The sequence below is a fragment of the Globicephala melas genome, chromosome 12 (genome assembly GCF_963455315.2).
Source record: "Globicephala melas chromosome 12, mGloMel1.2, whole genome shotgun sequence".
NCBI lineage: Eukaryota > Metazoa > Chordata > Mammalia > Artiodactyla > Delphinidae > Globicephala > Globicephala melas.
The window spans coordinates 83,899,494-84,013,152 of NC_083325.1; the positions used below are offsets into that span (position 1 = coordinate 83,899,494).

A 113,659-nucleotide genomic window follows, 5' to 3' on the forward strand; every position below is an offset into this window, starting at 1 on the left:
GGCGCGAGGGCGCGCGAGGTGGGGAGGGGGCGGTTGGAAGCTGCTGGAAGTCAGGGGGCGGGGCGGGCGCAGGCGGTCGGGGGCGCGGGCGGGGACGCGGGACGCGGGGACGCGGGGGCGCGGTGGGGGCGTGGGGGCGCGGAAGGAGGGCCGAGCGGGTCACCGCCCCCGGCCCCTCCCCGGCCCCGCCCCGCGCGCTCCGACCGCGGGCGGCCAGGGGGCAGGCGCGCCGGTCGCTTCCCCGTCCTCGGCGTCGCCCGGCTCAGTCGCGGGCGAGCGGCGCGGGCGGCCGGAGCGCCAGGCAGGCCATGGCCACCACCAGCACCACGGGCTCCACCCTGCTGCAGCCCCTCAGCAACGCCGTGCAGCTGCCCATCGACCAGGTACCCGAGGCGGCCCCGCTGGCACCGCGCCCTCGCCGCCCCCTCCGCGGCCGTGTGCCATCGCGCGGAAGCCGGGACCCGGGACCCGGGGCGCGGGCTGGGGCGGGGGCGAAGGGAGGAGGCGACCCGCTTGTTATTGTCCGCTCGCTGCCTGGCGCCCGCTGTCCCCCCGCCCCCAGCTGCCCACCCAGCCCCCACCCCGCCCGGGCAGCCCGCGGGGGCTCCGGGCACCGACGTGCGCGCGTGCATGCTTGGCCCTGCTCCCTGCCACAGCAGCGCCCGACCCGGGGCGTGCGTGCACCGCGTAGTCGGCGATCGGAGTCCCGAAGCCGCTTCCAGTGCGTGTGGGCACGGGTGTAGACAGTGCGTGGAAAGGCTGTGCTTTGGGGGAGCCGGGGTGTCTGTGCCCTGCGCGCGTGGCACCCGATACTCCACGGGGAAAGGATGGACGTGCCTAGGTGGACGGTGCGCTGGACACGACGTGTGTGGCGTGGAGGAGGCCAGCTCCGGGGTCGGCGACCGGCTCTTTGGGACAGTTTGCGTGGAAGTGCGGCGTATTCAAGAGAGAGAGGCAACAGTTTGGGGCAAGGCAGGCAGGGGTTAGGAAGAAAAGGCAAACTGAGTTAATGATCCCAGGGTGTCTAGCGGAGAAAGTGTCAACCTTGTAGATGGAAACACCTTTTCCCCCGCCCCCCCCCCCCAAAAAAAAGCATTTGACACAGTGTAGGGAAGAGTGACATCTAATTCCTCACTTTGAGTTTGCATGAAGGGCCTAAGGGTTACTGAGATATAAACAGGATTGTGTGGGAAAAGCAGCGCCATTTTTATTCAGAAAAGAAAGTTTGGGAGTATTTGTCAGAGTGACATTTAGGGTAGTTGGTGGGGCAGAGATAATTGCTTTAGCCCCAGGCTAGAGGTAGTTCACTGAAAATTTTCCTTAAAATTATTTCAAGTGGACTTGATCTAGAAGTGTTTGCACTTTCCAAGGGATCCGGGTTCACTGTCCGCCCGAATGTGTTGCTGTCATTGATGTCATCAGGGATTTCATTTATAATACTGGATTCCTCTGTGTCCAGACTCTGTTTCATAGCAGCAAGACGGGAAACGACCCCTGTGTCTAACGTTATGACACTAAGTGCTTTGTGCTTCAGTGTTTTAAAAAGTTAAATAGAAGTATGTTCAATGAGTATAAAAAAATTCTACCTCTGTTCAGATCTGAATTCCTTACTTAGAGTTCAGTAATAGCTGTTGGTTCTTAGTAAATACCTATCCCCCATGCATCTTGAACTACAGTTATAATGTGAATCTTGCTAATAGATTCAAGTGCCACTAGTGAAATTAACCGCGTACTATAAGAAAGTAGTCTTCTCTGTTTATTAGTAAACTGATCAGAACCTACGGCGTTTCGTCTTCTCAGCCCTGTGGAGAATTCTCACTTTTCTGAAGTGAAGCACAGTGTACGGCCTTTTAGTGCATTACAACCCTCCTTGACTTAAGTAGGTTGCTGCCAAGGTATCAGCAAATGCAGGGTAGGTATCTGTTTAAAAATTGTTTTGCCAATGAGAGCAAGAGAGATAGGCCTATAGCTTTTCACTTACCTTAGGGAACAGGATTATGCTCTCTTTCTCCCTCTTGCTCTCTGTTTCATTTTCTCTCTCCCCATCACGATGAAATATTTTCTCTACTGAGCTCATGGCTTCTAATTTATATAATGCCTGTGACTTTAAAAGTGATTTAATATAATAAACTCATTTAAAAATCTCAGCAATCCGGAGCGGGTTCTTTTTAGTGCTGACATAAGCAGGAGAATCAAGGGAAGGGGACAGGACTTAAAATTTTGACTTTCCTCCTTTATTATCTACAGGTTTTGATTTGGTACCTTGGACACCTTTGTTCTCTTGAGACCATTCTGAATTTGCATAGCCACTTGTATTTTGGGTTGTTTTCTCTTAGCAAGTCTTAAGAATATTGGATTAATACCACACAAGCCTTAACTTTTTATGGTAATAATAAACTGTTTCTCTGAAGCACCGAAGAATTGACTTTTTTGCTGATAAAGCACTTGGAATAACTGAAAAATCATTTAGTAAAATTGGATGAAAAAGTAGTCGCTGAGTCAGTATTTTGAAGTTGAGCAAAATAGAAATTAACTTTGGTTACATGTAAATAACTGGGTCCCAGCTGAGAGAAAGCCTAAGAACTAGTTGTAATCCAATAGAGTGATTCAACAGGAAGAAGACAAATCAGGAGATGAAAAGTGTGAAAATATAACTTTTTAGTGTGTTAATTTGGTATACACTAATTAACAGTGTTTTGAAAATTTAGGAAATTATAAAAGCAGTTATTTGATGTCAGAGGAAGAAAAGGACCTTAGAGCCAGAAAATAGTTAAACTTTTTTACTAGAGTGAGTGTGGAATTTACGAAATGATAGAAAGTACTGGTATGTATGGAATAGAGGAATGCAGGTTGCAGGGTCAGGTAGGAGAGAAAGGATGAAATATGTTGCAGTAAAGACCAGGCAAGGAACAGGGACAAAAGATCTTGCCTGCCTTAGGCTCCTGGATTCTTTCATCTTTTCTGAGAATTCCAGAGTGACCTTGAGGTAACCGTAGTATTTGTTCAGTAGGTCTTACATTGAAATAAAAATATAAAATCTGGTATTGAGTGAGGTTCGATGATGCTTTAAGGTGAGAAATATTTAGCATCTGATGTTTCCCCTTTCTAGGCCTTGCATTCCAGGCGACTTTATTTCTAGGGTGGTTAGTTATCATTAAAGGAATATCTGTGGGGATTTGGACTGAGGGAGAGACAAGGGCCAAACGTGCTATCGAGAAGACATCAGATGTCATTGAACAGAACCGTATTCTTTATTAGTTGGCTATGTGGTGAATTTTTTTAAAAACCCCAACATGAATACCAAACAAGGGAGAATAATTGTGTCCAGATCAACCTATTTTTTAAAGAGGTTTTTTGTTTTTGTTTTTTAACCTGAACATATATGTTCTATTGCATTTGACTTACCTCACTTCTGAGTTATCAGACTGAGGGGCTCTCTAGCCCTCTCCTTCCTCCCTCTCTTTACCCTTCCTTTCCTTTCCTGTCAAACCATTTTTCTTTCCTTATTTCCCTTGACGCTGTAATTACTATGAAATTGGAGTAAGATTCCCTGGTGACATGATGTCCAGGATGGCATACTTGGCCGACAGCCAGTGAGGGATGAGACTGACCTCATCGAACAGTCCTGTTTGGGGACAGGGTCCTTGTTTTAGAGATGACATGCTGAACTTTTTGGGGTGGGGAGAGGGGGCAAGAGGGAGACTTGAGATACTCGGAAAGGTTTGGAGGAGGGAGGAAGAAGGACCAGCTGTTGTAACCAATCCTGCCAAGTCAGGTAATAATTATCACGGGTCACATCTTACAGTTTTCAAATCTTTTTCACATGCGTTATATTATTTTCCTGCGTCCTCACAACACCTTATGAAGTCAGATAAAATTCAAGTCCTGAAGTGTTTTAGCTTCAGGTACGTATGTACATATGGTATTAAGCATTTGAGTAAAAGGTCCATTTTAATTTCTATTCTGAACACGTGGCAAATCATTTTGACAGATCCGTGTTTTAGATGCAGGTTGCCAGTGTATTTTTGGAGGACAGGGTGGAGAGGAAGAGCTTTCCCAACACTGAAGTGCTGGTGGTGATGGCTGGAGTGGGGAAAGCCATGTGTGTACAGAGGGAGAATCCTCGTTTCCTGCTTTTTGGCCATTTCGTTGATTGGCGGATTGCTGTATATTCTACCCCGCCCCATGCCATGTAGACAACCAATGAAGTGAAATAATATATTAGGGAAAAGAATAGTTTAGAACACTAACTGCTTTAATCCTCTTACAATTCTGTGTTGTGATGAACCCTGTTGTATAGATGAAGAAATAAATGACGTTCTCAGTTTTGAGCCTTTTGAAGATAATGACTTTTAGGAGCAGAAGGTGAGTGGCAACCAAACAAGAAAATCAAAGGTGTGTTTTATTTTAAAGTTGCCATTTGAATGCTTTAGGTTTTGGACACAAGTATCTAACTCACTTGTCGCACCTGTCTACTTTTACAGCCGTAATGAGCCTCGGCCTTCATACTGAGAGCCCTGCCGTACTGAGGCAATCTGCTGTGGAAGATTCCTTTTCATCAGGAAGGCATATGGGCCTGAGAATCTTGAATCTGTATTTTGGGCCCTGTCAGTTAACTAATTTTAGAAATGTCACTTTACATAAATGAGTTTCCCCCTGTGTAAAATGTGTGTTGCACTTAGTTTTAAAATTCCATGATTCTGTGTTTGTTTCATCAAGCTGCCTCAAATTCTTTTTGGACCGAGTTGGAGGGAATATAAATATGAACTCAGGGGAGGAAAAGGGGCTAATAAATTTCGAAGTTGAAACTGCCTCTGTGGTTAATCTGAGGCAGTGAGGCAAAGGACCGCGTGGCCTAAACTGTAGTCCATGTCGGTTTCCCTGTGTCTGTTTCCCTTCATCGGTAGGAAGTAGTCATGCCGTGGTGATGACTGGCTTGGAACCAGATTCTGCCAGCCTTGTGCTCGTTGGCAAATTACTGTATATTTCTTTAAGGCCCAGTTTCCTCACCTATAAAATAAAGATAATAAATAGTAGCTATTTGTAGATTATTGTGGAGATTAAAATACATAATCTATGTAAAGTACCTGGCTCCTAGTATACATCTGCTGCACGTTCCTTTCTTCTTTACAAATTATGAAATATTTGGAACTTGTCTTCTGTTTTTCTTTTGGGAAGTTAACATCTGTTCACATATATTCCATTTTAAATCTCTAGGACTTCCTTTTTAGGAAGGGAGATATCAGGCTCAGGTTCAGTCCTATTCCCCACACAGTGATTAAAGTAGGATTAAAATCTCATTTTGAATTTGGAGTCAAAAGTGGTTTTTCTGCTTCCTCACTGTTCAAGAGTTCTTTGTCCCCTGCTTTAAAAGTGCTTCCTGTGTTATTACTGCCTCGATAGGTACAAATAACCCTAGTCTCTGTTTACTGTGGCCCATCAGGGCTGACTTTCCAGGGAAATAATCAAAACAGCTCACACACAGCTTTTGCCTGCAGTTGATTTAACAGGTGGGAGTCTACGATGATAGAACTTGGCAAGACTTCTTTAAAATAAAACAACCTGTAAACAGGGCCCCCAGCAGAGCGATCATTTAATGATTTTATAAATGACGTGGGTCCTGCTTTGGTAAACGTGTAGGGTTTGGAAAAGGGGAGGGATAGCTGATGTGTGGAAAGATAGAATTCGGATTCAGGAGATCTGAATAGGCAGCAATGATGTGCCCCCCTCCTTTGCTTATCAGAAGCCTCACTGTTCTTCCAAGCCCGCATCCAGTGCACCTTGCAGATGAATCTTTTCCTGAATCCCATCCGATGTGACTGCTGTTGTATTTGAACCACAGTAGCATTTTGGATTTGGCACTGTGCTGGCATTTACACTCTGCTTAATGTTGTATGTATCTGGCAGGGTTCTGGTAGGAGACAGATTGAACTAGGTAACCAAGGAGACTTTAAGAACCATTTACTAAGATATGGGCAGGTTTAGGGAAATCGGCAAGGAATAGGGTGGTCTCCCAGGACCAGCTCCTCTAGGCCTGGAGGGGCCAGAGGAAGGAAGGGCAGAGCCCTAAGGAGGTCAGAACCCCACGAGGGGAGCTGTAGGGGCTCCTGTCAGGAGCAGCTGTGGCCCCCAAAGAGGGACCCATCCAGCCTGCGGTAGCCTTGAGGGAGGGGGTGAGGGGAGATGAATACCCCACTCCCTCCCATCCTCTCTTTCCTGCTGGTGCCTCCTTCAGAGGGCAAGTTGATACTTTGGGGGCGCAGAGGACAGTGGAGAGTGGGTCTGGAGGCCGTGGAAATCCTGTGCAGGACGTTGTGATTACTGACATGTCCTTTACAGTGTTACTCATCTCTCTACGTGATGAACACAAATAAAACACCTTTTGTCAGGCCCTTAAGGCACATCCTTATTCTGTCTCTTTCTTCGCAGTCACACGTTTTGAAAGAACAGTTGCATCTTGCTAATCTCTGCTCACTCTTACACCATTATAATCAGGCTTCTGCCTGCAACACTGGTAGCCACATCTAGCGCAAACTGCGTAATACTGATTAGTTACTTCTTGCTTAAACCTCTTCCCAGCTTCCCTGCTGCCCTTTGCAGTGCTTTTTCAAGTGTGGCTGTGAGACCACTTGTATCAAAAATCATGTGGGATTGTTGTTATATATTCCCAGGCTCTACCCAGAGCTACCCAGCGAGGGCCAGGGAACCTACATTTTTAAGCAGGCTCATTCTTACCCACCTTCTCCTACCATCAGAGGTAGAGAGCTACCTGGCCACATTTTTTTTAAGTTTCTCCATATTACTAAAAGGTTATCAAAGTGTGATGCATTTTTTAAATGTTTGCGTTTAACCGATTAACTTGTAATCTCCAAAAGGTCATGCAGTGTAATTGTGCTGTTGACAATATAGTCACAATATACGGGAAGAATAAAATGCGTAAGTGCACACTAGGCGGTGTGGCCCCCAGTTTTCAGCTGAATGACGTCCATGTCCCTTTCCAGTCCTGTCACTGGATCTCTGGTGACTGCCTGTGTAACCTCATGTGTAGAAAATGTCAGAAGTCTAACTTTGGGGTCCTTCTGGGCTGAGAGGCCTGCCCTGTGAGAGGCCCTGCCCCACGCATTCTCAGGCCTGCTTTATCTCTGGGAACCCCTGGCCCACAGGAGAGGCCTAGAACCTCCCGAATATGGCTGCCAGCTCCTTTTCTGTTATTTGGGCCCTGCCCCTACTTTGGCCACCCCTCACACACCCACACTCTCTCCCCAGAGGAGCAGGAAATTGCCAGAAGCCCCCATGCATGTGGCAGTGGCTGGGCTGGAAGTGCAGTCCTGGTCTGCTGCCCGAAGGACCTGCAGAACCAGTTAAGTTCCCCCAATACGTTTCCTTATCTTTTAACTCCATGCCTTTCATCAAACTATTTCCTCTGCCTGGAACCCCCTCCACACTCCTTTGGGTCGGCAAACCCGTATTTTGCAATACTCTGCTAAAGCTTATGCCTCCTGGATGAAGCTTTTAAGGATCTGACCCGTCCTTTCCAGTGGCGCGTCACTCCCCATGGGGCCACTTGTGCGCGTCTAATGCAGGCACCAGCGGTAGGTAAGTACATGCTGCTGCCTGAGGCTGTGGGCATCCCCGGCGGAGCCCCTTCGAGGAGCTGTTCCTCGAACCTCTGCCGCGGTTCTGCAGTGAGGCTGGCGCTGCAGAAGCAGCTCGAAGAGAAGATAGACAGGTAGCCGTCCTGCTCAACCTCTGTCCTTCGCTCTGGGCTCCCCCAGCCTCTCCTGTGTCTTCCAAGCAAAAGCCCAGCATCGCCTCGGTCTGGCTTTTTCAGGAGGGGGGTACGGGGCACACGTTGGGGGTCTTTGCCCCTTTCCACAGCTGCCTGTCAAGGGTGTGTGTCGTCCTTGCTCTTGGAAGTGGTGGTCCGAGAGCCCCCGCTGATTGGCGGAGATTTGGCCGCCTTTGCCCTTGTCAGTCGGGGCCTCGGGGGAGCTGCCTCGGCTTTCCCTACTCTGATGGCACCTGCAGCACTTCATTTCTTTTGCTTACTTCGCGCGCCTCCCTGCCAGGGTGTAGACTCTTCAGGCGCAGGGCCTCTCACTCAGGTTTGCCTCTCTCGCGCTCAGCACCGCCGGGCACGGAGGGCGTCCGGAGTGAGCGGCTCGCGTGGCGGGAGCACAGACCAGCTAAAGTTCCGCTCATCACTGATTAGCGGGGCGGTCCAGGCACTGACTGCGCTTTCCTAAGCGGCAGGTTCCTGGTGTGTATCCCGGGGCGGGTGAGGGCCCCTCCCGCAGGGCTGAGGTTGGCATCAGGGGTCCTGCCGGCAGAGGGCCGAGCACACAGAGCTCAGTCTGTGCTGGGTGTCGCAGCTGCCGAGCTGCTTTTCCAGGGCTTGTGGAGGACACGGTGTGTACATCCCTCGGGTGCATCAGGGTGTGCAGTGCCCGTTTGCCGTGATGCATTTTGCAGGCATTGGAGGGTCCGGCGTGTGGCGACAGTGTGCTGGCCGTGCGGGATGCAGAGGAGAAGGTGGCTGCAGCTTAATGCAGTGGTTCTCACACTTTTCAAGGCAGCAGCTACCAGAGGAGTTGGCCGGGCGGCCAGGCGGAGGCTCCCGGCTGGGGTGGTACCCGTGCCCAGCTTCTGAGCAGCCCTGCACCAGGGGCTCTCAGGGATCCTTTTCCCGGGGACACTTCACTTTTCCAGCGTCTTTCGTTGACACCCACACCCTCCCTGGCTGGAAGGCTGGTCGTGGGGTCAGGACAGCAGTGGCGTCCCCTCCCTGGATGGGGTGCTGCCTTGTCTCTGCAGCTCCTTCGGCTCCCCAGCTGGCCGAGCTCCGCAGATCGGGGTCAGGTCACTGTGACTCGGTCCCTCCGTGTGGGCACTGCTGTGCTTCCTCCTAGCTGCACAGCCGCGGGAGTTACGGGGTGCCTCTGATGTGAGTGTTTACATAAAGGGCTGCACAGTACATCTCCGTGGGTTAGAAGGAAGCTGTGTAAACCTTTCTGGCTGACTTTTATTTTCCTCAGGAGGGTTACTTAAAAGGAGATGTGCAAAGCATTGAAGAATTTTGGAGGAATGTGACTGGGGATTCAAAGGAAAATGAAGATAACTGTGAGAGGTACCAGTTATCCCCAGCTAGACGATTACACTGTCATTACACTGTTGGGTGATAAGAGGTGACTGGAAAGAGAAGCTCTATCAGCATTGTTATCAAGCTATTCAGAAAAAAAGCCTTCAGAGTGCAGAACTGTCTTTCTCCAGAAAGAACAAAGGGCTGTCCTTACAGCCCTGTGGGCGGGGCCCTGCAAGAGGGCTCCTTGCTGATCCACCCCCTTGTCCCCCAGCCGGCCATTCCGGGGAAGCCTGGCTTTTGGCCGGCAGCAGGTGTCATCAGGGGATCCTCCCCGGGCGGCCTGTGTCCTTGTGGAGTGAGGAAGCCAGGGGCAGCCCAGTTGCCAACTAGAGGGACCTCCCTCTTCCGTGAACGTCTGGGCCTCTGACCAGCTCGCCTTGCTCCTGTCTTGGCATCGGACGGAGATGCCACATACTTTCTGTCTTAAGCCATAATCCCATAGAAACTTTTTTAGTTTTTAGAGGTTTTCTGTGCCAAACTAGATATCTGTGGAAGGTCAGAGTTGTAGACAATATATACTTTTAGACATATTTAAGTTACTCAGTTACATGTTATTTTAAAATAAATAGCTCCCAGCTTATACAGACAAAAAATTCTGAATCCTTTTAGTTTCTTTTTTAAGGTAGATTATAGGTAAAACTAAGCATATGAAAGACATTCAGGTGATACTTACCTTGTTAAAACTGGAGAGAGAGGCTCTGCCTTTTGCAAAACCACTAGTTTCAAAACCGCTCGTCCTTTGGGTGCACAATGAATAGTGATTGAGTTGAATGTATCTAATTTAACAACATCAAATTTCAAAGATAAATGTAAAGACTTGCGGTGAAGTTCTCGAAGTTAACTGTATAGAAGGAGACTTGCCTGAGACCAGGATTAAATTTTATGAATAAATCATGGGAGTTTCTGTTTACTGTAAGATGTTGTTACCTGATGAGGTCATGGGTTAGGTGAAGTAGTTAATGCCAACATAAATTCCAAATTCACATGGCTAGAGGTTGCCGGGCAGGGAACATGAATGGATATGAATGTAGATGCGGCCATTTTTTGAGATATGGACAGCATGACCACGTGAAAATCCCATGCCCAGGCTAAAAGCAAAGCCCCCCTCACATTTGCTGGTGGTTACCAAAGCTGATTTTTCAAGGGAAGCTGGAATTCTGGAGTTTTTGGTGAAAATTTGTGATTTTTAAAATTTTGGCTGAAGTTTTCTTAAGTCTTCTGTTTTTTGAGCCCAAAAAACATAGCTAGGCCAGATTTAGCTTATTGGCCATCAGGAAGTAGGTAGCAGTTTCTATTATAGTTGGTGGTGGTCACTCCAATCTGAAGAACACTGTGCTCTTCTGAGATGTCGGAGGAGCCTTGACAGACCCGATTATAACCATAGCAGGACAGTCAGGGCTGCAGAAGGCTTGGGAGCCATGTCATGGGATTGTTGAAGATGTAATTCTTGTATTTCATCACTTAGTAATTTCGTCCTTAAACTGGCCAGCAGGATTTCAGGTTAAATTTTGTCCGACTAGTTCTAGTCGTTTGGAGAGGGTCACACCTTAGAAATAATCTTGAAAGTTAATATCCCATTAAAGTGGGAAGGTTGGACTTTCACACCGCTATCGTTTTGTTCTTTTTGCAGATCCAGTATTTCAGTTATTAACTGGCCTAAGTGGTCAAGGCTATCTTATGGGTGTGATGTTAAAAAAAAAATGTCTAGCTAGTAGAGAATGAAGTCTCTTGGAAAGGTCTTGATTGCCCAATAAGCCCCTACCAATGTTTCAGGTTTTTAAAGTGTACATTGAGTTCTGGACAGCATATTTTATCTTGTGATAACTATTCAGGCTTTGGAGTTTAACTTTAATCTACAGTGTGTTTCACTGCAGGTGTTAGGGTGCCTTTTCTAATATGGGACTGGCACAGCTGTTCATGTGAGCTGCTTACCAAGGATAGACGTGACGAAGATTTTTGGTGTCTGCGTAGAGCCGAGAGGACAAGGTAGAAGTACCCTTTGGCTGGCATTTAGTATCTTTGGGGATGGCTAAGTGTCCTCAGTCTAAGATTGTCATCCTTCTATGCGGTCCCTGTAGCTTTCCTGTAGTATGAGACTAGTTACGTCTTCTCCTTTTGTTCTTGGAAAATATTTTAAAAGCCACATAGTAAAGGAAAATCTTGGTATATTTGGCATCACAGCATTGAGCTTCAGCCTTCCGTTAGATTTGAATGGAAATTCTGATCAACTAGTCAAAATCAAAGAACAGAATTTTGGGGTATTGTCGGTATCGTTGGGTATTTGTTACACTTTTCCATATGGATTGGAAGGATTCGTTTCTAAAGAGTTAGAGTTCTCTTTTAAAGTATAGGGAATATAAATTAACGGGGAAATAGGTATGCTGTTCCAAGTAGGCTTTTGGCACAGGCTCAGTTTCAGCACATAGGACTATGAAACGATTGATGCAATAGCTTTGCTAGGAATGTGGCATTTGGTAGGAAACATGTGAGTCGATTTAGAAAAAAATCCTGCTCGGAATATTAAAGACAAAAGGATGTTGGGACCATTTCAGCAAAGACAAAATAGATTAGAATCGTGCCAGAGGGCTGGTCGTGGATCGTTTTCCTTCTTACATTGATTTTATTGAAAGCAGGAACCTCTGGAAAATAATGGAAATATTAAATTGCTTTTGCCCATTTTGTCCCTAACTCCAGATTTGGTAAACGCACCTTTCAGCTGTTGTAAAATGAAGGCGAATGTCAGTACAGACCAGCTCCCTGGCTGGGCTAGTACTGTGGGTAGCAAGGAGATTAGCTATCTTTATGTTGGGCAGTAAACAGTGAGCAGCAGGGCAAGGTTCAGCCAGGGAAAAGCAAGTGTGTATTAGTATAAGTTATATATCGGGGAAGATGGACTGGATCAAAATTAAGAGCCTTCTCTCGCGCTGGGACCCAAGGAAACGAGGTAGTAGCAGTGCCGAAGACAGACTTTGACAAATGGACATCATTCTGAGAATCGTAGAGTAGGAAAGTTTTAGTCTATAGTGAGTGTTGTTACTTTTATAACATTTTTATAAAAGGAAGTTGCTGGCTTATTGGTATAATTTTAGAGATTACGAATTACCATTTTGGCAGTAAAGATGGAAAAGGGTAAGTAGGTATTGTTGTTCATCGAGCACCTGGTATAGGCCAGGGGTTTTCTAGGCCCTGGAGGGATGCAAAGATGAGTGAGAGCTGGTCTGGCTCCTGAGCTTCTAGTCTAGAGGGAAGAGAAAGACTGATACATCTGCACAGCATGTAAAGGTGTGTCAGGTGGACTTAGCTTGGATAAAGCTGCTGCAGGGCGTCCCAACAATAAGTCAGGGCCTTTTTTTTTTTTTTTGCGGTACGCGGGCCTCTCACTGTTGTGGCCTCTCCCGTTGCGGAGCACAGGCTCCGGACGCGCAGGCTCAGCGGCCATGGCTCACGAGCCCAGCCGCTCCGCGGCATGTGGGATCTTCCTGGACCGGGGCACGAACCCGTGTCCCCTGCATCGGCAGGCGGACTCTCAACCACTGCGCCACCAGGGAAGCCCAGTCAGGGCCTTTAAAGGTAATAGACTACTTGTTTTCTCACATAAGTTTTGATGTAAATGGTCCAGATTGGTGGATAGTTCCACTTCACCTGGTCCTACAGAGACCAGTGTTCCTTCCAACACATTGTTCTGCTGCCTGGGGCCTTATCGCCTGATTGCAGTTGAGGCTGGTTTGTTGAGGGCAGTGGTCCTTAAACGTGAGTTTGCATGAGAATCCCCTGTAACACTGGTTAAAACACAGGTTGCTGGGCCCTATGATCAGAGTTTCTGATTCAGTTAAGTCCGAGTTTGCAAGTGTGACAGGTTCCCAGGTGATGTTACTGCTGCTGGTCTGGCAGCCAGACCTTGAGAACTTAGAAGGTTCCAGTCCTCCAGCAGACAAGGGGGGAAAGAACCCTTGTGGCTGCAGGTGTGGGCCAGAAGTGCAACATACGCGTTACTTTGACCGTGCTTCCTTTTGCCAGAGCTCTGTCACGTGGCCACAGGTCACAGCAAGGATACGGGTGGGGTGAGGGCTAGTAAATGTGGCTCGTCTGTGGGAGGGCAGGGCAGGCTCCACCATGCCGGCATCATCTAGGGAGAAACAGCCGTAACTCGGGCTTGGATTGGTCAGGGCAAGGTAACGTCTGAGCCAGAATCTCGAAGGATAAATTTTCCTGGCATCCCAGAGCAGAAGTGCGACTTGTAGTTAAGGAAGCAGGGAACGCGGGAAGCAGGGCAGGCTCGCCCTTTGAATAAGTATTGATTGATGGCCAGGCTTTTTGTGAGTCCTTGAGCTGCAGAGACTAGAGGGGAAATGGGCAGGGTCTGATGCAGCTGATTAAAAAGCACACGGGTTTCGTGTGTTAAGGGTCTAGCAGTGAAGACCATGGGTTCAGGAATCAGCTTAGATTTGAGCTGTGCTTCTGTGTGAGCGGTCTGGACCTTGCTTCATCTGCACTGCTGAGCCTCGTGGGTAGGAAGCACTCTGTAAATGTCAGCGATCATGGTCATCGCACCCTTGGTGTGAACTGCTTGTGTGAAACGAAACCCTCACGGGAGTCTCTGGTGAATGGCCTTCTGGCTTCTGCGTGAACACATCTGTGCTGGAGAGCTTGCTCCCTTCGCTAGGGCAGCCAAGGCCATTTCTGGGTAGCTGTCATGGTTAGCAGGTTTGTCATCTTGGTGCTTACGGACTTTCTGGAACAATCCGGAAGTGGTCTGAGTAAGCCCACTTCTTCATGGTCACCGTTTGGATTGTTGGAGACATTCCGTCTGTCTTCACATGGTTGGCTTATGAACAAGCGCACTTTAGTAAGTCAGGTATCGCTACCCCTAAATCTTCTGCTTTGGAATGCAGAGGCTCGTGAGTGAACGTTTCTAGCTGTCCTGGGATGGGTAGCCCTGCACCTGAAAGTCTGGTTTCCAAGGGTCGCCCTCTTTAGAGCATTGCATACTTGTTTGAAGATTTATTGCTTTTTGCCTCTATTATTTGCTAGTATGTACTAAAAATAAAAATAAAATTGCTGATTTGGTAATAGGCATGTTCTTTGAGACAAAGATATTTGAGACACTGATAGAAATCACTAGGCATACCCCGAATACCACTTCTTTAGGCTCAGTGGACTCCTGGTACTCATGGTTTATTGTGTTCAGGCGTGAGAAAAAGAGCATCACTGAAGAACGTGGATGAAATGCTGGAAATGTGTTATCTAAGGTTGCCTTTAAATAGGGGCCCATCGAGTCACAATTTTGGTCGAATGTCTGATGGCTGAGTGTTAAAATCAATAGTGAGTTAAAGCTGAATATTATCCAGACAAATCTCAAAACTTTCTTTGTCTTCGACTCCTGAAAATGGTTGATGGTGTCCTGTAATCATTTCTGCAAACAGTTGTTTCTTTGTAGATTCAAAATAATAGGAATTCTCTTCTTAAAACATTCTTTTTTTTTCTTAACGTCCTTATTGGAGTATAATTGCTTTACAATGGTGTGTTTACAATGGTGTTTGCTTTATAACAAAGTGAATCAGCTATACATATACATATGTCCCCATATCTCCTCCCTCTTGTCTCCCTCCCACCCTCCCTATCCCACCCCTCTAGGTGGTCACAAAGGACCCAGCTGATCTCCCTGTGCTACGCAGCTGCTTCCCACTAGCTATCTATTTTACATTTGGTAGTGTATATATAAGTCCATGCCACTCTCTCACTTCGTCCCAGCTTACCCTGCCCCCTCCCTGTGTCCTCAAGTCCATTCTCTACGTCTGCGTCTTTATTCCTGTCCTGCCCCTAGGTTCTTCATGACCATTTTTTTTCTTAGATTCCATATATATGTGTTAGCATACAGTATTTGTTTTTCTCTTTAAAACATTCTTATGAAGACTATTGATCTCAGGTTTAATTAGTGAGAATAAAACATGTTTTGGGAACCCCAATTCTCTTTAACACTTTCTTTTTTTTCCATACTCCTTATATATTTTTATTACATATGTATGATTCATTATGGATATTATTGTTTGTGAGTTTAGCATTCTTTCTCCTTGTGAAATTGAGATGGCAGAGCTAATTATTCTGCTTTTAATTCATTTGCATAAGATGTATAGAATTCCCAAATAGAGCTTTTTCATTAAAAAAGGTCATTTTTTTCATGATGTAAAACTAAATAACTAAAAATCGAATATGGTTCTTAAAGGTTACTTTGTTTTATGTTAGTACACTAAACAATTTTATAAGTATAATAGAATTATAAAATAATATCTCTTATTGACTTCTAAAAATTTTATAAAAATTTTCCTCAGTGAATATAATGTTCTTCCTAAAGCTGTCGTATAAATGAACCCTTTCTCAACTCTCACATTAACTCATTTGCTTTCCTGTTAATAGTTTCATACTCATCAGTTATAACAGCATTTTACTCTCATGATAACAAGCACATATTCATATTTTAACTGATAGAATATTAATATATAGGCACACAAGGTGATTTCACACCAATTTAAATGTAGAATTCTTATTTATATATTTGAAAGTTAATATTCATTTATGAACAATAGATATGAATGACATGCACTGTTTATGTTACTGGTGTTATTTTGCTGATCAGAAATGACAGTAGGATTAAAGACCTAAATGTAAGACAGGAAACCATTAAAATCCTAGATGAAAACATAAGCAGAGCACTCTTTGACATAAATCGTCATAATCTTTTTTTGGATCTGTCTCTGAAGGCAAAGTAAACAAACGCAAAAATAAACAAATGGGACCTAATTAAACTTAAAAGCTTTTGCACAGCAAAGGAAACTATTGCCAAAACAAAAAGGTAACCTACTGAATGGGAGAAAATATTTGCAAGTGATATGACAAATAAGGGATTAGTATCCAGAATATATAAACAGCTCATATAGCTCAATATTAAAAAACCAAACAACCCAATTAAAAAATGAGCAGAAGACCTGAATAGACATTTTTCCGAAGACAACATACAGATGGCCAACAGGCACATGAAAAGATGCTCAAGATTGCTAATCACCAGAGAAATGCAAGTCAAAACCACAGTGTTATCACCTCACACCTGTCAGAATGACCATCATCAAAAAGACCACAAATAACAGATGTTAGTGAGGATGTGGAGGAAGGGGAACCCTCCTGCGCTGTTGGTGGGAATGTAAATTGGTGCAGCCACTATGGAAAACAGTATGGAGGTTCCTTAAAAAACTAAAAATAGAACTACCATATGACTCAGCACTTGCACTCCTGGGTATATATCTGAAGAAAACAGAAGCACTAATTCGAAAAGATATGTGCACCCCAACGTTCATAGCAGCACTTTTACAGCAATGACGATATGGAAGCAACCTAAGTGTCCATCAACAGATGAATGAATAAAGAAGAGGATATGTGCGTGTGTGTGTATGTGTGTGTTTGTGTGTGTGTACAGGAATGAAAATTTGCCATTTGCAACAATATGGATAGACCTGGAGGGCATTATGCTTGGTGGAATAAGTCTAACAGAGAAAGACAAATGCTGTATGTTATCACCTATATGTGGAATCTGAAAAATGAAAGGAATGAATATAAAGAAATGTACAGATCTAGGGAACAGACTAGTGGTTACCAGTCTGGAGAGGGAAGCGGGGGAGGGGCAAGATAGGGATAGGGGATTAAGAGGTACAAACTACTATGTATAAAATGAATAATCTACAAGGATATATTGTACGGCATAGGGAATATAGCCCATATTTTATAATAACTTTAAATGGGGTATAATCTATAAAAATATTGAATCACTATGTTGTATACCTGAAAGTAATGTAATATTGTAAGTCAACTGTACTTCAATTAAAAAAAAAAAAAGAAATTAGTCTATCTCAAGTGATAAAATTGAGATAAGTGTGAAATTCAAGGATGCTAGAAATGACCAGGAAAACGGCATTAGGCCTTTTTGTCCTTTTACAGGCCAAGATCCAGAGCAAAGCAAAATCGTGGATTTGGGCTGAATAACAGGATGAAACCAAACTTTAGTTCATCTATAACTTGAAAAGTTGGCGAAATTAGGGTTTTTGTTTTGTTTTGTTTTTTGCTCATTAGGAGCTGATTCTTCTCTTATAACATGTAGATGTGTTTGACGTTTGTGCAGTTCCAATTTCGTGTGTTTTCACTAATGTATTTTGTATCCTAATAGGGAACTGAATATAGTTTGTGTGTTTTCTATCTGATTTTAAAAGTAATATATATTCATTGTATAAAATTTATAAAACACAGAAAGGTATAAGATGAAAATTTAAAAATCACTCATTGTTCTTCAACTTTTGCTACCTTTCTTTTTAGTGTGTGTATATTTAAACAAAATTACCTGCATACTGAATGTAAGATTTTTGTAACCTTTTGTTTTTACGTAACACTTTGAGAGTCACTTCCAATTTTATTAAATTGATTTTCAAAACCAATATAGTGTTCCATCATTTGGATATATCATAGTTAATTATTCCTCTGTTGTGTACAATTTTTTGCTATCATGATATTGCAGTAAATTTCTTTATATATTTGTTTGGTGCATATAGCTGTTTATTTCCTTAGGAAAAGAAGTTTCCTGAGTCTGAAACAATATGCAGAATCACTGGTTTTGAAACAATTATTAGAACTTTTGCTTTTGCTTTTAATTTATTACAGTTTGTTTTCTCCTTTAATATTTTAAGTTGTTTTCACTTTTTATTTCTTCATACTTGCACCCTTTAGAAGTTACATTGCCTTGTCCTTCAGTACTTGAATGTTTTGTGAGTCAGAAAGTTACCGGAACTCCCCAGCTTGGGTGGTGTCAGCTCTGGTCCAGTGGCTGTGCTTTCCCCACTGCCTTTACCAAGTGCTGAAAGGATGGAGATTATGCCTTAGAGGCGTGGCCTCCTTTTACCCCTTGCCTCCCGGCGTCTTCTGCTCTGTTTCTGTGTCTGTTTACTAGGTCATTTCCCCCACTAGATGGATCTTCCTTCTCTCCATTGCTGGTGCCCTCCCTCTGCAGGCATTTGTCAGATGTTTGCATTGCATACAAGTTTGTGATGATTATATTTCTAATTTTTAGAAAAGTGACATTACATTCATTTTAAGACTCCCAACCACCTGGAAGTCTACCAGCAGGATTTATGCTCAACCTGTTCAGAGCATTTGCTCACCAGTTCTCCTTGCAGGCTTGGTTCCCATTCCAATTGGTTTAGTGTTGAGAGAGTTAGACTCACCGTGAAGAGGAACCACACCACTGGCGGGTCGGCTGGTACGTTAGGGATGCTGGAGACTGGTGTCTGCTGCCGGCACACCTTGCTGGTGCCATCTGCCTGCCTCGTGCTCAGAGGTCCGGAGCCCCTGCCAGCGAGGGTCATGGTTAATAGAGCAGACATTCGCATTTTTCCTTCCTCCTTTTAGAAGCCCTACTTCATGTTCCTGAGAATAACAGGGAAAACTCCACTCTTTCTTGATTTCTCTACTTGTAGGTAAAGAAGAAACAAAAAATTATCACATAGCTTTAATCTTGTAAAGGAAGTGATGGTAGGCATTTAGTGCAAATCATGTGTCTTAGCCCTGCTCAGACCGCTGTGGGGAATCGTCTTCCCACTTGGAATGGACCCCCAGGTCCCGCCATGATTCAGCCCTGCTGACCTCTCTAACCTCATGTCCCACCATTTTTTTCTCCTCTACTTTGTCTCCACTGGCCTTCTCACAATTGCTTGAATACTGTGAGCACGTTCCCACCCGGGGCCTTTGCCCTGGTGTCCCTGCTGCCCAGATGTCTGTCCAGCTCAGTCCCTCACTTGCGGTAGCTCACTGCTCAAGGCCTTCTAAAGGAGGCCTTCTCTGATCTCCCCATCCCCAAAATAGAACCTCCTATCATTTTGTTCTTCGTCAGTCTTTTTTAAAATATCGACCTTACGTTCTTTGTACCTTTTGACACTATCCATTTATTTGTTTATTATCTGTTTCTCTCACACTAAAGTGTAATCTCCATGAGAGCAGGGACTTTGTTTTTTTTTTCTTTCTTCCACTGTCTAGTCCCTGGAGCAGTGCTTGGCGCATAGCAGGTACTCAATACGGTTGTGTCTATTATATTAGAGAACTATCAATCTGATGATTGTATGTGCTTTTTCGATTTTAATTTCTTAATGCTAACTGAATACAATTTACAGCAGCAAATGATAGAACAAATGACCTGTTTTAGCATGAACTGCTCTTTCCTTTTTGGAATTTCAGCTTAAGCTTAATGCAATACCAGTTTGGGAACTTATTTTTCTCTTGCTGCGAGGCAGCGGTTTCAAATGGCGGTATTGCCGCTTTTTAGGCTTCTAAGCTGTAGAAGCTTCCATTCCCTCATATATAACATAGAGTTAATGATCATGTTGACGTTTTCAGGTTCTAGTAATTAATAAGCCTTTCTTGCCAAATCTAGCCCTGGCTGAGAGGGAGATAGATACAAGAGTCAGACGTGGATCACATTGTCAGCCTTACTGATGAAAGCTGAATTGGAGGGTGTGACTTAGGGGTCCCGCCACGTGGAGTTCCCAGTACTTTACTCCTGAGTTACTTGAACTCCTCCGACACAGGCAGAGCTGGGCGCCTGCAGGTTCCCCCGAAGGAGCAACTTCCCCAATTAACTTCCCACACAGTGAAGCAGGCTGAGGCTGGCAGGTGTAAAGGAAGCCCCAAAGATTTAGTGAAGTCTTTCCTCCTCTGACGGGGAGGCGGGAGCATTGCACCAGAAGAAACAGGAGGCCCGGGGAGTGGAGGGTGCCCCAGTCAGGTAGTACCTATTGTGGGGAGGACTTCTGTCAGATATTTTCTCTGTAAGGAGTTTGGAACATAGCGGATGCTGAATACCTATTAGCCATTACTATTATAACACCTTTGCATGTCATTACTTATAGCAGTTATCGTACTGGACTACAATAGGTGTTTGGTTTTTTTTTAAATATTTATTCACTAGGGTAGACTGGAAGCTCTTGGGGGAAGGAGCTCTTCATTATCTCTTGAATCTCCAATGCTAGACTAGCTAGTGTTGGCTTGTAGCAGTCAGTGAATGGATATTTGTTTGAGAAGAAGAATGGCTTACTGGAAGGAACGTGGGTTTTGGAGTCAGAAAAAGGGAATCTGCTTTAAATTCTTTTTAGACCAAGGAGGAGATAAGAAAGAGTGAATACCAAGAAAGGAAAGTGGACTAATATATATATATTTAAGATTTTTAACAATAGTAGTTGAAACAATTTCTGCTTCATCAAAGAAAGTAGCTAAACAAAAGAGCACACACCCAAAATGTTTCAGTTTATCTAGGTTTCACTAGGTTTCTTTTCTTCACATTCATAGGTGGTGGTAAAGAAGTTAGGCTCCTGCAGAGTGACGGATAGTTTACACGTGTTAGGATGTGTTTCTAGTTAAAAAGTAAGGACAGGGACTTCCCTGGTGGCGTAGTGGTTAAGAATCCTCCTGCCAATGCAGGGGACACGGGTGTGAGCCCTGGTCTGGGAGGATCCCACATGCCGCAGAGCAACTAAGCCCGTGAGCCGCAACTACTGAGCCCGTGAGCCACAACTACTGAGCCCGTGAGCCACAACTACTGAGCCCGTGCCCTAGAGCCTGTGCTCCGCAACAAGAGAATCCACTGCAATGAGAAGCCCACGCACCACAACGAAGAGTAGCCCCCACTCACCGCAACTAGAAAAAGCCCGCGCAGCAACGAAGACCCAACGCAGCCAAAAATAAATTAATAAATAACTTTATTTTTAAAAAAAGTAAGGACAAAGTAGGAGAAATTATTATTGAAATACACAGTGAGGTCTTTTTTGATATATCCCAATATGAACAGTAAGTGAATGTTTTATGGGAAGGTGTGCATATGTTCACAGAGTTTAAGAAGACGGCAGATGTCACTAGTAGACAGTCGTTAGCCCTTTCCTGTCTGCCTCCCCCCTCAGGTGTCCTTGAATCCAAGCTCCTTGTCGTCCTTAGCGATGCTTTAGCTTTAGCCGTTTCTGTGCCCTGACAGCGTTGTCACATACTCTTCCGACGGCGTGTGGTGACACGGTGAAGTCTGTAACGATGTTGGTGCTCCTTTTTCACTGTGGCGAATATTACCTGCATTAGCTCTGACAGACACAGCCTTTCTCTTTCTTTACCCTGGGGCTTCCCTGGGCTTCTGCAGTCATGATTTCACTTGCAGATTAAAATGTCAAATGCCACATTCTCAAGATTAGGTTTGGTCTTCAACATCCGGGCAAGCGCGCCTCCCCATGGCTGCAGGGGGAATGGGTGCCAGCCCAGAAGTCCCCCTGCGTCCTCGGGAGGGGTGTCCCTGGAGCACACCACCTGCGTGGGTCCTGGACACGCCAGGCGCTTTCAGCCCCGTAGTCAGAATTAGCGCTTGTGTATTGGAAAATAGTAGTTTTCGGAGCTCCTGTTTTTAAAATGGGGAGGAGAGCGACTATTTTCCAGGTCATTGGGAGTGTTATTTAGTTAATGGAGGATGTAAGATGCCTCGTACGTTCTAACTGCTCAACGAACGACATTTCGGAATACGGGCAGATGGTGTGACATCACCTGCATGTGGTGAGCGCCCGCCTGTGCTGGCACGCGCTGTTCATTCTCATCGCTCCATCCACCCCACTGCTCCTCATGACCGTGCCCCAATGCTCTGGCTGCAGACAGACAGACAGCAGGGGCACAGCTGCCTGGTGCCTCCCCGGCCTCCTGGCTGGTGAGTTGGCAGGACTTGGAGTAGAACCCAGAGCTGGTGACACTTGTGCAGTGTGGCTTCCACTGCTATGTGCACACATGCCAGTAAGTGCTTTTGATAGTCAGTTACTTCTGAAATGGGGGAGGGGGGATAAATTAGGAGGTTGGGATTAACACATACACACTCCTATATAAAACAGGTAACCAGCAAGGACCTAATGTGTAACACAGGGAACTATACTCAACATTCTGTAATAACCTATGAGGGAAAAGAGTCTGACAAAGGATATGTAGCTATATATCGATATAAAACTGAATCACTGTGCTGTACACCTGAAACTAACGTGACATTGTAAATCAACTATACTTCAATAAAGTAAAAAAAAAGTATATCATGGAAAGGTTTTTTTTTGTGTGTGTGTGGATTTACTATTGAGTGGATAACTTTTTTAGAATTATGGGTTTGTTTGGTAAATCACTTCTAGTAGGACACAGAATGGGACCCTTAAAAACTGATCATTTTTGTTGGCAGTTAAATGGGAAAGAAAACTATTTTCTTTGTTTTGTGGGCTGAGGAGCGTAAGATTTTAATGGTCATTGTTTCTCCTTTGGGAGGAAAAAAACTTCCAAAGACTTAGTTTTAGGCAGAGAAGCAGGCAAAGTTTAAAACTCTTTAAAGATAGTTTTCTGTCATTTAAATTTGCTATTTAAAAGTTTTCTTTATATAAAAATTTTTTGTTATTAAAATTAACAATACTTGCCCGTTGTAGAAATTTGGAAAGTATATTATTAACATAAAATTTGGGGCTTCCATGGTGGCGCAGTGGTTGAGAGTCTGCCTGCCGTTGCAGGGGACACGGGTTCATGCCCCGGTCCGGGAAGGTCCCACATGCCGCGGAGCAGCTGGGCCCATGAGCCATGGCTGCGAAGCTTGCGCGTCCGGAGCCTGTGCTTCGCAACGGGAGAGGCCACAACAGTGAGAGGCCTGCGTACTGCAAAAAAAAAAAAATTTGAATTCCACACCCTTAGGGATAACATCTGCACTTCGAGAATTTATCTTTCTCTCCTTGGATAATGGTCTTCTGGAGCCTTTCACTTTCCATCTCAAATGTGGGGTGACTGCTCCCCTGGCCTACTGCACAGTTTGCATTCTTCAGCTTCCTTTTACTGTACCTATGAGCCAAACTCATTATTTCTGAATCCTTGCCTTCTTTCTTGGTTTAGAATTTTATTTTTGCTGAAGGGCATCTCCAGGTAACTTCCCAAGAAAGACTACATGGAAAGTAAGTTTTCTGCCTCTTTATATATTTGAAATTATCTTCATGCAACTTTAGGTTGAAAATATCTTTCCCTTATAACTTTCAAGATATCGTGCCATTATCTTTCAGCGTGTAGTATTGTTGATGAGAAGTCTGATGCTAGTCTAATTCTCTTAACGAGTAGTTGACCTGATTTTCTTTCTTGAAGAGTAGTAGTAGGATCTTCCGTTTTCCTTGATGTTCTTAAATTTCACATTGTGTCTGTGTGGATACTTGGTAAGTTTGTTCAAATCGAAGACTCATGTTCTTTATCTCTGGGAAATCCTCTGGAATTACTTCTTAGATAACTTCTTCCTTGTGTTTTCTTTGTTGTTGTCATGGTTTTCTTTCTGGAACTCTTATCTATTAGATATTGATTTCTTGGATGAATTCTGTCTCTCTTGCTACCTGTGTCTTTTGGAGACTTCCCTCAACTTTATATTCCAACCTGTGATAGATTTTATTTTCCACAAGCAATCACAGCAGTATTTCTGGTACTTTTCACTCCCTATCAAGAGATGAGATTTATTTCCTTTCCCCTTGAACCTGGCGAGGTTTGTGACCATTTCAGCTGAGAGAGTACAGTGGATGCTGTGTGACATTGGGGGTTAGGTCACTAAAAGGCTACAGCTTCCGTTGCTGTGGGTGTGTGTGGCTCTCTTTCTGTCTGTCTCTCTCTCTCAGAATGCTGGTCCTTGAACCCACCTGCCGTATTGTGAGGAAGCCCAGGGCACACAGGCCGTGTGAAGCTGACTTGAGAGTGAATGAGCCTTTAGATAGTTACAGTCCCTGGCTGATGCCAAGGAGAGCGGAGATGAGTTCTCCCTCCCTAGTCTTGCTAAAATTGCAGATTCAAGAGCAAAAGGTATATTATTGTTTTAAGCTCCAAGTTCAAGGGTAATTTTCATGTCATCAAATTTCTCATTTTGGCAATCCTGTTTTTTTAAAACGTTTATTTGAAGTATAACATATATACCCAGATCTGAAGTGTACAGTTCGGTCAGTTTTGACAAATGCATATGTATTTTCTTGTGTGACTAACCCTTGTGAAGGTGATCTTGGTAGACCAGACTATTAGGTATTGAGTTGAAAGAGATTGGCAGGAATTTGGTTAGAATATAAATAGGATAGGAAGCCATTGGCTTCTTTTTAATGAACTTTTTAAAAATAATTAAAAAAAATTTTAATTTATTTTTGGTTGCATTGGGTCATCGCTGCTGCACGTGGGCTCTCTCTAGTTGCGGCGAGCAGGGGCTACTCCTTGCTGCGGTGTGCGGGCCTCTCACTGCGGTGACCTCTCCCGTTGCGGAGCACGGGCTCTAGGTGCGCGGGCCCCAGTCGTCGCGGTGCGTGGGCTCAGTAGTTGTGGTGCACAGGCCTAGTTGCTCTGCGGCACGTGGGATCTTCCTGGACCAGGGATCGGTCCCGTGCCCCCTGCATTGGCAGGTGGGCTCTCAACCACTGCACCGCCAGGGAAGCCCCTTTTAATTAACTTTTAATTTTAGAACTCTTTTAATTTACAGAGAGTTGTGAAGATAGACCGAAAGTTCCCATATAACCCACATTCACATTTTCCTGTTGTTAATGTGTTACATTAGAATGGTCTTTTATCACAATTGTCCTTATCAGGGTACCAGTGTGGTCAGCTTCTGGTGAGGCCTCTCTCCCTGGCTTGCAGATGGCTGCCTTTTTGCTGTGTGTTCATGTGGACTTTTTTTGGTGTGTGTGTGTGTCTGGGGAGGGAGAAGGGCAGGAGCTCCCTCTCTGGTGTCTGTTCTTATAAGGGCACTAATCCCATCCTGAGGGCCCTGCCCTTATGACCTAATTACATCTCAAAGGTTCCATCTCCAAATTCCATCACGTTGGGGGTTAGGGCTTCAGTGTATGGATTGGGGGGATACAAATATTCAGTCCATAGCAAGGTCCTTCCTGTGACCCAGGACCCTGTGCAGGATATTCCCATTTACATTTAGTTGTCAGTGTTTCTTGGGTTCCTCCGGACTGACAGTTTCTTAGACTTCCCTTGTTTTAGGTGACCTGATAGCTTTGAGAGTCATCAGGGATTTTGTAGAAAGCTCCTCAGGTGGGGTTTGTCCAAAGTTTTCCTCACGACTAGTCTGGCTGGTGGATGTCTGGGAAGCAGAGCACAGAGGTGCGGTGTCACTTCCGTCACGTCATAACCAGGGCACGTCTTTCAACCTGACCTAGCGCTGTTGACGTCAGCCTTGTCACCTGGCTGAGATGATGCTCGTCGGGGCTCTCCATGGATGCTTCTCTTTTCTGCGCTGACTCTCCACAGTGTCCTCCGGAAGAGGGCATCTGGGCAGCCCGCACGTGGGGGCAGGCCATCTGCCGAGCTGAACAGAGGAACGAGCGCATCTGGTTTCCTTTTGGCTTGTTAGTGCGTGGAGCGCTAGAGGAGAGCCAGGCGGAGCAGAATGTGGCGTGCGAGCAGCGGCTTTGCTCGGGGGCTCCTGGGGGAAGGGGCTGCCGTGACTTACTGGTGAGGGATGTATGTGAGGGAGAGGAGTCTGGGGCGACGCCTGTCCTGCGTGGTTGGCCTAAGCAGCAGGTCAACGATGGGGGCTCCGGGGGCAATGTGGCTTTTGGAGCGTGGGAAGGGAACGATAGAGAGTCTCCTTTGGCCGTGTTAAGCTTAGGGAGCCTGTTAGACTTGAAGAAGGAATGCTGAGTAGACCATTGACTGTGAGTCTGGAGTTCAGGATGGAGGGCAGGGCTCAGGACGCAATTCAATAATTCTGTTGTGCTTTCAGACTAAGACTTTGGTTTGGTAGAATAAAGAGCCTGTGGTAGTTTGATCAGAATGATGAGAAAAATTAAAATCAAACAAATGTCCTTTCTGAGAGCGTCATGAACAAAAAGAAGAAATGATGGTTTGGGTCAGCATCAGTAGCCCTGCGTCCCAGCTTTTATGGCCAGTTGAGCAGTGGGAAATCCAGAATTTGATTCGGATGTCTTAGTTTTTTCCCCGAGGAACTGTGTGCATATATCTTGGGGGTCTGGGAGACAGCCAGTGTGCAGTGCGTTACATCTCCTCCTCCTTAGAGGGAAGCCAGGCAGGAGTGGGAGGCCTCCCGCAAGCTGGATTTTGACGTGGCCACGGCTGTGTCTTTTGTCTTCTCTCAGGCAGAACGCCGGCCCTGTGGCCCCTTCTGGATCCCTCCTGCTTGCGTTCCCTCTCCTGTGACCAGTGCGGGCGACCGGCTTTCCTGTCTTGGTTCCTCTCCTGGTGATGATGAAGAGAGGAGACTGAGGGATTTATATTATTTGGCGCCATAATAGGACTTTCTAAAGGTCTTTGACAGTTACACATCAAATGACGTAACATTTGACCAGCGGTACTGATGGCTTAAGTGTTAAGTTGCTATATACGTAGAAGGTGGTCCACTATCACTTAGAAAATGGAGTAAGTGAAGAATTTGGGGGAAGTTATAGTGCTTTCTTTTTTCCTTTTCTCCCCCAAAGCTCTTTACTTGTTTTTAGATCCTTTTTGTACCAGGACGTCTTCCCTTTTCTGGGGAGTTTTTATAAAAATCAGATTTGCAGGAGATTGTGTACCAGCACCACGTGCTCTCAGAGGACGGTGAAACCCTCCCTCATGCTTCCAGCTTCAGGAGAACCTTTCCAGCCTCCCTGGGTGCCCCCTTAGGGTTCATCCAGGAGAGGAGTGATTTCCAGAGTTTGGGGTTTATCATTTCCTTGCTGTTCTTCATAGAGTTCACCACAAACGTGTGTGTCTGTAACAGCATCCCGTTTAGTTTTGCTCAGTTTTGATTTTGACCTTTATGTAAATGATTCATACTGTGTGTTTTCTTCTGAGTCTTGCTTTTTCCATCAGGTTATGTTTCTTTACATTGGTGGCTGTAGCTGTGCTTCGTACATTTTCACTCTGGACTAGTGTGAATATACTCTCACTTGTTTGTGTTCTCCTGTCCAAGGACGTTTGCATGGTTTCCGGTTTCTTACCGTATAAACAATGCTGCACTGAACGTTCTTGTTCATGTGTCCTTGTCACATGGGCAAGAGTTTCTCTAAGTTTTGTCTCCCTACTGGTGGCCTTATGGTCATGGAGATTGTATCTTTAACTTTACCAAATAATGGCAAAATGTTTTCCAGAGTGGTGATATCAGAATACAGTCCCACCGACCGTGTATTAAAAGTTCTTTTCTTCCTCATCCACACCAGCACCTGGCTCCTATTGTTACCAGGTTAAGAAATTTTGGCCAGTCTTGTGGGTATGAAAAGATCTTTTGTGATTTCCATTTTCATTTTTCCTGAACGAGCGAGGTTAGTGTGTTTTCATATAGCTCCTGGCCATTTGTATTTCCTCTTCTGTGAAATGCTTAGTCCTGTCTTTTGCCTGTTTTTAAATTGGGTAGTTTGTCTTTCTCATCTTGATTTTTACAGGTTCTCTCTGTTTTGGATTTGAATTATTTCTCCATTATATGTGTTGTAAAATATCTTTTCCCAGTTTGTAGCTTGATTTTCCATTTTCCTTACGGTGTCTTTCAATGAAGACATTCTCGATTATTTATTTATTTTAAAAAGTAATTTTAAAAATTAAAACATTGTGATAACATATATAAATATATAGAAGTTACCATCTTAACCACTTTTAACTGTATGATTCGGTAGCGTTAAGTATATTCACATCATTGTGTGACAGATCTCCAGAACTTTTTCATCTCGTGAAATGGGAACTGTATACCCATTAAACAACTCTCTGTTTCCCCTCTCCTCCAGCCCCTGGTAACCACTATTTTACTCTCTGTTTCTACGAGTGTGACTATTCTAGATAATTCTAGAATGTAAGTGGAGCTCCCCTCATGGGGTCTGAACCAGCTGACCAGCTAGGCAGACCACGTCAGGTCAAGGATCAGAAGTATGTCTCATGTTTGTTTGGGGGTTTTTGGTATATTTCATAATCTAGAAGTGTAGATAGAGGGTATTCTTATTTTCATATTAAGAAGCTATTGCATAAAGAGATAATGAATGCCAGAGACTACCTGGTCAGGGCCAGAGCAGGGATTTGTGTCTATGGTTTATTAGGTAGTTATGAGCCGCTTACTTTAGACCTGGAGCCATCGGCCTGCTGTGATGCGCTTGGTGCCGTTCACCGTGGTCCCGTTTCTGTGCTCTTTGATACGTGTAGTTCCCAGCAAACTAGTTGCATCTCGATTGCCTTTTCCTTTGAGGGGAAACTTTATTAAAGTCAGTCGTTCACAAACTTGACTACTTTAACTTTCATTAGTAATACGTACTTGTGACACATCTCAAGAGACTCCCCTCCTATAAGTCGAAATCGCTGCCTTTGATGAATTAATTATGTGACTTTATCAGCTCTGTGGTGCTGCTTAATATTCACCTTGGAGTTGGTGTAAATATTTGATAATCTGTGTTGTACAGATGGTCTGCCAGCTGTGGCTTCCCTCCTAGCCCGAGAGCAGAAACTTGTTAGCAGTTTGCTGGGGCAGTCAGTGTATCAGACTGGTGGAGTCTGGCCTTCCAGGACAGCCTATGTGGCAGGACCCAGGTGGATCTCTTGTGATTGACTTACCACATGACACTGCAGAGTTTGGAGGTCAAATTCTTACTGTGATTTAGATCCAAGAATTACTTTTTAGCTCCTGCTTAGTGTTCAAATAACATCAAGCAATAGGAAGAAGAGATGACACATAAATTTGGAATAATATGGAGATCAGAATAAGGTAAAACAAAATATGAGTTTGCAAGTGTTTAACACACATGTGTCACGTGCTGGTCATATGTCAGAAACAGATGCTGAGGAATACAGTAAACGAAATAGACAGAAATCCCTGTTCTCATGAAATGTACATTCTAGTGATTATCTTAATGATTTACTATAGGATAATTCAAGCTACATGACATTAACAGGCATAATGATCAATTGTGATTTTCTGGGTAGCAGTGTCTGAAACCTTTAAAAGTTCTAAAAAAAAAAAAAGGAATTAAACATGCTTACGTTGGCTCATTCAGATAATGTGTTGTTTAAATGCTTAATGGCTAAATATTCCAATGGCAAGGTGTTCAGACCCCAAGGTAATCATTAAAAGTTAATACTTTTTATGTTGACATGATTGTTATTGAAAGTGTACTATTTTTGATGGGAGGCAATGTAATTTCAAAATCAAGTCAACATATTTGTAAGTTGATATTGTGTTGAACTGAAATCTGATGATAATGAGGTAGCCCAGGAGAAAAGTGAGTCTTTTGCATCATTTGAAGCCTGTGTAATTAATAGGATAGCTAAAATTGACTTTTTTTTTTTTTTTAATAGGGTGGGTGCTTTTTACCCAGTAGCACCTAGGCCCCTGGATATGAATGCTTTCAAGTTAAGTCGCTATTCTTATTTGGACTAAAGCTTCTAATAGTCATAGCAGAAATGAATGAACGAATGGGTATTAGAAATATAATAAATAAGTAAACAGATTTACAAGATACTTTGAGATAGTGATGAGTACTGTAAAGTCAGTAAAATGAGATATAGTAGATGTTAAAAAATGATTGGGATGCTGCTTTAGCTTGCAAGATACATGGACCTTTTGAAGACATGATGTTTGAGTTCTGATGTGAAGGGTGAAGTGTCTGCATTTTGTGCATTCCAGGTATGGGGGCCTGGGGAGGCTTGGGCCTTGAGGCGGAGGTGCGTGTGGTGTGTTAGGGAAGATCCCGCGTTGAAAGGTAGCCAGTGAGAGAAATAGTGGTAGATGAGGCTAGAAAGGGGGCCTGGCTCTTTGAGGGCAGAGTAAGGAGTTAAGATGTTATGTTGACCATGATGGGCAGTCTGCTGGATGGAGTGTTTTTTTAAAGAGGAGGACTGACATGGTCACATGACTGTAGTGTGGTGCCCAACTTGGAGAGGCAAGAGGGGACATAGGGAGCCCCTGTGGGCTTGGGCGTCCAGGCAAGAAGAGATGGCAGCAGTGGAGATGGAGACAGGGCATGCATGGCACATGCAACATGGAGACAGAGCTAAAAGGACTTAGGGACGGATTTGACATGGAAGGTGTTAAGAGTGTGTGCTTGCTGGGTGTGCGGTTGAGCCACTGAATTTGTGCTGGTGCACTGGCTGAGATAGGTAGATTTGGGGGAGAAGTTGCCTGGATGACTAAGTACCCTTTTGACTGCAGCGAGTTTAGGATACTTATCATTGTTCAAGGAGGTGGCGAGTCTGAAGCTCCGTGGAGAGATCAAGATTAAAATTACAAAGTTAGGTGTCAGCAGTGTAGACATGAATTCCTGGGAGAGGATGGAATCTTCAGTTTCCTCCTTTAAGTTGAGGAAGTCGGACCACATGGTCTTTCCTTCTTTCTGAAAATCAGACATTTATTGAGTCACAGAAGCTGTCTGTGAGAAACTTGAAGTGATGGGAATTTTCACTAAAATTCTTTTAGCTTTTTAAACCGTGAAAGTGACGAATGGGAAGGAAATACAGGCGTTTAAGTATTCCACATCTGTATTCCTTCCAAAATTGCTTGTCAATTACTTGTCCACAAAGCAGGATATATAACTGAAATGAAATATCTTTCCAAAAGCAAAGGTCATCTCAATCACATTGTTAAGGTTTGCAGTTAAACCCAAATGATGGTCAATGTGGATTTATTTTTATTAAAAAATTTAAACAGCTTTATTGAGGTATAATTGACATACAATAAAATGTGCTTTTTTAGAGTGTACAATTGAATGTTTTGACAAATGCATCCATCCGTAAAGCCACCACTGCAATAAAGATAATGCACGTCTCCATCACCCCAGAGTCTCCCTGTGTCCCCTAGTAATACCTGTCTCTTGCTTCTCCCTGCCCTGCATCCCCAGGCAACCGCGGATCTGCTTTTTGTCATTATGGATTAGTTTGCATTTTCTAGAAATCTGTACAAATAGAATTGCACTCTTCATTTTTCTGAATTCTTTTACTCAGTTTAATTATTTTGAGATTCATCTATGTTGTGAGTGTCACAAAAGTCCATTCCTTTTTCTTGCTGAGTAATATCCTCTCTGTGGATGTACTAGGATTTGTTTATTGCATCATTGTGAATTTAGACTCCTTTTCCTTTTTCCCTTTAGTAAGTCTTCTGATTTGCTAATATTATTTGTAACCACCTAAGAGATAAATATTGAGTCTCTCTCTTTCACCACAAATGCGCCTAATAAAAGGGGAGATGGTTCCTTGTTCTTATATTTATTTCCCCTTTATCCTTTTTAGGAATGAGCTCCTCAGTCATTTGTCGGAGTACGTTTGACAAGTGGTGTTGATGCGAAGCAGATCAGCCCTTGTTTTGTGTCTGTGCTCTGTGTGATATTTTGGGATGTGTGTATGGTGAGTTTATTTTATCTGGGTTCAGCTTATTTCCGTAGATTGCCTTTACTTGAGTTTCATAATTTAGCAGTTGTGGATGCAATTAATCTAGCACCTTTTAATTTTCCAAGCAGTTAGAAATAAATTCCTTCTTAGTTCATAGGAATCTTGTATAGATGGCAAGACTGAAATTAAATAAACTCTCATTAACCTCGTAGGTAAGAGGTGTGTCCTTTTAATCTCTGGTGTCTTGATTGAATCACTTGCTTTCTGCTTCTGTTTCGGTGCCTTTGAGAAAGCTTACTACTTTTTGGTTTCTGTGGATGATCTGAGAATACACTTCAGGATCTGTCAGAGCCGGGAGTCTGGCTCTTTTTAACGTCGTCAAATTTAGCACAGAGTAGGAGGTTAGGGGATGTCTGGGCTCTCACTTTGCAGCTCTCTGTGCTGTTGTCTGGGAAGGAAGAGGAGGGAAAGTTGTATCTAAGGGCCGGCCCTGTCCTGGTGGACACGGGGCTTTGCGGGCTAAACCCAGTGTGCTTTGTTTATGTGGGATTCGGGTAGGCAGTTGCCATGTAATTCAGGAGGCAGGATGGAGCCCCAAGAGGCGTGCCCTCTGCCTCCCAACCTGCCTGGCAGCCACCGTTGTTATAGCTCATTTGTGTGTCTTCTTGCCCACCTCTGAGTTTTATGAGTGCAGAATCTGCCATGTCTGTGCTTTCTTCTACCTAAATAGCGTTTACAGAATGTTGAGTAGAATGCATACTTATGCTTACATATTTATTTTTTATTTCTTGTTACGGAGTTTCTAATTGGAGCAATTATTATTAAGGCCTTAAGTCTCTAAGGAAGAAGATACGGTATGAGCTGGTATATTCATAATACTCTGTACTATTTAGGCAAACTCTTGAAGCATATTTTTTTCCTCCACTCTTTCAGTAAATTAAAAGCACAGATGGAGCCAGGCACTGCGGTCTGGGATGGGTAGGGATTCATAGATGAATAAAATTTGTTCCCAAGCCCTGAGAAGTTCACAGCCTAGAGGGAAAGTCAGACTAATAGTCCAGTAAGTGACAAGTGCTGTATAGAACTGATTTAAAAAGTGTTCTGGGAGCCCCAAAGTATGAGCACAGGTTCCATAGTTTCTATTTGAGGAGCGGGGTGATCCCGTTAACTAAGATACGGGTCCTTGGACAAAACAAGCCAATTGGGTAGAATGGTGAGATGGACGAGGATGCAGTGAGGATTCTACTCATGTGTCCAATTTGAGTTTTGTGCAGAATGTTATTCTTCTGGCGAATCTGTAGATTTTCATGGCAGTTTATAAAGACTTGTTTCCCAAAGTTTTGGTTGGGATTCACTTTTACTATTTATGGGGAGGTTGTGGTTGTTGAATTAAATGAGTTTAATTTACCAATGTTGCTTCTAGTAGGAGTGGAGTTTAATTTACCCTATGCTTGAAAGAGTTGTTTTTCTGTGGCAGTGGCCTAATCGTGTTTGAAAATGCTTATATGCTGTAGGACCTGGCTGCCGTTGTGTTAAATTTAGGAGGACGAAGCTAGCAATGCAGACTCAGTGTAGGGAGATGAGATAATTACAATCTTAAATCCTGGTGCTCAATTTTTGGTTTGGAAATTTGAAAAGAAGCATGAATTACTTTATTTATTTAAAGAATCAATTTTATTTATTTATTTTTGGCTGCATTGGGTCTTCGTTGCTGCGCGCGGGCTTTCTCTAGCTGCGGCGAGCGGGGGCTACTTTTCATTGCAGTGCGTGGGCTTCTCATTGCGGTGGCTTCTCTTGTTGCGGAGCATGGGCTCTAAGCGTGCGGGCTTCAGTAGCTGTGGCACGTGGGCTCAGTAGTTGGGGCCCGCGGGCTCTAGAGCGCAGGCTTAGTAGTTGTGGCACATGGGCTTAGTTGCTCTGCGGCATGTGGGATCTTTCCAGAGCAGGGATCGAACCCGTGTCCCCTGCTTTGGCAGACGGATTCCCAACCACTGCACCACCAGGGAAGTCCCAGCATGAATTACTTTTAAAACATTTATTTGGGGGTAGATAATACATGTCCATGGTGCAAAATAAAAAGCTGGACAGGGCTGTACGATGACAAATAAGTCTCCCTTTACCTCTGTCCTGTACCCTGAAGGGCAGCCACTGTTACCAGTTACTGGGGTTTCCTTCCAGAGAATGGTGTGGTAGAGACTGCTAGCTCTTCCCCAGAAGTCAGTTTTTTTCCTGTCCTGGCACGTTTCCTGGTCAGCCTTGTAGGGGGGCGGGCTCTGTGACTAGCTCTGTGTGTGAGTATGAGAGACAATGATCCGCGTCCCATTTTCAGGCGAGGGCTCTTCAGAAACAAGTATGCCTTTTCCATCCTCTCACGTTTCCCTTCCGAAGGCCGGATGCAGCCATGATGAGGTTCTGGGTGATGGCATCACAAAACGGAGCCAGGACCCCGAAATCATCTGCGCAGGACGGCTGCCCACTGCCCAGGAATATCTGCTCTAGACTGTTACCTGAACCTCAGTTTTGTTGGAGCCATTGCGTACTTTTTTGTGTGTCTGTTTATTACAGACACCTAATGTTACCACAGCTATTACATAAAGTTTAACAAAAAATTAAAAAGCCAATATCTCTGTAACCACCCTGGGCAAGAAACAGATGATCGCCTGCACACAAAAGCCCACTGTATGCCTCTCACTGTGACCTCTTCCCTTCCTCCATAGATTATCACTTTGCTGACTTCAGCGATATTCATTTCATGCTCTTTATAGTTTTACCACTCATGTGGGCATCCCCAAACAGTATGGTTTATTGCTTGTTTGGGGGAACTTTTTATAAACATATGTTTTTATTTTGTATGTGTTCCTCTGAGTTAAATTCAAGAGACGTATGGCTTCTTTCATACAGCGTTGTGTGTTGAGTTTAGTCCATATGCTGTAAGAAGCTGTAATTTTTCATTTTCATTGTTCTGTGTGTTGCCTGTTGTATGAACACACCACCATATATTTAGCCGTTTTACTGTTAATGGGCACTGGGTGTTTTCTAGCATATGGCTATTATGAACAGCACAGTTTTGAACATTCTTGAACATGTCTCCTGATCCCCATGTTATACCTCTAAGTAGTGGAGTGGCTGAGTCCTAGGGTGTAAATATCTTTAGTCCTGTAAGAAGGTGCTGAGCTGTTTCCCCAGGTGGTTGTGTTAGCGTGTGTGAGATCCCATTGCTCCACACCATGGTCTACTTGGTATTGTCAGACTTAAAAAGTTTGTCAGTCTGGTCGATACATAATGGCATCTTATATGGATTTAATTTATATTATTTCCTGAAGATACGAGTGGTTCTTTGCCTTGCCTTTGGGCCCCCTTGTATCTACTTGACTTTGAGGTTGGTTGATGAGGACACATTTCTCAAACATAAAGCACACGAGTTTTGCCTGCGGAATTAAAAAAAAGAATTCAAGGTTCTGTTTCAGACCAGGGGAATAAGAATTCTGGGGCTAGTATTCAAAACTCTATTTCTAATCAGCTATGCAGGTGGTTATTACACAGCTGGACTTACACTGGTGGATGCAAGCACAGTGCTGACGATGCTAAAGGTTGTATCTGTGGGGCCTTGAGAACCCCTAGGATCCTTGGCCACGGGCTGTGTGCCTCATTCCCCCAGCTCCACCCATGCAGGGTCTCCCAGAGACTGCCTGTTTACCTTAGCAGCCACTGGCTAAGAATGTAAGTGTGCTACCCAAAAGCCATTTATACTGATAGAAAAGTAACATTAGATGTAATCTATGTTCCATTGATAGAGATATGGAGGCAGCAGCTGATTTGGGGGTACTTCTGTTAATTTGTTGAGTATTGCACTTCATCTTTTTAAAATTTTATTGAAGTATAGTTGATTTACAATGTTGTGTTAATTTCTGCTGTACAGCAAAGTGATTCAGTTATACATATATATATATACACATTCTTTTTCATATTCTTTTCCATTGTGGTTTAACACGAGGTATTGAATATAGTTCCTGTGCTGTACAGTAGGACATTGTTGTTTATCGATCCTATATATAACAGTTTGCATCTGCTAATCCCAAACTCCCCTCGCCCCCTTGGCAACCACACGTCTGTTTCGTAGATAAGTTCACTTGTCATATTTTAGATTCCACATATAAGTGATATCATATGGTATTTGTTCGTCTTGAGCTGCCTTGAAATTTAAGTTTTTTCACTCTCAACTTATTATAAGCCAGTTGTTGGCTTATTATAGAATGCTTGGCTCTGATGTGGCGGTAATGAACTGTCACATGGCATGTGTGGCAGTTTATACAGTTTTTCATAAGAGGTGTAGCTGTTGGTTTGGTATGTCCGTGGAAGGAGGTGAGCTGACAAGCCTCCGATGTCACTGTCGTGGACGCTTCCCTCCCTAAATGCTTTTGCAAATTTGTTTGGGGGTATTATTAATAATTTCTTTGAATATCCTTAAAAATAAGTGAATCTCGTTGCTGTTTCTTTGGAGTGGCATAAATTCCTGAGCAGCAGGCTTTCACCCTGCACGCCTGGACGCTGACTTAATTGTGAGGTTGAACCACGTCATTTGGTGTCGAAGAAAACTCTTCTCTCACCACCTCCTGTGGAACGTGCTCCTCAGAGGGCATCCTCTGGTTTGTCTACAACAGGTGCTTTCACAGGTACTTCTCTGTGCAACTTTTCACAAAAGTTAAATTTTTAATTAAAAAAATCTTAAATTAGCTAGATTTTATACCCTTGTTTCTTTCCGCTTCCTGCGCCCTGCCTCCCCTCCCACCCCCGCTCCCACATTTCTGGGGGCAGTTCTCTGAGGGTACATCAGGTCACTTGTATAGGTGTATTTTCAACAAAATGGTGTTGAAGAAAAGAACATAAAGCCTTTTGGGTCTGTATTTCTTTCCATTTGGAAGAAAGCTTGTACGAAGGGTTGACCTGTAACAAACCAAAACAAACGTAGGCAAGCTCAACGCGGCTTCCCTTTTATTGTGCGTATTAGGTGTGGGAAGTAGCCGTTGGCGGCCTTTTGTTAGCTAGGAGGGACACACTTTGCGGACCGCGAATTCTCTATATGGTCTTGTCTGTAGCAATCAGGTTGGACCTTCAGACCTCCTCTAGAAGTAGAGAGGCAGCCGTTGAACAGCCTAGACTCAGATCTGGGTTAGAGCCTGGGGTACTCACTTGTGTTGTAAGTGACCTTGAGCTGGCCGCGTAAACCCCGGGAAGTAGCACCTTGCTTCAAGGATTAAAGGCGGGAAGTCGTGGAAAGGGCCAGCCCGTGATGTGATGGATGTCCACGCCTCGTAGGTCTGTTAGTTCTCTCTTGCTCTATTTCCATCTGCAGTATGCATTTGCCTCCCCAGCCCTACCCCGCCCATGAAAGAATGACTAAGATATGGGAACGTTTTACCTTTAAGACCTTTCACAACAGCTATTTGTACATCTGGGTGTGTGCCCATTCTGGTGTTTCCTATGTGAAGTAACAGTCTGCATTTCCCCACCTGCATATCCTACAGGGTTTTTTTTCTTGATATGAATTGCTGCCCCCTCCTCCTCGAGTTGCCACCTTTGTCTGACTGGCCGAATCCTTCTTCTCCTTTGCAGCCCAGTCACAAGGCCCAGATTCCCGCTGTGCCTCTGGGTGCTCCCCCAGGCCAGGGTCTAAACTGCACCTGCTCCCGGGGCTCTCCCCCTGGCACTTCAGTTGTGCCCTAGCTCTGCGTGCTTTCAGGGCAGGGTCCCGCGTCATGCATCTTACGTCTCCTGCGCAGCTGTCCTGGCTGCTAGTGGGTAACGTGTGAATTATTCGTAGGCAGTATTAATTTGGACGGGTTACCTAAACACTGGGACTCGGCTTCCTCATCTGTGAAATGTGGCTTTCTGCTCTGGACATGCTCTCGCCAAGCTCACTGATAAAGGTGCAGTTGCCAAGGTAGGTGGCTTGTCTTGGATCTTGTGCCCTGTGACCTGACCGTGACCGTGGCCTCTTGAGCCTCCTCTGGCCCCGCCCACACACAGTGTGCCCGTTCTTGCTGCTGTGACTTGGCCCGGCTGTGACTTGCCTGCTGTGGGGTTCTGCCCTGGGCCCCCTTGTCTGTCCACAGCTCTCCTTCCGCCGTGTCCATCACTCCCAGACTCGCATCTGCTATGCTGGCTCCAGACCCGCCTCGCAGATGTCGTCTGAGCGAGCATGCTTGCCCCCTGCACACTCTCAAACTGAGCGTGCTCGAGGTGGGGGGGAGTCTTTCTCCCCTAGGACCCACGCCTCCCTGCATCATGTCATCATCCACTGATGACTCACGGCCTTTCCTCTTCCTTCAGGCCCTGGTCCAGTGGCCAGTCCCAATGGCTCTGTGGCCTGAGTGTCCTTCGAGCTGGCTCCTTCCTCTCTGTCTCCTTGCCACTTGAGGCCCTCCTTTCTCAAGGAGGCTGGGACAGCAGCGGCCCGCACCCTGTTGCTACACACTCCTTGTTCTCGTCCTTCTTTTGCGAAAGCAGAGCTTGGGTCACATGTTGTCGGTGTTTTTTGTTTTTTAAATTAATTAATTAATTAATTTTATTTTTGGCTGCATTGGGTCGTATTTGCTGGACGCGGGCTTTCTCTAGTTGCAGCGAGCTGGGGCTACTCTTGTTGCGGTGCTCGGGCTTCTCACTGTGGTGGCTTCTCTTGTTGCGGAGCACGGGCTCTAGGCGCACGGGCTTCAGTAGTTGTGGCACATGGGCTCAGTAGTTGTGGCTCGCGGGCTCTAGAGCTCAGGCTCAGTAGTTGCGGCGCACGGGCTTAGCTGCTCTGCGGCATGTAGGATCTTCCTGGACCAGGGCTGGAACCCATGTCCCCTGAATTTGGCAGGCGGATTCTTAACCACTGCACTACCAGGGAAGTCCTTGTCGGTGTTTTTTCATCACTTATGGGCTCCGCAGGACATGCAGAGCCCCCCTCTCTCTGAACCCACCCCCATCCTGACGTCATCTCCCGCTGTCCCCACTACACCCTGCTGCCTTGCATTTTCAAGCCGCAGTGCTTCCTTCACATTGGGGTTTTTTGTTTTTGTTTTGTTTTTGCTGAAAATGCCCTTTCTCTAATTTTGCGACACCGTGGTTCTCATACCTGGAGGATTATTGGGACCTGTGTTGTTCTTTTTGAATTATCGACTTCTGCGCCTGCCCCCAAAGATTTGGATTCAGTGTCTGGAGTGAGATCTGGTCTCATTTTCTGTAAGACGACAACGTTGAAATGGATGTTTACAAAGATACAAAATTCTGTATGTCAGTGGTTCTAGAATGCTTCTGTATTAGTTCACACTTTGTTTTATGTTAGACAAATAGGAAAAGAGAGAGAGAGGAGGAGGGAGAGGGAGGGAGCGACTCCTTGGATGTTAGTGGAGATCAGCTGTCATTAGGTCTTATGTCCCCAACTTTGTGACAGTCAGCCCTTCATGCTGTTTCCTTTGGGGTGTCCTCAAAGCACTTTCTGTATAGTCTTTAATAACTGAGTTGAAGTTCCTGGTGCGTGTGTTTGCTTTTATTTTTATTTATTTATTTATTTTAACATCTTTATTGGAGTATAATTGCTTTACAGTGGTGTGTTAGTTTCTGCTTTATAACAAAGTGAATCAGTTATACATATACATATGCTCCCATATCTCTTCCCTCTCGCGTCTCCCTGCTTTTTTCATTAGATTCTAAAGCCATCCAGGGCTAGCGCAGGGCTTATGCGTCTTTTGATTTCCCATGCTTTGCCCAGAGTAGATGCTCCGTACCTTTTTGTTTAGTTATGAGATATTTGAAAGTTTTTAAACTGTAAGAAGTTTTGTAGATGTGAGTAGTTATTAATGTCAATATTCATTTTTCTGGTATATCTACTTTTTGCTTAATTAAAAAAATATTGTTGGAACCCTTTAGGAGAGAAAAAGTGCTTAGAACCTGTTGGAATGACATTTTGCTTGTATTAAGTCTAGCTGTTTCGAAGAACAATGGTCTCTCAGACAATGTACAACAATGTTCAACTGTTCTTCTCCTTGTAATGCAAGAAAAAGCACATAGTTGTCTGTGTCTTTAGGCAGAGATATCTCTGTGGATCTGTGGCAGCATCGACATGTAGATGGTGTGATTTGTTCCTAATTTAGGTCCCTGCAACAGTGATCTTGTTGTTGTTAAATGTGTTTCTTACAAGTTCCGAATGTCAAACGTATTTTTCTTGTATTTGTAGATTCTAAGGCATGTGTACCTTAACGTTCTGTGAGAATCTACTTCATAAGAGATAGAAATGCAGGTTTTTCTTGAGTCTTTAAATACCACAGGAGAGTCTTATTTGTAGTTTTTTATTTTATCATTTTGCAAAGGCAAAAGTAATGTTAAGGGAGAGAAAAGAGCGGCTGCACTATTACCAGCTTGTATGCATTCCTGAAAATTGAGAACGATGTCGTTCCTGGTGAGTTATGAGGACATTTAAGAACTTGCCTTGGCGGGCTTGGGGGTGAACGCTATCCCTCATGGCTTTCTCTTATTCACGTACTTGCCTCCTGGACCAATGCTTGAGGCCCCCAGAGCTGAGACGTTTGGTTCCTTTCAGTGGTGGTTTCAGACCAGCAGCGTCCCCTTGACCCCCTCGCCAGGGATGGTACGGAGCTCCAGATGGAAGAGGGTGCATGCTACAGACTCTCGGGGACCTTCACCAGATCCTCACCCACAGGAGTTTTGGAGAAACTCAGAGCTCTCCTTTTCCACCAGTTACAGGGTCGCCCAAGTCATTAAAATAAGTTTCTCTTTCTCCCAAACCATAGGGTACCCCGTGCTTTCCATTTCTGTGTCTGCATCCCTGTGTCTTCCAGGGCCCCCCCACCCCGCAGGCCTCTCCCCACGCTGGGCGCCAGCGTCCCTGCCGAGTGTAGCACCCAGGTGTGCGTCAGCCCTTCACTTTGAACTTGAGGCTGTCATCTCTGGGAAGACGCCCCGATTTTTGTTTTGTTTCTTTAGTAAACTGGGAGATCTTAATTTTCTGTAACCTTGGTGTTTTTGTCCTGAGACTTTAAATGTAACATCAAATGAAAAATTCAAGTCTGTGTTGCTAATATGAAATTTTAATTTTTCTTTACAGGTCAACTTTGTAGTGTGCCAAGTCTTTGCCTTGCTAGCAGCCATTTGGTTTCGAACTTACCTACATTCAAGCAAAACTAGCTCTTTTATAAGACATGTCGTTGCTACCCTTTTGGGCCTTTATCTTGCACTTTTTTGCTTTGGATGGTAAGTAATTATTTTGATCATATTTAATGAAGACTTTGGATGTCTTTGTAAATTGAGTGTGTAGACGGATACATCATGTAGAGTTTTGTTCTTATAGTTACTAAAAAGTTTTATATTTTTAATACAAAAAAAAGAGTGGAGAGTGGGCTCTGTCCCTTCAGTTGGGGTTCAGAGGGCAATTTATTATTATTTATAACTTATGAAAAAGGACAGATGAAGAAAAAGGATATAAAGACATTTTATTCTGCCATGAGTAGCTCTTTCACCTGTTTTGCAGGTCTTTTATGCCAAGACAAATGAACCATTTAAAATAGCTTTTTTCTTTCTGTGCAAGTGGCTTTTAAGAGTCTGGTAAAGCCCATTGATAGAACTCTATTACCATTTTTTAGATTCTGCCATTAGCCAAAAGAGGTTTCTTGTTTGGTTGGTTTTGGCGGGGAAGAATTATTTAGCATGGAAAGCTGTTATTTATGGCCCTTCAGATGCTGTGTGTATGTGTGTTTCCTTCACTTAGCTCCCTTCTTAATCGTCAGGGCTGTGAAGCAGTACAGAAACGCTGTCACTTCCTGTTCGTCCCAGGTGACGGTGGTTGTATGTGACAGAGGGAATCAGGAGAAGTGCACGGTGTCTCCAGAAACAGCAGAGACGCTCAGTGGGAGGACCCTCTGCTCTATGACTTCTCCCGAATTTTCCCTCTTAAGTGAGAGCTTATGCCGCTTGCTCGTTTGCTATGCTTACACAGTCCCAGAGAAGGCTTTCTAGGTCTGCTGTTGAGCAGACCGTTGCTGGACATGGAAATTCCCTGAGAGGATGGAAATGCGGTCACTTGAGGTTTAGCAGCTTCTGTCGTGGGGTGCAGGCTGTTGGACTTTGACAGTGCCTCTGCATTTGTCCTAGGAGGTTTCCTTTGATTCTTGGGAGGGTTGAAATGTACTGGTATTTCTGAATCTACTTTTTGCCTCTGGCAATTGCACATGTGTCCTAGAAACTCACGAAAAATCCGAGATAATTTATCCAGTCTCTGCCATGTTGCCCTCTGACAGGCCCTGCCAGTGGTGGGTGTGTGCGGAATCCTTGGGGTCTCAGTGGGATCTCTTACATCAGATCTAGGCATGGTTTCTCCACTTCCTTCATAACATCAAATTTATGTCATCAAAGTTTTCTTAGGTTTCTCAGGTGATTCTATTTAAACTTCTTGTGAATCCTGTCCTGGGGGTAGTGTGTGTGTGTGTGTGTGTGTGTGTGTGTGTGTGTGTGTGTGTGTGTGTGTGTGTGTGTGTGTGTGTGTGTTTAGCTTTGTGTTATGGAGCTTTCGAATACAAAAGTACAGAAAATAATATACTGAGCCCTCCTATATCCATTGTCCAGCTTCAGCGATTATTAAAATTCTGCCGTTCTTCTTTTATTCTTTCCCCAACTTGTTTTTCTGGAGTATTTTCAAGCAGATCCCAGTCGACACATTTCACCCGTACATACTTGGTGTTCAGTGTGTATTTCGGCAGCATATTTTGAGGAGGGGTCGGGGAAGGCTTGCCGTCCAGAGTGGACAGCTCCGGGACACCCTTCACGTTGCAGTCTGTGGACACAGAGTAGAAGACTGAGATGTGAACTGTGTTTCCTGGGGCCGTGTGACTCGGAGCACCGCCAGAGGGGAGGTCTTTACCGACGGGGTGCTTTCTTGCTGTGAAGGCTTCTCACATGCTTTATCACAGTGTCCCGAGGAACCCACCTTAATGTCAGGTGGTCCTAAGTATTTCAAATTATATGTGATAGCCAGGACTTTTTTTTTTTTTTTTTTTTGCGGTACACGGGCCTGTCACTGCTGTGGCCTCTCCTGCTGCAGAGCACAGGCTCCGGACACGCAGGCTCAGCAGCCATGGCCCACGGGCCCAGCCGCTCCGCGGCATGTGGGATCCTCCCGGACCGGGACACGAACCCGTGTCCCCTGCATCGGCAGGCGGACTCTCAACCACTGTGCTACCAGGGAAGCCCCGGATTTGTTTTTTTTTCAAATAGAGTTCTCTATTCTTTTCTTGGAGGAGAAAATTTTTATATTCCTTTCGTTTGGAAGAGAGTTTGTTTGTGCCTCTGTGCCGGGTGAAAGGTAACTCTGCTAATCGGAATGAGCAGGGAAGTAGCGTATCCTTCTGATTTGCATTTTAGCACTTTGTTTTTTAGGCTCAAAAGTAGTCCTGTTTCCTGTTGATTGTGACTTCTCTTTTGGAAGACATGCTGTGAGTTGTCTAGATATAATTGGCTATTTTACCTACTTGTGTTTGGCCTCAGCTTTTTTTTTTTTCCAACCATCATTTATAAGTTTCTATTAACTGAGAATTACTTTATACTTTTATTTTCTTATTTAGCTATATGACAGCAGTGTAGAGTAACAGACTGGAGCTTAGACTCTGAATCCAGACAGACCTGGGTTCCACTCTGGGTGCCTCGGCGGCAGCCGTGTAACTAAACATGTTATTGAGCCTCTTTAGCATCACTTTTCTCATCTGTAAAATGGAACCAGTGATGGTTGTGATGACTAAAAGATGTAATACTTCAGAAAGGGGCTCAGCACAGTAGCCAGCTCCTCGTGAGCAGGGAGGGTTACTCAGGGTCAAGACCGTTATTGTGACTGTGGTCTGTTGGTACCATTGTCCAGTCGGTGGTCCAGATTAGAAATGTTTATGTTTATCCAGTCTCTTCCTCAGTTTATCATACAGTATTAAAGTATGTCTTTCTCTCTAGACTGGAAGGTCTCTGAGGACAGAGACTGTATCCCCTGACTCTTTATTCCCAGTGGCCAGTACTGTGCCTTTCGGAAAATGGACATTCGTAAAGATCAGTGGAACAATCGAAGAGGTGTTTCTCAACCTTTTTAAAACTCTTTTTTTGCTAAAAATAAATTTTTTACCTGCCTTTTGTGTGATTTGAAATTCAACATATGTAAAATGTGATATCTAAAAACAAACTGAAGTTTGGGGATAAAGGATTGTTTTGTTTGAAAGATGGTGATACACAGTCCATGGGGTTCCGCTCCAGCTCACCCTGTGAGGAATCAGCCAGTGGATCAGTTGCCCAGGAGGAAACAACTTGAGTCTCAGTGTCACTTAGGGTACTAACTGGGTATATGTTAGGGCTTTGTTTCCTCAACTCTAAAATGATGAGGGCTGGATTATAATAAACTTCTAAGATACCTTCTTGCTTGCATTTTTACCTCCCTAATAATATTTGAAAGCGTACTGTGTGCCACATAACCCAGCCAGCACTTTTCATGTGTTATCTTTTAATCCTGAAAAGTGCTAGGTAGCTCCTGTGCACTTATTATGCTCATTTTTCTAATAAGGGCAAGGAGAGTAGCTGTGGATGGGAAATTACGAGGAAAGCCACCAGTGCTGTGGTTGAGTGTACAGGCAACCTGATGCTCGTTGTGGAGGCCAGTGAAATAGAGGGCAGTGCGGGTCCACTCTGTACAGATAGACGTATATTATCCCAGGAACAAAGGCTTGTACAACTGGCAGAGTGTCACATTGCACTCCAGAAGATCGCCAAGCTTGGCATCTGAATGGCGATGCCCGGGGAGTGGGCGTCTCAAAGTGATAGAGGGAACCACTTCGCTATTTGAAACATAGAACTTTTAGCTTCTAAGTTGTCATATATCCCTCATGTTCCAAGGAAATTTATTCAGTAGGAAAGGAAAGATACTTCCCCAAGAGTCTTCAGAATCTTTTTTCATTTAAGACATTTATCGTTAATGAGTTCTATTCTAATTAATAAAGCCCTTGCAGGTGTCCAGCAGGCCACTTCAGCATTTTCACATGAACTCCGTTAGTGCTGGCAATAAATAGGAGCTGGTAATTAATTTGAAAAGTGTGCGTTTTAGTCATGTTTTCTTAGCTTCTTTCTGTTTCAGTTTATACACAAATATGTTTTTCTGTTGCCTCCTGGTCCTTTGGTTATATAGTAGCATTCCAGGCCAACATTGTTCCCGTGTGTGTGTGTGTGTGTGTGTGTTAGGCAGAGGAAGAGACAAGTAGACAGACTGACAGACATTCTTTGTACAATGAGTAAAATAAGTTTTTTCTATGGGCCTGCCTTGGAGCCTACTTCTTATTTGTAATATTTCTATGGAAAATGAAAAAAAATTAAGTAGCTTTTCCACATTGGAGGCGCCTGTTATTCTATGATGGTTAGGTTAGAAAGTAATTTTAATCATAGCTTAAGATACTTATTGATACTTTTAATTGTATACAATGATTTGAAAAATTTTTCATACATTATTCATGCCATCAAAGGGGAAAGAAAATGGAAATTTTGTGTTTGTGTGTGTGTGCGCACATGTATGCATAATCTTAGGGATAATTTGGGTGGATTTTAAAACCAGAGAACTGAGTCATGTTTTGCCTGAATTTTGTGACATGAATGGATAAGTTAGTTCTCTCATTTAATGGTAGATTTCTACGTTAGAACGTTAGAAGAAACTGTGTCATCTCAGTGAGAACGTTTTGTAGATAGATTACTGCACATTAAGGACTGACTGCATTTGTGTAAGGAAGCTTATTTGACTTGAACCATCGTGTTTTCAGAATAAATAAATTAGGGTGTACCTGCTTTTAAGTGAATTCTAATATTTAGTATTTTTTGCTATTTTGTAAGTAATACTTGAAAAGATAACTGCAGATACAGAGCTGTATTGGCAGAGTTAGTTTGGGTAAGCCAAAAGCTGATGTTCTGTCGGGACTATTCTGAAATCCAGGTTTCTTACTCCTTTTCATCCCTGTTCCTGAGTTACAGAAAAAGCTGTAAACCTTGAGCCTCAGGACCCCATAGAGCTTTCAGGTAGCTGGTAAACGTGGAATACTAGGACCCCAAGTGTGGCTTTATGGGGTTTTGTCTTATTTTTCCAGCTCTTGTGGGGCTTGTGGGATGGGACTCCCTCTCTGGGGTATCCACAGAATTTTAGGCTTTGGAGGTTTGCTCCCTCTTTTTTATCTGGCAGTGTCGTGTGTTATATATAAGCACTTTTTAGCCTAAATTATTTCAGTTTGATGTTTGTGCGTGGGCTCTTCTAACAGTGTTCTTACTTTTCACAGGTATGCCTTACATTTTCTTGTACAAAGTGGAATTTCCTACTGTATCATGATCATAATAGGAGTGGAGAACATGCACAAGTAAGTGTTCGCTTCATTCACATATAATACGTATTCCAACATAATAGAATTGGGTCAAGTAGAATTTTATTACATTAAAATTATTATTTTTAATAATAATTGTTAAAAATTATTGTAAATTGTGATCACTTTTTCAAGAACTGTCATAAATACAAAAATAAAACCCTTGGTGTGCAGCACTCTTCTGCTTACTTAGAGCAGGTTTCTCAGTCTCAGCGCTATTGACAGTTTAGGCTGGATCATTCTTGGGTGCGTGGGACTGGCCTGTGCACTGTAGGATGTTTAGCGGCTTCCCTGGCCCCCGCCCACTAGATGCCAGTAGTACCTCCTCCCCAAGTTGTGACAGCCATGGATGTTCCTAGATATTTTCACAGGTCCCTCGGGCGCATAGCCACCTCCAGGTAAGGACTACTGGCTTGTCTAGGAGTGGCAGCAGTGGAGCGTCGGAGTGAGTCTGACACATTGGAGGGAGATTTAGAAGGTACATTCGGAAGGATTTAGTGATTGATGGGAAAAAGGATATCAGGAGGACTCCAGGTTCCTGGTGTGAACGGTCAGGCAGATGGAAGCACTGTTTTCTGAGTGTAGAGAACCCTGGAGGTGGGGAGCATGTCTAGGGGATAAGCGTTTCAAACAGGTATATAGTCACCTAAAACAGTGCTTCATATGTAGTAAACACTCTGGGTATTTGCTGAATAAGTGCCTGTTGACTTTAGGGAGTCCGTGAGGCAGTTCATCGATGCTGGGGAGCTGGTGTGGAGGTCTGGGCCAGAGATGTTCAATGGAAAGTAGACGTGTGCAGCGCTTACTTGGTTGAACACCAGGGGCCGGGTACCCGCAGATCTTGCTGGCCAATCCCGCTGGGGGTGTTCCGTGATATCGGTGGTGCACTATGTCTCTGAATTCTGACGTACATGTGGCTCCAAGAGTTCTGTACAAGGAATGATGGACTTGCAACTAATCGATTAGCTTTTTTCCAAATCTCATGCTATTTTGCATCTTCCGTGTTTGACTCATGGGTCACCCACTCTGTTTTGACCCAGTGTCTTCCCTCAGTTTCCACTGGTGCCACCTGTGTTGATTTCCCCCTCCCTTCTGTACTGCAGTACTCCAGGTTCTTGGTGTTTTGATTTTAATTTTTATAAGAGGAGTAAAATATTTTGATGGTGTATCAAAAAAAAGCAATTTTTATACCATCATGACCCTATTTATAAAATCTCATACAGATGACAGGTTCAAAGCGATACTGTCTTTAATATCTGAACAAAGGAGCTGTATGTTTTGAATCTGGAAAAAGAAGGAAAATCTGATTAGATTACTGAAAACAGGTAACTTGTGTATCCCTGCGTAAACAAAAGTCTTTTAAATCGAAAGGCTAGTAGATTCATATTTGGTCAAAGGAAATTGTTTCTTTTTCTGAAAGGCAACGGCAGTCTCTGAAGTTAACTTTTAAGGCTTCAGACCCTGTCCAGTATGGCGCCCTTAGCCACATGTGGCCTGTAGATTGAAATTAATTGACATCTAAAGCTCAGTTGTCCAGCCACACTGGCCACATGGCACGTGCTCAATAGCCACAGGTGGCTGGTGGCTACTGTACTGGGCAGTGCAGACAGAGAAGATTTCTGTGGTCATAGAAAATTCTGTTGGAAGGTGCAGCCTAGAGACACACAGTTGGATACAGTTGATTTTGTTGCTCTTTTACAGTAAGTGATCAGGAGGAAAGTGCTACTTGCATGTATGTTGCCTGTGTTTAGAATTTGACACCATCCGCGGAGCAGGCTATTATAAATGGGTTTGCCATGTTAGTTGCTAGTGTTGGCAATAAGGAGTAGGTGAGTAATTAAGTTAGAAAGTGTGTATTTTAATCTCTTTTAGCTCCCTTCAATTTCAGTTTATACCTATGTGTTTTTCTGTTTGACTTTACTTTTTCCTTTTTGTTTTTTTTCTTGTTATCCGTACATGCTTTTCCCCCCCTTTTCACTTAGGCCTTTACATTAATTTAAAATGTTTAATGGGTCCAGACTTCAGAATTTCATTCAAATATACTGGATGGGGCTTGTAGCATTACTCTGTTGTCTGAAGTTATTGTTTACGTATAATACAGTTCTGTTTATTTCTTTCAGTCTAGTTTTACATGGTATGTGTAATATGTTTCTTTGAACAACAAGGGTTTAAATCTTTTTAAGTGAAGGATTTGGACTCCCTGAGTATTTAACAGTTTAAAAATTCTTGGATCTCTTTGTTTTATATACTTTGTAAGCTGTTCATAGTGTAGTTTTTGCACTCTCTGTAACAAATCCATTTGTAAATTAAAGTATTTTAATATAAACTTTATTTTTGTAGCTCCCTTTATTTCACACTTATATGTATGCTATTTTATTCTGATCCATAATTAGATAACTTACCATTAAAATTTAATTTATTCTAGAATTCAGTGCTTTTTAATTTACCAGTAAAATTTAATTTATTCTAGAATTCAAAGCTTATTTTCATATAAGCTTTGAAGTTTTTGAGGAAAAAAAATTGAAAACCTCAAGTGTTAGAGGCAAGAAGAAAAAGAGTATTTAGGGGTAGAAGGTCCTATATCTTAGGATGTTGATTCTCCTTAATTTGTCTGGGGAGGATTTAACTTTCACAGATTTGACCAGCGTTTCTGAGAGCAAGGGTTGGCAAACTGTCTGTAAAGGACCAGATAGCAAGTATTTTAGACTCTGCAGGACACACAGCCTCTGTCACGGCTTTTCTCAGTTCTGTCGTTGTGCACAAAGCCAGTATGTGAACAACGAACTTGACCTGTGCTTCCATCAGACTTCCTTTACCAAAAAAGCGGGTGGACCATATACTAAGCACACTCCTGCCACAGGGATTTGAAAAAAGAGAGGCAGGCGGACACACACTCTTCTGCTCGTTTCAAAACTATGAAATAAGGTTTGCCAAGTGGTAATTTTAAACTTGCTATAGCACAAAAAATGGAATAATGGACTTTATTAATGATTCACTTTGGATTATTGTTCTGAAGCAGATGGTTTCTAAAAAGCTGGTTGAAATGTTCGCCTTCTTGGCATAGCTCTTGCTTGAAAGGGAAGTGAAATAATGCAGGACTCAGGACTTGATGTTTAACACTTAGCACGATAATGAAAAATACCTTATTCAAAAAATTATAAAGGGAATAGTAAAATCACAGTATATAAGAGCGATACACAAACATTCTTTTTATTTCTACATATTGAAATAGTCCAAAAGTGAAATTTGTTAAAAGTTCATTCACAGGAGCATCGAAAAGGATCATATGCTTAGGAATAAATTTATTGAAAGAAATGCAAGACCACTAAACTGAAAATAAAAATCTTTGCTGACAGAAATGAAAGCAGACCTAAAGCATGGAGAGAGACACCACATTCATGGATGGGCAGACTCAGTATTGTTAAGACGGCAGTTCTCTCACAGTTGATCCATAGAGTCAATGCAGTGCCTGTCAAAATTCCAGCAGGCTTTTGGTTGCAAAACTGCCTGTATAAATTCACTAAAATTCATTGAATTGTACACTTAAATTAGGTGAGTTGATGGCACGTAAATTTTACTTCAATAAAGCTATTAAAAAGATTAAAAAAATTGTAAAGGGAGGTGCAAGAAGGCGGATCAGTCTTAAAGTAGCGTGCTTTCTGAGAGTTGGTTCAAGAGTTTTGTATATTTTCTCACTTAGGCAAATTTATAGATGTTCAGATGCATCCACGTTTTCTTGAGTTTAGTTATAAGAATGAAGGTTTAAAAGGAACGTTGAAAACCTGCAGTGCCCTCGAAGGAAGGAAATCTAGGTGTTGAAGGGGGACGTGAAGCTGTCTTCAGATGCTTAAAGGGAGTATATATGCTGTTCTTAGGAATCCTGAGATGGAATTGGTACCTGCTAGGTGAAGTATGAAGATGCACATTTTTGACCCAAGGAAGGATGGCCTCAGTTACAGTGAGATGCTTAGGGGAGTAATGTCTTTTGCCTTCATACACCACAAATTCAGTGACGGCAGTCATGTCTTACCGGTTTGGTTTTCTGAATGTAGTACACCACCTTGGAGGTTGTATGCTCCCACTAGGTGTCTACTGAATGAATGAGTGAATGATAACCTGACTTCTGCATGACAGCAAGCCCTTCCAAGTAGCCTCCTAGAGCTCTTGCTTCTGGGTCACGGTCTCTGCCTCCTTCAAAATCCCTGTGCGCCATCTCAGGGCTGCCCCGTGAGAATTTTGTGAACAACCATTGTAGCAGCCCTGATTCTCAGAACCGAGCATCTCCTGGGCTTTGCTTGTATCTCTGTTCCCAGGGGGAGTGGAGTGTAGGGGAGAGACAGAAGGGATGGGAATGGGGGAATGGGTGGAGGGAGAGCCTTTCTCACTTGGTTAGAAGAGGAAGGAGGATAGCGATGCGTTTCAGGTGCTCCCAGCTGGGGCTGGGAGGCATTTTCCCCGGAGAAGGTAGCGCAGCGTGGCTGCGTCCCGTGGTGTTCTGATGGGCTCAATAGGCTTCTGTGGATGGGCGTGAGAACCTAAGTGCCCTTCATGTTAGTTTTGCGTTTTTGCGTTTTTTGTTTTTTAACTTTTCTATGGGGAAGCTTGTTTCGAGTTCCAAAAAACAGTCCCAGATTTTGGAACACGGCACAAGGCAACTGCCCTTGTTTAAATATAAACAGCAGAAATGTGGGATAGTTATTAACATGGGAAGCATGTTAACCTTGAGCCTGATAACCTTGAGAAGTTAAGCAGAAGTATTTTCTTTATAACCTGGCAAGTAATTTTCACCAAAACAAATGACCTAAAGAAAACATGAAAAAGAGGTAGATACAGGAAAACTGCATCTGTGAACGGGTTGCCAAGCTTTGTATGGGATGATATTATAAAAGCTGTAAGAAGGTGATTTTAACCCCACCGTCCCATGGCTCAGCTACCCACCAGTTTGAACAAACACCTTGTGTGCCACAGTGTTTCCAGAAACTCGGAGACAGTGGAGATGTGGTCCTTACCCTCTGATAGGCACCGCTGAGTTGGAGATGTTAAGACAGTCAGTCATGCAACAAGTATTTGTTACGTGATGCTGGGACCCAGTGATGGATAAAAAGACACGCTCCGTCTCTGCAAGACACTTGCTGTCAAACTACCGATCACACCGTGATTACTGTTATACAAGATGATGCCCTCAGGGCTGAGGAAGCATGAAGGAGTGGCCAGCTTGGAAGGTAGTAAAAAGAAGAAAGTGTATCTACACCAGCCATTTACTATGTGCTCAGCAGAATGAAACAGTTGGAAACAGAATACAGACGTTTGGTGTTAAATAGACTTATGCTAAAATATATTTTTAAATATTGGGAAATATTAAAAACCATGTTCCTCAGAATCCTCTTGTATTGGTATCAAATTGAACAGCAGGCCTAGGGCATGAGAGAAGATCAGCTTCCAACTCTGACTTCCCCCCAGGTGGCCTTAGTGGTTCACTGGATGAGTAATAGGGGCAGATATGTATGGGTTTGAATTTAGGTTCTGCTACATTTCATTAGCTCTGGGACCTTAGCCAAGTCACCTTACCTTTCTGAGTCTAAATTGCATTAAGCCGGTGACTCAGCTGAGGAGCATGTGGGTGCCCAGGTGAGCCCAGGTAAGCTTTTGTCTGCATACAGGGTTCGGTTGCCAAGAAGAGGGTTCACATTCTGGGGGAAATGCTTTCAGAGGCCATTCCTGGTCACCGAGTGTTTCGCTGGGTTTTGCTGCCTCTGGCGATGTCACGTCAGAGGTTGCTGTCAGGATTCACGCAGTCGCTGTAATTCATTTTTTCTCCTCCCAGACTATGAACTCCTCGGCAGGGATGCTTTCCTCATTTTATACTACCATTGTTGAGCGTGTGGATGACAGAAGCTCAGGAAGAGAGGTTCTCTGTTCTGTTCTGTTCCGTTGAATGAACGTTTGTAGGCTTTTTTTGCACCTCCTTTTGGTTGGGTGTTTCCGAGCAGATTATATTCATCCGTGCGGCAGGCCTCGAATGGCAAGCTTGATGGGTTGAGTGGCAGTCGGTGGTGTTTCCTGCTCCCTACCTGATTTTCTGCCCCTGACGCTGGCTGTAGAGCAGTGGGCCTGGGCATGGGGGTGAAGTTAGGGAAGGACCAGGCAGTTTTAGCTGCTGTGCTTTTGTCTCAGTCGTCCGTGACCCTGAAGAGCAGGTAGGCCAGGGATCCATTTTCACCTGTCATCTGCCAGTACCACCGAGACTCCTGCAATATGGATATCTGGAAAGAAATAGCGTGAAGAGCTGCTTGAAGTCTACTAGGAAGGAATGAAGATCTCGGAAATGCCGTCTGGTGGGCAGAAGCCTCAAGTCACTTGAAGATTTGTCCTCATGAAGTTAATGAGCAGTAGTTAGTGGCACGGCAGGAACTCTGTGGGGAGAATATTAACTTCACCAAGGACAACCCCATAATCCCATGAGAGGGAATAAAATGTGGCAGGAAGGAAACTGGACTCTTAGACTTTTTCTTTTCCACTCTCGGTGGACCATACTCAAAAGCCTTTCGGGCTTCCCTGGTGGCGCAGTGGTTGAGAGTCCGCCTGCCGATGCAGGGGACACGGGTTCGTGCCCCGGTCCGGGAAGATCCCACATGCCGCGGAGCGGCTGGGTCCGTGAGCCATGGCCGCTGAGCCTGCGCGTCCGGAGCCTCTGCTCCGCAACGGGAGAGGCCACAACAGTGAGAGGCCCTCGTACCGCAAAAAAAAAAAAAAGCCTTTCAGTGGCTTGGAATGAAGGTACAGGCCCTTTGGGTATTGCTGTGCTATCCTGAGCTAAGAGCTGGATTTCAACTGGAAAACCGTAAGTAATTCTAAAATTGATTTTTTACATTATCTTATCCTTACAACAGTTGCTGTTTCAGTAATTATTCGTATCCATCACTGTGCAGAGCACATGGATTGACAGCTAATCCTAGCAGCAGCCCTGGAGGTGGGTGCAGTAGATCTGTTTCCCCAGAAGCAGGTTAGTAGGAGGTAAATCTGGGATTAGAGCTGGGTGTGTCTGATTGCACCCAGTACCCAAGCTTTTTGCTTCTGCACTTTATTACTTCTAAGCATTAAGCTTTTTTTTTTTTTAAGCCTTATGATTAGGAGAATGCATCATTAAATAGAAATACCCTGAATTGATTGAGGAGAGGTAATGGGAGCCAACAGGGTCCTGAACAAAGGCAGGGATTTGTATGTGTTGGTTACGCTTCCTTAGAGCAAAGATGCAGATACTTTTATCCAAAAGGATGCAGTGGCCTTTTGGCATATTGTGCTCGGGAGCTGAGGTTTTTCAATATTCTCAATTCCCATGGGAAGGAAAACCCATTACTTGGTGAGAGGTAGTAGGGTGTCCAGACCGTGCTGGATCCTGAAGAATCTTTAGGACATACCATCATACCATCAAATCCTGCACTCGGGACAGGGTCTGATTCAGATTCCTTTACACCATTAAGGCACTATAGTATCTCTTTGGGAGGTATTTGAATTCTAAGTTGTGTTTCCAGTTGTAAACTGGATCTCTGTTAAGGATCCAGTCATTCTTGAGCCAGGAAGGGAAGCTTTTTTCCTCCTTGGATTAAGGGTTTCTATATGAAGTGGGAGGATTGCGGTAATGTGGGGCTGCTGACAACACGAGCACCCATACCTTGGTAAATAACGCTGTTACTTTGGGTGTTGCTGTTATATCTGAATATGTTAGCGTAGGAAGAGGTTTGCATAGGTGGGTCATGTAATGGGGCCCTGCCAGGTCAGGTTTGTCTAAAATGCCAGTTTGATAGCTCATTCTCCAAATTAATCAATTGAAAAACAAAAGGGAGTTTTGAAGATATTATCCAATTAGATGACATATCTTTCTTGTTTTGAAAATAACAATTCATATATTAATAAACATAACCAGATAGTTGTAATAATTAAAAATAAGAATATGGGGTGAGAGAGAGTCATGGACATATATATACTAACAAACGTAAGGTAGATAGCTAGTGGGAAGCAGCCGCATGGCACAGGGATATCGGCTCGGTGCTTTGTGACCGCCTGGAGGGGTGGGATAGGGAGGGTGGGAGGGAGGGAGACGCAAGAGGGAAGAGATATGGGAACATATATATATGTATAACTGATTCACTTTGTTATAAAGCAGAAACTAACACACCATTGTAAAGCAATTATACCCCAATAAAGATGTTAAAAAAAAAAAAAAGAATATGTACTTCTCATTGGCAAAGTACAAGGACTCACCTTTTCATCTTGGGTACCTCTGGAAACTAATCTTTTACAACAAGATCCTAATCCTTGGGCTTCCCTGGTGGTGCAGTGGTTGAGAGTCCACCTGCCGATGCAGGGGACGCGGGTTCGTGCCCCGGTCCGGGAGGATCCCACATGCCGCGGAGCGGCTGGGCCCGTGAGCCATGGCTGCTGAGCCTGCGCGTCCGGAGCCTGTGCTCCGCAACGGGAGAGGCCACAACAGTGAGAGGCCCGCGTACCGCAAAAAAAAAAAAAAAGAAAAAAAAAAAAAGAAAAGATCCTAATCCTTGATAGGATGTTGAAGGAAAAATTAAAACCCATGTAACCGTCTGTTAAAATGATGAACAGAATCATTCATCTATGTGTCATAACACCATGCTATTTACCTAAAATATATGGTCCGTGTTGAAGTTTTGTGAGAGAAAAAGCTTGCATGAATGGTCTCTCTCTTTTTTTTTTTTTTACTTTTAGGTAAGAAATGAGGGAATTGTTTTGGAAAATTAGGTCTTGCTGAATGCTGAGTCTGCTTGTGGTGTATTGTTATGGTACATTTATAGACTTGACATGGGCAGGTTTTATCTTCACTGTATTAGAAACAGTGTGATTTAATAGGGTGCTTGGACTTGGACTTTGGAGCTTGACTGGTAGAGTGACTTCCATGTTCAGTCACTTTGTTGAGTGCTCTGTATAAATATTCCATTTAACTGTGCCTACAGTCCCGTGTAGGGGTGTCATTATCCACTGTACAGAGAAGGAAACTGTAGTTCCAATATGTGAGGTCACTAGAACCAGTAACAAAACCGGTAACAGTCAGCCCTGGAAGTCTGTGAAGTTAATTTCTGTTGTTAGATTATTGATTTACTGAGATTCTTTTAAAGTTTTTTTGTTTCTTTGTTGTTTTTTTTTTAAGTTGGAGAAACAAAAAGAGATTCTCGCCTGCTTACCAGATAGCATAAACAGCCTGGTTTATTTTCTGAAAAATAGCAAGAATGGAGACATTGTATTGGGACTGGCTTTTCCTTGGTCTTCATTAGAATGTGGTGTTGGGATATTTTTAAAAGGCTTTACCCTTTAGAGAAATATTTGGATACTAGTGATTTTATTCTCTAAATAATCTTCCTTTATTTAAAATTGTTCAGATTTTTACAAGCTCCATGCTTGAGGTTGATATTATTTCAAATACATAATAAATACAGACTTTTAAAAAATTTTTATGAGAGTTGATTTATGATGTTGTAAATACTACTATAAAATAGTGCTTTAGTGACTTCCCTGGTGGCTCAGTGGTTAAGACTTTGTGCTGGGGGCCTGGGTTCAATTCCTGGTCAGGGAACTAGATCCCACATGCATGCTGCAACTAAGAGTTCACCTGCCACAACTAAGGAGCTGGCGAGCCACACGTAAGGAGCCCACGTGTTGCAACTGAGGAGCACGCCTGCCTCAACTAAGACCCAAGAGCAACAAATAAATAAATAAATATTTTTAAAAAATAGTACTTTAAAATACTATTTTAATGTCAGTTGACTAAAAAGAGAATTTTAAAATTCTTTCTGATAAATTAATTTGTGTAGGGGAAAGATACTGACCTTGTCCTACCTGCTGCCGCTGGCTTATTAAACAGAGTCCTTATTTAGAGTAGTTATGGAGAGAGAGACAAAGAGTAACAGGGGAAATATCTGATGACCTGAAAAATGGCCGGGCATTTTGGTGAAAGGGTGTTACAGCAAGTGAGCCTGGGCATCTGTTGCTCACAGTGAAAACTGAGCTGTGGCTTAAACTTAGCGAGGCCCAGAAAAGAGATGGGATTGCTCATCTTTTCCTGGCCTGGAGATTAACCTTGGGGTAGTACAGAGTATGTGCCTTACCAAGACTTGCCTTGGGAAGAAGATAACATTTCAGGATGGGCTTGGCACTATTTGCCTTTCAAAGTTTTAAAAAATCTTGTCTAGAACTCATTTTGTTGGAGCATAGTTTCATTTCAAAACATGAGTGAATTTAGAGCTATTATTTAGAATAGTATGCAAAGCATTTTTCCTTAGACATGAGAGCTTTAAAATGTATAGAGAGTGGACTTAAAGACTTGAAAGTAAAATCCAACAAAGAAAATGATAAAAGTTAAGAAATGAATAAGATGAACCCCCTAAAGGACAATAGACAACTTTAATTGCAAATAAGTGACTCTTATTTTTTTATTTTTTGCGATACGCGGGCCTCTCACTGTTGTGGCCTCTCCCATTGCGGAGCACAGGCTCCGGACGCGCAGGCTCAGCGGCCATGGCTCACGGGCCCAGCTGCTCCGTGGCATGTGGGATCTTCCCGGACTGGGGCACGAACCTGTGTCCCCTGCATCGGCAGACGGACTCTCAACCACTGCGCCACCAGGGAAGCCCGTAGATAAGTTACTCTTAATAGCTAAACTGCCAGTAATAGCTGATGTTTATTAAACACAAATCCTATGTCAGATACATGTTAAATGCTGAGGTGCATTCCCATGCAATCCTTACAGCTGCCTGTACTGTAATGATTGTATCTCAGCTTTATAGTCGGTCATACAGAGTGAAGTAAGTGAGAAAGACAAAAACAAATACCGTATGCTAACACATATATATGGACTCTAAAAAAAAAAAAAAAGTGGTTCTGAAGAACCTAGGGGCAGGACAGGAATAAAGGCGCAGATGTAGAGAATGGACTTGAGGACACGGGGAGGGGGAAGGGTAAGCTGGGACGAAGTGAGAGAGTGGCATGGACATATGTACACTACCAAATGTAAAATAGATAGCTAGTGGGATGCAGCCGATAGCACAGGGAGATCAGCTCGGTGCTCTGTGACCACCTAGAGGGGTGAGATAGGGAGGGTGGGAGGGAGATGCAAGAGGGAGGGGATATGGGAACATATGTATATGTATAGCTGATTCACTTTTTTGTAAAGCAGAAACTAACACACCATTGTAAAGCAATTATACTCCAATAAAGATGTTAAAAAAAAAAAGCCCCATGCAGCCACTAAAATTGGCTCTTCCCCAACATTATCAGCGTGTGCATTTGCCGTGGGAAATATTCAGTGTCCCATCCATTTTATTTTGGGGGTGTTTTCCCTCACTGTTAATTGGTGTGTGTGCAAGTGGTATAAATTATTCTTAGTGTGAATGCTGAATTGGAAAGCTAAAGTTCTTAATTCTAATTCTTGTGTTAGTTTCTTAATTTATCTATAGGCTTCATTTGACGACTCCTGTTAAATCTAAGAGCCATAAGTTAATCAGTGATTTTTAACCATTTTTCTCGCCCCCAGTACACCCAACAGAGCATACTTTTATCAGGAATAGTATTTTCTATAGCAGTAATTCTCACCTCTTTGGGATAAAGAATGGGATAGTGATTCTGATTTATGACCCACTCCATCCGTCCCTCCCCCAGACAAACAGAAACAAAAGGTGCTAGCCAAATTTGGTATCTGATTTAAGGTTTGTGCCTGCTAACATGTCAGATGGAAGTTCTCTTGCCTTCCCACGACTTCCTTCCCAATCTTGGGGCTTATCTGGCCGCTCTGGTGTTTGTTCCTCCAAAGTGCTGTCATCTACCCTTCTCTAGGTTAGCAGTTTGCAAAGTATGGTCCAGAGACCCCAGGAGTCCATGCAATCCTTTTAGGAGGCTGTCAAGTCAAAACGGTTTTCATAATAATATTTAGATATGATTTGCTTTTTTCACTTTCTTTCCCCCCTGCATGTACAGTGGGGCTTTCCCGAGGCTACATGATGTGTGATACTGCAGCGGAAACATTTGCGAATTCAGCTGTCTTCTTATTAAGTCAGATGTTAAAAAGATTTGCAAAAGCATAAATATAGTGCTGCCCTTCTCAGTAATTTCTTTTTTTTTGGTTTTGGGAAACATACTTATTTCTCATAAAAACATTGTTTCATGAAAACCTAGCATTGTAGGTTTATTGTCGTTATTCTTGAATTAACAAATATTTTTAAAATTCTCAGTTTTGTTCTCATATGGTGAATATCAGTGGCCGTTATTTAAGTGGGTTATGCTTCTTTGGTTTTGTCAGTAATTTTGAAGAGTGTAGAGGACCCTGGGGCCAAAAAGCTTGAGGACAGCTGGTCTAGAATTCTCTCATGCCTCTTGTAACCTGGCCCTGTCATCGGAACCATCTGGGCTCTTACAGTTCCTTGTGTTCATGCCCTTGCCGTCTACTTCTTTGCCTGCTGCCGCTCTGCCTCTGAAATCTGCCAGCTGAGACCACAGATTCTGTACCCAAGCTTCCTCACTCCCTTCCTCCACGATTGGACGAGCTCCTGGAGGTGCAGTGAAACGACAGAGACGGGTTGAGAGCGTACACACCGTGCTAGAGGGGATGCTGGTTCCAGGTGTTCTCCTGACCTCACCTTCCTGCTGTACGTCGTCTCTGCCACCCTTGCTCCCATGTCACTCTGTACACCAGGCAGATGTCCAGTCTGGGGTGGACACAGATCCCTATCGTATTTGGGCAGCAGAGTGTTGGAGAGAGACCCATGTGATGGTTCTGGGCTGCTACAGATTCATGATTTATTCCTTCACTTAAGCCTTCAGTTCTCTTGAAAATTAGTTGAATCGACACTTTTCACTTCCCTTTCCCATTCTTTTCAAAGGTTAGTGTAAATCTTAGCCACCTTTATATCTACTCACCTTATCCACTCACGCTTAGCAGATAACATAAATTTATAAGTAAAAGTTGAAGATAAAGATACTTTGTGGGAGATGATCCTTAAAGATGCAAGGTAAGGCGTTTAGAAGTAACAGAAACGGAGACAAAGGAGGAGGGGAAATGTCCCTGGCAGGAGGAGACGGGAGTCAGTGGCCCGCAGGTGTTCCTTCCCTGCAGGATGGTGCTGCCGGCTCTCTGGTCCTGCCCGTCTCCACTGCGGCCCGAGTGATGAACACCCAGAGAGCATCTTGGGCCCCAGCTCTCTCCTGCCTTGCTTGCACCCTCTTCGGGCAGCTGAGCAGCGAAGCCAGGCCATTGGGATAAATCCTTACTTCTCCTGCATGTTAGCCATCACTGAGAACAACCTTGCTTCAGTTTCCTCTTGGGTTGTTTTGAGGCTTAGACATCTGAAAACCACGCCTGGCGTGGTCAGCCTGCAGTCGGTGGTGGTGCCCGTCAGCTGTAATTATTTCCCTCCTGACCCCTCCAGTCCGCTGTTGCTCTGCAGCTCCAGCCGCTTCATTAGATCACATCACACAGCTGGACTTTCATCGTCTTCCTTGCTGCCCTTGCTTTGAAGATCTTCACAGAATTAATTGAATCACCTCTTTCCTTTTCTCCTTTTCCACCTAAGTATTTTTCACCCCGAAGTATAAGAGAAGAAAGATGAGTGACCTTTCATGCAAGTGGGGAGGGAGCTCAGGACCCTTTCTTTGTTACAGTGCAGCCCTGAAGAACAGAGAGTGACAGGTTCCTGGCCTTCCAGTTGGGAGGGGCCCAGGATCTCTGACTTGGGGTGGTAGGGGTGACATGAAGCCTTTTCCAAACTTTTTTTTCATGGTCCTGGTCCTAGGTACTAGTTCCTAGTAGCAACTAGAATAGGCTGAAATCTGGATGCATTTTTGTGGGTAATTATCTTTCTCAGTTCAAGATTCTGTCATTACATTGTCTGCCAGACATCGTTTTCGATGTTTTTAAAAACTTTAAATTTTCATTTCTGTGTATTTATTGACTTAAGGACTATTTCATCAGATGATATTTTGAGCTACAATTCAGAGATCTTAAATCTTGATGTAAACTATAGAAGTCTTTGCTTTTTTTTTTTTTTTTTTTTTTCCGGCCATGCCGCGCTGCCTGTGGAATCTTAGTTCCCCAGCCAGGGATTGGACCCGAGCCACGGCAGTGGAAGCGCTGAGTACTAACCACTGGACTGCAGGGAAGTCCCATAGAAGTCTTTGCATTTTGAACGATAAAATAATCTTGCTTAATACCAACAGCCAATACCCAATTTTATTTGTGTATCTGAATCAACTTCGGAAATTTTCTTTATAAAACACAATTAAGTGACTTCATTATGTTATAGAGCCAGGTGTGGGAACAGAGTTAGATTTCTTAAAAGAGCTGAACAGGAGCCAGGCGGTTCGGGTCATTTCTGTCATCCATAAACAAAGTGAGGACAGGAAAGAATCGAGTGGCTTCATGTATCCATGTCACTGTTTGTGTCTGATGTAGTGAATACAGCTAAGCTCCTTTCCTTTTTTTCATGAATAAGGCTTTGTAAAAGAACAAACACAGTGCCTCACGACTTGTATTGTATTTGTAACCTGTGGAGACCTCATGGTTCCAGGTGAGAGGGCACCTGGGCAGAGCGCCAGGGCAGGGAACCCAGCAGGCCCTGCCTTCCGAGCCACAGAAGTTTTATTGTGGAACAGAGATTACCTGCAGGTCTCTAGGAAGAAATCAAGAGTGTGTGCTGGTCCCTGGACTCCAGAACCTGGTGTCTCTATATCCAGGGAAAAGCCTAAAATGGGGATCCTGGGGAGGTGGTTACTGACCCCACAGAGGACAGTGGCACATTAGTGACTGGGAACAAAAGGGGGGCCTCTGAATCTTTATGAAGACGGCATGGCTGGCTTTTGCTGGTAGAGCAGCTGGTTCTTTAAAGTGTTTTAAAATTCCTCTGTTAGAGTCACAAATACAGAGCCGATTTCCTAGTAACAGAGCTCAGCTGACTCTCCCATTGAGGGCTGGCGAGCTCTTCTTGCCACCAGGACTTTTCTAGGTGTGGCTATGTTTCTGATTTTCTGGATCTATTTTAGAACTTGAATTTACCCCCCACAGAAATAATATTTCCATGCTAGCCTACCAAATCCTATTTTAATTGACAGAAGTTCCAGCTATTGAGGAATGAGAAGGTCCGCAAATTTTCTCCCTCCAAAACAGCGATAAAACTGGATCAACTGGTCAAAACCATTTTAAGGCTCTGGAAATTGACCAAAAGTAAACAACAATTTGAGATGCATTTATTTAAAAGAAAATAGGTGACCTTTGAGTGAGAACAGTGGGAATTGTGGTGTTCTTGCCTGGGCTTACCTCCATTCTTCATTCCCTGGCAGAGTAGTTCGCCTGGGGCAGGGATGGCCACAAAAACAGCAGCTTTGATTGACTTGATTTAGAGTGGAAGGCAGAAAACCCATGCAGTGGTTCACAGAGAATGCCTTCAGCTCTCCTGTCCTGAGGATGTGGTCCATACGTTCAGCAGAGAGCTCCTGGCAGCGAGAGAGCTATAAAGGGACTAGAGAAGATCTCAGCACAACCCTGGCTGACTGGAGACTGCATCCACGCCAGGGGAGGTCTGGGAAGGCCTGAGGGACAGGGAAAGCTGGGGCGGACTTGAGAACTGCTGGACCATAGAATGAGCTCTCAAACCCACACGTAGACCCCTCGGCGGAGGGCAGAAGCCTTACTGGCTGCAGGTGTTTGAACACAAGCCCTGACCAACCCTTGGCTGACCACTGAGATTACAGACAGGGGTGACTCCTCGAGTGAGGCTGAAAAATAAAACCAAGAATTTAAAAAACTGCGTGGAGATGTCAGCTGCTGTGTGCCACGGGTGAGAGAGAGTCAACACAGAATAGCACAACAATGCTCAAGAAGAAAGACAAAGTTCAGTTACTGTATTATTTTAACGTGTCCCTTTTTTTTTTTTTTTTTTTTTTTTTGCGGTACGCGGGCCTCTCACTGTTGTGGCCTCTCCCGTTGCGGAGCACAGGCTCCGGATGCGCAGGCTCAGCGGCCATGGCTCACGGGCCCAGCCGCTCCGCGGCATGTGGGATCTTCCCGGACCGGGGCACGAACCCGTGTCCCCTGCATCGGCAGGCGGACTCTCAACCACTGCACCACCAGGGAAGCCCAACGTGTCCCTTTTTAAACAAAAAGTTATGAGAAACAGGGGAAAAAAGCAGTCAATTGAAAACTGTCTCTAAATGGACCCTGACGTTGAATTTACCAAAGACTTCAAAGCAGCTATTATTAATATGCTCAAAGAATTAAAGGAAGATATGATCACCATGACTCAACAAATAGGGAATATCAATGAAGAAATAGAAACTATTGAAAAGAACCAATGAAACTCCTAAAGTTGAAAGGAAATAACTAGAATGAAAATTCATTAGATGTGCTACACAGTTATTTGTGATGGCCAAAGAAAGAACCACTGAACTTAAAGATGGATCAGTAGCTGTTAGCCCGTCTATAGAACAAATGTAAGAAACACTGAAGAAAAACAAACCTCAGAGACCTGTGGGATGCCATCAAGTATGCTGACATAATGGGTAATGAGAGTTCCAAAAGGTGAGTCAAAGGAGACAAGGACAGAAAAAGTATTTGAAAAAATGGTGGCCAACTGTATCACACATTTGATGAAAAACGTTGATTTCCAGGTCCAAGAAGCTCAACAACCCCGAGAAGGATAAACAAACAGCTGGTTACTAAGATACATTGTAGTCACACTGTTGAAAGAAAGGACAATGAGAGCATCTTGAAGGCAGAAAGGGAAAAATAGCTCATTGCAGACGGAGGACAATGCAGTTCTTATCAGAAACAGTGGAGGCCAGAAGAGAGTAGAATGGCTTATCCAAAATGCTGAAGGAAAAAATTTTCAACCACAAGTTCTATATCTAGCAAAACTATCCTTCAGAAATGAAGGTGAAGTAAAGACATTCCCAGGTAAACAAAGACCAACTTTACAAGAAATTCTAAAGGAAGTTCTTCAGGTTGCAAGTAGTACACCAGATGGTAACTTGAATCCACAGGAAGAAATGAAGAGCTCTAAAAATGGTAAATACGGGGATAAATATAAAAAATGCTCTACATGTGTATTTTCTCTTTTTTTATTTAAAGGACGTATGGCTGTATAAAGTAGTAATTATAACACTGTATTGTTAGGATTATAACAATACATAGACGCCATACATATAATGATATTAGCACAAAGGACAAGGGAGAAAATGGAGGTGTATTGGAGCAAACTTGCTATATTTTATCAGAATTACATCAGCATCAATCTGAAATATGCATGCTGTAATCCCTAGAGCAATCACTAAGAAAATAACTAAAAAAATATAGAGTGAAGAAAATCAACAGTGGAATTAAAATAGCATACTACCAAATTTTTTTTAATACAAAAGTAGGCAGTAAAAAAGGACCCAAGACATACCTAAGACAAATAGCAAAATGGCAGGTGTACACCTGACCGTATCAATAATTACATTAAATGTGAATCAAAAGGCAGACTGGATAATAAAAGATCTAACCATATGCTTTCTATAAGAGGCACTCTCTAGATGAAAAGACACAGCTTGAAAGTAAAAGAGTGGAAAAGATATATCTCACAAACAGTCGTCAAGGGAGTGCTGGAGCAGCTACAGAAGAGACCACCAGATCTAATAAACGAGTTTGGCAAAGTTGTAGGATGCAAGATGGGTATACAAAATCAACTATATTTCTATATATTACAAATATTCCAAAAATGAAAGTGCAAAAACAGTTCCACTCACAGGGGCGTCAAAAGGAATAAAATACTTAGGAATAAGTTTAATAAATGCAAGTGCACTTGAACACTGTAAACCATCCCTGAGAGAAATTAAAGAAGAGTAAATGGAGAGGTACTTCATGTTCGTGGATTGGAAGACTTTGTATTGATAAGATGGCAGTTCTCCCGAAACTGATCTACAGATTCACTGTAATCCCTAACAGAAATTCCAGAAGGCTTTTATGGTAGAAATTGACAAGCCAGTCATCAAATTTATATGGAAATACAAAGAAACTTGAATAACCAAAACAGTTTTGAAAAAGAACAACAAAGTTGGATTTACACTCTCCAGTTTCAAAACTTACTGTAATGCTACAGTAATAAAGATGCTGTGATAATGATATAAGGATGGATATGTAAATGGTTTAAACAAAATGGAGAGTCTAGAAATAAGCCCTTAGACTTGTGGTCAATTGATTTTTGACAAAAGCTCCAAAGCCATTCATTTGGAAGGATGGTCTTGTCAACATGTGGTGCTGGGACAGTTGGATATGTGAAGAAATGAGCCTGGGCCTTACCTCCCACAACTAACTGAAAATGTATCATAGCCCCACTAAATATAACAGCTAAAACTATAAAACTTTAGAAGAAAATATAGAAGGAACTCTTTATGTCTTTGGATTAGGCAAAGACTTCTTAGATATGACACCCGAAGGATGGTCCATAAAGAAAAAACTGATTAGTTGTACTTCATCAGAATGTAAAACTTTGGTTCTTCAAAAGACACCATTAAAGGAAATTCCCTGGCGGTCCAGAGGTTAGGATTCCGCACTGTGCTGTCACTGCTGAGGGCCTGGGTTTGATCCCTGGTCAGGGAACTAAAATCCCACAAGCTGCGTGGCCAAAAAAAAAAAAAAAAAAAAAGAAAAAGAAAACAAAAAGGCAAGCCTCTGGGGGAAAATATTTGCAAAACATATATTTGATACAGGACTTATGTCCAGAATATATAAAGAACGTTTACAACTTAATAATAAGAAGCCAGACAACCCAGTTTAAAAATGGGGAACTTGGGGCTGTCGTCAGCAAGTCCGCGTTAGGTACCCAAGTACCTTCTGTGTGCCGTGGTCGGTTCTAGGTGTGGGAGGAGTGGCCGCAAGCTGGACTGCCTTGCTGGAGTTATTGTTCACGTGGGACCAGACAGACAATAAACAGGTAAACACAACATTCAATCAATGTTATTTCCAAGACTGAGGTGAATGAAAGAACATGGCTGCTACTTTAGATGAGTTGAGAATTAAATGATGCAAACGAGCCAGTTATTCATGGAACCAGAGGGAGAGCCCTCGAGGCAGGTGGAGGAGCCTGGGCCAGGCTCTCAGGAGTCCGGTGTTGGGTGTATTCAGAGCCCAGCAAGAACTCCAGCCTTGCTGGTCCCTGGTGGGCCAAGGTCTCCAGTGGTGTAAAATGAGGTCAGAGACGTGGGCCGAGGCGGATTGCAGTTAGTTAGCTTGTTTTTTTTTTTTGCGGTACACGGGCCTCTCACTGCTGTGGCCTCTCCCGTTGCGGAGCACAGGCTCCGGACGTGCAGGCTCAGCGGCCATGGCTCACGGGCCCAACCACTCTGCGGCATGTGGGATCCTCCCGGACCGGGGCACGAACCCGTGCCCCCTGCATCAGCAGGTGGACTCTCAACCACTGCGCCACCAGGGAAGCCCAACTTGTTTTTTTTAAATCAATTTTTATTGGCGTATCGTTGATTTACAATGTTGCATTAGTTTCTGCTGTACAGCAAAGCAAATCAGTTGTACATATACATATATCCAGTCTCTTTTAGATTCTTTTCCCATATAGGTCATTACAGAGTACTGAGTAGAGTTCCCTGTGCTATACAGTAGGTCCTTACTAGTTATCTAAGTAGCGTGTATATGTCAATCCCAGTCTCCCAATTTGTCCCTCCCCCCACTTTCCCCCTTGGTAACCATAAATTTGTTTTCTACATCTGTAACTCTGTTTCTGTTTTGTAACAGATTGTAGTTTTAAGTGCAGTGGGAGCCCACCAGGGAATTCTAAGTAGTGTCACAACATTGTTCCCACTGCTCTGTGTGGATAGGATTGTTAGAGGGTGGGCGTGGTGGAAGGACCACCAGTCAGAGACAGCGGGCAAGTCAGATGGGAGACAGGAGGGTAGCAGTGGAGATGGGGAGGGGTGGGTAGATACGGGCTCTGTTTCAGAGGTAGAACTAGTGGGATTGGATTGCAGATTGGTTGTGGGGTGTGACGACAAGGGAGGAATCGACTTTTTCTGGCCTCAGCGGCCAGGTGGACTGTGTTAGGTGGGAATGGGGGGGATGGAGGGAGAAGCCGCTTACTGGGCAGGAGAGCTTTCTCTGCCAGGTTAAGTCTGAGAGGCCTCATTAGATATTCGTGTCGGGACAGCAGGCAGACAAGCCTGGTGTTAGGCTTTCAAGGCTTAGAATTCAATGAAATCATCTAAGAAAAAATGTACATGGAAAAGAGGAGAGGACTGAGGCTTCATTGAACAGCTTGGCTGGAGTCACCAGCTGGGAAGAGATCAAGCCAGCTTTCCAGCCGGGCCAGTCTTCACTCCAGAATCGACTTCTGTGTTCTCCTGATACACCCTAATTTACAAACCTGACTTTTTCTTCTTAGTTTCTATAGCCAGTATGTTACGAGATATTTTTTAGTTCCTCCTAGGAAATCCTTAGCATTTGCTGTCCCATCCCCTGTCTTAGCTCGGAACTTATTTCCTCCTGCTGTGTAAGTGCTCTTCTGACTCCCAGCCTTCTGTCTTACCATCCATCATATATATGGGTTAGTCTTTATTATTTGCCTAAAAACTATTTCATCGTATTGCTCTTTGTTCAAAAATCTTTGGACGCCTGTGGGAGAATAGCCTCAATACTCAGTCGAGAAACTCACGGCCCTTCAGAAAACTCTGAAACCATTTTACCCACTAAGCTCATTTCCTGTTGTTTCTCCCAGGTTTCACTAGGTAGGCGTCAGGCTGACCAGTCTTGGCCCTGGGCACTCAGCCTGACTGGGCGGTGTCATCTTTTCTGTGCCTGTCCTGCTCCGTGTTTGCAGCTACGTCGATGTTGTTGCTGTCCTCCCGAGGGGAGCCTTCACTTGCTTCCCTGGCCTGCGATGATCTTTTCATGCTGCTTCTGTTCTGCCTCTTCACAGAACGCCTTCTCTTTGTCAGGCACCACGCCAGGCTCAGACACGCAGATGTCTGAAGTCTTCAAGGAGTGCGGTCTAGTGAAGGATACGGACATCTAAGAGAGCAGTTTTCACAAAATGCCATTAAGACGCTCTAAATAGACATAGTGAGACGGGTGACTGGCATTTTGATGGCTGATCCCGGGAAACCCAGCACTGCAGTCACGATCGGCTGCCAGACATTGTGACCGTTGTTCCTGGCTCGATGTCAGGTTCTTGAGATGGAGAAGCCATATCTTATTGTTCCTTCTATAAAAGGCAAGTGTGTGGAGTCAAAGTGACATCTTTAACAAACCAGCTCTGGGAAGAGATGAGACACGTGATCTAAAAATGTGAAGAATGGCTACTGTGTATCTTTAAGAGGGTGTGTTTATAAATGTGGTGATAGTGGAAGGAGGCTTTCAACTTGGTTCTTAAAGACATCATGTGGTTAGATAGTTGATAGTCACCTATTGGTTACCTGAGGATAAACTTAACCTTTGGTTCTAACACTTTAGCAGAAATAATGTATTTTTTAAAAAAATATTTATTTATTTGGTTGCACCAGGTCTTAGTTGTGGCAGGCGGGCTCCTTAGTTGCAGCTCACCGGCTCCTTAGTTGTGGCATGCAAACTCTTAGTTGCAGCATGCATGTGGGATCTAGTTCCCTGACCAGGGATCGAACCCAGGCCCCCTGCATTGGGAGCATGGAGTCTTATCCACTGCGCCACCAGGAAGTCCCAGAAATAATATATCTTAGAATGTGTTATTGTACACAAAGTAAAAAGTACAAGAGACGTTAAGGATCACATTTATTAAAATTCCATTAAATTTATGACTGGCCTATTAGAATAAAATGCAGATACTATCAAAAAGATTTTAGAAAACTGATGTTTTGATGATGGTTATAAAACTAAGTTTTGAGACTTCCAGTTAATTGTAGCAGATTAAACACACACATTTATCTGAAACTCCACTTAAATGGTAGTGAACCATCAAAGAGGTGTAAACTGCAAGACGGGGGCTGGAGATGGCATAAGAAGCCGAAACCTAAGTGCCTGCGAGGATGGTGCTGTTGAGGACCAGCTAGTCTGTCCTGCCAAGTCGAGGGCTGGATCCGGCAACTGGCCTGGCAGCCTCTGGAGAGCAGAGCCTGCATGTGGGGTGTAGGGCTGTGGAAGGCTCTGTCCTGGTGACCGGTGTCAGACCCTTTGACTTTGAAATGGTGCATGTGTTACTTTCATAAAAGTAGAGGTGAAGGAAAAGCCGAGCTCACTCCGGGATGCTGGTTTTAGAATAACATTTAGAATAATATTTAGGCCACTTCTGAATGCCACCCCATAGAAAAATAACTCTTCAGGTTGCCTTGCACATAATAGCCACTAAATGAAAACGAACAGACTTGATTAATCATAAATTTTTACATAGGAAACTTGAACAGTTTTTAAGCAGTCATCTTTCCAGGTCTCTGCTGACTTTATCAGGCTTAAGATCCTGTTTTGAAATATACCCAGAAATAGAACACTCACCTTTGCTTTACGTCATTCGCCCGTAGGTCAGCAAACTCTCATTATGTCTAATAATTGTGTTTGTATTCACATGACTGTTGTATTTTTAGTGCAAAAATTTTTACCTGTGTACATATTTAGCATTTTAGCCAGTTGTCTCTCTGGTTAGTTAATGTGAGTATTGTACAGTTTTCTGGTTACTTGTTACCAAAGCCTATTTTAAAGATCCTGTAAATCATTTATTAAGTACGTTGCAAACTCTGTTTCTCACTAGTGCCATCTTTGGAGTTAAATCTAGTGTCCACCCCCTGCCAATATTTACTGCTTTTTTGTATCAACAGTTCTTGGCTTACATTTATTACTATTTAAATAGATTAAAATGTAGAAATAACTAGATTAAGTGAATTATTGTTTTGATTATTTAATTTGAAATGGTGTATTCTAGAAATGGAAATATGTAATTGTGGATAGTAATTTTGGAATAGATTTTGAAACGAACGGAGTGTAGGTTTGGAGAAGTATTTACTTAGAGGTGTTTGCTTTTTAAACTGAATGGAGTCTCTCTTCAAAATTACATAATAACCTATGATATGCAGGGTTATATGCCAGGAAGTAGAGGTAAGGTTTGGAGATACCAACTGGAAGAAAACTTGACCCCTGACTTAAAGGCTGTTGTGACCCCCCCCAGCAGTTTTAACCTGAGTTTACCTTCTGTCAGCTTTACAGTTTTCACTTAGCAGGGCCATCGAGACAGAGGGAGGGGAATCAAATAAGACTCAGGACAGTTTAGCAAGAAACGATGATAAAAGAACACAGTTAACTTTAAAGTGAAATGGAGCCCTGTTTCAGCAAATCGTGACCAACCTGAGACAACACTGATGGTGACTAACTTACCCTCCCTCAAATTGCTGGAATTCCAGTGATCACCTGTGTGCATGTATGATGGGTGATCCCAGTGTTGCCAGGCTTCTCTAAGCTTCAGTAATATTCTAGTTTCATCTATCTTAAATAATTCTTTATTTCTTAAGTTATCAAAATAGAAGCCTATGTAAATGTGTTTCATTCATCCCGTAGAACCAAAGAAAGAACTCTTTTCTTTTTTTTTTTTTTTTTTTAAGTTAGATTCTGGGGCAACAAAAGTTCGTGAAGAAATTTGGATTTTGTTCTAAGTGTGGTGGGTGGCTGCTGGCAAGTCCTGAACATTCCGGATGCTGTGTGTATAACAGACTTGGGAGGGAGTGGGAGCAGGGGGCTAGTCAGGATGCTCGTACAGTGGTCCAGGCCTGGACCTGCTTCCAGTGGGAATTACTCAGTCCAGGATAGATTTTGATGATAGATTTGAAAATGGATGTGGGTCATACATGATGTGAACTATGAAGATAGATATGAAGATTCGGATATGGGATGTGAGTATAGAGATACATCAAAAATGACTTTAGTTTTTTGGGCAAAGCAACTGGGTGAAAGATGATGCCATTCATCAAGACAGAGAAGACTAGGGAGAGGAATTGTTTTGGTGAGGTCAGAATTTCTATTTTGAACATGATAAATTTGAGATGCTTGTTAGGCAACCAAACAGAGATGTTAAGTAGCTTGTTGATTGTTTGAGCTTGGAGGTTAGGAGACACGTCTAATCTAGAGATATAAAATCTGCATGCTGTTGGTATACAGCAGTAGGTAAACACCTACATAGCTTAAAATCATGGAACTGGAAATTCTTTTGGAAATAGGTGCAAATGGAGAAGAGGACTGAACCCTGGAGCCCCAGGTTGAGAAGGAATCTGCAATGGAGATTGTAAAATTTGTTTCCAAATAATTTTTTTTTTTTTTGTGGTACGCGGGCCTCTCACTATTGTGGCCTCTCCCGTTGCAGAGCACAGGCTCCGGACGCACAGGCTCAGCGGCCATGGCTCACTGGCCCAGCTGCTCCACGGCATGTGGGATCTTCCCGGACCGGGGCACAAACCCGTGTCCCCTGCATCGGCAGGCGGACTCCCAACCACTGCGCCACCAGGGAAGCCCTCAAATAATTTTTAAATCAACTTTATTTAGATAAAATTTACCTAAAACAAAATAGAACAACCAGTTCCATGAGTTTGGACAAATGTATAGACCTGTGTAACTACCACCCAAATCCAGATACAGGACACCTCACTCATCCCCCAAAGTTCCTTCATTCCCCTTGTAATCATTCTAGCCCAGTCCCCTGCAACCAGCTATCTGCTTTCTATCACCATAGATTAGCTTGCCTGTTTTAGAAGTTCATATAAGTTGAAGTATATAGTAAGTAATCTTCTGTGTCTGGCTTTTTAAACTCAGCTTAATGTTTTAAAATTTATTCATGTCACTGTGTTGATCAACAGTATGTTCCTTTTATTACTGAGTACCCTTCCAATGTGCGAATATACCACCATTTACATATCCTTTCACCTGTCTATTAATGGTCATTTGGATTATTTCAAAATTTGGGGGACTTCCCTGGCGCTCCAGTGGTTAGGACTTTGCCTTCCAAAGCAGGGGGTGCGGGTTCAACCCCTGGTCAGGTAGCTAAGATCCCACATGCCTTGCAGCCAAAAAACCAAAACATAAAAACCAGAAGCAATATTGTAACAAATTCAATAAAAACTTAAAAAAAAAACTGTCCACATCAAAAAAAATCTTAAAAAAAAATTGTATGTATTTAAAAAAAACCCCAAATTTGGGTTATTAGGAATAAAAGTTCTAAAACATTCTTGTACAAGTCTTTTTATGGATATATGTCTTCATTTCTCTTATGTAAATACCTAGAGAGGATTTGCTGGGACATAGGGTAAGAGTATGTTTAATCATATAAGGAACTGCCAGACTTCCCCAAAGTGGTTTTACCATTTCACACTCCTACAGGCAATGTGTGAGAGCACCAGTCGTTCACCTTCTCATCAACACTTGGTTTTATCTGTCTTTTCAATGTTAGTCATTCTAATGTGTGTACAGTGGAATTTCACTATGATTTTAATTTAGATTTCTCCTGACTGATGATGTCAAGCATCTTTTCTTGCCTTTTTGACCGATTGTACATCTTCTCTTGGGACACGTTTATTCAAACCTTCTGACTTGAATTTTATTACTATCTTATAATTCATTCTTTCTGTTTTCTGGTTGTAAGTCTTTTGCAGGTATGTGGATATATTCTCCCAACCTGTGACTTGCCTTTTCGTCTTCTTGGTGGTGACTTTTGACAAATAGAACTTTTAAGTTTTGATGAAGTCAATTTAACAATTTTTTATTTGATACTTTAGAGCTTTCTGTGTCTTTTCTAAGATGTCTTTGCCTGCCTAAGGTTATAAATATTTTCTTCTAGATTTATGGTTTTAGTGTTTATGCTTATGTCAGTGATCCAGTCTGAGTTAATTTTTTTGTGTGTGCTATGAGGCAAGGGTTGAAATTAGTTTTCTTCCGTGTGTGTACATCCATTTGTCCCAGCACTATTTGTCCACATACCGTCTTTTCTGTTTTGAATTGCAATTCACCATATATGTGTGACTTTATCTCTAGACTGTTTGTTCTGTTCATTGATCCGCGTGTCTAACGTGCACAGCACTTGTAACATCTGAATACTAACTTCACTTTCTCCTTAATTATTTTTTAAAGTTCCATTGTATAATTTTTTTTAATGTACTTATTTTATTTATTTATTTTTGGCTGCGTTGGGTCTTTGTTGCTGTGCGTGGGCCCCCTCCATTTGCAGCGAGCGGGGGCCACTCCTCGCTGCGGTGTGAGGGCCTCTCATTGCGGTGGCGTCTCTTGTTGCAGAGCACGGGCTCTAGGCGCGAGGGCTCAGAGCACTGTAGTTGTGGCTCGCGGGCTCTAGAGCGCAGGCTCAGCAACTGTGGCACACGGGCTTAATTGCTCCGCGGCATGTGGGATCTTCCCGGACCAGGGCTCGACCCAGGTCCGCTGAACTGGCAGGCAGATTCTTAACTGCTGCGCCACCAGGGAGGCCCGTCTCCTTAATTGTTTTTCTCTGTTTGCTTACATACTTTTTGTTTTACAGTGTTCCTTGTATTTTTAAAGTGGCTTCAAAAATTACTTAGAAATGCAAAGACTGCAGAATGTTTTGAAAGAGAAGAGTAAAGTTTGAGGACTTAGGCTACCTGATTTCAAGATTTCAAAGAGAGCCTTGGAGAGTATAGACAGTGGGGAAGGCAAAATAAGGAGAAAATGCAGTTAGCACTCAGCTATGCAGGCCTTTCCTGAATCTGGGCAGCACCCAAAGCCGTCTGAGCTCAGGCACCTTGGAAAGTGAACAGTTTAATTTGATTTCAGCACATTAAAGCAGCTACTCATTTATTAGTTTTTGTCTTTATTCCCATCAAGATTTTGAACCTTTTGTTGATGTTGCCTGTTTTCCTCATTTGGGGAGAAATTCTTTCTCAGTTCACAGCATTGCTAGCCCATTAGTTTCCATAGTCCCTGAGCACTTTGTTTTTCCCTGAACAATTTCCAATTTGTATCTAATATCTAGAGAATGAGTATTTTAGATGTGATTTCTCTTTTTAAAATGGGGCAGTCATTCAACATTCATATTTTAATGAATAATAAAAGGTTCTTTCTGGAACTCTTCAAATCTTGTTGATTTAATTTTGTTATGAGTGATGATAATATCAGGGTGCTTTGAAAAACTGCAAAGAGCAGAAATCCCAGCTCATAGTGGTATAATGGTGTAACAGTACAGGAAGATTTACCTCCCGAAGCAAGAAGTCCTGAGGCAAGGCAGTTCTTGTTGGTTAACTCAGCAACTCAGTTTTAATGAGGGCATCAAAAAGTTCTATTTTTTGTTCTATATAGCTTTTCTGCTTCGCCATGTCAGCATATTGTCTGTAGGCTCGCTCCTTTTATAAGCTGGGCTTATCGACATGACAGTAGCAAGTGTCCTACTTCAAGGAGAAAGCCTTTCCAAAAGCTCTGTGTCATGTTTCATTGACCGTACTTAAGTTTTATGCCCACATGTAAACTGGTCCGTTGCAAGGAGGGCGAGACCACAGTGATTCAGTTAGCATAGTCAGGCTCCCTCCCTGTGTGTCTGCCTTTTATAAGGGAGAGAACTACGGTTCAGAAGTAAAGAAACTTTCTTAAGATCACACAGATAGGAAGAGTAAAAAGTGATGGGGCCATTATTTAAATCTAGATCATGTCTGTCTGGATTTTATTTGCATGCATATTTTTCTGTTGGAAGACATTCAGTGAAACCCATGCAGTGACCATAGCACTTATAAGAATATCGTGCCCGTATGTATTGGCCTATATGTCTGCTTTCCTCTGCTGTTGTGTGCACTTGAAAAATCAGGGGCTTTCCCCATCACCCTTTCCTGCAGCCTATCTCAGAAGAAAAGATAACAACAAAAGTTTGGTGTGCTTTGGTATCAGTTAGGAATACATTTCAGCTGCAGAAAAAAACCACCACCTGAGATTTTTTTCTGGACTTAGGTTATTCAGAGCCAGTGTAGCTGCTCAGCAGTGTTTATTAAAGGAGCAGGTTTCCTGTTCTGCGGTGCTGTCCTTCGCCTGTTAGGTCGCTGCTTCATGGATGCAAGATGCTTGCTGCAGCAGCAGTCAGATCCGTATTCTGGGCAGAAGGAATTCACACCGCACCAGCTGCGTGTATCCCCTCTTGTTCTTTGATTCTCACAGAATGCTTTCATTGACTTTTGACAAACTCATAACTAACCTGTGGTTGCAATTCAACCATGATTTGACAGAATTAGACTACAGATTTTTCTCCAGTTCAGTAAAGAAGTTCCTCACATCACGGGCAAACAAGTGTTGTTCCGTTATGAATGTCGGTTGATATTTTTGTTTACATTAATGAGCAAATTGAAAGTGAAGCAATAAAGATATATGGGAGCACTTCACTCTCCTTGTCCGTAATGTGAGTAAGAGCAACTTCTTTGCTGAATTGAATAACAGTTTTTAAATACTGGAAGAATAAGATTTCCTCCTTTTTTTTGGCTATTCACAATGTAGTGGCTACAGGTCATGACATACTTTTACAAGTTTAACGTGCATTATTGGCATTCTCTTCATTACTTCTAATTCGGCTCAGCCAGCTTCTTCCATAAAGGGCCAGATAGTAAATATTTTAGGCTTTGAGGGCCTTGCAGTTGCTGGTGCAACTATTCAGCTTAGCTCTTCTAAGGCAAAAGCAGGCATAGACAATATGTATGTAACCGGGCATAGGTGTGGTCAGATAAATTTCATTTATGTAACAGCAAGGAGGGGGCGAGATTTGTCCTACGGGCTTCAGTTGGATGATCCCGGCTTTAAACATTCTATAGTGTTTGCCAGTTTTCAAGGTGTAAATACTTCCACCACGGTGGATTTAAAGCTACTCACTTGATGCCCCTGAATGTGGAATTGGGAAGAAACGCTCAGTAGCTCACAATTACATACTATTTCTACGGCACAGACACAGGAGATGGAAGTCACCTCAAGAGCAGAGAAAATAGCGAAAGTCAAGAAGTGATGGAGGAGTGATGAGTTTGAACATTTAATACCTTTGAAAGATAATTTCCTTCATCTTACGTTTATATCATTTAGTTTTTAGTCATGGCTGAGTTTAACAACCACTTTACAAAAACTCTTGAAAAATTAACAGCTTTCATAAGCTGGTATGAGCTGGATCTGGAACACTCCTGCAGACGGCCACCACCATGGGCCACACAGACGCGTACCTTCCCAGGAGCCTCAGCAGACGCCTGCGTACACCTCATAGGCAGAGCTGTGTCTCTTGCCACCTCTAATGGCAAGAGAGGCTGGGAAATGGAATATTTAGCCTTTGGCCTCTATAGGCAAGGAAAGCAAGGGTGAACAGAGATGGAAATGCACATGGAGTGAGTCAGCCTAGAGTGTCTGCTACAGTTCTGTTCCAGAACTTTTTCCATGATATATCCGTATATGTTTATATATATACATACATATGTGTACATATCTAGAGAATCTAAAATGGGATTGCATTTTAAGCACACTGTTCTTTAGCTTACTTTTTCCGACTCTGACTTCCGTTGTGTCTACATATAGGTATCTCTTTATTCACTGTTACTGAATGCTGTAGTGTGGCTTTCTATTTATTTGATTATTTACATTTATTATAGCTAATATCATTGGAGACATTTAGCTGGTTTCCCATTTTTATCATTAAATACAGTGCTTTAGTGAATATCTTTGTATGTATCCTTGTGCATATATATAAGTATTTTTATTTTTTAGGATAGACTTCTTGCAGTGAAATTGGCGGTTCAAAGAGTATGTACAAATTCTGAGGTATGCTGCAAAATCACCTACCGAGAAAAGATGTTTAAAATTTCATCCCTACCAGCTATGTTTGCGAATGCCTGTATTTCCCTCCCAAACTGGATATTATCTACTTTTAAACTTTTACCAGTCTTACTAGTCTTTTTTTTTTTGGCTGCTCTGTGCATGGCATGTGGGATCTTAGTTCCCCAGCCAGGGATCAAACCCGTGCTCCCTGCAGTGGAAGCACGGAGGCTTAACCACTGGACTGCCAGGGAAGTCCCTACTTTTAAACTTTTGCCAGTCTTAAAGTATTATCTACTTTTAAACTTTTTATATTGGATAAGTATTATAATTCTAATATGCATTTCTGGATTATTATTATTATTTTCTGGTCATTCTTTATCATGAATCTAATTTATTTTTCTAAATGGACTGGCCGTTCTATAATTTGATCATTCACATTCTCATCCATTTTTTCACTTGAATTCTTAATTTCTTTCTTTGTTGACTTGTAGAATTTCGTCATTAGGGATATTAACCTACATGTAGTAGATAATTTCTGTTACTTATTTAATTTTCTGTCATTTCTCATACAGAAATTTCCAATAATCTCTATATAATAAATATTGTCACATTTTGTCTTTGTGGCATTTATGATTTTTGTCATGCTTATGGAGGTTTCCCCAGTTCCAGAAATTTGAGGATATTCTTTTGTGTTTTATTCTAGACTTTTTACTGTCTTATTTTTTTTCACAGTCTGACTGGATTTTTGTATGTGTGTGAACTCGAAAACTATTTTTATTTCTGAAAGGAGGGCTAACATTTTACACTTCATTTGCCTCATTCATCTTTTTCCCACTGATTTCATATGCCAGCTTTATAATTACCAAAACTTTCAGTTGTACAGTGAGTCTTTTTTTTGAACCTTCTTCTCTGTAAGGTTAATCTTTTGGCCTGTTTCTGCATCAATACTGCATTATGAATCACCGTGACGTATTCTTTTATCTGGTAGGAGAGGGCAAGTCCTCCTCGTCATATGTTTGTTTAGTTTTCCAGAAGACCTTGCAAGTCAACTAATCAGGTTCCACTTAAAGTATTGTTGGGGGCTTCCCTGGTGGCGCAGTGGTTGAGAGTCCACCTGCCGATGGAGGGGACACGGGTTCGTGCCCCAGTCCGGGAAGATCCCACATGCCGCGGAGCGGCTGGGCCCGTGAGCCATGGCCACTTAGCCAGCGCGTCCGGAGCCTGTGCTCCGCAACGGGAGAGGCCACAACAGTGAGAGGCCCGCGTACCGCCAAAAAAAAAAAAAAAAGTATTGTTGGGATTTTGCTTGGGATTATGATGCTAAATTTAGAGATTTGAGGGGCGTGGACTCTAACGTTATTTGAATTTTCAAAATAAGTCTAAAAGTAAGTTATTTTACACTAACACATATACCTCTTCTCTCCCACTTCACAAACTTTCATATGCTTTCCCCCATGAATCACTAGTGTTTCAGGGCCAACAAAGTACTGAATATTTTGAGAGATCTATTTAATGTTAAGAAAGCATCCTCTTCCCTTAGTTTACTGAGTTCTATTTGTTTTGTGGAAACATAATAGAATTTTATTAAATGCCTTTCTATGTATCTGTTATAACTATTTTTCCCCTTTGACTCACCACTATGATGATACATATTACTAGTCTTCCTTTACTGAATCATTCTTGCATTTATCCAATAAGCCCTGCCTGGTCGAGGTATCTTATTTTAAATTACAATTAGTTTTAGTGTGCTAAACTCTTTTTTTTTTTTTTTTTTTTTTTTTTTTTTGCGGTACGCGGGCCTCTCACTGTTGTGGCCTCTCCCGTTGCGGAGCACAGGCTCCGGATGCGCAGGGTCAGCAGCCATGGTTCACGGGCCCAGCCGCTCCACGGCATGTGGGATCTTCCCGGACTGGGGCACGAACCCGCGTCCCCTGCATTGGCAGGCGGACTCTCAACCACTGCGCCACCAGGGAAGCCTGAGCTAAACTCTTTTTAAGGAATTATTTCAGTTATCTAGTGCAGCAGGACAAATCACCCCAAGTTTAGTGTCTTAGCAGTGATCTATCATTATTTTTCATGGTTTTCTGTTTTGAGTAGACCCAGCTGAACAATTTTTGCCTAGGGTCCCATGTGGTTGTTATTAAATATTGGCTGGAGCTGCAGTTATTTGAAAGCATGACTGCTTGACATCAAGAAGGTTTCCTGCTAAGGCTGGCAGTTGATGTTGGCTGCTGGCTGGGAGATCAGCTGGGATGATTGACTGGAGCACCTGCACGTTACCTCTCCATGTGGGCTTGAGCTGCTCACAGCTAATGGCTGGGCTCAGAGACAGTGTGCCAAGGACAAGCATTCCAAGAAACCTAGGAGGAAGCAGCAAGACTTCCTATGACCTAGCCTTGACGTTGCAGGAAGTCATTTCCATTGTATTCTGTTGGTAAACCAAGTTATTTCGACCAGATTCGAGGTGAGGAGAATTATATTCCAGCTCTTGAGGTGCAACAGGGAGGGTTGTTACTGGGGGCAGCAACCTTAGGAGCCCTTCTGTCCTCTGGCTCCCAAAGTTCACAGTCATCCCACATGAAAAATGCACTTACTTGGCTCCCAGGATCCCCCAGAGTCTCCTCTCGTTATGGCATCGAGCTCGAGATCTCTGTCTCGTCATCTCAGTCAGGTCTAGTATGGATGAGGCTTCTTGGCTGTGGTTCTTCTCCATGTGAGGACCAGTAAACTAAAGGGGCCCCTGGTGGACCCAGTATACGGTGGTGAGCAGTGATAGGATAGCTGTAGTAGACCTTTTTGTTCAAATAGGAGGGGAAGGCAGGTCACTTAGCAATCCCCGGTTGGTAACAATTGTGAACTCCAGACAGACACCTGTTATCACTTCCTTGATTAGGACCCAGACCTAGTCCCTGCAAGTGGTTCTCTGTGGCTCTTGGATTCACCCTCTAGACTCTTGACTCCACACCCTGAGCTCTCCTTCCTTTTTCATAAGAAATAGCCGGATTTTGCAGTTGAATAGTTTTCTTAGCCTACTACCCAACAGTAGATAGTTGGGCACCCAAAGATCTGTTTTCATTTTGAGCTCTCTCTCCCTTTCAGTCCAATCTCATGTAACTCCCTTAAAAATGATGTGGGCTTCCTGTGTATCTAATTATAACCCCCTGCATTAGACAAAAGCTGCACCCGCAGATCTCTTTTTGATAGTCTCCTTTTTAATTTGGTCTGAAAGTGCTGTGGGACAACATCCTTAAGGTTCCTAAAAATGTTCTTGCCTCGTAGAGTCTAAGAGGTATATACCCTTAAGATTCTTAGAAACTCTTTTTTTTAAATCTAAGAGGTTCTATAAAGTTGTGTCCTTAAATCTTTCTGAGGTGTCATCAAGAGACCCTTGACTTCGTCTTTACTCTGATTACTTTAAGAATATTTTGCTGACAAGAAAGACCATCCTGAGCCCTTTCTATTTTTCCTAAATTCTGCTCAAACCCTGCACATTTTCTTTTTTAGTTCATCTCTCTCTACCCGTACCTTGTTGTATGCATCTAAGAGAAACCTTCCAGCACTTTCATTGGGTATTATTTCTTATCTTCCACGTTACAGCAGGCAGCAGTGTTCCCCAGTCACTGTATAACCTGGGGTGCCTGGGGTGCCTTTTCTCTGCTTCCAGTTAGAATTTCCCTCCTGCTCTTTAGGTCTTCGGTAGCAATCTCCTCGAGACCTTTCCTGCTGCCACCTGCTCCCTGTCCTACAGCCAGTGTGTGTTAGGTTTTTCCTATGGTAGCACCCTGTTTTCACTTACCAATTTCTGTTCTGATTACGTCACTACATCAAAATGCAGTGGCTTAAAATAAAGTGCTTAACTGTTCTGTGGGTCAGGAATTCGGGAAAGGCTCGGCCGAATGGAGCCCTCGTTTTCACCTGACGTCAGCTTCTTCACGTAACATGTCTAAAGACTGAGTGCTCTCTGGCACCTCACTCTCTGACACTCCCTCCTCCAGAGCCTGTACATGTGTTGGTCTTGGGACAGTCATGCTTTTCTCCTGACGAACAACTTCCAAAAGACAGGAAGGAGAAACTGCCAGGCTAATTATGGGCTGCACCTGAGCTAGCAAAGTGTTCCTTCTACCATAGTCTACTGGTCAGTGCAGTTAGAGGGCCAATGGAGATTCAAAGCAGGTAGAGAAAGAGACTCCGCCTCCTGATGAGGGGACAGAGGGGCAGGTTGTAGAAGAGCATGTGAAATGGGGCCCTCTTTGGAAAATGCAATCTGCCACATGATATTCAGAAGTTATGTTAGGTTTGATTTCTCAGCGTTTTGTGTGGGGGTATGCACATGTGCCATTTTGTCAGATATAGCTATCAGGAATATAGTAACTCTGTAAATCATTTGAATTAGGAAGCTTTCCCCCCTTTTTCTTTGCTCAGGAATAATCCAAGTAGATCGGAATTACCTCCTGGTATAAAGTTTGAAAGGACCTTTTCATAAAAGCTCCTGAATTGTCAACCTGAGAAGTTTAAGGTTTCAACTTAGCCAAATACGTCGGTCTTTTTCCGTTGATTTCTTCATTATATATGTTTAGAAAGTCCTTCGCCAATTTGAGAATGTTTGAATATTTATCCACAGCCCCTTTGTGATTTGGTTTTATGTTGTATTCATAATTCTTTAATCCATCTAGAATTGTTTAGATGAAGATACAACTCCCTTCCCCCAGCCACATGGTTAACTAATTAGGTGATAATCAATCCATTCCTGCTAATTTGCATTGCAGCCTTCATTTTATGCAATGTTATGTATCCTAGAGCCTGTGGATTTCTGTTCTATTGAAATGTAAATTCTTTTTCCCATACTGTGTGTTTAATTATTGTAACTCTCTCCCATACATCTTAAGATTGAAAATTACTAAACGTTCATGTTTTAAAATGTGAGTAAATACCACCTGACCCACACTGTTTATGATTTTAGACACTTGAGGACAAGTTTTAAAAATCCTATTAAGAACTTGTTTAATGTATATTTCAGCCAAATATTTTCATACTAGATTCTGTTTTCTAGAAGAAGGAGGAATAAATAGAACAGATATCAATACTCAACATATTCAGTTTCATGCTGTGAGCATGACTTTCAGATACATAATTTGGTGTACAGAGTTTTTTCAGAAGGAAAAAATGTGTGAAGGTAGGAACTAAATGCACTTACCATTGAAGATGGTACAAAGTTCAAGTAAACTGAAGCAGACACTAGTAAAGATTTTTAAAACTTGTTGAAGAAAGCTATTTGTGGAGTAGATCTAGTAATGTTTAATTTTTTGAACTGTATCATATAGTTAATAAATTAGTTAAAAATGTATTCTTTAACAAAATGAATCTTTTTATTTCACTAATCTAGCTTATTTTTGTTTTCCAGATATTGTTTTGTGTTTGCTTTGGGTTACCTCACAGTATGCCAAATTACTAGAGTCTATATCTTTGATTATGGACAATATTCTGCGGATTTTTCAGGGTAAGCCTGTTTATCTATTCTAACATGTTGGTTAAAGGACAAAATATAGTTGCATTTAGTAGTTCAAATGAAAAACTCTGTTAGTTGAAAATTCTTTTATGAATTTAGCATTTTTCTTCTTGTAAAGTGGTCTTTTATAGTGCTACATAAGTCACAAAAATAACCTGGTTTTAAAAATTGACTTATACAAAATTGCTAAATATACGGCAATTAAATTTGTTGTACAGCATTCTGATATTGAAAGCATTTTCTAATTCTGTTAGAAATTTCTGCAATCACTTATAACTAATGAAAATCAGCCCCTTTGAGCCTGCATCCTTGCTACCTTCCCTCCTTCACGCCCCCCCTTCCCTCCGTCCTTTCCTTCCTTCTTCCTTTCTCTGGAGTCCCTTTTATACAGTCGTTTCACATCTGATTGCTTGTTCTTGCTTCTTAGCACACTGTGGGACTTTCTTTGGACCAGAGGTCCTCGGACTAGCTTTGTCATTCTGAATTTCCAAGAGAGGGCACTTGAGCATGTATTTTACTTCTATGCATTGCACTCCTATGGAATGTTTTACATTCTTATATTCAGTATTCTACTGAGTGGTAGAAATAACTTCTGGCTTTTATTCCTTCAAAGGAGATTGAGTCCCTCCTTGGTACTGGAGAGGTCTTTTCCCTGTAACAAAACTGATGGAGTGTCTATTATGAGATAAATGCAGTCCAAGTCCTTACAAATGAACTTGCTTACCATCTTTATAAAGGGACACCTGCTAACACCTAGGTACCAGGTGGGGAAGTTGAAGATAAAACTCTATAGTCTTTATGTCAAACCTGACAGATCTCTCTGTTGAACAAGATACAGAAGACCTGCTTTTAAGTCAGTCTTGAGTCATCTGGACAGGATAAAAAATGACCAGTAGGGCTTCCCTGGTGGCGAAGTGGTTGGGAGTCCGCCTGCCGATGCACGGGACACGGGTTCGTGCCCTGGTCCGGGAAGATCCCACATGCCATGGAGCGGTTGGGCCCGTGAGCCATGGTTGCTGAGCCTGCGCGTCCGGAGCCTGTGCTCCGCAACGGGAGAGGCCACAACAGTGAGAGGCCCGCGTACCGCAAAAAAAAAAAAAAAAAAAATATGACCAGTAAATCCAACTTAAGGATAAGTAAGTGGAAAAAATAAAACAAATCATGACATCTATGAAAAAAACTGTTCAGCAATAGAAAAGGCCCAAAGTTGTATGAGCTTAGAGAAAAATCACTGTTATAAAACAAGAGAATTTCAGAAGGTGAAATATCTTTTTCTCCTTAATGAGATCAAAGTGGATTTTACTTTTATTAAACCGATTTTTAAAACAGGCTTGGATGAAAGGAGACTGCATCCAAAAGAGCAAACACAACCAAGACAAAACAAAATTGATTAAATACACTGAAACACTAGTTAGTCAAATTAGCAACATATTGAATAGAATTGAGAAATACACCTGGCATTCAGAAGAAGTGAATAGGTGCTGGCCATCTAGCTTATAAACAATAGGAATTCTTGAAGAAAAGAGCTACTGAGCAGAGTCAATAAATGTATTGGGCCACCATGAAAATCTTGGTGAACCTGAAGAGGTAACCCAGGTCACGTGTTGTCATCCTAGTATAACGAAAGTAGGAACTAGCTGCTTATATTTTTAAACCGCCAGATTTAATAAGTAGTTTAACGTAGCTGACTTGAGTTTATTAGTATGGATTGGTACAAGTACAAATTCGTGAGGCCCGGTATTTGCTGGATCCTTGTAACCCCTCCTTCGTTTCAATCTTAGTCATTACCTTTTTTATTTACTTTATCTGCTGTTCTAAACTCACGTCACTCTCTAGCTAGGGGTAGGCTAACACTGTCAGAACAGCGACATCATTTCGGTGGCTTTACATAATGAAGGTTTATTTCCCATTCACAGTCCAGTCCAGTGAGGAGGGGGCCTCTGCTCTGCACAGTCATTCAGGGAACCAGGCTCCTGCTTTCTTGTGGCCCTGCCTCCTTCAGGGTCTCTGGAATCCTCTTGATTACGTAGATGGAGGGGGCGTGTCCAGCAGTGAGTTGAGCAAAGAGAGAACATGCCATGCTTTCTCCCATTCTGTTGGAAAAGGCTAGTTCCATGACCCCACAATTTAGAGGATAGTTTACGTTAAGAACAAAATGCGCGTGACATGGCTTTAAGTATTTTAATGAAATTAAAATGTTCAAGTATAATTTAAAATATTGAAGTATGTCAAAGAGAAATAACATAGAATTTTAAAGGTGGACAACCTGATATAAAACTCCTAGTTTAATTTTTATCCATTAGGAGAAAATATCTGACCATTATCAGTGAACTGATAAAGATTAGACAGACACATCAGCTCAAGGAGAGCATCGAGGCTGAACTAAGTTAAAGGACTCTCTTTTATTTTAATGGGCACAGAAGAGAAAAGAAGCATTTAGAAGCCTTGAGTGTGTTACAACACATGAGCAGAAAAGATCCTGACTTGACCCTAATTAGGATAGATATGGTAGCCATCCAAAATGCTGGCTGTCTGAAGAAGGTAGAACTGAATAAAGGGAACCATTCTTTGTGCTAAGCTGTCCCGTTGCCCTGAAGTTGGAAAAGGGAAGCCAAGCTCTTGCTGAGGACTAGCAGGGGAACTGTTTTGTACAGGACAGTGTTACTTGCAGAGGTGTGGAACACTGATTTTGTGTGTGTGTGTGCGCACGTGTGTATGTGTGTGCAATGAGAGAACGAGAAATAGGTTGAATATACATTTAAAATGTTGATTAGATAAAAGGGACTCACCTCTTAATAGAAGCTTCTTTTTGCAGAAAGGTTGAAAAGCTAGGTTGTTAGCTTTCACGTTGGCCTCAGAAAATAGATAAAAGAGAAGTATAAAACAATGAAATAGCTTTCCTTTATATCAGCAATAACCGGTTAGAAAATATAATGGAAAAAGGATCCTAGTTTCAAAAGCAGTAAAAACTATGAAATATTTAAGAATACATGTAAAAAGAAATGCCGGGACCTCTGTATAGAAAACTATGAAACTTTACTATAGGATATAAAAGAAGACTGACTGGAGAAACATCTCGTTTATTCAGAGTAACAGTCAGTATTGTAAAGACGGTCCTTTTTCTCTAGTTAATCTGTAAATGTTATGCAATTTAAGTTGAGGTTTTGAGGGAAATCAGACACATTGAAAAGTTTCTCTAGAAGTGTTTGAGAGTAGCAAATTCAATATAAAAACATACTCTGCTTGTAAAGCAGCTATCATTTCAGTATTGTAGGACTGACATAGGAATAGCCAAATCCAAGAAGCCAGCATAGAGAAACAGACCCGTGGATCTGGGAAATAAGTGTACAGAATGAAAATGCTGGGATTATAGGTCAGTGAGGAAAACCCCTCTCGATATTCAGTAAATGGTATTGAGACAGAAAAAGAAATGTAAATACTTGCATCCTTGTAGATGGAAGCAGAAAAAGAGATTCTGGGGGCAGGAAGAGAATGAGTTCTGATTGGAATATGTCGATTTTGTGGAGCTGAAGGGCTGGTTAAGCATCCACCAAAAAAAAGATATGGGTGACATATTTTCCATTGAAATCAAGAATATATTTTAGAGCTAACCGGATAGTATCAGATGCTCAGGAAGTGTCTTATTACCAGCTGCCCACGTGTGTTCATTCAGCTAAGATTTATTGAGCATGTGCTATACGTTTCGCTGGGTGCTAAGTACTTTTGCAGGTGACAGTCGTGTCAAGCAGAAGAAGGGAGAGACCACTTGGTCTAAAAGCTCCGTGCCGTCCCTCTGTACTCACTGAGCTGAGTCCTGGAAGATTCCTGCTGCTCTTCACCGTCCTCCGCTCTGCTGTGCCCCGTACCTGTGTTGTAAATAGGGTTGATGTAAATTATTCAGCCCATAAACCGCATGTTCCATTTATCCTGTTTCATCCTGTGGGAGCGTCTCCCGACGCCTTGACCTACATTTGGTTAGGGAAAGCATTCCGCCCAGCTGCCACTGATGTAGTTCAAGGTACCAGGAGTAAACAGGCACGGGTCTGTTATATGGTTTCGTATGTCTGTTCCCCGCCCTACCTGAGCCTTTCCCCCGATTGATTTTATGTTTGTTCACAAAACAGTGTGGTATCACGGTATTTGTATTTACCAGAAATCTGCAGTGTTCTCTTAAGACTCTAAAGAGTGGATCCCTGGCCTTCAAAGCCCCCACTGTGTGTGCCCAGCCTCACCTCTCAGCCTGTCTCGTCTGATGCTGCAGTCACTTTCATGTCCTCACACTTTACTGCCCGTCAGATTCTTTCCGCCAGGAGCACCCTTCCCAACCCTACCTGCATATCCGGACCTCCCTGCTCTTAAAGGCCCAGATGAAATGACTCCTGTTCGAGGTGTTTCCCCCTCAGTTTGCTTAGTTTGAAGTTCTCTCTCATTTCTCTGCACATTTCTTCAAATATCTCATTTAGCACTTAACACTTTTATATGCAGCTCTTCATGTACCGGTTTAGCTCCTAATTTAGTGAGAAAGCTCCTTCGGAGACAGCACTTTACAGTTAGTATTGCAGCCCTCCAGTGCCCTCTGCTGAGTAGCAGTTCCAATATTTATTGAACGAAGATTTTATCAAACATCTGCTGTGCCTCAGATACTGTTCATGGTATTTGTCCTATTGCCGTTTAATCTAATCCACACGGTGGCTTTATTATCCCCATTTTATGGATAATAATTTTGAGGGTGGGGCAGTTAAATAGCTCCCCCGTCTCCACAATTGATGAGTACTGGAGTCGGGACGTGAGCTGTTTTCTGACTCATGGGTCCACCTGTCTGTTCCCCACGTCTCCGCCCGGTTGTCCAATGAGCATCTCACACTGAACTTGCCTAACACAGAATTCCCAATTTCCCTTCCTGTTCCTCCTGCACTCCTTCTCAGCCAGCCCTATCCTTCTGTTTCTTGCTGTGGTCAAAAACCTTGGTGGCTTCAGGTCTCAAACCCTGTATCTTGTCCATCGTCAAATCTTCATCAAATCTCACTGTCTTTACCGTCAGAAGGTGGCTGGAATCCATTTCACAAGGCCTGTGCCGTCACCCTGGTCTGGGCTGCCGTTCTCGCCTGTCTCTTAGCCCCATCCCAGCACCCCAAAGTCCTTTCCACCCAGAGCTGGAATATACCCATTTAGAACCAAGTTAGTTCTCTCCTGTCACCCTCCACAGTTCCCAGTGTGTCTTGGGTCACAGCCTGTGTCCTCACAGCGCCCTGCAGAAGCCTCCTAGATCTGATCCCTGCCCCCTGTCTGTCTTCACCATCTGTTCCTGTCCTTACTTGCCTCCTCCAGTCACATCAGTGTCCTTACCAGCCTTCCAGCAGGCCAGTCACACCCACCTGGGGGCTGGTGAACTTGCCTCACCAGGGCTTGCTCCCTGACTCAAGTTCTCTGTGAAACATCACCCCCGGGTGAGGCCAGTCCTCACCTGCATCCTGGCACTCCCTCTCCCCCACCCCGATGAGCAGAACAACAGCTGGCATACGATATATTGACCTGTAAGTTCATCTGTTATCCGTCCCTCCCCAGTACAAGAACGAGAACCTGTCTCATTCACGGCTGTGTCTCCAGCACCTGGTGCCTTGTAGGTGCTCATGAGATACTTGTTTTCAGAATGACGGAGTAAAGGGGATGGATGGATAGCTCAGAAGCCTTTTCCATCCTCTCTCACTGCACATTCCTTTGGTGTTAGGTCCGTGGGGTTTGTCGGTTTCAGTGGGTTTTGCTGTTTTGGAGGAGAGAACACCTGTGTATCAGACATGCCTGAGAGTGGAGAAGTAAGTTTGGTTCTGTTGTTAGGTCCCTTGTACCCTGGTGACAAACTGACCTTTACCTAGCAGGTGCTCGTAGTTGCTTTGTGGCAGCATTGTTAGAGTTCAGCAGTCTCCTAGAGATGATGGAACAATCCAGAAAGTGATTGTTCTTTTTTCGTATTCATTCTCTGATAATGTTTAACTACAGTTTGAGTTTCACTGTGTGATAGAAGTAAATCCCATTACTCTCCTTCTTTGTAGAGGAAAAAAAAAAAAGCATGTCAATGTTTTAGTTAAAAAGCAAAGTTAATTTGTACGCTTTTAAAAAAATTATAAGAAGTCTAGAGCTTGTTAGTTCTTGACGTCTTATTTTATGTTACCCGAAGCTCTTTCATCGGTTGAGGTATTTGTTTTGAATAGCTAGGTGGCACATTTTTCCATGTTCCTGGCAGAGTGCCGGGGAGAAAGTGTGTGTAGTTCCACCTGAATCTAGCGACGTCGTGGTGCAGGACGTGCAGGCGGCTCCATCCAGGCCCGGACCTCACTCCATGGAGGCCCGGAAGCCGACTGCCTGCCCTCCCCACTCCACCTCGCAGCCTCCGCCCCAGGGAAGCAGGAGAGTCTGATTCACGTCGCGTTATCTCAGACGTCCAAGGACCTGGGAAGCGATTAGATATTGGAGGCAAACAGGTAGTTAAAGTGTCAATAAAGGTGTAAGTGAAAATTGCCTGAGTCACTCTAACTGTCGCCATTCAGGTATTTGTGAACAAAGTGCACGGCTCGGAAAACCACTGCAGCTCATCTCTTTGTCAACCCTGGGAGCGTTTCCACTTAGAAGCGTCCTCTGTGCACGCACGCCACCCCTGCCTCCGTCACTCTGCTCTGTCTCCCGGCCAGGCTCCTGCCTGTGTGGGACTCATCGGTCTGCCTTCCCCTCTGGTTTACTCTTCTGAGCTCTCGTTAGTCTATTCCTCCCATGCTGAGCTTCCCCCTAGTCCTTTTTTGCTTTCATTCATAAAGTGCTCCTTCATAGTCACTCTGTAATGATTTTGTCTTCTGTCATGTTCCTGTCACATTAGCCACCCCCTGACCCCTGCCTGGGGCAGGTTGGACCAGAGGCTGTGGAATGGCCACCCCTTTAAAACCAAAGGAAATGTTCAGGGGTAACAATCGTCGGTTAAGGAAACAGAGAAGCGATGAGAGACATTTTTACAAGCCGGTCAGAACTTTGAGCCCGAGTATATAGCAGGTGCCGAGGGTACAGAGGTGAACAGGGCAGGGTTCCTGCTGCTAAGTAGTCCATGGGTTTTGTGGTGACAGGAAAATAACCCAATAATTACAGAACAGTCTGGTGCCTGTTTTCAAGCACAGAGGAGAGCGGACAGGAGGGAAGGAATATAATCAACCTCCGGAAGGAGTGATGGGTCTTGACACTCAGAAGATTCAGTTGATGTGGTATTTTAGAAATATTTATTCAGCACACATCCTGTGCCAGGCACTGTGCTCGGCACTGGAGGGTCCGTGGTGAGAAAGACTGTTAGCTCCATATAGCAGGGACCTTCTAAAGAGGGAAGAGAGATTTTAAAACACAGCCATCACTGGATAAATGAAACACCCATGAATGTGAAGAATTCTTTGAAGGAAATAAACAGGACGCTGAGATGAAGTGAAGGGCGTGTGTTGCATTTGGGCAGAGGTGGCTGCTGGGGAGGAGCTGCGCACGGGCCTCTTGTACGAAGGGACTGTTAGCCTGAGACCTGAAGCAGGGGACGGGGATCTCCTTGCAAAGCAGCTCCAGGAGGAAGCAGCATCTGGGGAGAGTCTGGAGCACGTGGGTCTGCCCCCCGCCTTCTTCCCACCTCTGTTAGGGAGCATGCTCCTTGGAACCACTCTGTCCCCCGACGCAGCTCACTTGCACGAGAGCCTGCGTCCCGCACACCTGATAGGGTAGAAGTTGCTTGGGGCTGCCAGTGGGCACAGTAAGGGCACGCACTCAAGAAGCACGTATTTGCCTTTGGGGAACATCTGATGTCTATGGACCTAACAACTTAGTACGGCACTGAGTTGATAGTATAAATTTAATAATTATTTTATCAGGTGTTTTTATGATGTTTTAAGGTGATGCGAGAATTAAAATTTAGAACCGAAGAGTATTTTCTCATCCATTTTGTAACTAAACTATGAAGAGAATTAGGCAGGTGAGAAAAATGATTCTTTTCCCCCAGGGAAATGGGAGTTACAAGGTATTTTTATAATCCTCAAAGGCATGTAAAATATCTTGCAAAGTTAAAAAAAAAATGGCAACTGGGTGTTGAAAGCAAGCAGCCTGGGGGATAGGTTAGCCGAGGAATAATTTCCTGAGAGTGAGTGATTTATGTGTAGGAACTGACCTTTAAGGGAACTCAAGAGGAATCCTCTCCGTTAGTACTTTGAGTTTAAGAGCAATCGTCATCTGACAGGTTTTTCGTGAGATCTTGCCTGTTAGGTGAGGACAGTGGGCTGTAAGTTCTCGGGGGGCCCAGGTCTGTGCATCTCATGCCAGCGGTCGGACCATTTACAACAAACCCTTGATGACGTGGCTGACACGGCGAGAAATCACCTCCTTTCTTTACATGTTTCAAGATGCTGGTTGTTTTGGTGAAGGTGGCAGTCTGTGCTCTGAGCAGTGGGCACGGGGAGGGGTGGGGGTGGGAGGGTAGGGGGGAAGCTCAGGGTCTTCGTGGTGCCGCTCCCCGGCTGCGATGGGCCTTCCATGATTTCCTCCTGGTTTTATTGAGATTCCAAAACTATAAACAGGTAACTTAGGGTTAATTGTTCTTTAATACTCATGTCTGTAAGCTAACGTAAAGGATGAAAATGTAGCCTGGTGGGTTTTCTTACGTGGATTTCGGTTTTCTTCGCAAGTTATCCATTCAGTTAGAGATTAGGAAATACGGGAAAACGGTTGCCAGTTTCTCACTTGTGACACACACTTAAAGTCCTCTTTCTGTGGAGTGTAACCTGGTTTGTGTGCGTTCAGTACTGCTCCAGGGCGTTTTAACAGCTGCTCCCCCGCCTTGCCTGGCTCCTGGAACAGCGACATAGATGTCGTCCTTTCTCTTTTTGCCCATTTCCCTCTTTCTGCTTTGCTCCACATTTCTTACCCAAACTCCTTTAATTTTCTACCTATTCGCCTTTTCCCAGGCGACTTACTTTCCATCTTTAAATTCAGCCCTGAGGCAAAAGGCAGCACAGAGTATTGAAAAGTACTGAGTGAGAGTGGGGTGATGGGGTCCCATCTGGTGGCTGTGTGGTCCTCAGCTCTGGCCTCAGGTTACAGGCAGGAAGTGAGGAGGCGGGGCTGCATCTCTGCTCACACGGGTTTCCTTTAGAGGATGAGCCTTTTCTTAGAGCAAGGGAGAAAACCCAGATCCCCTGTCTTCTGTCGCTTCCCCAAACATAACAGCCCTGGAGTTCTCTTTGAAATTCCTTGGGGTCTTGTTTCTATTTAAAAGTTTCAGGGTTTTGTAGTCATAAGCAGCATAAAAACTCTTTCATATATCATAAGTATTATTTTAAATTTCTTCTTGTAAAATATTTATTTTCTGTTTTGTCATAGCCCAATGATGATAATTACCCAGAAGATCACTAGTTTGGCTTGCGAAATTCATGATGGTAAGAATTTGGAAATTAATTTTTCATCACTGAAAAGGTTATATTCCAACCATCCTTTGTTTGAGAGATTATGATAACTTTCTGTTAGAGGAAAGAAAGGGATGGCAGTAAGATAGGGAAAATATTGAACTCTGCTTAAGGCTACTAACGTGTGCTTGTTTCCTTTCACTGTTTATTCTTAATTTTGCATTCAGTTCAGTGACAGAAACAAAGTAAAATAGTGTAAGTCAGGCCCGTGACCCACATCAGTGGCACTTTAAAATACGAAGGAAATAGACATTTGGTCTAAATCAAGTTTTATTAATCCCTGCTTCATCTCTGTGTTACATTTGTATTAAAATCTGCATGTTTTCCCCTGCCCCACTCCCTTATACACATGAACACACGCACACTTACGTATCCTTTTAGTACAAATACGTACGTATTCATATTCTGTATCCTCAGTGAATGGACACCTTGCCATGGCAAATGCTGGCAGTCAGGACTCTGAGTCCTAAGAGTTAGACTCTGGTTTCTTCAGAGATTGAAGGAGGATTCTCTATAGGACAATCATTTATATGTAGCCTGGATGGATTTGCAGCCTCCTAGTATCCATCACCCATCCTGTGCCACCTGCTCGGGAAGACCCACAAGAATTTTCGAAGTGTGTTGTTGCTTCTTAGACCTCCTCCGGCCTTTAAACTGGGTTTAAGATTTAGCAATTTGAGGACTTCCCTGGTGGCGCAGTTGTTGAGAGTCCGCCTGCCGCTGCAGGGGACACGGGTTCGTGCCCGGGTCCGGGAAGATCCCACATGCCGCAGAGCGGCTGGGCCCGTGAGCCATGGCCGCTGAGCCTGCGCGTCCGGAGTCTGTGCTCCGCAACGGGAGAGGCCACAGCAGTGAGAGGCCCGCGTACCGAAAAACAAAAAAAAAAAGATTTAGTAAGTTGATGTGTAATCATAGGTAACATTCTCCTGTTTGGAGGAAAGGTAAAGAAGTGGTTGGAGATGGTATACTGAGTTCAGTTTCATTCCCTAGAGTCACGTAGGAGTGAGGAAATCCTTCCTTGCTTTATACTGTCCATACCATTGAGGTTAGTCATTGGAATCGTCCAATAATAGAAACATTTTCATGCCTCCTTTTGAAAAGTACTATTAAATATGCTAGCATTGGGGAACTTTTAAATGTAATAATACTTTCCTTTAGAAAAGAGTCAAATTAGTTCCCTGACATGTGTTATTTATTTTGCCCAGAGCTGGACGTGTTTGGTTATATGATGGTCCTTTCACATGATTGAGCCTGTGTTGTAATAAGAAAGGGACTAGTTATACCAAATAGTTAGGCCAAAATTGGGATTATAACCTGAATTTCGAAGGAGGAAAGTAATGCAAGTGTGAATGGGAAGAAATACCATTCTTTTCTTGGGAGAAATCATAATTGATAAATTGCCTATTTTTATTTCTCAGGGATGTTTCGAAAGGATGAAGAACTGACTCCATCACAGAGAGGCTTAGCGGTAAGGTATGTGCCTTTAAATCGTCTCCTGCCGAGGTTCACGCTGTCCCTGCTGGGGACACACACTTACTCATGGCCAAGGCTAACTTGTCCTCCTAGAAGCTCTTAGTTCATGAAAACCAAACGATCCTCCGTCTGCACGCCTCCCGCCACAAAATCCGGCTGGGCTGGGCCTCCCTTCTAAGACTCCCACAGCACCTTAAGTATTTCATCATACAGCAGCACCTCCTGTGCACCACAAGGCAGCTACGAAGTCTTCTGTCTCTTCTGCGAGGCTCTGAGTTCCCTGAAGACAGGAAGGTTGTTTGGTCTTCATGTAGTAATTATGAGTCATAATCACAGCTACCATTTATAGACCAATGACCTGATGGCAGGTGCTGGGCTTAGATGTGTTAATATAGCACAGAGACGCCATGTTTGGAAATAATGAAGAACCAGCAGGATATTCTCATTGGTACTTGAGGAATTCACTGTGGGAGAACCTGCTCCTTGTTTACTGTGCGTCCTCTGTGGACTCAGCTGAGGAATAGCTTAAGTTCTTGGCAGGGCCTATCTTAATCTAATATAATTAGACGTCAGATACTCAATTTACCTAAAGAAGAACTTCCCACAAGCACCTCGTTTCCTGTAAATCTGGAACTAATAGTATATTCTTGGCTGTCAGAAGAATGAAATGGTTTGTGTAGTAGGAAGGCCCTACCCTCAGTGCTCACCTTTGATCCCAGCTAGTACGTCTTGAAGATCTTCTTATATTTTCCCCATCTTTAAAATGATTTTATTTTGATATTCACTCTAGCCAGTCTTTATATATCAGCGAATATGCACTTGAATTTATTTAGCTGCTAAGAGGTTAGTTTGACCTGGGCTCTGTGACCTGTATGAGTCCTGGGTCCATCCCAGGAACCGCTCGTCAGGAGCCACTCAGCCCTGGTCCCCCCTTTCCCTCCCACACGGCCACCTGGCAAGACCCCAAACCCGGTTACATTCAACTCTCCGCCTGCCCGAACAGCAGAAGAAGGCAGAGTGGAAAAACGTTGTCTTGCTGATTGGAGTGTTTCGGATTTGTTACCCCAGGTTTAAAACTACGGAGCTCAGTATTAACCACAGTTCCCCTGCCTCCTCCCCGCCAGCCACTCACTTTCCACCTGCTGCAGCACTGGGAACAGCGTCCTCCTTTCTCCCCCACTCCCAGCACCCCGTCCCCGACACGCACGTGGGATGGTGTTTGCTTTTTGGAGAAAATAAGGCAACTCTGCTTCATTCTGCGACCGCCGAACCTACCAGCCTGCCTGTGTCTGTAACAGAATACTCTCCTTTCCTTCCCAGTGCCACGTATACACCGTCCGCAGTCCAGCCCAAGGCCAACTTTTCACGTCAGCGCTGAGTCCAGTTGCTTCTTGAGTACAAAACTCAAGGATTTTGCTTCTTCGGTTATCCCATCTTGTGCCTTGTCGCTCATCCGTTTTTCCCCCCTGTGGGCTCATTCCCACCAACTTAAAGGGAAAAGACTCCTTGACCTCACAGCCCCTTCCAGCTTCCACCCATGACTCTCCACTCCTTTAGAGCAAGACTCCTTGAAGGATTTCTCTATTCTTACTTCCTCATCTCCTTTTCTCTCCCCAACCCACTGCAGTCAGGTTTCTGTCCTTGATGCTTGTCTGCCACCATTCTTTCAAGGTTGCCCTTCACCTTGGCGGATTTAATGGTCCGCCTCGGTCTGTAGGCCGCTCGACCTCTCAGCACCGCGTGACCCGTTGGCTCGCTCAGTCCGTGAAACACCTTCGCCGCTTACCATCCGGGCCACCACGTGCATCTCACCGTCCTCGTGCCTCACCGGCTGCTTCTCTTGGTCTCCTCTGCTGAGTCCCTCTGCCTCACTGCGAAGTGTTCCTGTGCTGCTGGGCACATCCTTGGACTTTTCCATCTTCTCCGGGCGATTGCTTGCCTTCCATTGGCTTTAATACCGTCCACGCATTTGAAGTCTCCTATGTTTATATCCCCATCCAGCCTCTCTCCTGGGCCCCGGCCTCGTATGTCCACCTGCCATTGCAGCATCCAGGTGTGGAGGGTAAACAGTGTCTCAGATGGAACCTGTTTGGAACAGAACTTCTGATTTCTGTGTCCCTTGTCCCGCACCCCAACCCCATCTGTTCTTCCACCGTTACTTCCCTCCCAGCTGCCTCGCCCTCTACCTGGTCCACTGACATCACCGCGGCCTAACCTCGCTCTCCACCTGGTCCACTGTCCGAGCTTTTCTGGCTGCTCTCCATTTTCTCTCCTGCCCACCCGGCAGCCAGAGATTCTTTTACTACGTATTGGATTATATTATCACCCTCTCCTGATGAAAACCCTCCCGTGGCTCCTCATGCCATCGAGAATAAACTAACAAAGGTCTGACGGCCGCCTGGCAGGCCCCACAGGAGCCGTAGCCTCCTTTCCTCCCTACTCAGCCCACCCGTCACTGCACAGCCCTCCCCTCCCGCACCCTGTAGCCCTTGGCACTGCTTTACTTTCCTTCATCATGTGTATCACTGTCTGATGTTTTATAATATATTTATGGGGATTGTCCCTCTCCCTGGCCCCCACTTGTCAGCTCCAGGAGGACAGACCTTCGTCTTCCTTATCATTACATTCCCATCTCCTCAACGGCAGTTTGCCCTGGGGTGCTTGTGGGCCCCAGGAGACATTTGCCAATGCCAGGGACATTTTTGGTTGTCACTGAAGGAGAGGGGTGGTGCTACTGACTTCCGCCGGGTCAAGGCCGGGGATGTGGCTAACGTCCTACAGTGCACAGGACGGTCCCCTTCAACAAAGAAATATTGTCCCTAAATGTCAGTAACGCTGAGACTGAAAAGCCCTAACCTGGGATGACGCACAGTTAATATCAAATAAGTATTTATGGAATGAAGAACGAATCTTCCACTTGATGTCATAAATAGAGTATTACGGTTATACTTAGTTCTCGTTTCATAGCACGTAGTATAGTTATCTGCCTCTTTCCTAACATGACTTGTCATTTGTACGTCAGCAAGTTTCATGGTTCAGAATCATCTGTCCTTGAAAATTGTGATACATACTTGGACACGGTAAGATTGGGATGCGCCTTGACAACCTGGCATTGTTCTGGTCTTGAAATAAGTGGTGTTGAAATGGGGCTCTGTTGCCTGAGCACAGGGGCTCTTCGGCAGCTTTGTGACGACGGGGCGCTCGTCCAGGTGTGCGAGGTGGTGAGAAGGCCCTCTGTTACATGGAAAGAGCTACAAGAGAAAATCTGCCGAAACATTTTGCTCCCAATCACTCGTGAGCCCTCAAGAAAAATTACTTAACGTTCCAAAAACTTTTAAATGTAGAAAAGTAATTCAGGAAAAAATTTTTAAGGAGTTTTGGCTAAGGGGTGACCTAGCTGAGTGTCAGTTGGGCCAGAAGCACTGTTTTCTCTTTGTTTCATTTAATAAAAATATACGTGAGGGGGTTCCGTCGACTCCTCTTGGCCGTAGAGACTGTGCTTTTTTAGGAGATCGCCTGTCATATTAGAGAGGAAGACAGGGCTGTAACACGTTCAAGAGCCTACTTACTCTCCCCGGGTGTAGTTGTGCTTTTATTTGTGGTAGTTTATAGCTGTCAGTGGATGGCAGACTTCACAGATGGAGCTGGTTTTAAAAAATAAACTTCTGATGCATTTACATGATAATATACATGGTCTGCATAATCTCCTACGTTATTAACTGGTTTTCTCCCAGTTACCTGCATTGAGAACCGGAATGCTTCGTACACTTTAGACACTGTGCGCCATTTGGACTGACCTGAGAGCAGTTGAATTAAAAATGTTGCAGTAGGGTTTCCCTGGTGGTGCAGTGGTTGGGAGTCTGCCTGCCAATGCAGGGGACGTGGGTTCGAGCCCTGGTCTGGGAAGATCCCACATGCGGCGGAGCAACTAAGCCCGTGTGCCGCAACTACTGAGCCCACGTGCCACAACTGCTGAAGCCTGCACACCTAGAGCCCATGCTCCACAACAAGAGAAGCCACCGAAATGAGAAGCCCGTGCACTGCAACGAAGAGCAGCCCCCGCTCGCCACAACTAGAGAAAGCCTGCATGCAGCAACGAAGACCCGACACAGCCAAAAATTAATTAAAAAAAAAACATTGCATAACATCCTTGATTCCTTTCTCCCTTGCGCCGCACATCCGGTCCATCAGCAGACCCCAGGGCTGTCCTGCCAGAAGGCAGGCAGACGCTGCTACTCCGCGGCCCCAGCCCCGTCACCTCCCCCTGGAGGTCAGCGGCCTCCTGACTGGTCTTCCCCGTCCACCCTTCTCTGTCCACACCCAGGGGCTAGAGGGATTCTTTCAAAACATAGGTATTTTAAAAGCCGACCGTAGTTTTTCAGCACATTCAGAATAAAATCCAAGGTTCCCTCCGCGCCTTGCAAGGCAGGCCCCTCACCTCGGCTCGCTGACTCCCTTCCTGCCTCTCTGCCTGGCTCAGCCCGCCCAGCCACACGGGGCTCCCTGCTGCTGGCCCTGCCCCCGGCTCAGGGCTTTTGCCCTCATCGTTCCCTCTGCCTGGAGCCCTTGTCCGGGACATTCACACGACTCGCACGTCTCCTGATCAGAGAGGCCTCCTCTGACTTATTAATGTAACAAAATGCCCCCTTCTCCTTGCACATAGCATCTCTGAAGTTATGTTATGTATTTTTTTATTGTTTATTTTCTGCAGCTGTTCCGTAAGCTCTATGAATGCAGCGTTCCCCTGTTTGATTTACTGCGGTATCTCTAGACCCTGGAGCGTGTGTGTAGTAGTCGGTGCACACGTAGATTTGTTAAATGAGTGAACGATTGACTAGTAAGAGATGATTCTTCCTGCCGTATCTTGTCCTCCTCGGGTTTGTTTCATCATGAGGAGTTAGGTGGAGACCCTTCGTAGTTGCTCATAAAGGCCTGTATGGAAACTCTTTTATCCAGAAATACTGTTGCGCATTCCTTCATCCTGAACCTTTAAATTCTCATTGTTTGGATGCAAATGAAAATCAGAGCTAGTTTTATTTTGGAAATGCTAAGAGAAGTGAGGATGGAGAAGATCATTCCTGTCACATTTTCTGGAAGCGAACGTTCCCTCTCACATATTGCGTGTCTTTTCGTTGCAGACGCATGCCGAGCCTTCTGGAGTATTTAAGTTACAACTGTAACTTCATGGGAATCCTGGCAGGCCCACTCTGCTCTTACAAAGACTACATCACTTTCATCGAAGGCAGATCGTACCATGTGACACAATCAGGTGAACACGGAAAAGAAGAGATACAGTATGAAAAGACAGAGCCATCTCCAAATGTAAGGTCATGAGGTTCACCTGCAGCCTCTCTAACATGTATTGATTAGCCTTGTTTATTTCAAGATACTAATGTTTTCAAGTTTTGAGTTTACCCATCTTTTTCTTTAAAAACATTTTTCGAGGTAAATGACACCTCACACAGTACCTAGTGGTGATGCCTGGTAGAAGTACCATCATGACTGAAGAACAAAAATCAGGTTACTTTAAAAGCTGTGCTGCGTTCCTTAGTGAGGATAATGCTTTGTAGTCATGGAGTATTTTACAGAAAAGCCCGTCTCGTGGATCTGGCCGAGCCTCATTTTCCAGGCTTTTTCCTTAGCTGTACCTTACGTCTCTCCTCATGCTGACCATTGCCAGTTGAAATCTTACGCCTCTTTAAAGGCCTGCTTCAGATATCACCTTTTCCATAAAACCTTGTCCAGTTTTCACAATACAGAAGATAATAATAGTGAACACTTTCCCAGCACTTTCAGCCCCAGGACAGTCTTGCGGGGCAGACGCTTTATTCTCACGACTCCGCGTATGAGGAGGCTGAGACTCAGAGGCTAAGTAATTTGACCAGGGTTTCCAGGGTGGCAGTGGGAGAACCGGAATCCAAGCCCAGGCTGTCTGAGCCTCACACCCGAATGTCATCTTTATTCCTTGGAACAACTGATACGTCTTGTCCGGGGAGCCCGTGCGGCTCTGTGCAGGCCAAGTTCTGCTGGATTTGATCTGGTAGAATCCAAAGGTCCATGAGAAATAGGCCAGTCAACAAGTCTGTGAGACAAGAAGGTGGGGCTAGGGCTTCCCTGGTGGCGCAGTGGTTGAGAGTCCGCCTGCCGATGCAGGGGACACGGGTTCGTGCCCCGGTCCGGGAAGATCCCACATGCCGTGGAGCAGCTGGGCCCGTGAGCCATGGCCGCTGAGCCTGCGCGTCTGGAGCCTGTGCTCCGCAACAAGAGAGGCCGCGATAGTGAGAGGCCCACGCACCGCAATGAAGAGTGGCCCCCGCTCGCCGCAACTAGAAAAAGCCCTCGCACAGAAACGAAGACCCAACACAACCATAAATAAATAAATTAATTAATTAAAAAAAAAAAGGTGGGGCTAGTATGCTTTCTCTGAATGTGGGGTTTGGAGCAGAGGACCAGCTCCTTGCTAAGTTATTATGAAACAAAGAGTGAATGAAGACGTGCACTCATTTGCAAAATCTCTCGTATTTTCTCTTTCGTGCCATGCAACTCATTGTGTTTTACACCAAAAAGATGCTCTCGTCTTCACAGTTTCCGTTAACTGGCCAAGTGTTAATTGATGAATGCCAGCTCAAACTGGGACGAGAAACTGGGTATATTCAGATCTCTTCGCTGACTGTTTTGTGTCAGGCTGACCACTTAACCCTTCAGAGGCCTCACTGCCGTAGGAGGAGCTCAAGGTACTTATAGACAGCTTCTATATCCCAGAGGTTTATTCTAGAATACTGAGAAGGGAATGAAATTAGGAATTTAGGAAATTCCTAGTAAGGAATTTAGGAATTTAGGAATTCCTAACTAGGAAATTAGGAATTAAAATGCTAGACTTAATTTTGTAAAATGCTGGAAAAATATCAAGTGCAACAAACATATAAGTAGTGGTAAATCAAACCCAACAAAAAACAGTGCAAAGTTGTGTATTACTTCTGTCACCTCACTCTGAATTTTTATGGGATTTGCTCTTAGAAAACATCACTTTCCTCCTTCAGGTCATGGACATCATAAATAAGAGATTGTTGACAATAGCAAATACTCTTCATATATTATCTCACTGTTTTAGTATATTTTAAATTTAAATTCCATATGTACATAGTTCACACAAACAGTGGTAGTTATTTACAGATCACTTAAAGGCACTTAGAAACTCTTTGTGTTGTGAGTGGGGTGTGTAGACTCTTTGAATCCAAAGTGGGTCAGTCAGGTACCCAGAGGCCCCTTTGTTGGGGGCCTCCCAATTGTCTTTATCTGCGTTAGTTAAGATACAGGTTTGGCTGCTGAACCAAGGACCAAAATAACAGGAGGTTAAACAAGGTGGAAGTTTATTCTTCTCTTACAGGACAGCTCAAGTGTCAGCGGTCCATGGGTAATATGGCAGCTCCACGGGCGGGGGATCCAAGCTCCCGTTTTGGCCATCCTTAGGGCGTTTCCCTCATCCTCATGGTCTGAGGATGGTTCGCCACAGAAGTTGTCCGTGTTACTTGTGACCACATAGCTACGCTCAACTGCAAAGGAGGCTGTGACGTGTGGTCTTTAGCTAGACTTCACCGTGCGCAAATAGAAAATCCATTGCTATGTAAGAAGGGGGGCACGTCTCCTGGGGAACACCTGTCAGTCTCTGCTGTGATGCCGGTAGGTCTTTTCTCTGAGGCTGTTTGGTTTCTTGAGTGCGGGCTTCTCCCGTCTTCTGCCCCGGGTGTTCAGACTTGACTGCTGGTCTCTGGAGCTGGGAGGGAGGGGCTGCGGACATCGCCTCTCGGGATGCATCCACCACAGGCTCGATTCATTCCAGCCCCACTCTGGACCCGTGTCCTGAAGCCTGGCTCTTTTCTGGTTAGGCTTACCTGAGAGTTAACTTCTGGCCTCCTGCCAGTATGGGGGAGAGGAGGCTGAGGGAACTGGGGTTACACCTGGCTTCCCAGCTTCAGGCCCCCTCACCCCTGCCTTTCAGAGTTCCTGATCCCGCATTGACTTAGCTTTTTGGGGGACTCTCGTTGGTGTGTGTGCCAGCTGGTAGTTGAGATCAGGTATATGTTACTTTAACTTGTTTTAAACTGAGACCTGGAAACTAGTGTGTACAGTCTAATGGCCACAGTACTTCTCATTATGTTACTCAAGTGATGTATCCGATTTTTAGGTTCACATATGAGGTCATTCGGTTCATCTCACTTCATTTACAATTATAATTTTTCCCTAATTACCTGTTGCAAATTCAGATGTGTAGGTTAGATATTTTGGAGGTAGGAGTGAAGAAAAGGTAGCCTTACTTTACCGGAGGAAGCTTTGAAAGACGACCAGGAAAATGAGAATAAGAACAGTTGCAGCGAAGAGCCCTTGACCTTCCAGCGCCTCCTGACAATACGTAAAGACTTCGAAAGTGCAGGAATCAGGCATGTGCTCTGACTCTCGCCTTTGAGCCTTTCTTTTTGGCCCCATTACAGAAAGTGTTAAATACGGGTGTTCATCTGCAAATAACTGTAGTTAATTGGAATATTATTTGATTACTGTGCAGGACACTAAATCCAAGTATTTTGTTACATTCTTTCTTCTGGATCCAGCCTTTTCTTTCCTGTTTCTTTACCTCTGTGGCCTGTATAATCTCCTTTATGTTGAATCAGATTGAAATAGTCTAGCCTACTGAAAACATAAAAACACCATGAGTTGGTGTTTTTCAAGGTAATTGAACCTTACCAGAATAAAGCTTATCCCTTTCTTTCCATCAGAATCTTTATGCAGATCTTTTTGTTTTCTTGGGTGTGGCTCTTTTGGTTTTATCATTTGAACAAAATTGCTTTAAAGAACTTTCAGGTTTAAAGAAACGTGAAAGTTGTTTATTGTAAAAATAGTTTTCCATGAAATACTTAGAATTTGGAAAGTAGGGAAAAAGCACAATGGAAAAAATAAGCCGTGTGTGTGTGTGTGTGTGTGTGTGTGTGTGTGTGTGTGTGTAGTCACGTAAAATCCACTACCAAAACTTACTAATGTTAACATTTTTACGTAGTCACCCTATACACCTGTGTTTGCTTTTAGTTTTTCTAAGTTTACTGAAAGTCCTGAAAATACACATTGGGGTTTCTAGTGTGATTTGAGCCATAACCCAGAGGCAGTCATTAGACATAAGGCTTCATGTGTTCATACTGAGACGGTGGCGGCTTTAAATGCTGAGCACGCCTGAGTTCAGGATTTTGGATGGAGTTACAGGGTTAATACTGCCTTCAGGAGGAGTTATGTGGCAATAATACGTAAATACGTATCGATTAAGTTTATGAAGAGTCTCGTCTTGCTTTCAGGTGGCAGTTATTCAGAAGCTCTTAGTCTGTGGACTTTCCTTGTTATTTCACTTGACCGTCTCTAAGACATTACCTGTGGAGTATAACATTGATGAGCATTTTCTAGCTACAGCTTCATGGCCGACCAGGGTTATCTATCTGTACGTCTCTCTTTTGGCTGCCAGACCGAAGTACTATTTCGCATGGACGTTAGGTAAGTGACACATGAATAAACCTTCGTGTCAATGTGTGGAAGTATAAATCTTACCCTGGTGATAGCCGGGAGAGTACCCTCTTGAGAATATATAGTTCAAGACCAATGAGAAAAACTAGGGTCATCTATTCAGGAGAAGCAAACCTTATAGTTCATGTCCTACATATAAGGATAGAACCTAAAAACTGTTAGGAGAGCCTAAAAACTGGATCAAGGCCCATTTTATTATAATATCATATAAAAATGAGAATGAATCTACTTTGACTGTTTAAGAATTAAAGATGATAGTATATGATAACGTACATCTTCTGGGAGAACACAGTAGTTTGTTACATAGGTTTCTAATAGTTTCTTTTCCTTTGTGTATTACAGCTGACGCTATCAATAATGCGGCAGGCTTTGGATTCAGAGGATATGACAAAAATGGAGCAGCTCGTTGGGACTTAATTTCCAATCTGAGAATTCAGCAAATAGAGGTTAGTAAATCATTAAGAAGTTGGTTACCATATGACACTTTAAGTAGCATAATTTGCCTTCATAGGTTATGATGTGATGTCCCAACAGTGGTACCGAAAGATTTGTAATAATAATACTCATTCTTTCAATCAGCCAATATTTATTGGTCATCAACCATGTGCCCCAGGCCCTGGGGAGCCGGTGAATAAGATCAGTACAATCTGGGCCCTCCTGGAGCTTTAATCTAGTGGGGGTTCCAGGGATACAGGAAGATTGGCTGTGATCAGAGAGGTATAGGGCGTTTCTAAGATAGGAGGCCAGCTTAGACTAGTGAGGTGATTGAGTGTGTGTGTGTGTGTGTGTGTGTGTGTGTGTGTGTGTGTGTGTGTGTGTGTGTGTTAGGAGGATGGGGCTATGTCAGGCAGAAGGCGTCGCCCTCCTGAGACAGTGACCTATTAGGAGGGTGCTGTGTAGGCCCAGCATGATGGTGGCCTCAACCAGGGTAGTGGCAGTGGGGCTGGAAAGACGTAAACACACTGGACAGTGTTTAAGAGACTCAGCAGAACTTGGTGATACACTGGAATCAGCAAGAGAGAACGAGTTATGAATCATGCCCAGAGGTCTGGTTTAGACCGTTGTGTTCACCGTGGTACCTTTCACTGGGGTAGCAGTTGTGGGACCACAGGAAATACAGGCCTGATCAGGTCTCTAGATCCTTCTGCTGTTAGAAGGGACCCAGAAGATAGAGAAGTAAGTTAGACACCAGGGCCAGAAGCAGGGAGTGCCATAGGACCAGTGACCCGATTTCCTGCACAAATGTATGGCATGGGAGAAGTGGGGGGCAGAGAGGGGCTGTTACACATTAAAAGAGACATCAGCCAGACGTGCCATATGTTTGGATCCTGACTGACCCCACCAACTGGAAAACCATGTTTTTAAACCGTCAGGGGTATTTGAATACAAAATGGATATTGGATGATATTAAGGAATTATTGTTAATTTGGTTAGACCTGGTCATAGTTTTTTTTCTTTTTTTCTTTTGGTCATAGTTTTTTAAATTTATTTATTTATTTTTTTGTAACATTATTTTTTAAAATTATTCTTTTTAAAAAAATATTTATTTATTTGGCTGGGCCGGTGTTAGTCGCGGCCTGTGGGCTCCTTAGTTGCGGCATGCAAACTCTTAGTTGTGGCACATGGGATCCAGTTCCCTGACCAGGGATTGAACCTAAGCCCCCTGTGGTGGGAGTGCAGAGTCTCAACCACTGGACCACCAAGGAAGTCCCTGATCATAGTTGTTTTTTGAAGGTCCCTATTTATTGGACATAAATTCTGAGCTATTTACAGGTGAAATAAGATGTCTGGTATTTGCTTTGAAATGCTCTTAACAGTGTCAGTAATAAAATGGGGAAGGATAGGCGAAAATGGATAATTGTGGAAATTGGGTGATGAATATATGGCCGTGTTTTAATGTTTTGTTCATTATTGCCAACTAAGGAGGTTTTAAGACTTTTTTTTTCCTAATCAGGCCCCATGAAATTTTAATAGCACAGATATATTGTATATCTCTTTATATCCTATATGTATATATGTGCCTTATTCATAAAAGAGTAAGATTTTTTGCCTCTTAAGAAGTTTTCATCCTCAGAGTTTGATGAGAGCAGTAAATAACGGACCAGAGAATCTAAAGTGGTGAGAAGTGCAGAGCCAAGGAGGGATGGTTACACAGGGAAGGAGTAGCGGCCAGGAGACCAGAGCTTCCCTCTGAGATCGGAGGGTGGCATTAGTGGGGGAAGCTTGAGTGAGGCACTGGAAAGGTAGGAAGATGTGCAGACCACTCCTCCAGGGTAAGCAGGTCCTGGGAGGCCAAGACTCCCAGCAGCTGGGGAGGGGGGCACTGAAGGAAGTGAGGCTGCACCTGATGGGGCGTCCAGTCTGGCCCCCAGTGAATGGCCGCTGAAAGGTCATTCACCTGCTCCATCAGGAGTGTCTTTGGGATAATTCCATGGCAACCCCTGTAAGTGTTAACACACAGGAGAAAATGGTGAGAATCCATTTACCTCACAGATGTTCCCTCCAGTAACTCCTTTTATAGAATGATGTTACTCTATTAGAAAAAACGGCGTTAAGGAAAGAGATCGTACACTACCATCATTGTCAAGTAATGTACTCTTAGCACAGTAAGATGTTACTTACCTTTAAAGCTTCATTATTTTGTTGGCCAAAGAAGAAAGTTCCTTTGTTTTTCAGATGTCAACAAGTTTCAAGATGTTTCTTGATAATTGGAATATTCAGACAGCTCTTTGGCTCAAAAGGTAAGCTCCCTCCAGAACCACCATCAGCTGAGCGTTGGCCTCTAGTTCCTTTTTTTTTTTTTTTTGACCTCTAGTTCTTGAGGCTGAGCTTCACTGGCTTCACATTCTTAACTAAATTAAATTAACGCTGTGACCTTGTGTTAACCGGGAAACAGAGTTAAGCAGGGTGCTACCAAGTCAGAGAACTATTTAGGCGTGAGTCATGAATGTAGCCACCACTGACCTCGTAGCCTGCCTTGAAAGGTGCCCACCAAGGTTTGAGATCACCAGTATGTCCCTCATTCATGGGAGATTTGGCCAAACAAAAATGCCTACACAGCCACCGTACGTATGCCCTAGATTTTGCACAACGCTTCCAGTTTTAAAATATTTCAGGACAACAGACCTTTATATGTTGGGCACAGGATGCAGAGACCCAGCCTCTGCAGTGGGAGGTCACCATCTTGGTACAAACTCGGCAGTCATCTCTATGCAATGCCCCCTGTCGTGACGATGATGAGGGAGTGAGTGGGAAGCATGCGAGAATGAGGGGCAAAGAGGCGCCTGTGCTGAGAATTATGAGGGCTTGTCACGTGCACACGGGGAAGGCAGAGGACCGATTACAAAAGACGGAGTTAGGACACCGCGCAGAAGCTCCCAGTCGTCCTTTCTCCTTGTTCTTGATGGGACACACTGCCCGATCTTGAGTTTATTTCATAAAAGACTGCTCCTGTGATGGGAGGGCTCTAAGCACCGTTCTGTGTAAAGAAGCCTTCTTTTGTCATGTCCTTTACTCATGACAAGTTCAATCCCTTTACCTCTTGAAATATCCAAAGCACATTATCATTGCTTCCTGGTGCCTTGCAGTCTCCCCAATGGGTGCAGATTTGCCAAACTAACCTGTTGTGTTATTTTTTGTTGTTATATTTTAAATTTGATACCTTACGAAAATCTTATTTTCATCTGAGTTCTCTACCTGTGACAGGAAAACTTTATACTGAGCACAGCCTACTTCCCAGAAGACTATCGTTAGATCAGTTGAAAGTTCTAAATGTTACTAAAGAAAATAATAAAATAATGTAAAATAAAAATAACTTTTATATTTGTTAAAGTTCTTCTGTACATAGCATGGACTCCCAAACACTAGAAATGATCATTTTGGCCATTACGTGTACCAGTGAAAAGATGGAAATGAAATTTCTTTTCATACATCTGATCCCTAATAGCTATAACCTCCATTTTCCTAGCTCCTGACCAGGAATAAGAGGGATCGTTGTGGACTTGATAAGCTCTAATCACTCGTGTTTTCCATGGTTTCCAGGGTGTGTTATGAGCGCGCCTCCTCGAGTCCAACCATCCAGACGTTCATCCTCTCTGCCATTTGGCATGGGGTGTACCCGGGCTACTACCTGACTTTTCTCACGGGAGTGGTGATGACGCTGGCAGCGCGAGCTGTGAGTATGAGTTCCTTCTCATCCTGCAGTGCTGGTCACGTGACCTGGTGTCAAAGGCCCAGTGAGCCTCTTACCTACCGGGCAGCCTTGCTCCTTTGGCCAGGTCAGTGCTGCAGGCTGGCTGGGAGGTGCGCCTGGCAGGTGTGTTGAGTGTGCCTCGCGGGCTGCGCGCTCGGCTCATCTGGGAGGAAGGCCCGGCCCACAGAGGCCTCCACACAGTGTTCCTCGTTGTCACAGAATCTTCGGAAGGATTGCTGAAAACTGGGTGAAATAGAGATGACCAGACGCGTAGGTTTATTTTAGAGATGTTTCCTGAAAACTCCAGCCTTTGAGTCCTCTTTTAGATGAAGAGGGGACCGTGGCCAGGCCTAGATAACGTGGACGGGCCATTCCCCATGGCGGACACCAGTGCGAAGCAGGCCGCAGGTCTGTAGGGTATTTGAGACCTAGTGTATCATCTGGGAAACAGTTGAGGAATTAGGTTGGTGACATGGGAAAGAAGGGGGGCAGTTTAGTGTAAGTCCTTGGAAGTCAATCGGAGGCAAGTGACGTGACAAAAACAGTGTTTGAACAAGCTTCTTATGTCACTTACAGGTGAGGTGGCTTCACTTAACAAACTAGCAGATGTTTATTGTATTCAGTTTTAAGGTACCTTGGAGATATATGAGGTAAATGTCAAGAAGTATTAACTAAAGGCTATTCTTCTGTGGTTTGTAGTCTAGGGGCATAAGGTGTATGTATGTATGTGTGTAGGTATCTGTCTGTATGTGGGGGTACATATACCACAAGGCATATATGATAGATTCCATCGCTTTTATGGATGGTAAGTACCTTAGGTGTCTAGAGGGAAGGAAATCCTTTTTGGTTGGGTTGACTAGAGGTGGCCCCAGTAGGAAAGTGTGCTTGGATTTGGGCTTTGAATGATGAGTTATTTCAGTAGTGACTGAAGCGTAATGGGGGAAGAAAATGCCTTTCTAGGTGTAGAAATGACATTGGCAAAACCAAGTTAGGAAGTGTGTGGTGTATTTGGGAATGACGAGCAAATCTGGTTGAAGCAGAGCCTTCATGTATGTCTAAAGGGTGGATGATTCTGGAAAGGAAGAGGGCAGGGGCGGGGTGGGGCTGGAGAGAGAGGAAGAGGCCAATAATAGAAGAACTTGAACAGCAAACTGGGGAAGAGCCTAATCCTCATTCTGTCCCACATCAGGGAGTCAGGGAAGGTAGATGAGGGTGGAGATGGGATGCTGAGAGCCATGCCTTGGGAAATGGATTTGCCCCGGTGGACAGAAGGGGAGAGAGTGCAGGTAGCTTTTGCCGCCTTCAGCAAGGCAGAAAACCTGGGTAGCATCCTGCCACTACGAGTGCTGGTCTGTGTGTGGAAGAGCCACTAACCTCAGACTGCATCCCCTCTGAAGAACTCGCGTGGCATCTCAGAGCAGGGCCACGCTTCACCTATAACCATATTAGGCGAAAAAAGCGGGGACACAAGAGAAAAAAATAGTGTTTGGTTAAGTTTGCACATTTCAAAATTGAAATGTTTTGACTGTTTTAGAAGCTAAAAAGTATTAAAATAGTGGTTATTAGAAAGCACTTTTTTCCTGAGAAGCCCTTCCCAATTTCCCCTAATGAATGATGTGTGTAATTGCCATTCATTTTAATAAGCGCTCTTTGACCTAAGCTCAGTGTATAATAGCTGTCTTTCACAAATGCAGAGGTTAAAGAATAGGAAGGATGTCTCCTTTCATTGTAGTAGAAAAACTGATCACGGAGTGAACCTTATTTACGTATAGGCAGACATTGCAGATTCGGTTCCAGACCACGGCAATAAAGTGAATATTGCAGTAAAGGGAGTCACACGAATTTTTCTGGTTTCCCAGTTCACATAAAAGTTATGTTTACACTATTGTGTAGTCTAAGGGTGCAATAACATTATGTCTAAGTATACGTACCTTAATTAAAAAATATGTTATTGCTAAAAAATGCTAACCATCACCTAAGCCTTCAGCAAGTCATAGTAATAACATCAGAGGTCGTTGATCACACAACACCATTACAAATATAATAATAATGAAAATGTTTGAAGTATTACAAGAACTACCAAAATGTGACACAGAGTCAAGAAGTGAGCAAATGCTGTTGGAAGAATGGCTCCAGTAGACTCGCTCGACACAGGGCTGCCACACACCTTCAGTTTGTAAAAACCGCAGTCTCTGCGAAGCATGATAAAGTGAAGCACGATAAAATGAGGTGTGCCTGTGCTATAGTTTACAAAATATGATTTAAGGAGCTCTAGGAAGTGTAATTTTTAACTTCGGGGGGGAACTTTTAATTTTAATACCACTTCAAATCTACAGAAAAATTGCCAAGAACTCCTATACGCACGCCCTTTACCCAGATTCACACATTTTGCTCACGTGCTTCCCCATGCACTCTCCATATTTTTTATACATACGTGTATTAGTTTTTTTCTGAACCAGATCCAGCTTTTCCCATAGTAACAGTATCATTTTAGATGCCCACCAGCAACGTATGGGAGTTTCGCTTATTCCACATCCTTGAAACAGTTGATATAGTCAGTGTAATTTTATAAGCAATGTTAAAGGTAAATATTTTTGTTTATTTCAGGTGAGAAATAACTTTAGGCATCATTTCATCGAACCTCCCCAACTTAAATTATTGTATGATGTCATAACATGGATAGCAACTCAGATAGCAATAAGTTACACAGTTGTGCCATTCGTTCTTCTTTCTATAAAACCATCATTTATGTTTTACAGGTAAGTGTTACTCTTAAAAATATGCCATCGGAAATTTTTAAAAAATTTTTAATTGAAATATAGTTGATTTACAATGTTGTGTTAGTTTCAGGTGTGTAGCAAAGTGATTCAGTTATTTACATATGTATGTATGTGTGTGTGTGTGTGTATATATATTCTTTTTTAGATTCTTTTCCATTGTAGGTTATTACAAGATACTGAGTACAGTTCCCTGTGCTATACAGTAGGTCTTTGTTTACCTATTTTATACATAGTAGTGTATATATTTTAATCCCAAACTCCTAATTTATCCCTCTCCCACCCTTTCTCCTTAGGTTACCATAGGTTTGTTTTCTGTGTATGTGAGTCTATTTCTGTTTTGTGAATAAGTTCCTGTGTATCATTTTATTTTATTTTATTTATTTTTCATTTTAATTTATTTTTAAAAGAAAGCTTCTTGCTCTTGGGTAGAATAGAAAAATAGTACCCTAGCTTGCTTTCTGCAGTTAAATGCATTGTCAGTTACTTTAAAATCTTAAACCAAGCAGTCACAAGTTTATTTATGGAATGATTAACACCACTCAGACCTCAGATGAGAGTGTGATTTACAGCGAGGAATATCAGCTGGGTAACCCTTGCTTCAGATCTCAAAGGTTACACTGGGCAGTAGAGCTCTTCTTCCTACACTTGGATGTGAACTAGATGATTGTGGTGGTCATTTCACGATATATACATATACCGAATCATTATGTTGTACATCTGAAACTAATAATGTTATATGTCAGTTATATCTCAATTAAAAAAAGAGAGAGACTTCAGACTAACTTTGGCCCACAAGCCGTAGTTTGCTCACCCCTGCTCGAGAGCCAAGGTTTAAGAGTTTATTTGTTAAAGCGGAGGCTTAAGAGTCACTGGGGATATTTTAGGGACGGAAGTAAAATATATCCTCTGATAGTCACCAGTAACGGTTGGTAAAGTCCGTGGAACATGAGTTCAGCGATAAGACTGCTAACTCCCAAAGGAAAGGAAAACTTAAAAAAGATGAACAATAATGAATATGATGAAGCAGTTAAAAAACAGCACAGCTTGTTCTTTATAACGAATTATTAATTCTCTTCATTTCCTCAGTCAAAAGATAATAAATTACTTGCATTTCATTTATTGGTTCCCTTTTCACTCTTTTATATTTCATTGGTACTTTTTCATCTCTACATAATAGAAATTGTTGTTTTTTTTTTTTTTTTTTTTTTTGGCGGTACGCGGGCCTCTCACTGTTGTGGCCTCTCCTGTTGCGGAGCACAGGCTCCGGATGCGCAGGCTCAGCGGCCATGGCTCACTGGGCCCAGCCGCTCCGTGGCATGTGGGATCTTCCCGGACCGGGGCACGAACCCGTGTCCCCTGCATCGGCAGGCGGACTCCCAACCACTGCGCCATCAGGGAAGCCCCAGAAATTATTGTTTTGAATTCCATATTTTGTTTATCTTCTCTCCCTCTCCCACCAAATTCCATTCCCCGCATAGTAGATAGTGGTATCTTTGAGATCAAAAACTATTTTCCATTACCCTAGCATTTAGAATGACAGCACAGAGTCATAATAATCATACAGGAAGACATAAGTAACTCCTACTAAAGTGTCCTTTTGAACAGAATTATTACGTATGTCTAAATGTGACTGAGCTATTGGTTGGATTTTCTGTCTCAGGATTTTCTGTCTCACGTACTTTGTTCACAGGCACTGGCACTTACAGCTATAGAACCAGGAGGTCACATTTGGTTTATATTTAATTTGAGGCATGATACTTCTAATAATATCTTTAATAATGTGACCTTTATTTTGTGACCTTTATTTTGTAACCATCAAGAAGCAATATTGCTTATCTATTACTCACATCACTGGAATATTTGTAACTTAATTAGGGACAGTAAATAGCAGGCAAGGCTATTACTGTCCCTTTACTACCTCCATACTTTGCTCAATATTTGGTTCTATGGATTTGAGAGGTTTTTTTTCAGATCTCTGCAGCTATTAATAAGTACATTTTGGTTTTTGTTCTACTTAGTCCTGGCCTTATGACCTTTACAAAGGAATGCAATATGATATCTAGTATGAGTGCTTTATAAATACCCACTGGCGTACGTGGTTAGAGTTTCATCTAAGGGGGATGGGTAAAAGACTAGTGTAGGGCTTCCCTGGTGGCGCAGTGGTTGGGAATCCACCTGCCAATGCAGGGTACACGGGTTCGAGCCCTGGTCCGGGTAGATCTCACATGCCACGGAGCACCTAAGCCCATGCACCACAACTACTGAGCCTGCTCTCTAGAGCCCGCGAGCCACAACTACTGAGCCCACGTGCCACAGCTGCTGAAGCCCGCACGCCTAGAGCCCGTGCTCCACAACAAGAGAAGCCCCCGCAACGAGAAGCCCGTCGATACAACTGGAGAAAGCCTGCGCGCAGCAACGAAGACCCAGTGCAGCCAAAAATAAATAAATTAAAAAAAAAAAAGAATAGTGTAGTAAATATAGACATCCTAGGTGGGGCTTGTGACATTTTGACAAATGTCAAATTAAGTCTTGTTAATTATCAGAATATAATAAAGTAAAGTTTTCCCTTTTTTTTTTAGCTCCTGGTATTACAGCCTTCACTCTGCTGGTATCTTAGTGTTATTGTTGTTACCGGTGAAAAAAACTCAAAGAGGAAAGAATACACATGAAAACGTTCAGCTGTCACGATCCAAAAAGTTTGATGAAAGAGGAAATTCTTTGGGACAGAATAGTTTTTCCACAACAAACAATGTTTGCAATCAGAATCAAGAAAGAGCCTCTAAACATCCATCATTAAAGCAATGATGGGGAAAGCACTCTGATGGCTACTTTTTGTCTGTTAACAGAAACCAATCTTAGCACCTTTCAAGGGGTTTGTGTCTGTTGGGAAAGAGATCACGTGGGGGGAAATCGGACAGTTTTACGTAGGGAATGCCCTGTATACCAGCTTGAAAATGGAGTGAAAGACCCCTCCCATGCCATGTCCCTGTGGGCCATGCCTTATCAAAAATGTTTCCATTATTTCAATGGGCACTCAGGACTTCAGCATATGTCCGTAGGGTCATAAGTGTGCCCTGCTGCTGAATGTATGTTGTGTATCCCAAGGCACTGAAGAGATGGAAAAATAATTGTGTCAATCTAGATGATTGAGAAAAATTAACTTTTCCAAATGAATGTCTTGCCTTAAACTGTCTATTTCCTAAAATATTGTTTCCTAAATGGTATTTTCAAGTGTAGTATTGTGAGAACACTATTTCAATATTAGATGTTGTATGCTGCACAGGAATTCCGGAGGAATTTGAACAGGATATTTAAGACTGTGGATACTTTAAAATGCAATAAACATCTCAGTATTTGAAGGGTTTTCTTAAAGTATCTCAAATGGCTACAGTATGTTGTGAAACTGTAAAGTGATGGATGCCAATTTCCTGGAGAGTTTAATTACCCTGTGTCAGGCAGAGAGCCCTTCAAGGAGGGATTTCTTAAACATAATTAAAGGTTGGTAATGTGATATTTTAAGCTATTTTTCTTAAAAAACAAAACAAAAAAAACAACAAAAAAAAAACAAGGGAGAGAGAGAGAAGATGACAAAGGAAAGAAGGAAGACGTGAATGAAGAAAGCACTGCGGGGGCCGGAGCCTGAGCCAGTGGCAGCTGGGACCAGCGCACACAGGTGTGCAGGGCAGGTGACCGATGCTCTGCAGACGTGTGCTCTTCATCCCTATTTATCTGAGTTCTTTGTGATTCTGTAAGACATAAAAGTTTAATAACTTTTTATTACGTTGACTTTTAAAAGATGTATCAAGCATAAATTATATAGAATGATAAAAGGATTGTGAAAATAATAGTGGGAGATTGCTTGAAGGTTTTGAAAGAGAAAAATCACTGAGTGAAATTACTCTCTAGCTAATCACTTTTTTATCCTTGACAATTTAATTCGTATTTGGGAAAGTTTTAGGAAAATGAAAACTTGAAGTCATTGGGTCTGAACCACCTCTGTAGAGAATAATATAAATTAGTTTCCAAACTCTTAACTTCTCACATAAAAGTTTTGCCACTAACTCTTGTTAATGAGTTTCAGATTATTTAAGTAGAAAAATGTGCTTTTATCTTATGGGCTGGTTTTACCATAATTAATTTCACCTGAATTGCTGGGTGTCTCCTTTAACCCCACAGTCTTGTGATGCTGCAGTAGCTGAAAGCAGAGGAGTGGGGTGTGATGCCAGTCTGGCATCAGGGCCACGGCCGGAGATGATGAATCACGGGCGGAAAGGGAGAAGGATGGGCAGGGCCTTCTGAGTTCACTTTTCTGTGACCCATCTTTTGTGGAATTTATTTTCTTTTTTGCCTTAAATTTTTAAATGAAATGCAAATTGTCTATCTATGATGAGTCTCTCTTTTTTTTGTCATTAATAAATTTGCAAATGAAGTTAAGGACAGAACAACTCTCTGGCTTAAGCTGTGTAGTATTTCAATTAAAGATGAAAGGAAAAGCAAATGTACTTGGAACTTTTGAGGTCTAATCAGCAAAAATATCAGTGTACCTTCCCAGAACTTTAGAAATAGCTTCCTCTTTGTTTATATGAAATGTTTTTATTTTTCTAAAGGTAATTTTTTTTTTCTCCACCTGATGATGTTAGCCATGCCCTGTTACCTCCTGGGAAAAGATGGTTTGCTAAATAAATTTTCTGTTTTCCCATGCATTGAATTTAAGCAAACTGTGGAATGTGAGAGACTAGAAAAGATTAATCATGGAAAGTATCTGCCCCCCACAATGTCTCCTCCATTTAATTAATGCTGCAGAGAATCTGATCACTATTAAGAAAAAGTAAACAAATGTAGAGGTTAAAAGACAAGTCTAGGCATGTCATAAGTGAAAATAAGAAAGTGCGTTAAAAACTTTCTTTTTGTTCAGCCTACCTAGCCATTAACAAATAATCATGATTT

General features: G+C 43.4%; 1 protein-coding gene across 4 annotated transcripts; it reads left to right on the forward strand.

Annotated features, from left to right (window-relative positions):
- The first annotated feature begins 220 nt into the window (after positions 1-220).
- On the forward strand, positions 221-113,333 carry MBOAT2 (membrane bound O-acyltransferase domain containing 2). 4 transcript variants are annotated; one of them, XM_030844504.2, is made up of 13 exons: positions 221-383; positions 40,629-40,774; positions 45,859-45,936; positions 81,132-81,227; positions 90,624-90,679; positions 92,125-92,179; positions 97,318-97,501; positions 101,518-101,710; positions 102,083-102,186; positions 104,417-104,481; positions 105,782-105,914; positions 108,540-108,691; positions 111,292-113,333. In XM_030844504.2, the coding sequence occupies exons 1-13, from the start codon at positions 309-311 to the stop codon at positions 111,515-111,517; spliced, it is 1,563 nt and encodes a 520-aa protein (XP_030700364.1). In that variant the 5' UTR covers positions 221-308; the 3' UTR covers positions 111,518-113,333. The 4 variants fall into 4 exon arrangements, with proteins under 4 accessions (XP_030700364.1, XP_060165431.1, XP_060165430.1 ...); XM_060309447.2 differs by lacking the exon at positions 221-383 and adding an exon at positions 36,177-36,195; XM_060309446.2 differs by lacking the exon at positions 221-383 and adding an exon at positions 39,866-39,962.
- The last annotated feature ends 326 nt before the right edge of the window (positions 113,334-113,659 follow it).

What these genes read in the sequence shown, in the direction of transcription:
- MBOAT2 (XM_030844504.2), top strand. Translation starts at nt 309, where the DNA reads ATGGCCACCACCAGCACCACGGGCTCCACCCTGCTGCAGCCCCTCAGC. An exon ending in GGCTTGCGAAATTCATGATG is followed by an intron (nt 90,680 to 92,124) that starts GTAAGAATTTGG and finishes TTTATTTCTCAG; the next exon opens with GGATGTTTCGAAAGGATGAA. An exon ending in CTATTTCGCATGGACGTTAG is followed by an intron (nt 101,711 to 102,082) that starts GTAAGTGACACA and finishes TGTGTATTACAG; the next exon opens with CTGACGCTATCAATAATGCG.